At 40.4% G+C, this 144,179-nt stretch overlaps 2 protein-coding genes across 2 annotated transcripts; both read left to right on the top strand.

The window, feature by feature from the left end:
* Positions 1 to 54,966: 54,966 nt before the first annotated feature.
* On the top strand, positions 54,967 to 74,131 carry LOC139911909 (actin-associated protein FAM107A-like). Its single transcript, XM_078283389.1, has 5 exons — positions 54,967 to 55,161; positions 57,279 to 57,354; positions 66,593 to 66,797; positions 72,327 to 72,486; positions 74,015 to 74,131. Exons 1-5 carry the CDS (start codon positions 54,967 to 54,969, stop codon positions 74,129 to 74,131), a joined length of 753 nt encoding a protein of 250 aa, XP_078139515.1.
* Positions 74,132 to 91,195: 17,064 nt separating this feature from the next.
* Positions 91,196 to 139,717, top strand: pik3c2b (phosphatidylinositol-4-phosphate 3-kinase, catalytic subunit type 2 beta). Its single transcript, XM_071914814.1, has 32 exons — positions 91,196 to 92,047; positions 93,516 to 93,616; positions 95,746 to 95,906; positions 97,095 to 97,215; positions 100,925 to 101,036; positions 101,544 to 101,623; positions 102,548 to 102,611; positions 102,748 to 102,894; positions 103,483 to 103,516; positions 105,285 to 105,480; positions 108,907 to 109,029; positions 112,701 to 112,868; positions 115,349 to 115,460; positions 118,341 to 118,483; positions 123,471 to 123,659; positions 124,058 to 124,151; positions 125,153 to 125,247; positions 127,695 to 127,875; positions 128,402 to 128,509; positions 129,836 to 129,928; positions 130,560 to 130,689; positions 131,084 to 131,220; positions 131,647 to 131,816; positions 132,405 to 132,561; positions 133,256 to 133,365; positions 134,483 to 134,684; positions 135,994 to 136,118; positions 136,325 to 136,442; positions 137,437 to 137,521; positions 138,917 to 139,023; positions 139,189 to 139,317; positions 139,526 to 139,717. The coding sequence occupies exons 1-32, from the start codon at positions 91,196 to 91,198 to the stop codon at positions 139,715 to 139,717; spliced, it is 4,836 nt and encodes a 1,611-aa protein (XP_071770915.1).
* Positions 139,718 to 144,179: the final 4,462 nt, after the last annotated feature.

Here is a 144,179-nt window from a genome sequence, read left to right as displayed (position 1 = left end):
CTATTTATATACTATCTATATGTTCCTACTCCTAATTCCACAATATGTCAGTACTAAAGTATGCATACAGTGCCCTCCAGGATTATTGGCAACAAAAGGTATTTAAGAGATCAACACCAGTAATTAGCTTGGCGAATAATGTCTTCTGTGCTTTGAGAAAAGTGATATACTGTATAATAGCACTACTGGCAAACTCAACTGTTCAGTGACCACTAAGCACGCCATCAAGCTCAACTAATACTGCTGGCTCGTTAAAACCCACTCAGCAAAATTCAGAAGCCATATTGGACTCCAAATGAACAAATTAGCAGAACTAATATTGCACAATGACAACAGTAAGTTATCAGTTCAATGCAAGTTGTAAAAAAAAATAGGTTTTCAGTTGTCTGTTAACACTAGAAAGGTCAAGCCACTGTCAGTTGACTGCTGTTTTGAATTTTAGAATTGACATATCTCAGAATTCAGAATGAGTTTTCTTAGACCCAATTTCTGTACAAACCAGATGTTATTAGTATTCAAAATCATGTCAGGACTTCCCTTAGACCCCCAAAATCCACTGGCTTTTCTAGTATCGTAGTTTGCCAGTTGTATTTCCTCTACAGTTGTTCGGCTACATTTGGACACTCCTGCCTGCGGATGTATTATAATATTCATTTATTAAAATAATTGTTCTGACAAATGGTTTCCAATTTGGAATACCATTTATCCTAAAGGTAATGGTTGTTATCATTACTATGATAACCTAATTAACCTTTGTTGCCAAGGTTATAAAAGTAATCTTAGATTTTCCAAAAGGAGAAATGCCATGAATGCCCCCCCCCTCCCCAAATCACAAGGCTTGAAGTATATTCTTTTGAAACGCCATCTAAAGCCTCCACTATGTTATCTTGCATTTGAAGTGATGCAAGTTGTCTCAAGCCCTCTACTTGCAATATACTGTTTCATGTGGCGTGTGATGTTACACTGATAGTACACTATGATCACTGAAACTCTTGTGACTTCTTGAGGAGATGCCAGTCAGATTAATTTTTCATGGGTCATTGTTCCATTTTGGTGTCTTTAGACATCCAGTTTTTAAAAGAGGGATGAGCCCCCCAAATGTATTGTATTAGATTTTACACTAGTACTGTAGATTGTGCATATAGTATCGTAATGAAGAGAGATGTCAGAATCAGTTTTATTGGCCAAGTTTGCATGTACAAGGAATTTGACTTGGTGGGTTTCTCCTGTAGGTCACATTAAACAGAACACAACAGGAAGATTATAAAAAGCAGTTAATATTCTAAAAGTAGAAATTTAGGGAATAGGTCTCTTTTTGGAGTAGTACATAAGTATATTTACAGTGTAAAAAGAATAAAAAACACAAAGAAATTGTATAAAATACAAAGAAATTTGGGAAATAGAGTAAATGTACATCCCGGTTTATCTGCACATGCCCCCGCTCGTGAAAACTACTTACATTTACCGGTTTCTTTGCAGATTTGCCTCCACGCTTGTTGTTCAGCGATCTCTCACATCTTCACTGGAATGTAAACAAAACACACCTGTTTTACGTCCGTTCACGTAGCATCATCCAATTGGCTCAGCTGTCAATTCATACAGCCTAGTCTTAAAAAATCAAAGGGGCAGACAAATGTGAATTAAGTTTTTAAAATCCGATTACACGCCTAGATGCAGAATCGTTCAAGAATAAATTGTGATCCATCTAAGAATCGATTATTCCCCACCCCAAGAGATGAGCAAAGGAAATACAGTTTGATTGCACTGCTAGTTATTTAGATATATTGTATATAACTTGAATATATAATATTTACGATACACGAAGATATTTGACACCATGAGCCAGTTCAGATCTATGAAGTTTGGACTACATGGTTGGTGTTCCCAGCAAATCACACTGGATCAGACGTTCTCAACTTTTTCGCTTTGTGACACCCAAAAATAAAGCAATGCCTACCTGTGAACCAATGTTACAGGTGTAAATGCAGGGTCATCAAGTGATGATTTCTCTTCTCTTTTCAGGGGAATTTTCCCTTTTCAAGCTATTTGACTTGATAAATTATTAGAGGAAGCCTAGAGGGTAAAATATTCATTATTTCACAAGGAAGGGGGATTAATCACAAACATTTAAAACACTAATAGCCGGCCTTCAGATTGAGAACCACCACACCAGGCTACACCCCATACCATTTAAGATAGGATAAGATGAGTGGGGCAGATCTGATTCCAGCTCTGATATTCATCACACAGAAAGCTAGTGCTCAAGTGCCCATTATATATTCTCAAATATAAAATGAATATCTCAAGCACCCCATTCATACAGGCCTGTGAATACAGCTTTTGTTTGGGCAGAAAAGGCCACAAGTGACTTAGGAAAATATCTGTTGCATATGTATGGTAATTGATGATAATTTTCATCTTCTTTTTGCCCATAGAGAACAAAATAACACCATAATTGTACAATTTTACACACAGTATGCCACCAACCATTTACCATCTATTTACATAACTTGGTAGAAGGGAGGCCTAGTGCTGAGAGAGACCGACTTTCAGCTTGAGGACCATGTTGGCCAACATCCTCTCTGCCGAAGTGTCCTTGAGCAAGACACTGAATCCCTACCAGCTCCAGACCCTGACCTCTGACCTCCCTGGGAACTGCAAGCAAAAAGACTATTTCCCTATGGGAATCAATACAGCATCACACTACATTACAAATCCAGACTAAAAGCATCACTAATTGATGAATTACACTGCCAGAGTGCATGTAATCTAACCCAGGGGAACTATAGCTCCATTAATTCTCCCCTAATTCTTAAAGTGAAAAATGGATGAAATTAGAGAACTTAAATTAGGAGAAGTTTTGGTGTTGTTCTGCTCATTCTATCAATAATAGTCCACCATGTGATCAGTTGAGTACTCTAAACTTCCACACCTTTACCTTAACCTGAGTTCCTTCTCGGCAGCACAGCATCTGTTCACCTCAGGGGTTTGGGTTTTTGTTTTCTGCAGTTTGTTTGTTTGTCTGAATGTGAATGTGAATCTGAAGGCAAAATCATGAACAAGATAATTATCCTCCTTACTACTGTGTGTAGATACTATTTTAATCTGAAATACAGAGTTGATCCATCCCACTTTCAAATCTCCAATGGATCTTTATGTAGAATCTTGATGATATACAGTGAACTGACTTTTGTTGGAATTTCTGCAAATCACTTTCAGAGCAGGCTGCATGAAAAAAGTAAACATAGTTACTACTATTGCTACTGCTACTACTACTACTATTACTCCTACTGCTACTACTACTACTACTATTACTACTACTACTAGTACTACTATTACTACTACAACTACTACTACTGCTACTATTGCTACTGCTACTACTACTACTACTATTACTACTACTACTACTACTACTACAACTACTACTACTGTTACTACTACTACTACCAATACTACTACTACTACTACTACTGCTACTACAACTACTACTACTGTTACTACTACTACTACCAATACTACTACTACTACTACTACTGCTACTACAACTACTACTACTGTTACTACTACTACTACCAATACTACTACTACTACTACTACTGCTACTACTGCTGCTGCTGCTACCTCCACTACTACTACTATTGCAACTACTACTACTGCTCATAATAATAACATTGTATAATTGTGTACTCATTTTATTCACAAAGTTAAAGAAACCTGTAAAATCTAATGAAAAAAATGTCTAATCATATTAACAAATCCAACACCTATAAGGAAAGACTTGCATGCATAAAAGAGATTAACACTAATATGATACTATAATAATACTAATATGATCAGTATGACGAGTACTATGATCATCATAATACAAAAATTTCACACTACTAATAGGCTTGAGCACACAGCAGTGTCACCTGTCGCTACGCCTTGCAGTAGATGACAGCCAATGGTTTGATTGATAAAATAATGCTGACATTATTTTGGAGAGCATTAAATGGCAGCAAGCTATGTTAAACACTGTGCTGATCTTGTGTGTTTGTGTTTAAAGGGTAATGAAATGGGCATACATCCAAGTACAATTTTTGCTGAGTGTACTTTCAAGATGTGTTTGTGTCAAATGGCAAATTCCAATCAAAAGAGTTCACAAATGTGACATTCATAATTACCTGTGAAAGAATTATGTATGCCTCAATGTATTATTCTATAACAGAAATTAATACTGAATGAATATGTAGAACATGCTTGTTTTCTCCTCTATCACTCTACTACCCACCAGGATTATGTACTTGGATTAGATATATACAGTATATTGAAATACACACATAAGTCATGCTGTTTAATATCATACTTTCACTGAAGTTAAATCTATATTTTCTGAGCGATTGTTGCTCAATAGCTTCACAACTTTACAAACACAAGAGAGCTGATGTTGATGCTTTTCCTTGTCAGCATAGACAATAACCAGTGGTGCTGCAATCAAGAAATAAGTGGAAAAGACTTTAAAATCCAAGTCATGCCGTGCAAAAACTGTTGTCTTGCATAATTTTTGCTTTAAGTATAGCTGTCTCTCACCATAGATATAATTACAGTGTCTGCAAAACTGTACCTGTTCTTTTTCAGAAACAGCACCGCAGAGGTAGACGGTGGAGGACATACAGTTAGGAAGGCATAACTTTACAAATATATCTATTCAATGTCAATAGACATAACTCACAACTGACATACTGACATAACTGATAGCAGCAGGAAAGGAGACCACTAGTGCGTCCAACTGATACCGTACCATTGATCATAACACCAAGTACAGGTGAGTAGAATGATATTAGCTTGAGATATCACAGAGTACAAATACTCTTAGGTTGTAAGGTGCAGTTAAGTGTAATACAATAACATCAGTAACAATAATGTCTGTAACAGTGAACAGGGTTAGAACTGGGTGAACTTTAAATTAGTACAGTGATAAGTATGGTGATTTCTCCATCTGTCAAACTTGGACTCCCTCGGCATTTTGGGTACATTCTGATGTCAACAAATAGCATGGCAGACAGCAGTATTTACGATTACTATTACTATTGGAATCATGTTTTTTTTCCGCCTGTATTAGAAGTACCCTACAGTACTATTGCTCAGTCAAAGAGGGAGAGGGAATGTTCTGTTAACTTGGTTATTCATGGCAAAAGGGAGATCCAGTCACAGGGTATCAAAGGTTGATGTAAACAGATGAACCTGAATAAGACTTTAACCAGAGTATGGACAACAGCTGGGTTACTAGAGTTCAAACAGTCAAGGGAATGCATGTTTTGGGGGTGTTAGTATTGGTGGAGGATGGTTACAGCGATCAGAAAGAAGCTGTTGAGGTATTTATAGGCTCTGACACATTGGTACCTGAAACTTTGGTTCAGAGACCAAAGTTTTACAGCACAGTTGGGTTTTTGGGTCAGCAGGGACAGAATTAAACTTCTCTGTCTGTTTCTTCATCCATTGCCCTACCGTAACTTGACTCCTCTTTGTCCTGGCTCCCCAGTGGTAGGATAACCTCTCCCCCTCTAGTCAGGACTGCAGAGGCACTCCCTATCTGCCGGCCTGAACTGAAAATGTATCTCTTCAAGAATCATTTCACATCGCCCTCCCTCCTAGCTTCCTCTTTTACTTGTCCCTGTTCTTGTTCCTGCCTTTTCCTGCCTGGATCTTGTCTATATACCTATTACCTAAGTATTCTAGGGACACATTTATTGCACTTTTTGTCAGGTGCACTCCTTACAATTGGTTGTTTGTAAGGTTGGAGATCAGGGAATTTAAACATTTGTACTTACTGAAAGGCACTTTTTGTAAGGTATCAAGCCCAGTGATGGACTGACAACCTGTCCAGGATGTTTCCCTGCCTTTTGTCCAATGCATACTGGAATAGGCTCCAGCTCCCTCGTGACCCTGAAAAGGAAAAAGCAGGTTAAGAAAATGAATGAATGAATGTAAGGCATCAGATAAATGCTTACAATGATGGAGGCAACAGGAGTCTCAGTGGTGCAGATTTGCCATGGCACAGCATCCCAGTTGTGGACGTTGGAGATGTAGTTCCATGGATCGTGAGAGGCTTAGCCAATGATCACAGTGGCACTGTTGTTGGCCAAAGGGAGATGAGCAGGCAGGTATCTTTGGGCCTAAAATCTCATTTCCACTGTTTTGAAGGTGTTCAAGATTTCTGCTAGTGGGACTTCCTGGTTGCTCAGTTGGCGAAGGTATGTACCATACAACTGAGGTATTCTGGATTTGAATCCATGTCACATCTCTTTCAACTGTAAATTATCTAATGCCATAAAAGAAGAAATGCCATAAAAATAATCTTTATTAACAGTGACAGCACACCATGATGCCGGATGGGTCACTTCCCTGTGGAAACATCATTGTCCTGGATGAGGCCGACTTTGGTCATCAGCTAGCGAGGTGAGGGGTCGCTGGAGGTGCGTTTGTGTACTGTAGTTCAGGTACAATTTTGTATTGAATACTGAACTGAAGCCCACAACTTGGTGCAGGAACGAGGCGTATCCAGGTGTTTTTGCAGATAGCAAAGGCCTAGGTGGACCACATCATTAACTGAACTGAACTAACTCTTGGCTACCTCTGGACACTTCACCAGTCACTCACAACAGTCACTCAATTCTGGCTACTGAGCAGCATGACTGGAGCATTTCGAGGCTAAATGCCTTGCTCAAAGGCACCTTGATGGTAGCTATTGAAGGAGGGGAGTCTGTTACCCCTTCACTTCCCAGACCAGACCAGACCAGATTTTCCAGTCAGTTCGAGGATTGAAACCACATACCTTCCAGTCACAGCCCACTTCTCTTAGCTTCAGGCTACTCCAAGTGTTTTTATAATGTTCTTAGAGAGTGGATGGCATCAGCACTGATTGGAGTAGACAGTTGTCTGTTTTCTAACCTTTGAACTGGACTATAAAATAGACTATGAGCAGAAAAGGAGGGTTGAGACGTTGCAGATCAACTGGTATTCTTTCTTTCTCTCTGTTTTGTAATTTCCATTACTTCACCATCACATTCGCAGCAGTGCAATGTTGACACCACACTACAAAGCCAGTAAACATTAAATAGCACAGCAATTCCAGTCTCAAAGGGCTTACAGCCGAAGATGCCTTCATTCTCTAGTCCTTTTGAGCTTCTCCTACTGTGTGTCATGATACATGTTCAAGAGGACGCACTTTTCAATTGGGTTGTATGTAGTGTGCGTTGTCTATTACATTGTACTGTGTGGTGTTTTGATGGGAGCAAGAGCATAAAGACGAGATAGCTGATTAACGACACCTTTCCAAGTGGCTTCTTTTGAACGGTAGTTTTCATTTTTAATGTGGGATATTCTCCAGACTTGGATCACCACATTGATGTTAAGAGCCTTGTAGTCACACATCACACAGACCTATCTATCTCCACCAGGGCTTGAAATTAACTTTTTTGATCACCAGCCAATATGGCTACTAGATTTTAAAGTTACCAGCCAATCGGAATTTCCACTAGCCTTTTTCTTGAAATAAACCAGATTATGAGTGCCACTGGGTTAATTTAAGCATAAGTATTAGTAAAAATAAAAGATATAGCATAATAAATCTATAGATTACAGTATTTCACTGATATTCATAAATTGCGTTGATTTCAAATTTCATTGATACAAGGCTCTTAACGGCGACACTGTCCTCCAAAACACCTGTCTTGGCCTGCTTGATTGTCAAGCTCTGGAGGTCGCTCTTCGCAGTTTTTGTGGTCTTTGACACTCACGACCCGATCACCATTTGGCATTAAATGTCCTCATTTTCGCCTTCTCCCCTCCTTTGTTTTCATTTTTATCCTCAGTGTTGCCAACTCTTTTCCAAGGAAAGTAGCTATTGGCTGCTCAGAAAGTCACTAGAAGTCGCCAGATGATGTCATACGATAATTTGCATATCAATATATAATGCTGCACTTGTTATGCATGCCGCGGCGTAGCCCGTTTTAATATAAGTGTTGACTCCGCCCACCCGGGCCAGTTTCGGTGTACACCGGTAGAAATTACAAGTGGACCCTATCCTACAGTCCCTGCTCTCAGCAGAGGGAGGGGGCTGCCTGTTGGAAACGGTGTGATCAGAGTAGAGGTTTCTGGCACAACTTCACCTACATCCAAGGTGCATGGAGAAGGGAAAAAGGTCTAAAAAGGTCAAAACTCCAGCAACACTTGTAGTATATAGAACAACTTTATTGTTAGACCAATGCGTTTTGGCTTGTGGCCTTGTGACCCTGATGAAGGCCACAAGCGGAAATAGTGTGACCGTCAGACCTCTCTGGATTAGACAAGCAAGTAGAGAAAACCAATTTATTGCCAAATGCTTTGGGATTCAACACATTAACATTGCTTCCCATGGTCAGAAAAAGTCACCAGATTTGTCACTAGTCGCTTTTGAGAAATAAAGTCACCAGGGGGGTCTGAAAAGTCGCCAAGTTGGCAACACTGCTTTGTATACTCGCGGTCTCACGCAATCGATTCTACCACACAGCCTGCTTCAAATATTTAGAGCTTGGTTCATCACCAGCCACATTGGCTAGTAACTTTACAATGTTACCCGCCACAGTAAATTTTTACCCACATTTGGCGGGTGTTCATTTCAAGCCCTGAATTCTCCACATATAAGTAGAGATAAGTGGATGCCATGCACTTCAAGATTCACCTCCTCTGAGACTAAAATCATTTATAGGCCTTAGCAGGTTGCCTTGGGTCTTCTTGATTTTTGTCATTTGTGTGATGTTGTCATAGATGTTGGGAGTTATGGGAAATTTTGAATGTACAAGTGATATATTTGGGTTTGATAACTTCAAACTGTTCTATTGCTCACAGCTTCACAGACAAAACAGGTGCTGAGCTTGAAACTAGCACTGAGCTGGTTTTCACGGAGTTCCATAGTGAATGTCAACACTTTGAACTGTGGGATAGGTAATTGCAACAAACCAAATGGCTGCCATCTTTATGCACCTGGTCCATTTGCATGAATTAACTGTGCTTTTCAGTCATTCTGATGAGTGCCTGCCGGGTGATTAACTGATAAGTAAGCCAACCTGTCCTTCATTAAGACTCCCACCTGTTTGGAGTTTTCTGACGATTATGAGCTACAATTAGGATCATAGAGGTGACTGGGGATGTATGCCATTGCAATGTGCTGCTACAACAAAGCATGGTGATAGTTCAATGCAGTAAACACATACAAGGAAAAACTATTTAGACGCTGTATATTTGGCCTATAAGTATGCCAGCTGATGCATCATGTTGTATGATGCTGATGATATACTGCATATACTGTCTGATAAAGTGTAAATAACTTATGCCTACCTTTTGTATGAACAGGTGCATCTTCATTTGCCACAGATATTATACATACAGGAACCTGCCATGGTGTGGGTGGTGTAGGCTGTATGTGGTTGCTGGATGTACACCATTACATGTTTCACAGTACATAATGATGTCTGGGGTATACACTATAGTGCAAGAAAAGAGCCATACAGTAAGATACTGCAGGTGAGTACACATGCATTCACTATCGGTAGTCTAGTTTATGGTATTATTGTAATTGCAGGGAAGTGATTGAGGTGAGTGTCCAAGCAACACATTTGTTTACACTACTATTCCAGGGATGTCACAGAAAAGAAAAAAATCCAACTGTGGAATATCTTAATAACAGGACTGTGTAGTCTCAGTAAGGGAGATGCTTTGCAGGCTTTCAAATCTATGAATTTGATTCAATAGATTTTCCTTTTTCCTTTAATTCCTTTAATAAGAAAACCAGAAATCATATATCACCAGAGATTTCACCGAGGAGTACATGTTTTATCAAGTGCTTATTTTCAGAGTTAATATTTCTCATCACAGTTTGGTTTATATATTGATATTATCCGATAGCTTCACATTATACCCTTGGGCCCTTATATAATCCCAGTTGTGAACCTTTATAGTAGATACAGTATTTTTGGATAAAAGCGATAGAGAGAACTTGAATGTGGTTTATTTCAAGTCCATAAATCAACATTCTAATTTGTGTGTGGGGGATAGGGAAAGGATGTCCAATGTCCAAATCCACTAGTTGACCAATAGGACCACTTTGTTTCCTCAAGGTGGCGCTATGATTCCTACCTGTCTCCCCCCTCTGGTGCCTGCAGGCCTTTGATAGAGGGCAATTGATGACTACTGGGCTGGAGTAAGTAATGATGATTCATTAGCTGATGTATGTGTAGTGCTGGACCCGGGGAAGTTGTGAGAAGCTGAGCCTCTTTAGTTACTTCAGTCCAGGATAAGAGCCTGCTATGTATTCCCAGTGCTAGCTAGTAGTGCAAGCAGTGGAGAGAACAGTGTGTGCTCTTTGTGTCTGGTTATGGTTTGACAGTACAAGTCTTTGCTTTACAATAGCAGCCGCCTCTGTCTGCAGGGTGGAGAGTGTGTGGTAACAGATCTCTGCATCACCTCTGGAATTTAAATGTGCTATATACACTGCACTTCATGCCACTATACTGCATCTATTGTATACGAATGCATGCATGTACTGATAGTCTTTATGATCAAATCATTTCATAGATATTGATGCATTTACTAATGCCCGTTCTCACATACAAAAACAACAATGATATAATTTTTGGGGGACGAGGCAGTTTTATGCTTTATTGTCAGTTCAAACAGGAAAGATGAGAAAGAGGGGGGGATGACATGCAACAAAGGTCCTGGGTCGGATTGGAACCCACAACGTTGCTGGTACATAGTATGGACCTTAGCCAAATGACAGTATACTCCAATCTGAACAAAGCATTAAAAAGTAGAAATCCTTGAAAAGACCACTGAATCCAGAAAATAAGATTTTCTAATTGACAGATTAATTAGCCAGCCTGTCACAGAACCTGCTACAAAAGAAAATGACAAAATGTAAAAGAAGCAACAAAATTCTTGTGAAAATGAACCTTTGAATTTAATTGCAGAAGTATATATGGTTTTCAGTGTAGACAGTAGAGCTTTGACTGCAGCTAGATACCGAAGACAGAATGCAAGAAGAGAAAAAGACAAAAAGATCCATAGTGGTAAATCCATCCGCATTGATTTGGCCACACACAAACACCTCCCCACATGCACGCACACACACACACACACACACACACACACACACACACACACGTATATGAAAAGCATTCTGCATTCTCATTTGAAACAACCACAGCTTTCTTTGCACCGGCAGCCAAGCAAACGTCAGGGCAGCCGATGATGATAAGACAAACACAAAAAATAATAATTGTATACTTTTCTCAATATAGCAGCGCACATGAACCATATCCCACAATCATGAATCCCAAAGTATAAACAACCACAGCCCATTCCCTGCCTATTGTCTTCAATCTCAGCCTGATGAACACATTAAGTTGCTGTCCTTCACTTTGTGTCAGAGAGATGTTGGGCCTTCTGTTGCTGTCTACAGTAGCTCGCTGTGGTTGTGTAATGTGTAGCAACACTGCCACCATCAGGCCAACAGTGGTAGGTAACACTTAAAAGGTTGGTCAGAAGGCATTAGTGTATATGGCTATCATAAGAACATCATGAACACATCATAATCACATCAGAAAATGTCATAATATATCATAAAACATGAATGAATCTGATTTGACACATGTATAAGCCTGTTCTGAGTTAAATTAAGGATGTAACTATATATACTGTATATTTTGGTCATAATGTATTGGAAGCCATCATTAACACATGATAATCATATCAGAAAATGTTATAATGCATCATGAATCTGATATGACACCATTGCATGTTAAGTCATATGTATTGTTATACCGGTATACTGCTTTACTTTTGTTTATAACTGGTGAAATGTTGTTTTTAAGCCTTAACTCATTAACTAACTCACTAAAATGAACTCAAAATACTTTATTTAAAGTAATGTGACATCAACTGGTCTGTTATAGACTATGAGAGTCATGGCACCTCATAATGTGCTTCAAAATGTACTCTTCACAAGCTTGTCATATTTTTAAAGTAAAGCGACATCAAATAGTTGTTATGATATATAGTCGTTAGCTGTAAATAAATTAGGCTGAGTGATATGTGATCAGATCAGGCATTTTCCATCTGAATATGTTTTGATACCAAATGTTTGCATGACCTTTCCTAAATGTTCTGTAAGGTGTTTTGCAGGTCTCAGCTAATCCCCCACAACAATCAAATTCTAGCTTAATGAGGTGAAGAGATCACATGCTCTGCGTTGAACATAATTAACAAAACTGTGGAGAAAAAAAACAAAAACATAAGATTAGAAGATTAGACGCTTTCTCCCATAAAATGGAAAGTCATTGCTTTGTAGTGCCTCATAATTAGAAAACAAAACCTGTCAGAGGATGGTCTGATTTACATAATTGAAAATTCAGTATTGGAGTGCTAACCTAGGATCAGCATTGCCTTCCGTATGTTATCTCATATGTGATGCTAGAAGTCCTTTTCTAGAAATTCTTGACAAAACTTCACACAAAAAAAATACTTCTTTCCATCCTTTTCAACTTGATATATATTTGGGTTCTGTTTCCAAAAGAGTCATACTGTAGCTTCCTCAAGTTTTAGAAGCATGTTTTGCAGTAAGAACAAACAAATGGCACCCTTGATCTCAGAGAAGATCTCTGGTGCCACTACAGAGAGCTCTGCCAACAGTGCAGTGCATACCATGTTATTTCTGTCAACTCCCACTCTTGCTAAAGTCTTTTTCAAGGAGAGAATTTTCTAATATGTCTGGAGGGCCCTCAGGTACCTCTAGATCTGTGCTTCAGCACAGTGGAAACAATAAAGTTTGAACAGGGACAGGAGATGAGGGGGGAAATCACAGAAATTTCACAAGTTACATGGGATTTTCATTGTGTAGAGCAGTCTAAGGGCGCATTTACACCAAGCATCTTTAGAGTGGTTCAGTCACAATCGGGAGCGTTTACTCCTCGAGTTCAGTTTAGGTGAGAACGATGCCATTTGAACTGAAATAACCACACTGAGATGCCTGAAAATGCGGATCTCAGTCCTTTTTCCTAGTTTGTAAGGAGTGAGAACGCAATCTGAAATGACCCTAAAACCCTAGGTTTTATGGGTAGAAGGAGACGGATGTTGACATCTGATAGCCAGCCGTTCCTCATGCTTGGAAAGCCTAGCATAACTAAATGAAGCCTGGACTTGATGCTTCATGTGTCTTAACTGGTATGAACACCAGAGAAGGTAAATTACTGCAAAGAGCATCATCAAGTCCAACATGCTTAGCTAAAGTTACAGGTACTGGGATCGGTTTTGTTTTGACTCCCTCACTCCCTGGCTGAAAAAATCTCTAACCTGGTGGGATGACAGGTTACCAAACCTCTGTCCAATGAACTACTTGTAAGTTCATGTGACTTTTGGTTACAAACTCTGATTTGCTTGTAATTGGGCAGTGTGAACCTAAACCAACCAAATACAAACTTTCCACAATGGTTCAGACTAAAGAAAACTAAAGAAAAGTGTAGGTGTGGTCGCACCCTAAGAACTCCCTAAAACTAAAACCAGGTAGCGGCCTCCATCAAATGAGGTGCAGAATATTTACAGCATGTTAGTTTCATGATATACTGGAGCTAGATGAGGGACTATTAGTCCCAGATATGACAGCAAAGATGACTGCGACAAGAAAACTGGCAAGACAAGGTGAGTGTGGGATGGAAAAATGTGCAGCCCTCCTAACCCTAACCCTGACCGCTGACACTGAACCTACAATACATTTTAACAACCTATTTAAGCTGTATTTTGCCAGTTAGTGAGACATTTTTGATTGACTCTGAATAATCATACAAAAAGCACATTGATTATCTATGTAAAAAGATTTGCTGTTCCATTGGTGTTTTGTACAGATCAAAGAACTGTTTTACCATGAATGTAAAAAAGAAGCTGGTATCCCAGTTGTTATTGCCTGTTCTTGACTATGGAGACATTGTTTATCAAAATGCTTCAAAAACTGATTTGGCAAATTTAGAAGTCATATTTAATAGTTTATGCAGATTTATTCTCAATTGTCACTTTCAAACTCACCACTGTATAATGTACAATCAACTGCAATGGCTTTCTCTCGAAAATAGACGACAGCTGCACTGGTACCAGTTTCTTTTCAAATGTATTAATTTCAACTACCCTATCTATTTACAAGAGCTACTCATCCCACAATATTCTAATTATTCTCTTAGACATAATAATCATCTCCTTTTTCATGTCCCAAAACTTTCACTTGAATTAGGAAAAAAAGCATTTAATTATAAGGCTCCTAGAGACTGGAACAACCTACCAACTCCTCTGAAATCTCTGCAGTATTTAGGTTCATTTAAAAATGCTCTTATCACTCACCGCACAACAGACTGCTCCTGTTAACTGTCACTATTTACTGTTGTTATAATACGGGTGTGGGTATCTAGATTTCTTGGTGTGTGCATGGTGCGTGAGTGTGTGTGTTTGTTTTTGTCCTTTTATAATTAGTCTAATTGTAACTGTAACCATGTCTGTTATTTGTTGCATATTGTGTTGTATCTTATGTTGTGTATATTTTATTTTTGTCTTTTGTCAGGACCCCCTCGAAAACGAGATGGTACATCTCAAGGGGTTTTATCCTGAGAATAAAATAAATTTGAACATAAATTTGAACATTTCTTAAAGGCATACTGAGTAGGATTTTGCTGCTTGTGGCTTGTAAAGGCAACTTCCAAAGTTGACCCCTCCTCCCTGCGGTTGCCAGAACGGTAAAAAACAGTAAAAAAGTACAGTGAGGCAAAACGGCAAGCAGACAAGGCTTGTTCCAAAATGAGAGTGAATCTGTTGGCTTTCACCCGTTGGAGAGTAATGAAGGTGAGGATGGGGATGAAGAGTGACATAGAGTTTTCTGTTGGGCAGGTAGGTGCCGGTTAGCTTAGCTATCAGCTTTTCTACTACAACGAAGCTACGCTAATGGTACCTAGCTGCCAGCTCATGATACACACTAGCTCTGACCAGTTGCTCTGTTTTAGAGTTTGAGACGGCTACCGCAGCCAGCGTGGCTTTTAGATATAAAACGATTTAGCAGTGGTTTTTGTTGCAGGCGTACACATCTGCTGCCAAAAGGTTTACGCCCAGAAACGTCCCGAACATTCAGAAATTAGAAAATCCAGGGAGAAGGCAGGCTCTCTGCAGACACAGACACTGTCACAGACTACCAATGGGCCATAAGTAATGATTGAGTAGGATAATTTTTGGATGAGTTTATGGTATTTCAAGGGGGGAAATCCTGCTCAGTTTGCCTTTAACCAGATGTATCCTTAGACACCCAAAACCTACTGGTTTCCTGGTGACTGACAAAGTAAGTTGTTTTTCATTTTCCTAGTGCATTCTCTATGGAACTGTACAAGAGGTTGATCATGGTAATCCAAGGAGAGGACACTGAGAATAGCTGCGATGTGCCCTGTTTTATGCTCTATGCCGAGAGCACCCCCTAATACGATATGATATGATACGATACGATGCGATACGATGCGATACGATACGATGCGATACGATGCGATGCGATACGATGCGATACGCTACGAGTCACTGTGATTTAATACGATACGATACAATATGATATAATGCGATACGATACGATACGATACGATGCGATGCGATGCGATACAATACAACTTTATTGTCAGATTTCTCTCAAATTTCTTATGCATCATAGCAGCTTCATTTTTAAAAAGACACAGATCATACACAGGGTGAACACACAATCACATGGCACATAAAACACATAAGCATCAGAATAACACAATGGCATGTTAAAGGAGGGTGGTTCACTTTATTCTTTCAATCCAATATGTTCCATTAAATGCTTCGGTCAAAAAAACATGCAGATGTGTTTATTGACAGTGAAGTGATAATACACAGGGAAGTGAGGAGGGAGGTAATCCAAGTGGTTGATTCAAACAAGATTGCACACATTCCTCAGTGTAAACCTGCTTTATCGAGACTGTCTGGTTCTGTCTCATTTGATTTGCAACTTGTTCTTGTAATTGGGATTCTGACCAACATGTTATGCAAAACCCCGGCTGTTGGCAAATCCTATGGGCTCTGGCACTCTCATAAATTCTTGGAAAGATATGATCACTTTCATAAGCTAGGAATATTGACAACATGGTTTCAATATACTAATATGCTACTCTACAAGTAGCACAAATTTAGCATCACTTTCAGAATTATTGGGCAATTATGACTCTTAGGCGCTACATAAGAAATACCTCAGCAGTAGGCTACAATTTGTGATTTAATGATACCCAGTGTAAATGAATTTATTGCCTGCAAAATAGGTGGCAATTATTTGATCACAAAGCCACTAGGCCCACTCACTGTAACTTCTTGTGCTCATGGGCTACTGAGTACATAAATTATTAACCAAGTAAATTTGCTATTTACGAGAACAGAAGAGTAGAAACACCATTCCATTTCTGTTCAAAATGATTAGCCTGGAGAATTCTTTCATTTTCAAGCCCTGAACTAAACAGAATATAGAAGATAGTTTACTTAAAATGACTTGAATAAAACATGATTTTTACAAAAACTAAAATCACAAAATTAATGCTGATCTGCTGATCTTGACAATAGAGCACTTGATAGCTCGCTTGAAAAATCCAAAGTATCCATCAACAAAGTCGACAGCCACAAGGTGCGCTGCCCTATTACTGTGAATCAATCAGCGTCTAATGACCTCCAGTATTTGTCAGCACAGCGGTGTGTGAACGATACTGGCGAAGGTGGAAGAAGAAATGGAAGACATCAGCTGCGACAGCATGTTCAAAACAGAATTACTGAAAAACAACTGAGAGAAATCCTGAATAAAGATGAAATATACAACATGGCATTAAAACATGAGCTGTGTTTACTTTTCAAAAGCTGTGATGGATACACTCGGTCAGCCTCAGATGAGCCTGGCCTTACATTAGCCTGTGAGCACAGCAGTCGCTACAGCCTGTCCATAGACCTACAGTATATTGGGTAACATGTAGCATGTTGCTGTCTGCAATAGCATTGAGGAGAATAAAATGGAAATGTAGGCTACGAAGTGAAAGCAGCAGCTGGCACTGCAACACAGCGTTCATGCCATGGGGAGGGAAGGGCATTATGTTGTCTTTTGGTGGCTGAGTTCAAAGCTCGCTGAGAAACACTGGACTTCGACACAAGTGTTTATTTAAATATAAAATTCACATATACATATAATTAAATGTAACAAGGATTCAATTTCCATATGAATTCACCATATTATTGATTGCAGTAACTTGTATACTTTGGAAGAATTCAGATTTTACAATGTTTACAGTGTCACTGTAGCATCATCAAGCCACTTGTCATGTATGGCTCCATTCGCTTTGTAAAAGAGCTTTGTGCCCACTGCCATATGTGTTCTTACCCCTGTATAGAGGCTTTGAAGTAGCATCACAAATCCATGGTGGAGGTCAGGTGGAGAATTGGCTTTGTACAAATAATGTATAAATATATAACTGCAAAAAGAGAGATACCTGAAAAAGACAGTTGTGGTGTGGGTGTAGGGCCATTCAGTAATGTTAAAAGTAAAAGTGAATCGTCCTTAACTAGCCAGCAAGCTAATGTAGCAACCGGTGTTGCTAATTTAGCAAAGCAACCAATGTCACTGTTAATATGCAACTACTAGCCAATACTAACACTAGCTTCTACTAGATATGTTAGCTAGTGTGTAACTCAGATGTGTTAACAACAGGACAGTGATAGCTGAAAAGATACTATGATTCACTGGCTAACTAGCAAGACAACATTATCTAAACACACAATTCATGAAATGAAGCGATGAAATGATCAGTTCCCAGTGAAAAACAAGGCAGAAATGAGCCATGTCTGTTCAGTTCTGTTGAGACAGACAAGTTGTTATATAAAGTCATTTTATGACAGCTCCCTTATGTACTTATATAACACAGTCAGGTGGAAGTCAATATAATTTACAATGCCAAGATTCCATCCTTAAACCTTGGACAGAAATGGTGGTTGGTTTCCTCAAAAAGACTCAAAACTTGTTCCTCTCACTGAGTCCAAAGCCTCAATTTGAACAAAAAAGATGAATCCATTGACAGTTGTTGCTTTGAATTTGATTTTTTAAATTTGTTGTCTGGCTTTCAGACTGTGTCACTGCGCTGCTCGTTCTCACAGGCTCTCTCCTCAGCTTTTTATAGGCATTTGAGAGTGTTACTGTTCCATAATATTGTTTGTTGGTCTGAAACTTTACAGTGCTGCTGTCTTTCTATAAAGGCTTTCTGCCAACTTCCTCACAACAGATCTAACTAGGTAAAAGAAATGAAAGCCTGTTTTGCTACTCTGTATTGCTAATCAATATAACACAATATTCAACCTATAGCCAGTTCATGAAAGCTTTTACATTTGCTGTTCTAAACACCCGGTGTCTGGTAGCTCTTTCCTGGGAAAAATCCTCTGGCGCATAGGAAGTGATGCGTTTTACGTTTACAGTTTGTTTGGAATAAACAGAAGAAGAACTGGGTAGTTAGCATGAGCAGTGATAGCCACCATGGCTGAATAGACAAAGAAAAGAGCGCCACCTACAGACACTCAAACTGCATCAACAGAAAATCCAAGCTCCGCCCACATGGTTTGATTGACAGGTGATCTCTGTTCTCCACTTAGCACCAAAGATTGAGACAAAGATGTCAACAAAATGAAAAAAAAACAACGAATTGCTTTTCTCTAAAAGCATCAGGCCGTGATTGTTGCATTTTGGTCCAATGATGCACTGAAATGGAAGCAGCGCTGCCTCCACCCACCCACCCACCCATAGAAGATTAGGGTTGGTCAGAGAGAAATAATTACAACTATTGATGGTGTGTACATTGAGAGAAGGAAGCCATCTCAGTCTGGCAGGGAGAGAACCCTTCCAGCTTCAAATTGGTTTCTGGAGGTTGTGGCACAGTGAATTACAGTGTTGGACTGTACCTAATGCTACGGCAGAGCAGGACCCGGCTGTATGCACTGAGAGAGACGGAGCTTGTTGTGTTATGACCGCACCTATGAATTGAAGGATATCTTTTAAGTTGATGTGTGTGTCTTCATATGTGTGTATATTAGGTCATACTGTAAACTCAGGATGAGAGAGGCAGTTTGACAGGTTGATTCAATCTGCAGGGTTGGGAGCCAAGGAACGGAAACGGAAAGGAGAGTTTTATAGTGTTGAATATGCCTGATTATGTTAATACAGATATAAATAAAGAAATAAAGCTTTTGGTCAAAAGGTATAAGGTCATGTGAACAACCAATGATAATTATAGTTCTAGCACTTTAAGGAGATGCGTAATAAGAGGTGACCACCTTCTTCTAGAACAGTGAGAATAATGAGAATAATGAGAGAGTGAGAATATTTTTTTTGTTAGATATGATTTTGTCCAGGACTATCTGTATTGTAGGTAGACAGATAGTCATTCTTCTACATTCTCTAATTGTGTTAACTTCTTGTAAATTAAATAATGGTGAATTTTAACAATTTGCTGGGGACCCCCTGGAACCCCCTCAAGGACCCCTGGTGGTCCCCGGACCCCACATTGAGAACCACTGTTCTAGAAGACAACAAGTTATTATTTTGTCAAGGCCACTCATATCATGGTGAAGCAGATTCAGTATTCCTGAGTTTTAGGCACTTAAGGTGTAAATATGGGTCAAAGGTTACATATTAAGTGAGCATATAGGAATGTCTATTTGTCTATTTCTTCCTCAACACTGCATATGAGTGCCAGAGATCATCGAAGTGTTTAATGTATTTCGCATGGAAGGCTCTTTCCTCTTATATGCATACCTGCTCCTACACTGGCAAGAAATGTTGGGTACCTGTGAATTAGCCAATACAGTGTTACAGTGTTTCCTTTCTAAAGATAGGCCTATAGTCTACATTTGCATAGAAGGTTGGAGGGGTGATGTAGCCCGATCGTAAGCATTTTGAACTGATGTTTTTAAAGTGTGAGGTACTTCCCCAGAGGGTGGGTGACAGTGAGTCAAGGGAGGAGCAGAGATGTGTGGGAGTAACGGTAAAGCTGCTCTAGACGCGTTCACTACTTATGTGAACTAACATCTATGTCACCGTTCATATTAAAGCCCTACCTTTATCAAAAATCAGAGACTCCGCAGATGCTTTTAAGCACAATTCCAGGAGAACTTTCCACAGACACTTTCAAAAATAATCACAGGAAAATTTCAGGTTGCAGCCAACAGCGATGTCATGATCATACAGTGCAAAATGCAATAAAGTACAAAAACTCAACTTTCCCTATGGTGACTAAGCTCTAGCCTAAAAAAACAGAAAACCAAGCGAAAGATTTGAGCTATGTGTGATGATAACACCTTCAGTCGAAACATGATTTTACAGTCTACTCTGCACCGCATTTATGTTATACATAGTGAATTTTCTCAATTACCAACGGACCTCGCTGAAACTCAAACTCTTGCTGAATCCAGTAGGAAGAGTGAAAACATCTCCTCCGACAGTGTAGTTATTTGTTCTTTTAATACATTTACCCTCAAATTCTGAAATAACTGAAGATATAGCCTCATCGACACACCCCACGCTGTCATACTCCATCGCTGCCACTGTTGTTTGCTACTCTGCCTCTGATGTTGCATCTCACATCACTTCACCTCGCGAGACTCAAAAACAGTTATTAGTGATGAATCTTGCATTTCCGCTTCCATTTTGTTGTTTGGTGTATTTTTCTTATTCCTGTGGATAACTGCGGATAATTGGTCATTTCTGGTCAAGCGTAGACGACGTGATGACATGTCGAGATATGTCCAGCAGCTACAATGGAGTTTGATAGCAGATAGCTATAGCTAGAACTTTTTTCAGTGATCTAAAACATCAATGGTAAATGTCAGGTTTTGGTGTCAGTCCCTCACAATCAAAGAGCAAGGGCTTCTTTCTAGACTCACCCATTTTCCACTGACGTTCAACAATCATACAAGGAGAAATCCATCATAGAAGAGGCAGAGAGACCAATTTCTCCACTGACAGTAGTCTCAATAGACCAGAATGCGATGCAGCCACATTGTTGCATTTTGAGCAAGGGGAGTGGCCGTGATCACCATCACCATCATAGCATGCCACCTTTCCAACAAGTCAGTTTGTCAAATTTCTGCCCTGCTAGAGCTGTCCTGATCAACTGTAAGTACTGTTATTGTGAAGTGGAAGCATCTAGGAGCAACCGTGGTCGGCCACACTAGCTCACAGAACGAGAGCGGCGAGAGCGGCGAGAGCGGCGAGAGCGGCGAGAGCGGCGAGAGCGGCGAGAGCGGCGAGAGCGGCGAGAGCGGCGAGAGCGGCGAGTGCTGAAGTGCGTAGCATGTACAAAACTTCTGTCCTTGGTGGGAACACTCACTACGGAGTTCCAAACCGCCTCTGGAAGCAACGTCCCCAACTGTTCGTCGTGGTTCATGAAAAGGGTTTCCATGGCCGAGCAGCAGTACACAAGCCTAAGCAATGTCAAGTTGGCTGGAGTGGTGTATAGCTCGCCGCCACTGGACTCTGGAGCAGTGAAAATTACAATAATTCCTCACAAAATAACTCCTGGAATGCAGTGAACATCACAGATTGCTGATATCTAACAGTGTAAGCATATCTGAGGGTGGATTTTTCCTTAAAATTGTGATGTGTAATAGGTGCATTTCTGCAGTTTACTATAGCCTATTTTGTGTGTAGCAGAAGTAAGCCGAGGCACCTGGGAACTACACTACACAATTGCTTTATAACAAACATCAGATTCTTTTTTCTGGCTTGTGTCAAACACTCAAACACACACGCACACACACACACACACAAACAGTACATGTGCACGCACAAACATACAAATGCCTGCACACACACAAATCAAAGGACATCCTCTGAGATACAGATACATCTTGCATGGGCTTTACCTTATTCACAAAAGTGCCTTTGAGGTTGAAAGTAGCATCACTTGAGGTGAAGCACTTTTCATTACATAAGGACACTTAGAAAAAAAGACACTCGTGTCTTTCTCTGTTTGTCTCTCTGGGTACTGTATGTCTCTATACTTAGCTGTCTCTAGACCTAGAATATATGTAGCTGAGATTGAAATCCAATGGCACAACTTAAGCAAAACAATGTCAGCAGTGAAAGTGGTACTCTACAGTACCACCAAACAATGTTGCATATAACAATGTTGCTGATGTATTTTTAAACCAGCCTGGCTGAGGCACCTGTATTCTTGATACTAGAATATAGGATAAACAATATAATAAAATTATCAAATGTTTAAGGTTGAATATTTCTTTACTGTGATTTCATGATACTCCATATAATGTCCCATATTATAAATGATCAATTAATCACATCAAATCACATCAAATTGATGCACAGCACATCACACATTATATAGGCTACATCACATGTCTAACAATAGCCTCATGAGCGAAAATGTCCCTTCTTGACTGAATTCATTCTGAATTTATAATTTGTTGTCGCTATCCTCGTTAGGGAGTCCAGATGTGCATTAGTGTGTTTCTTTGTCTTTGTTTCACAATGTTTATCGTGGAAAATGTTTCTTCACGTGAATAAGTACTGAGAAAAAAGGCTGTCACCTTTTGCACACACTGCTTCAGAAGTGGGTACTCTGACACCTGGATCCAGAAATGGGCAAAACACCTGATCTTAGTTCACCTTGCAATGTGTCATTTGCCTGCATCTCCACTATGTCACTCTCTACTCCAGCACAGTCAGGACAGAGGGCTGTGATGACTGGGGTCAGAGATGACACTGGCACATGAAAGGGGTTTTCAATGAAGTTGAGAACCTCCTTGCACTCCATTATATCCTTCAATCTTGACTCTGGATGGATGGATCATAGCTAAAATGTTGCAGTAGGTCTGGATGGGCTGTGGTGACTTCTCTGAGTTTCAGGAAACTCAGTCCATTTCTCTTGGAATTTTCCGTGTTCATATAAACAATAAACATTACAGACATCCATAAATAGGGCTGGGTATCGCCACTGATTTCCTGAATCGATTCGATTCCGATTCACAAGGTCCCAATTCGATTCGATTTCCGATTCGATTCGATTCGATTCGATTCAATATCGATTCGGTTAGGGATATTTCAGTTACAATATCAATTTTGCTTGGATATGAAAGAGATTCTCAGAGAACTAATGCTGTAAATTGTACAAGGAACCCTCTAACCTGGTGCATTATTAAAAATATTAATGTTTACATTAAGAATTGACCCCAAAACAGTTACATTAATGTACTTTTTATTTAACATGACCAACACACTACAGCAGTCAACACAATATAGTGCAAGCAGGGGGTTCCCCAAATTTTTGAGTAGCCAGCCAGATGGGAAAAGTAGCCGGCTAAGGGATGTTTGCGATGGCAAGATACATTTTTCCGGTGATGCATTTTTACCGAATTAATAAACAAACCTTAAATATGTTTATGAAAGCATGACTTAAAATAACATAAACATTTTTATTACAGGATCAATGCTCAATTGAAAAATAAACTGATTATGTTTTTTAATTGTGAATGTTTAATGTACTTTCTTCAGTCAGTGCAGAAGAAATAAGTAGTCTAAAACAAAAATATTATTACAAATAGTAATAAATATAATACCAAAGTGCATATTATAGTCTTCTCAGAGCAAGACTGGATCTCTCTCCTGAGTACTACTGCACTCACAGAACCGAGATCCAATAATGATGGAAACATAAATCAGTTTAAATAATGATTTTACATGGTCATGGTAATGAAGCCCCTACAATGATCTCCTCAGCTAAGGCCTTGTATTTAGCGTTATACAGTAGTTTCAGCTGTAACACTTCAGTTGAGTCCGTCGTTACCGTGGCAACCGTTCGCTGCGCGTTGCGCAGAAGCTCGGCAGAGATCGCTATTATTTTGAAACATCTAAAAAAACGCACAACTCCCCTTGCAATTTCACGCACAGTTCAGTTATTAAGGAGAGTGACAACCGCATTCTATAACCAAACTCACTACCTGAAAAATTCAGGTACTGATACTGAATTTGAGAGCGGATTCGGTTAGTCTGAGTAGTGTGAACCAGGACGGGACTGGACAGCTGGTTGTTACGTGACGTTAAGGCTCAACACTCGTTATGTTACGTAACATTATCATCCTTAATTTGAAAGAGACGGAGGTAAGTGTTGTGAGATATTCTCAATTTTTCGATCCAGTCTTTTTTCCTCAACATTGCGGTTGTTCCAGTTCTGCGGCCTTCAGCCCAAATGTTGCTGTTAAAAGTATGAAGTTCCTGCGATGGAAAAAGAGAATATGACGCCGCTGTCAATGGCGGTTTATTAAGATCTTATGGATAAACTGACGCCTCTGGTTACTGGTGTTACTGGTGTCAAATAAACTGAAAATACAGGCGATGGTAGCCGCCATATTGGTCTGAAGTAAACGTTACAATGGTTACAGACATTATTTCCAGCCATCGTGAGATCGGAGGAGTGGAGTGACTCCTGTTACCCGTACAGACAGTCTGAGTCTAGTTATTTTACTTCAGTCTGCTCCAGTATGTAGGCTACCAGACATGCGCAGTCACTCTCATTCAAAAATTCTGTTGTCCCCACCAAATTCTGGTAGTGTGAACATTTAGTGACATTCAGTTATAAAAGCAGCCGGCCAGACAGATGTGAGTAGATGGCTAAATAGCCGGCAGCCGGCGCTAGCAAGTTGTGCAACTCTACAGACTCTACAGGCATATATTGGGCATATATTAAAAGATCGATCTCGGGATTTTATGAATCGATATCGGATCATTCAAATGAAGATCGATTTGAATCGGAAAATCGATTTTTTTAAACCCAGCCCAATCCATAAACGCTGTCAGCAGAGACTCTCTTCATCAGAAAACTCTCAGTCCTCTTTTCTCAGTCTGACCACGTCTGTTGCTACTCCTATACCGTAGCATCATCAAGTCACTTGTCATGTATGGCTCCATTCGCTTTGTAAAAGAGCTTTGTGCCCACTGCCATATGTGTTCTTACCCCCCACCCCCCAGCCACTCTCTGCTGTTTTTTTTCTGTTGCACACCTTAAATATTCATCTTACAGTCTTATACAAAATGAAAAAGCAGATTCTAAGCTCTCTGGAGATGGTATGACAATGTGTACGATGTGGAAAGAAGTTTATCCCAGTGCAACTTGCAAAGTACAAAACGAAGTACAGTATAATCTATACATGATATGAAAATATGGTAGGTCTATGGGTAATTGTTTTGCATATTTTATGTTTATTTATGGAATGTGAGACTGTACGGGTGGAGGCCCAGCTGGTAAGCTTCTCAATGAGGTGACTGAGGTTTTTGCAGAGTATACTGCCAATACTTCCATCCACAGGCTGGAAAAACACAAGTCCCTGTACTCCTCAAAGTCACTGAGCTGCAACACAGGTTTAATGGAATAGCCTAATCAAGATTACAGGTATATTTTCCTGCAAGTGAACACTTCAATAGCTTCCTTTGTATTCAACCCATCTGAACAAATTCAGCCATTGAGACCACTGATTTAATGCCAAATTATAGATATTGAGGGGGGGGGGGGATCAAACAAACGAAACATTCTTTCTTTTCAAGGAGAATAGATGATCAGCCTGCCATCCCTCACCCTGCCTGATCCCTGTTTTCTGCCTCAGTCTTGCTCAGAGGCCGGCGTTTGGTTCCAATATCACTGTCCCAGATGCTGAGGCCACAGCTCTACAGTGGAGAAAGAATAAACAGCAGACTAAAGTTCTGGAGCTAAGAACTCAAACTAAAAAAAGAAAAAGAAAAGAAAGCTCAACCCATCAGATGGATACGTTGGCGTCGGCATATCATCAGCAGCATCTTCATTATCACCATGATCCTGAGTAGGTGGGAGGTTGTGTGTCTTACAGATACTGTGCTGAGTGGCACAGGTTGTAATGATACAGCTGGCTTTCTCTGCGCTGTGTTTTATTTCTCCAGGCAAGATGTGAAAACCTCCACTACCCAAGGCTTTTCTCTATTACATTTCTTGTGACTTTGTGTGCTTTTATATTAGATAATTAGTTCAACGTAATAAATTGATAGAAATTAATTAGGCTAGAATCTCAATTTGTACAGGCACTCACTATAGTTCTCCTGTAACAAGGTATAATTCATTTAGGGCTACAGGTCTAAAACCTACAATAGTATTAGGTAAGCAGTTAGGGCCAATTTATTTTGTCAATATCAGTTAGCCCCGCAGGCCAGACATTGGACAGGCAAGGTCAAAAGAGCAGCCTACCTAATTATTACGACATATTTACACTGATGTAATTGAGCTGTTCACCACACTGTAGTCTTGGAAAAGATCACTTTCCTAGTTCTGCACGAATGCTGCGTTCCATTCAAAGTCGGAGGTCGGAACAACCTGATCTCACACGAATACGTGAAATGAGCACGACTTGTTGACACCAAATTGCGTGTTGGTGACACGTAAAGTGTTAAAATTCTGTAAAATTCTAACCTTAACCAAAGCTATTTTACTTGCCAAAATGTAACCGATAGCCTATTTAGCTGAAAGTGCATGTCCTCCAATTCGAGCTTGTCACAGAATCCAAACTGTGTTGTCACAGAATCCAATTCATGATGGAGGAACGTAATTCTCACATAATTTGTGTCTATGTGTTTCAGAGTTTGTGCGAGCTCATTTCACAACATTTTATGAGATCACGTTGGATTTTCAAGTTTCCAGTTAAATTTTCCGATCTCCGACCTCTGTGCGTTCCAATGGTCCAGTTCTGAAAAACTAGGGAAGACTGGCTGAACCTGTGTGGAAATTCGACTTCCCATTGATGTCAATTGAAAACCATATGAAGTACGAATAAAAACAATCGCTTCCGGTTGCGAATCGATTTCACACTTCGCCTTCGCACAGAGTTAAAATTTGATGAACTTTGACCTATAAAATGGCTCCATGCAGCTCGTCCAGCATAATGCACCATTTAGCTGAAATCGCAACTCTAGCTGTTGAAAAGCTCACGTTTGCGCGCACCCGAGATACAAGAACGAGGAGAACTACATGTGTAACTCTTCCTGTTTCTTCTTGTATTTAATCATCAAATGCAATAAGTGAGCACCCATATTAATGTTTGATGTCATAATAATAATGAAAAATGCCATAAAATGTGCCATTTTCAACTATAAACGCTGCATGTATTACACTGTGCAGAATACATACAGACATCAAACATTAATATGTGTGCTGATTTATTGAATTTGACGATTAAACACAAAGTAATTGGTTTAAAACAGTATTTCTACCTATTTTTAAATCTCACGCTTTATTTTGAAGGCTAAACGGCCAAACCGGAAGTCTTGTTTCTGCTAATTCGAGCTAGTCTTACCTATCGAGGCCGGGATGTGCGCAAACGTGACGTATTTTGAAATAACAGCCGGAGTGCCAATTTCACCTAAATAATGGTTTAAATGTTGGATGCAGTTCCTGGAGGAATTGACATCTGATGACACACTCAGTGGTGCAGACTACATGCCGGAGCTTGTCACTGGATCAGGAGGAGGCGGAGCTATACCAGACTACAACAACAATGTGAGAGGTTGTGAGACCTTGAGCTCCCTCAGTCACTGCTGGAAGAACATCCTCTGTTACGTCTTCTCCATTAGGCAGAAGATTTTCCCATCCCATTTGAGGGTGCCGATGATGATAATCCCCTGGAATTTGCATGATGATGATTCAGCTGTGTTCACAATTAAGCCGTTGATCTCCAGGGGTGGATGAACAGGCGGCTTCCTTTGAAAGTCAATCCTCATCTCCACACGTTTTGAGAGTGTTCAAATCCAGGTTGGAGGCAGCACACCGTGATGCGAGGTGGGCCACCGCTCTCCTTTCGCCTACGGGGACTTATTACTGTTGGTGATGAGGCCCACCAGGGTAATCTAGTCCGCAAATTTGAATTGGACGAGTAGCCTGAAGCAGAATCACTGGGGAGTAGAGAAGGAAGAGAGAATACTCTCTTTGTTGCATCTGTGATTTGAAGAGAAGGATCCCAGCCATACAAACAGCCATCTATCTGTCAGGAAGTCCAAGATCCACCAACAGATTGAGGGATGAAACATACATACAGTATATGACAGTTCTGGAAGATGATGATCAATGGTGATTGTGGCAGAAGTCAACAAACAGGATCTGTCCACTGACTGAGGCAAATTGCAGGGGGTCTAGGACAGATCTGTGACATTTTTAAAGTTGGCCAGCACCATTATTTCTCAATGAGTAACTTAGATGATGATGATTTTATGGACAAACTGAGTTATTTCACACCTAATATTTAGTGTATTTGTAATAGATGACAATCATTATCATGATCATTAATGAAAATGAAGTAATTCATATATGTTTTTACACACACACACGCACACACACACACACACACACATTGTTTTTGGACAAATGAAAAGGTTGCAGTTGACAGTCAGACAGCTGAAAAACAAAACATCACTGAGGCCAACACAGCTCATAAAATTTTGTGACATAAGCACAAACTCTGAAATGCAGATTGTGTGTTGTGGGCATGGATTTGGTGAACATTACCCCACCATTAAAGTATTATATGACAATACCAATTAATTGCACCTGTTTGTTCAAGGTTAGGTAACAGTACAGTTTAGGCAACTAAAAACAACATAGCTTGAGAAGAGTCAAGTCAGTTAACTATGAACAAACTGTTAGCTAGCCAGCAGGCTAACTTGGCAAAGCAACAACGTGATCTCATAAAATTTTGTGAAATGAGCACAAAGTCTGACATGCAGACTACGTGTTGTGGACATTATGTGAACTTTACGTTCCTCCGCCACAAATTGGACATGCCATTTTCACCTATTTGTCATGTGAAAAAGTTAGCTAGGTTAAGTTTAGGCAAGTAAAACAACTTTGGTTAATGTCTGGGTTAAGGTTAGGCAACTAAAACAACTTTGGTTAAGGTTTGGGTTAAGGTTATGGTTAAGGTTACGCAACTAAAACAAATTTAAGGTCAGGCTTAAGGTTACGGTTAGGATTAGACAACTAACACTTTGGTTAAGGTTTTGGTCATGGTTAAATAAATTTGGGGGGGAAAAAAGAGTTGGGAATCTAACCCAAACTGCTTCTTTCTTGTCATGTCTCCTCCATATAATCCTTTTGTGGTGGGGAAATGTATATCTCTCACTTTTTGTGCACAGAGCACATTATTTGCATTTTAAAACTTTGTGCTAATTTCGCGAAATTTCAGGAGATCAGGCTCCTGAGGCAGGCAAGCTTATCCTTCTTGGGAACAGGTCCGATAACACCGTAGATAAACCGAAGCAGGTGGGGACACTGATTATTAACAGAGAGTGATTCATTATCCTGGATATCTAATTCCTCTAAAGTGACATTTAAATGTTTGATATATTATTATATATATTATTATCCCATTGGAACACACCAGTATCTTGGTGTTGGATTTATTCACATCAGAATATCATTTATTTCACACTGATTGCAGATATAACAGTATTGATGATAGTTCGCATTACAAGTAAAGCCCTGGCAGATCTTATTGAATTTTGTTGTTTTATTTATGGTAGTTGTGTACTTTCTGTACACTACATATTTCACTACACACACAGTACAAACTGCTCCATCTTTTTATTTGACATTACACATACCAATTGCTGTTTGATAGCGATGTTTCTATGGTTGGCTACCTTGCACAATATCCCACTTACCTCAGCTTATTCTCTTTGATGTTACAGCCCATATTTTCGCCTTTATTTCATCCCCTGGGGAATAAAAATCACTGTTGCACAAACCTGCTGTATGTCTTCTACGCAGTAGAGCAATAAATAAATCAGTAGGATTCAATAAAAAACAGAGGAAACAAAAGAAATGTAAACACAATATATGAAAAATGGCTACAACCCAATCTTGATACAGAAAGTTTTTCTTTCATTTTCTAATGACAGCTGTTCAAAAATGGCCTGCCAAGTTTGTAATTTTTTCATCTTTTCCCTTAAGTATCCTAATTTTCTCTGTGTCTGGTTATATGGGAAATATAGAAATCTTCTAAATTATGTGCAGCAAATGGGATTTCTATGTTTTGTACTTAATTAGAGAAGAGCAAAAAATGACTGCTATTTCTCCTAACTGACAATAGCGGCATAGTCTGTGCTCTCTGGCTCACCATGTTTTCGTATAGTGCCTTATCTCAGTGGCCAGACTGTGGTTACGGAGCCTGTGTTTTGATAAATTTGCACTAGCATGGAAAGACTCAAGAGAAATTATGCACACTAAAACTACTTTTCTCGGCTGAAGATCAAAGTATCTGGCCATGCTGTAATGAAAGCTATCAAGCTCATTCATTCTCCTGACATACTGCTGTACATACAGTATGTGACTAATTGTGTAATTTCATCGTAAATCTTAGTTTTGCTCCCTCGTGTTGTTCAAATCTATGTTGCTTGTGTGATGGAAGTGTATACCTTCTGTTCAGTGTGATGTCAGAGATCCCCACCCTCCACCCACACACACACACACACACGCACGCACACACACACACACACACACACGCGGCCAAACTACACTGCTTCATCATTCAAATGCCAAAGAGGACAGCTGAGATCGTATCCAATGGGGTATTGGTGGCAGGCGTGGGTATATTGTGGGATGCTCCATCTCCAACAAACACACCACCAAACACACACACACACACACACACACACACAAAATAACCTTGAATTTTAGCCTGATGTTTCAACACCTTACCCTAATAATGATCACTGCTTGAAACAGGGATGGGGATTGACAGTGGAGGGAAAAAAAATAAATTTAGTGGGAGTTGGATAGTTGGATATAGTTGAAAAGTTTAAAAAGTTACCAAACTCCATACCAAATAGCAAGGAAAAAAGGCCTTTAAAAACAGAAAACCAGATTGTCCGAAAACAAAAATAGTTTTTATCAACCCCTCTCTCACCTCAGATTGTGCTGGCAACTCACATGTTCTACCAAGATGACTTTTTTCGACGGTAAATGAGTAAAGTAAATGTGTAACAGCGTTATGCAAAAGAGGAAAATCTATAGAATCAGTAATTGATTGCAATTTATAGAATTATAAATTAGATTTGATAATATTGGGTAAAAGTTGGTTAATGTCGATTTTCATCTGTGGTGTCTTTTTATAGCTTGGCCTGGTCATGCTGTACACTGTCTGAGTATGCTTCAATGCTGGTAACAGTACTAATAATAGCACTGAGTGTGCAAACGAATGGCCCAGCCACCACTAGACACACAGTACCTCGTCTTGTTTTCAGCATAACTTGCTCACTAACAGGCTTCGCTGCTCGTGGCTGCCAGTTATTCGAGTGACCAAAGGTTATCCACAGCACGTTAGAGGGGCTGAGTTCCATCCTCCAAAAGCTGACAATCAGAGTAGCATGCTTTTATCACAGCTGATGATACGGCCACAGCTGACAGACGCTTTTCTGAGACGCTCATTTTGTGCCCTGCTTCGTCCGTAGCGAATGTGTGAGATGTCACATACTGACTTTGAAGTAGACAGCGCCTGCCTTAAAATTAGCAAAAATGTGACAGGAGAGGAGGGGGAAAGATATCATGCTCCAGTACTCTGCTGGCTGCTATGCTTTGATCAGAAATCTCAGCAAAGTTTTACACTGTTGCTTCATATCGCTGGTCATTTTTAAGTGGGTAAATGCAAAAACCCCATAGCCAGATTGGTATATAAGCCCTATCATTACAAATCTCCTAGCAACCACAACTGGCTCCATCATGGAGGTCCAGTGGATGTGCCAAAATGATAACTAAATACATAGCAACCAGGCTTGAAAAAAGAGATAGATAGTAACATCATTAAGTAACATTATAATTAAAAGTTAATTTAGGTTACTGTGACACAGTAAACCGTCTTGTCTTTAAACCTCCCTTCTGAAAAAAATAGCCTGGACCAACCAAGCTGGTTATGCTGATGGCCAACTTATTATATATTTTGGGCACTTTTATGCTGGTTGTAGCTGGTCTACTAGCATCAGTGTTCTCATTAACCACCTTCACCACCATCAGGCCATGTGCCCAACTAAGACCAGTAAAAGACCAGCAGTGCCCATAAAAGCAGCTCGGACCATCAACATCATTTTTTTTCACGGCACAGCCGAGGGCATCACGATGCATATTCAGGTCAGGCAGTCAGTCAGTCAGTCAGTCAGTCATCAACGCTTCATGAGATGGCCTCTAGAGGGTGTCTTTGGCTGCGAGATGCAATGTTTCCCATACATAACCCATTGTGAAAACAAAAATGAAACTTCAAATTGCACAATTTCCACAACCGAACTCGCATGTATTAGTAACAGGATGTAAACAGTAATGTGATACCTCGTCTTCTGTTGCCCCACAAACTTTAACAGTAGGTAACATTATTACGTTGTGGCATTTAAGTAACGTTAGTGGAATTAGGTAATTTAACCGATAACCGTGTCGCAATGCTTCAATTAATTGAATTGAATTGAATTGAATTACGCGCCATGGATACAGGATCTGTGCTTGTTTTTTCAACAGGGCCTCGTCTGTACTCCAAAACACGCTTGTCAAGAATTCCCTCAACTTCCCACCATTCCCAGATCTTCCACTCCTAGCAATTACGCTCCGCCTTTAAAAGTAGTACAAACACGCCTCACACACGCTCTAGGCAACTGGGAAACCCGATAGGAGACCACAGCCAGCGCATGCCAATTCCTGGCTGCACACCTCTCCTTTCCCAGTCTTTTGTATGCGTCTTTGACTGAAGTGAGTGCTGGGAATCATTCTGTACTCTGTTGATAAGAGGCTAAACTCCGTTACCAGTTTTCTATGTTGAAGAAATAGGATTTAAGTTGTTTATTTTTCATTTTTAATGCTGCGCTAATTGTTTCCTCCTATCCGCACTCCGCGCGCAGCTAGACTCATTGTAAAATAATGCATCTGTTGAAACCTGTTGAAAGTATATTACATAATTATTTTATGTTCATGTAAATCGTGGCTATTGAATAATCGTTATGTTTGATTGGCCTACCGATGCCTATTCATGTTAATGTTCCCCTCTTTTGCCACTGGAAATGCATATGCAAACAGACCTGCTTAGCCTCTAATCATTCTGATCTCATGCATCCAGATTTACTCTACTGCTGTTTCATTACTAAGGCTCATTTATTCTAATATGCCACCTCTGATATATCATTGGCAGTGCTTATTACCCATTACATATCATATCTGAATGCTTGATAATATTAGTGATTATTGTGACCAGCCCATGTGTAATTGCCTGTCTAATCTCACTGCCACTAACATCTCCTCTCTTGTTGTCCAATAGGACCATTCACATTCTGCTAAGTGACTACCACTGCTACTTCTACTGTTGCCTGTGTCTGTCCAAACCAATCAACATCCATCTCATGTGACTGTAACTCTGCCAAAGAAATACTAAACATTCACCTTGATCATAACTTGATCATAACACGTCACATTGCGATGTGATTACCTGCCAGTCAGCCTCAGCGTATTTTTAATTCTGTTTGTAGTTGTAGCTTGAGTCAACAAACTGTTAGCTAGCTAATTTAGCAAAGGCTAATTAAGCAGGCTAATTTAGCAAAGCTGTTAATGTGAAGGTTAACATGCAACTACTAGCATTACTAATGCTAGTTTATTAGATAGGTTGGGTAGTGTGCAAATCAGATATATTAACGACAAGACAGTGATGGTTAGCTGACAAGATACTATGGTTAGCTAGCAAGCTGACACTAACAACAAAATGGATCAGTGATGAAATGGTTCCCAGTCGAAAACAGCACAGAAATGGAACAAGTCTATTCTATTGTTTTCAGCCAAATTGTAAGTTTAGAAACACGGTTCTCAACCACTGTTGCCCAACAGCTGAGGACCTCCAATATGGCTGCCAGAGGGGGTGTTACATCACCTGAAAGCAATGACAATCTTCATATGTGTTGTTTCTCAAACTGGAGGGAGAGGGACAGGGAAAGCTGGAGAGAGTATCTTCAAGTCCAGTAACCACACAACATTAATCGAGTGAAACATTCAGACTGATACAAAGCAAACACGCACACACTCTCCCAAACACACACACACACATAATGACAGGTCTTGACAGATTCCTTTTCCCATATCAGCGCTCACTATCTTAATAACCTAACGCTTCCTATTTTCCCAATGACACTGGCGGCCGTTATTCTTCAGTAAGTGTGTTCGCAGGGGAGGGCTTAGGGATGAAAGCTATCTGATGAAACCAATCTCCAGCTATCTCTTTCTGTTGTTGCTATCAGCATCAAATAATATGAAGCTATTAATAATGGAACCGGGTGTCGGGATGAGGATGTTTCTGTTCGTTTAGTCGGTCTCTTCCTCACTCTTGGCTTTATAGGAGCTCAGCCGCTGTGACGCGTCAGTAGGGTCGAGTCTGACACCTAGAAAAACCATTAGCCAGGGATTAGTTCTGAGGTCATTTCCACACCTCTAATCTCTATTTTGCCTTATACCCAAAACGTAATTGTAATTGCTTTTGCAGTTCCATTACTCCGCCGGTGTATTTGCTCACTGCATCACCACTGCCGGGGAAACAGATCATATATTAAACTGTCTCTTTGCGGCTAATGCATAGAGTTTAAACCTGCTCCGGCCCCCAATCCAGAGAAAATTGATATAATTTGTCCACAGCACAATGGGTAGCTGTTCACTGAGCACCGGCATAATAATGGGAGACAATAGTGCTGTAATGGACAGATAATGCACTAGTAGGGTATGGTCCAGGGAGGAAACACCCCACAGACAGCAAGTCCAAAGCAAGGGCCAATGTACAAAGCAACAGCGTACTCTAGTGGCAAATTATGGCATTGTGGAGATCATTCTTATCTATCATTCTTCAACCATTTTGTCTAGCACCCACCCACCCCACACCCCACCGGCCCCCCTTCACGGTCTAGTGGCATATTAGAAGCCATTTTTTAAAAGTGAGGTTTTATTATTGCTACACTCCTTTTTCGTTTCTTTCTTTCGGATGAGTCACGACCCCGCCTCCAGACCGTGTACAAAATGGACGAGTGTTCTTTAACTATTTATTGAAGAATATTAAAGATATTTTTTTGCTTTATTTGATAGGGGAGAGTGATGGAAAAGATAAGAGAGAGCGAGGAGGGTGACATGCAACAAAGGTCCTGGGTTTAAGATTATGAATTTGGGGTTAGGGTTAAGATTAGAATTAGAGTAAGGGCATAGAAAATTAATGTAGTCAATGGAAGGTCCTCAGAAGGATAGAAGTAGAAGTCTGTGTGTGTGTGTATGAGAGAGAGAGAGAGAGAGTTTCGAGTGTGTGAACGCTTGTGACAGTGTCTATCTTGTCCTCATTCAATCAAGTGTGCCGCCAAACAAATCCACCTCTAATATCATCCAAGACTATCTCATAATATCTCCAGTTGTCTCATTAATTCCATTTAATTCATCAGTTTTTCATTTCACTGCCCATTAGGATTCAACATCTGCCGCCTTTGTAGATTATGACAGTTTCAGAGGCGCGCACCGTATCAGAATTCATTCCAGTCATTTACCTATTCAGACTTGGTTGTATATTCCGTGACCTTCTGCTCTCTGCTCTGTTGATGTGTTGTTTTAGACTGGGAAGTCCTTGTTGTGGTAAACCGGCAGGCAGGTCAGAGGTTGCTGTGCGCTGCATCTTAATCTCCTGGTTTTGGATATAGCAGTCACAACGGACATAATTAATAATAGGATTCAGATCATGCACCAGGATTGAACAAAACACTGTCTAGACATGTCTGACTAGTGGTAAGAAGGAAGGAAATAAGCTAGAAAGTAACTAAGAAAGTACAAGTGTGTATGTATTTTTTAGAGATAAAGCAGAGAATGTTACACTTTACTTTACAATGGCCTTATTCCAGTGTATTAACCTGTGTATTAACCTATGGAAAAGTATTGCAAGTACTCAATATTAAGTACTTCAAAGGGAACAAACATAATGTACTAAGTACTTACAAAAGTATTCCAGCACCAGACATAAGCAGTGCCTTGCAATTCGTTATCCCTCCAATGGCCCGCGTGCAGTCGAGTGTTTGTAGCGCTGTCTAATGGGCAGAGAGACCCGCATTTGAATGGACGTCAATGAGGCTAAACAGCTAATATGGTCTATTGTATCATTACAGAGTTGTTAGCCTGGAAATCGTGACATCATTTCAGTGTCAATGTATATAGAAATATAAATGGCGAGATGTTTTTTTCCCTCAGAATCCATTCTTTTACATGTCCATGCTAGCATTGTGGCTAATCAGCGCTCATTGGCTGAAAGTGTTTATGAATAATAAGTAGCTAGCTCCCTTGTCTGCACAACTGATTAACTACACTTGCTGCCAGCCGCCTTGTCAACTGCTACTTCGCCCACTATGAACCAGGATTAAATAAAATCAAGGATCCCAGAGTCCTCAATACTTCCACACTCAGCAAAACGCCACTGCGTTGATATTGTCCTTTGATTAAAAACCAGATGTGGTCCAGTCAGTGTGGTCCACCTCTGACATGATGGGTATGATGCAGTCTGAGTGATTACATTTTTATTGTAGAATTGATCAATAGTCTACTACACTTGTTGGGAAACACCTGAATTTATTCTAATGAAACATTTTGATCAGATTCAATCAATATGTTATTATTAGTATTATCCTCAGTGGAGAGTTTTAGTGTCCCATCATGGTCTAAATGCTGTTTCAGATGCTTTTCCACCCTGACAAGAATACAATTCTGGAGGAAACACTGAATGCTTGGAATTTTGGGACATTTTCTGGCATGGAAATGGTTAAAATTAAATGGTCAATTAAAAAAAGACGCTACAACATTCCTAGTAAGAGGTGTAATACTAATGGATTCATACAGCTGATTTATAGCTGGTGATTACTATTGATGGTGATTACTACTATTAATACTGACTTTTTGGGGGGGGAAAAGAAAAAGTGCTCTTATTGTCCACCCTGGTCCACCCGTATCTTTCTGTGAACTCTAAAGCTTTTAAAACTGTATTTTATGTTGCAGTGGAAGTATATAAAAGTGTACATCCAGATGATGGAAAAAATGGAAAAATGTCAAGTTTTAAAATTGACTGGCACCGCTCACTATGACCCTCCTTGGGGTATTTTGGTGGAAGGATATTTTAGGAATAACGGCTATTTAGTTGAGTTATTAAACTGATATTTTATTGAAAGAAATGCTGCTTGGTGGATAAAAGTAGATCACATGAAACTTTAATGATCCCTGTGAAATTAGTGTCAAGAACCAGTTTAATCGCAAACGTATGAATGAAAGGTATAAATAGCAAAATAATAGCAGTAGAACATACTTGGCCAAAGACTAAATTAATGAAAATATGTATACCAAATATGTCTATATACCATATATTCAAATATATAATTTGAAAAGGGCAATATGTCATTATTTCAGCACAGTCTTTACACAGTGAATTTCACATCCACTTACAACAAGTGGATGTTTTCTTGTGATCACAAAATTTTTTTCATGTTGCAAAAGCTCATACTACGAGGACTGATTCGGTATTCAAGCCTTGAATCCAGTTGTGATGCAGGGTGAAATGAAAGGCTCAACTGTAAGTGCTATTATTGTGGACAATAGGCTGAATTGGAGGGAGAATCCAATACATATTTAGAAGAACGCACCTGGTTTATTATAGTTTGGGATTTTTCATTAGTTTTTATTTTTATATAATTAAAAAAAATTTATTTCAATTTTGTTTTAGTTAGTTTTCAGTGTGGGTTTGGTAGTTTTAGTTACAGTTACAAATGTTCAGTTTTAGTTAAGTTTTAATTTAGGTTCAGTTCTAATGGTAGTATTTTTAGTATGGGTGGTAATTTTTAAAGGTATAATGATAGAAGTTCAGAACAGGTATTAATGTATATGGTACAGGTATTGTGTAATACAAACAATAAATCAGATGATTTTTCAATCACATTTTTCATTTAGCATTCTATAAAACTTGACAAAAAAACTATTCTACAATTTCACCTATATTTTTACTTGTTTATTTTTACAAGTAGACAAGATAGTACCTTCAACTCCAGCGACCCGGGTTCAGTTCTCAACTCATGAAGAATTTTCCTACTGTGAGTGCCTTAATTTTTAGCTTAAGTGTTTCTAATTTAAAGCTGTAATAAGAAACATTTTCTGACCACTAGAGGGTGTCAGAAACCGCAACACATTTGTAAATAAAGCACAGCAAAACTACTGCGCTACAGAGGCCTACTAAGCACAAACCTAGCAATGCATGTGCATAAAGGCTAATAGCTAAGTTAAACAGACCTATGGAGAAGTGTCTCACTTTGCCAGATCTTTCTCTCGCTGAAGGTTACATGTCCCACAATGACAAGTGAAGAGGCAGGTAGCAAGTTTACTAGTTGAACAAATGTATTCACTCTCTTCATCTTCCACCATTACCAGAATTTTGTTCAGGAATGTGAGGGAGGAGACAAGCTAGTTTTAAAAAAATGAAAATCTACCGAATGGAGCGGGAGGAGCTTCGTTTCGGAGCGGAATTTGACAACAAGCTTTAGAAAAGACGTGAAAACAGCAACACAGCTGGCCTGCACGGATGTTGGTTTATATCATGTCTCAATGAAATCTCCACATTGCGTACATTCGTTTCAGGATTGGTGATAAGGTCTGATATCACTTATTGCAGGTTTAACCATGACCAATACCTTAACCATACCCAAATTGTTTTAGTTATTTAGTCTTATCTAACCTTTTCACATGACATGAGAAAATGTTGTGTCTATTGTGACATAATTCAATTTGTGGTGGAGGAATGTAATGTTCACAGAATTCCTGTCCACAACACATAATTTGTGTTTCAGAGTTTGTTAGAGCCTCATTTCACAACATTTTATAACACTGGGTTGCAAATTAAATGCAGGCATATCATTGTTGCACCATTACATTAAACGTAATTTTCCTTCATTTAAGCAACATTGTCATCTTGACAACAATAATCAACATAGAAATTATTTACCATAAATTATTTTCAGAACTCTGCAATCCAAATACCAATTCATACCTTACAATCCAAATACCAATTCATACCTTACATTATTCTCCCTGCTACCTGGTATGAAAATGGTAAAATGTAAAGGTATTGTAAAGTTAGTGATTTTCTTCGAGTTTAAATAAAGGTAATATATTGAATATCAGCTATCGGTGGCTTCAAGCCAAAAATATCAGTATCGGCCTTCGAAACCCCATATCGGTTGAACCCTACTATAGAGGTTTTTTAATGTACAGTGCAGTGCAGAGCTTGTCCAGAACAATTAGGATCCATACACTGACAGTAGGATTCCCAAGAGGGGGAAAAAAAACAGCGAACAGACCCCTCCTCACCCTCGCACACCATAATCCCATGGATGACGAGGGACTAACAATGGCAGAGTCAGCTGCAGCCACTGCTGCTCCCTCTCTCCCTTTAGTCTTCTTGCCTTGTCACTACCAATTAGCATAATCCACCCATACCACCTTAACTCCTCACGGCTAAAAGCAGGGAGTCAGGCAGTAACAGGTGGCCGGGAAGGGTCTGCCCTTCTAGCTCTCTTCAGATAGGCCGGTTTGCCTCTTACACACACATACACACACACACACACACACACACAGTCCTCACCAGCACTCTCCCTTTCCATGCACCATTAGGCTGACTGAAGCATGGCCTTCTCCTAGTAAAGCTACCTCACGGTTATGTTTTGGTGATGTGGCAAGGCATGAGGCAAGCCAGACTGGCTCTGTGTTTGGTGGGCTAGCTGACCCCAAGCGGCTGTCAGGGTGCCAGGCGGGGGGTGTCGACGGGGGGGGGGGGGGAGGAGGCTCCGGACCGACCATAACCCCGGAGCAGGCTGCTGGGGAAAAAAGAAGATTGCTAGAAATTAAGCTGGGCAGAAAGAAGGGAAGAAAAGGAAAATCGTGCAGTTTTGGACTCTGTACTGTACCTGCTGTAACAGGCGAACACAAAAGGCACCGCCAGAGAACTTGGAAGAATGGGAGCATCTTATGGAAAGAAGGTAAACCCACCAATCTTTTATGGGGCAGTGTGTTTTTTACATGTGTTGTTATGAATTATTCTGAGGTTTCGCATAGCCAGTGATGTAGAGGTAAATAAAAAGGTGGGTGAACTATGACCCCCGTTCTGTGATCATCAAAAGACATCACAACCACCAAAAGAAACCAAAAAAATACATACAGTACTGTGCAAAAGTCTTAGGCGGATTTAGATTTTTTTAATATAAGTTTTTTGATATTTAGAGACTTTTCATTTTATTATTTTTGAAAGCATCTGCCCCTTACAGAATTTTTTTTTTACATGTGTCTAAGACTTTTGCACAGTACTGTATATTTTCAGAGAGACATTAATCTTAAACTAATTTACATCATAAATATTTATTTCAGCCTAAAAAGGTAGTAAACTCTATTCTGCAAATTAAAAAGTGGGTAAACTGAGTTTAGCAGGTTTATCCTCTGCTGCATAACCACTGAAATGACAGATATGCATCATAAGCCTATATTTTACTGTAGTATTAAAGCTTTGCCTACTTGTCTAGGTTTTCAAACACTGCAATTGGTTTCAATTTCCAGTATTTCCAGTACAGTATTTACAGCATACTCATATTAAACACATATGGCACTTTATGAATCAGTTTAATATCCTCATCACAGTACAAGTATACTGTACAGTAGCTGTGCAAAGTGACTGTCCATCTTTAGGTGCTTAAGGTGCTGTGTTGGGTATTTCTATGTTGCATCACTTTGCTTTGTTTTGCATTGAATTTGCTTCTGTCAGATGATGATAAGAACATTGCTATAAGCGAGATATAAACATGAGCAAGTGTAGTGTGTGAGTTGCCAGGAGTTGTTTCCACTGAACCATTTCAGCCTTTATATTTTGTCACGATAAAGATAGCATTATGTTTTTTTTTTTTTCCTTTTATCAAACAGTCCTGTCTCAGTGTAAAATTCCATAGTTATAGAAACAAAGACATGCAAATTCCTCAAATACCGAGGGAGTTTCTGGTTAACTAGAGAAACCCTGTGTTGGTCACTCAGCGGTTGCGCCATATCCAATAAATACTCACAAATATTTGAGCTATGGGGCGCGACACACCTGTTCTATGGGTGTGTATTGGCGTGTTGCCATGGTGAATAACAGCTGACATCGAGGTTACGGGGTGTACGACAGAGGTATTATGGGGTGCGTGCTGTACATGGTTGGCCTTGTCACCTGCTAAGACTGGGTCGTAGCTAACTGTAATGCACAACTCAGATTGTCTCATTATTCTATTTTTAGTCAAGTTTACCAGTCGACAGCAGCAGTTGGAAAAAACAGAGGAGAAGAAATGGCAGGGCTTTGGCCTGGTGCAACCTCTGAACAACAGAGCTGGTTTCACAACTGAATAAATGCTTGCTATTCACTTGAGGGTGATGGATTAGAACAGCGGTGTTTGCCGTGTCTTTGTCACAGAGAAGTGGGTGCATGCTCAAAATCTGCAAGCAAACAGCTTTCCCCTGAAGCCCTTGCATCAGTGCTTTATACATTATTCTCAACGCTCTGGATTTACTGTGCAGGTCATATAAATTAAAGGTCCGGCGTGATGAGAGTCACATTTCCCAATCTCAACGTAAAGTTACCCAAAAATGTCATAACTGTCAGTGTTGTGGACATTTGACGCCCTTTGAGAAACTCTCCATCTGGTCGTCAACAGAATCAAACCCTTTTAGAAATCAAGTCTATTTCCTGGTGTAAATGACATCACACATACCCAGATTTTAATGAATGCTCTGATTGGTCAAAGGTACGCATAGTTAATGAGATGGACAGAGGTTGTATGGAAGAGAGAGGAGAAAGATTGCTTGGGGGCCAGTGAAAGCAATGCAGGCGGGTATAAAATCGCAATAATGCCATTTAGGGTTATCTCCTCATCTTGAACAGGCATATTCTTTTTCTGTGAACAAGGGACTTGGTCTGTGTGTGCGGGTGTGCAAGTAAGGCAGAGATTGAAGCAGAGTGAGAGAGAGAGAGACAGAGAGTGAGAGTGAGAGAGAGAGAGAGAGAGAGAGAGATCTCTGTAGATAACCCTTGTACCTTCTATTTGGCACGGAATCCGATGCCTTCGGACATGATGGTCGACGAGCAATGAGCGAGAAGCATGCTGACAGTCCCACACCCCCTCAATCTACTGAGAACAGGCTGAAGACAGAGACAAAGCCACTAAAGCAGTTATAATTAGATGAACCATCAAAAACTAGAAAAATGTAATTCATCGTGTAAGAAACCCATATCGAGCTTTCCCTGACTGAATTAAAATCACTGACCTGGATCTTTAACGCTGTCCGATGGCCAAATTATTTTCTACTCTTTACTCTGTCCGCTCAAACCGGTCGCGGCCAGCTTGTCTGCCAATTTGGCCCCGATCACCGCAATCAGCGCTACATTAGAAACAGCTTCGGAACGCTCGGTTAACCATCAACATTTTTTCAGCTCGGTACTTCGGCCCAGCTATTTGGCCAGGTACTTAGCGAGAGAACTGCGACTGATAATCTATTAACGGCGCGGCGGAACGTTTGAATGGGTAGTTTTGACTTTGAAAGAAAGTCAAAACCCCCTCTCTCTCTGTCCCTCAAAAAGATGAGGGACAGAGAGAGAGAGAGAGAGAGAGAGAGAGAGAGAGAAAGGGAGAAAAAAGCAGCTCTCGGGCTTTCAGCGGAATCGTTGGAAATGTCACTGCGGTTTCAATTCCCTCTGCCAGTTTCCGGGCCGCACTTGGCATCATCCGAATGGCCGGTCCAGGCCTCACAGTGCCGGTACCAAACCCAGCAGCAACACAACGCTGCCTTTCAGTCGCAGAGAGATGCTGGAGGAGCTGCGGAAAAGGAAACCGTTTGGCCGGCGGCTTCCCCCTTCCTCTTTTATTGTTATGACGAGCGTAGGTGCAGATTCGGGGGGGATACAGAGGGGGACACATACCCTTTAATATTAAGAGAAGGACGAATCACCCCCCTTCCCCCTTGCCTCCCACAATTATTTGTGCCTCAGACACATACTGTATTTTTACTTGCTCCAGTTCAGCTTTACTGAAGTGCATTTTGTGATTGGCTGTGATTCGCGTCCCACCCACTCTTCAGATTTTGTCGAGCAATTCAAAGAGTCTGGTGTTGCTCTAGTCAACGGCGTGTTCTGGCTCGGAGAAACAATCGAGCCAATCAGCACCTTTGTGGGTGGGACTAAAGTTTGAACCATCCCTGCAAAGGTTTTTCATTGCCGTTTTGGCAGAATAATATTTGTTGAAATCACCTCCTTAACCAACATATTGTCTTTGTAAAGACAATCGACATTCTTGGTGAACTTAATAAATACGCCCAGCATCAGTGTAACTGAAAATAACGTCAGAGCGTCCGGATATGTCAGTCACTAGTAATTGGTTTGGGGAAAATCAACCCCCCACACACAGAAAACGGCGAACATGGAGGCAATCTCAGGCTGAATAGTGGAGTGGTAACAGTGGGTCAGTTACTGTATTTCACATTGACCAACAATTCTCCTCGCTCTCTGCCATGCCTGCAAACTGTTCTCATGTACATTTGTATCATTTGTTTCAATCTTGCTGATGAAGTGAGGGAAAATGGCGTTGTGTTTAGGCTTCTACTATGCTTGTAGTTTGTCAGTGTTATTTGCTGCCGAGAGTTTGATCCAGATTTTTTCTCCCCCCCGCCCCTCAAGTTGAAATGAAACCTACACCCTTGATGACAGGTGGTGGGCTCCAAAAGCAGCGATGGGCTTCAATCTTCATCTTGAAAATTGGCAAGTTCTGGACTCATCAAGCCACTCTGACTAGGACTACTGATCTTGCACCAAAGCCCGGGTTTCCTTGACCAATTAATTCATGTAACAAGTAACTTGATCGCTTGTCAGTCTCTGAGAGTCTGGATAAATGGCAGCCAGTTTATTTTTAGAACGATTTCTGCGGTTATGTAACGGCATTCATTAGACAAGAAGGCAGAGCATGTGACTATTTCCTAACCTTTGTTTTGAAGGCCTTGTCTATTCTCTCTCTGCTGGATATGTCTGGTCTGATTTGTGAAATTTTCACTTGGCTGTATCTGACTGCCTTCATCAGAGTGGAAAATACAGTATAAAGTCAGAGTTAAACAATACCAATAGAGATACATGCAAGAATACTGGAAATGTTATTTTTACATGTACAAAAACAGCATTTAAAACCATGTAGTTCTACCTCTAAATCCCTAGTTAGTCAGTGTTTGCTAGTGTGATTACTCCAGCAGTATCTGGGACATCACAGTGTGCTAAAACCATCTTGTGCCAAAGACCCATGAGGCAGATTAAGGCAATCAGAGAAAATCCCCTGTCTAAATTACCCAACGGACTGGCTAAAAATACTCCAAGAAACAAGTGTTAACTCTGAGGTGAATGGTTTTATAAGGAGGTGTGTTTGTGTGAGTGCGTGTGTGTGTGTGTGTGCATACTCTTTATGCTTGTGTGGTTTTATAGTTTTTGAAAAAGAAGCCTTTGGGATTAAATATTTTAAAAGATAGAAAGTACATAGCAGTTTTGCCAGCTGGGATGTCAAATTAATGCTTAATATCTCAGAACTGCACTCCACCTAGATAGAACCGTAGAATTCCAAGCTCACGATATGGACATAGTTGGTAAGTCAACACACTGGAGTCTCTGAAATCATTAAAACTACTAGACAACTATTAGCTATTAGAGAACTTTGTGCGTTGGTGGCTCCAAATGGCAGGGAGAGGTAACTGTTTGAAAAATGTCAGTGCCCAGAAATCCTGTAAGGTGACATCCAGCTTTCTCTGGACTCACCAACTCTTGCCTAGAGCAGCTTTTAAGTGCAATACATGTACAGGAATTGTCTTGACGCTGAGACATAATGACAATTTTGGAATATCACGTGGTTGCAGCTGTAGAGTGCAGTGAATGTCCAGTATAGTGCATTGGTCCACTGTACAAAGGGGCAGTTATATTGACTATACTAGCAACAGATTTAATCCATGAAACGCATGAAAAAAATTCTGAGCATTTCAGAACACACATTCCTGTCACAGTGTACAAGAACTGTGCAGGTATTGTAATTATCTCTACTGTGCATATACATGTAAATCTGATCAGTGCTGGTGTTAAAGGTTAAGCTTGATTTGATTTACATCCTGTATTTGCATTTATGAATCCCTTGATTTTGCACATACAGTACATGTTAGTGTTGAGATGTAGAGCTGAACCTCAGTTTCATTTGATTGAAATCCTTGTGCTGCCATTGTAACAGATCCTTGTATTGTTGTTGTATTGTTGTCCTTGTACCTTGTATGCTTGACTTCTGCTTTTTACATCCAGCCCTGTCCAGCAGCAAATGTATTGTAGAATATTGTTAGATTTCATAGCCTTGTAGTTTTAATGTGAATTGTGACATGAATGAACAAATATGATTACAATTCATATTTGTAATTATATTACAATTATTTAATCTGACAAATTAATTAATTAATTTGTGTGACAAATTAATTAATTAATTTGTGATATTTCACGCTTCAGGGTGTCCATGGCTATTAAAATTTATTTGTAAAACCTATGTGAATGTGATTGTCATACACAGATCTGAACTAACACACTCTGACAGCAGAATTCTATTTGTAGCTGTTGTCACTCAGTTCAGGGTGATTATCTACATGGATCATGTATTGTGTAATGGTATTGGAGTTCTGTGTAAATGTCTAAACAGAATAATAACTTTTGGTAAAGGCTGAACCGTTACCTCATTGGTAGATTGTTTTATTTATACAAACATTTCTTGCAGGTAGAGCCTCTGTGGTGGCAGAAATAACCTCATTGGTTGAGTTAAACCTCAATGGGTGGAGCCAAAGAACCGTGTTAGACTGAATCCCAGTAAAAAGGAAAGGGGTAGGAGAGGAGGCATGAAGCCTAGCACTCTGCTACTAACTAGGTACATAGGTAGGCTACATGTATAGTATATGTATTGCAGATTTTGTGCAAATTCAAATAGAACGTGGCTGTTAGCCAATCAGATAATTACTCTGTGATGTCACAGGTCAGAGGTTAACTAGCACTCGGTAATACATTGGGTGTTTGGGGCATAGGATTGTAACCACCTTGACAAAGGCAATATGGCCAAAACATTAGTATGAGCATGAAATCTACATACGACCCCGCTCGCTCCCCAAGTTTAGTCGCTTTTATTACCATTACCATGACCAGCACGCCACTAGGACACCAGTGTGTGTTTATCTATCTTTCTGAAGCTAAATATGATACATCAAAGAGTGTTTGTGTGTCCACATGTAGCCAAAGGTGTCTGGATTTGGTCTGTTATGTTGGTTTTGTTAGTCGAATGACCACATGAACACATTTTTACTTTCGTCAAAGAGAACTATGATTGGGGTTTTCTCATTTTTACACCTACCACAGTCTGTGATAAACATAAATAAGTAAACACATTTTTTCTATTAGAATATTTTGATCAGCTCATGCTGTCTTATAACTCAGGAATCCCCAGCGGAAATTAATAAAAAAAAATTAGCCTGTCCGGACTGTTATGCTTTCCAGTGACTGGAACAGTTACTCGTAAAGAAGTTAAAGAATAAATTACAAGCCCAATGTGTGTGTGTGTGTGTGTGTGTGTGTGTGTGTGTGTGTGTGTGTGTGTGTGTGTGTGTGTGTGTGTGTGTGTGTGTGTGTATGATGTGACTGCTGATGGGTTTTCAGACAGGGCTCAGTGGGTTCTGGCTGTGGTTGTGCTGGGGAAGGAAAGGGTTGAAACCACCTTAGACACATCTTACCCTCCTCCTGTCCGCAATACTCCATCAAACATGAGGAATTCAGAGGCCGTTCATGGAGTTAGAAAGAAATGTCTGTAGATAGTCCTGCAAAATTTAATCCTTAAAGTCAGATTTTTACTGCCCCACAGCAAAAACTGACCACAAAATACATGTAGGGGTTCATAGAGTTAATGATCAATACTAATGACTCAACGATTACTTGGTCAGCTGCTGAGATTTCTGCCTTTCAAAAGTCTCAAGACAATCCCCCTGTAGTATTATTCCATGGTGATATACTAGCTCTTTGGAAACATAAAACGCATCACTTCCCTGTGTGTCAAACATTTCCCCTGCACATAGGTGTTTAGAACAGCAAGTGTAAAAGCTTTCAGAAACTAGCTATATGGTGAATCACTTTTTTATGGTATCAACCGATGATAGAGAGCAGCAAAACAGACATTTATTCATATGAAAAAGTTGCAGATTATTACTTTAATGCCCCTTTAAGTTGACTAAACAGTCTAACACTTTTGTATTCCTTCAGTATATGGCATTAATTAGAATTAATTAATTAATTTGAATTGTTAGCACCGACATGACCTTTCAAATCAGTCAAACCATCTGGAATGGAGGAACAATACAAAACAGCAGCCAACCATTCAGTTACTTGGACAAACTACTCCAAAGATGCCGTTTCCACTGTGGAAATGGGAAGTAATTCATAAACCTCAGTGTCAAATCTGTGGCTGTGCTGAGGTCACTAACTGTTGAGGGACTGAACTCCAACTTCAGGAGCTAAATGTCACACAAAAGTCCAAACATTGCTCAATAGTTATAGAGTAACCATACTGAAATAAAGACAGCCGCAGCAATTATTTACATTGCAAAAGTTGGCAAATCTAAGCCCAAGCAACAATTAAATAGTTCTGCAAGTCCCTAGATAGATATAAAGCAGAGTTATGACACAAAGTTAGAACTGCACTCACAGTTAAATATTAAATATGCATTTCTCCACAAACAGTAACATCGTTTTTTAACTGAAAACTATTTTGCTAGTCACAGCAATCTACTCATGTACAGTACAATGTCTGTTAGCTTGTGCCAGTCAGAAAATGAAATTGAATGGAAACATAACAATATATTTGATTTTTTACACCAGGAAGATTGATTCAAGTTTTTCAAAGGGTGTTTCCACAGTGACAGTTATAATAATTTGGGTTACTTTACATTAACAGATGCTTTGTTAAATTATACCATGAAATTGAGAGATGCAATTCTCATTGCACTGGACCATTAACAATACTGAACTGGACTAGATGTCATTACGTTTCTAGGCATCTACATTCAGGCCAATTTACAGTGGTCTGAGCAGGTGGAGAATATCTGTAAAAGGGACAGTCAATCCCTTTTCCTCCTCCTCCGATGACTGAAGCACTCCTTCATCCCACCTGATGACTTGGTCACAATCTCTGTCACATACATCAGACTTTACCCTGGAATATGCTGCTCCCTTGTGGCGTTCAGGCCTCACTATCGCCGTCTGCTGCTATTGAAAAGGTCCAGAGAAGAGCTTGTCGGATCATAATGGGTTCTGACTATAGCTCCTACGGTGAGGCGTTTAAACACCTTGGCATCTCATTCCTCCGCGCCGTGAAGCTGTCCCTTCTCAAGAACGTATACCGACACCGGCCCCTTAAAATGCAAATACGTGCTCTGAGAAATATATTTTCCCACCACAGGATTAGGTGAAAGAGGCACGACTAAAAATCGGTAGTAGTCTGACATTAAAGTAGCATGGTGGAAAGTGAGAGTGTGGATGTCAAGGTGGTAGATGGGCGTAAACATTTGCCTTCAACTCTGACAACCCGGGTTTGAATCCAAACTCATAAGAAGGTTTCTACTGTGAGTGAACTTTTCATTTTTAGCTAAAGTTTTCCTTATTTGCCCATGACCAAAGCCATTACCTAACCATAACCAAATAGTTTTAGTTGCCTAAACCTAATCTTAACCCTAACCTAACGGGTCCACAACATGTAGTCTGTGTTTCAGACTTAATTTCATTAAATTTTAGGAGTAGCTATAAGCTGCCGTCAAACTCAGTCGTCGACAAAACTAGACCTCGTCCATTGTAGAACTGAACACTACTGCAGCAGCACTGTTCCCTATATGATCAGGCTCCTGAACTGAACACTTGTCCCATGCTTATGCTCTTGCTTTTTAACCTTGATCCTTGTTTTTGCTCTATTTTATCTAAATTTGTAGGTTATTGTATATTTGTACTCACAATTCAGCATTTTGCTGCTATTTATCCAATGTGAGCTGACCTTTATTTACCTTCGTAATTACAATAAGCCATTACGACAACAACAATTCCCTTTAGAAACATATAAAGCCTATTTGCTGTTTGAATGTCATTTACATAGCAATGGTGGTGCCAGGACGTGTTCTTCAGGAGCACTTTGGCAGCGACTGTGTTTGTGCCAGGGATCAAAGGGAACTGTCTTTATCCTCCTCAGACAAGTAAGAGACATCAGTATCATCACTACCTCTAGAGGCGGAACCAGAATTCTTTTGACTGGGACGAATAACACTGATTTTATTCCAACATAAAAAGAAACAACACAGAAGTTTGACATGACAAGGTTTGACATGAAATGACAAACTGCAACAACTAAGCAGCTTTTAATGTCTTAACTCACCTCCTCCAGAGCTCAGTGAGGAGTGACATGTTGGATGTTGGATGTGATTTCATTGATGTCCACTAGATGTCAGACTCTCCTCAATTCACCTCTCAACCCTCAAGTTTTGCCATGCACAAACTGGACAAATGGCTGGTGAAACGACTGTGGTTGCACTGGTCAGCTCCCATTATGAATATGTAGAACTGTATGAATGTGAAGCAAGGCCGGAAAAGAGCACGCATGTGACTTTCCCTAGATAAATAAAGGTTAAAATGTCACATGTCACTCAAATTCCACAATCATACAGTCACTGAAATCTTAAGACTTGTAGGCCTATCTTTGCACTAAGGAGTTATCTATGTTAAGTCTTGTCTGGCAATATAATAAGCAGCATATAGTAACTTCACACTTTTTGCACCACCAAAGAATAAAAATGAACAAAAAACAGCAAATGCAATGTGCGGGTAAACAGCATGGGATTAGATAAATGTGAGCATGCATGTTGTGCATACAGACTCTCTCTCAGTCTTTGTGAAGCCATGTGTCCTACTGTAGATATAGGGGTTTGTTTGTAGGGTCTCCCAGGTGTATGCAACATTGCAATGTGTGATTTGAAGTTACGTACTTTCCTTCCCCCAGAAGTGCGGCTAGAGTTGGCAGTGGATCAGGGCTCGTGTTTAGCTGTGAGGGCCTGTCAACTAGATATCAAAGGCCAGTGTAAGGCTGGAGGATTCTGTGCAGGCCCAAGGGTGGATGTTACCCTGAGGACTAAGGCTACGTTCAGACTGCAGGCAGAAGTGGCCCAAATCCGATTTTTTTGCTGATATGTGACTCAGATCTGTTTTTTTTATAACAGTGTGAACAGCACAAATCACATGGAATCTGATCTTTTCAATTCTGATTTGGGCCACTTTCATATGTGGTCCTAAATCAGATACAGGTCTGATTTTTTGCAATGTGACCTCAGTCTGAACAGTCATATCGGAATTCATGCGACTTTTACGTCACTCTAGATCGACATTCGTCACAAGACAGCTGCGATGGAGGTTGTCAACATTCGAATGCTGCGCAGCTTTTTTTTTTTTTGCACGTCTATTCATTCTGTTTAAACCAATGATGTATACCGTATTTCTGCACAGTTGCAGATAAAGATTAGGCTACACTAATATTATAGTATTATACTATTATAGTAAATTACTTAAGTCGTTACAAAAAAAAAAAAGATCATATGTATCTGCATTCGCTTGGCGCTCGGCGCTCCTACCAGACCATGTCAACAAGCTGATATTCCTGACCCACAACCTGAAAAGAGTTAGCAAGTCCTAGACCACTGGGAACAGTAGCCTCTCTTTTGGTAAGCTAAGCTATGGTAAGCTAGGCTACAGTAGTTTTGTTTGTGACATTGTTTACTGTTACCTAGGTTACAGCCCCCGTCCTGTGCACAACAAGTAAGGTGTCGGTCACACCGAACTTCTAGTCACCGGACTGTTAAGACTTTAATTTGAAATGTTCTGATTTTGTGTCAAAGTCAAGGATCTTTGGCTATTCCTATATATTAATATCTTCTGGCTGAAATTCCACTTTTCCTGATGTTTCCACATATTCTCTTTGTTTTGTTGGGTGCGTATGTCGTAAATCTATATATGGGTACCTGACTATTAAGACAGACTTGAAAAATTGTGAATATATCTTTTGTTTTAACATATTTTGTTTAAGTCAGCTTGCAAAAGTCATTTTCATTGTTTATTGCCATTTCTGTCGTAGCATAATGTTGCTATAAGCCTAAAGGCGCGATTATTATTTCATCATTATTTTATGCCCTTATTGGATTAGCCTACATGTATTTATGTTGACTAAACTGACGAGTTATATTCATTAAAGAAAGTTGATTTAATAAAAAAAAAGACTAACTCATATTTAATCCGATGAATCACTTTATTCAAATTGAGGATTTTGTTCGAGGATTTAAAAAAATTTTTTTTTTATGATGACGTCATAAAATATGACGGCAGACATTCGAAGCTTCATTCGGAAACCTCAATAGAAGCTTCGAATGTAAAAAAATGACATTCGGTACAGCCCTACAGTGAAGCCCTTCACGTCACGATCCTACCACTCCTGGCTCCGACTCCGCATCCACACACACCTCCGTACAGAAGTAGCAGCCATTGCTCCACAAAAAGCCATAATGAAAAATTTGGCTCTCTTTCTCCTCATCCTCGTCCTCGTTATCATCTGCTCACGAATTTGCTGGCTTCTACTGCACATCAACTTATAAATGAAACCGTAAACGCTGACTTCAGTGGCCTCCATGTTTACTTCCGTACGACAGCGTGCTGCGTGTCACGTCTTTGTTATTGTTCTTTTGCGCATGCGGGTCAGTTCAGGACCGTGACCAGTTCACACTGGAATCTGATATTGGCCACATTTAAAAAATAATGTGAACAGCCAAACAAAAAAATCGGATCTGAGCAATAAATCCGAATTGAGCACTAAGGCTTGCAGTGTGAACGTAGCCTAACGTACCCTGCTATGGGCCACCAGGGCTGAATGATAAATTAGAGAATTCAGAGAAACACACTGAGAATGAGAATCAAGTTGAGTGCTGGCCACTTACAAGCAAACTAATATTTGATTCAAATGTCCTATATAGCCTACTAACATATAGGGAGTTTAACATAAAGAATAACATGAATGAAATAATGAATAACATGACAAATCAATGGTACATTGTAGTTAACTGATAGACAACATGCTTTACAGGCTTAAAGACTCCATGAAACAGCATCTTTACTTCCTTGATTTGATGCATTTCCTGTTGAAAAAGGATGTTGGGGCGGGACATAATGCAGTGAGGGATCATTCAAAAGTCTAAACCAATGGAGTCAGGGAGAGAAAGACAGTTTTATTTGATGGGAGGGGTGCAGAGTGGCGGGATTGTTCAAAAATCTGATGGTTTTATTGGTTCGAAATGTATATTTACGCCTATTGGTGCAGCATGAGGTCACCATGAAAGATACTCTGTTTGCCAGGAAGTAAAATTAATGGGAGTTAATTTCATGGGGACTTTAAACACGACACCTCAGTGTGTGTCTGGCATTTCATCAAGCAAAATGAAAGTATCTTGAGGTCCCATAACTCATGAACTTTTCAAGACATGCCAGTCCCAGTGATGTGATATTTGTACCCCTCTGCCGTATTATGTTACAGTTCCTCATGTTACTGTTGTGTACGTCATGTGTTATGCCTGTCATGTCTGTATTGGCAGTGGAAAAGATTTTCCTCCAAATAGGACAATAAACTAAACTAACTACTCATGGGCCTGTAGAGATAGTTCTCGAACCTATTTGCTCCCATCAGACACCAGGATCCTTTCCTTTGATGCAAGTACATCAGTCCTTCTAGCAAAGCCCAACAGCCTGTTGCACCAGCTGAACGTGTGTTGGATCCTGAGTTAGGGTGTAAAGTCTCCACTATGTCTTTGTTTTGTTGCACCATGGAGACTTAAGCTACGCATAAAGGGCCCACTAACCGAAACACTGTCAGACAGTGACAGCTGAGATTTGTGTAGGAGGAGATAAGTTCTGTCAATGTTGTTCCAATTCCTACTGGTTGACCAGAGGTTAGTGTTTTGTCTTTATGTCATTGTGCCCAGCTGAGTGTTTTCATATCAATGCTGCATTACGTTACACTCTGCCTCCTGTCAATCACCTGACACCCACAAAAAATGGAAGTCTCCACCAGGAAAAATATCTATAGTTTTGTACATGGTCCTGTATAGGGCAGAAGCACTTTCACAGTGTTTTTAATAAAACATCAAGGAACTCACTGATTCAGAACGGTCACATGACCAGCACAGTGGTAATGGTACACTGATCAGTTCAGCTCGATAACCCTCTTAACCCGCCATCGTTAAATCCTTGCAGGTCATGGCTTAGGTCATGGTTCCTCTCAGGCTGTTGCGTTAATATGCATGTATGTTACGTATATACTGTATGTATACACATGACACATATGCAGGTGGGAAAATAGTGCATGGTACTAACTAGATGGTACTCAGTGGAGCTCATACCTCCACCAACGCTATGCAATTGTCAAGATATGCCAGCTCCAAAAGTTAATAATTTCTTCCATGCCCTATTACCAACTTGTTACACATTAGGAGATGCACACATTTTGACTGTACCAGATATGCCTGTTCAAATTCTAGCCACTTTAAAGCATTTTACCTTTGGCCAATTGGTATGAAAAGTTAATCGGTTCTTCCTTGCCCCATGACCAACCCTTCCACAAAGTTTTGTGCAAATCCATTCATAACTTTTTGAGATATTCATGAGATTCATGCCAATGAAGAGTAATTGAAATTGTGAACCACAGAGGCCCTTTTATCTTTAATCAGTGCACTCACTGGCAAATCATCAATAAAAATGCGGGCTTATATTGTTTAGATATAAATATGGACTTTTATTCCAGCTAAGCTCGTTTGTCATTAGTTTGTTGTTAAACTCCACTGTTATTAGTGCAGGCTTTGCTTCTTACACCCTCCTGCTGAGCTGCTGCTAATACTGCTTAGAAAGGCTTGACTGTATTTCAAAGCAAGACAAGGAAGAGTATGGCTCATACAATGCAGGGTGCCATGAAGGAAAAAAAACAAACTTGGCCAGTGCAAAAGGGGGGAAAAGATGCATTGTAGTACATTACATGGTTTTCCAATGAGAGTTTATTGCATTTTCCCGCCTGTGATTCTTACACTGAAGGCCCAAACTATAGTCCTGGAATTGGACATTTAGATTCAAAAACTGATTGTTTAAGCTTGTAAGATGTGTGCACTGTGTGAGTAATGTATGTGGGAGTGTGACAGCATACTTCAGAATATTAAAATAGGCCAGTATTTTGGGTTAAAATGAGCTAAGAATCTTGCAAAAAATTTGTTTTCCCTCTGTACTTGTCTTCAAGAATTAACACACACATATCTCCATAATTAATATACTCAAGGGTGAAGAGGATGTAAGGAAGAGAGGAGTAGGACTCCTTGTTCCAACACAGGGACAACAGATCATTCATTAAAGCTACGCCCTTCCAAATCCAGCACTCTGCAATGTGTGCATGTTCACACACAGCCACACACACACGCACACACACGCACACACCATTGCCATGCAGTAAACAGCATTCATGTCACACCTCAAAATCCCTTCAGTGGGGCGGGGGGGGGGTCACTAAGACAGTAAGGGCCTTGTCACCATGTTCAAGCCTAATGCAGCCTCTCCTAGCAACCATAGACAATCAACACAATGTCTATTCAGTCAGGAGAGACGGCTGTCCAAGTGGCCTTGTCTCTGAAAGGAGCTCAGCCACTGGGAAACGCCTGGAGCCGCAAGGGTCCGGTCTGGAAGAACTGGAAACGGCCAGATAGACAAGGAGGGAATGGGAGAGAGGAGTGGAAGGACGGAGATGGGAAAACAGGGCTGAAGGAGGAGTGGTGTAGAGTAGAACTGGAGAAGAGTAAAAATAGGGGACAGTTTCCCACAAACGGTGCACCAAGGACGAGGGGTCTTACGGTTGGCAGGAGAAGGATAGTTTTGATTAGATGAGATTACATGAAACTTCACAAAGAAATGAAGTCACAGTTTTTTACCTTGTGAACAAATTTTCCATGTCATGCTATTTAACAATACGTGCCAGAAAATTTCCAAAATTATTTTCTCGTATTTTTATAAAACCCTGTTACTTTTACCCGCCCCAACATCCTGCTTGAATCACAAATATGTCAAATTATGGAAGCAAGAGCCTTTCAAAATGCCACTTCATTGTGACTTTAATGATCCCGAAGGAAATTGTAGTAATAGGATACATTCGTTAGATGTTAGTTGTTAGCATGTTAGTTTTGGATTCAATCACAGAGCAGGGAGAAATCGAATGCAACCCCCCATGAGGAACCATAAAGAAACATGAAATGCACAGCAGCAGCAGCAGCAGCAGCAGCAGCAGCAGAGAGTGAGCAAGTGAGTTGACAGCTTAAATAGACCGCCCAACTGGTGAGGGCAATACACAAGCTCCATACTGATACCATACAACAGTGATTCAACCTATAGCCAGTTCATGAAAGAAACAGTATGGGCCAGTGAATACACTGAGTGCAAAACACCAAAGCAGTGACCGGATTATCACTGTAAAGTCAGACTTAAATTTCAAATACTATATCACTGTTAGGGTTTGTACTTGGAAGCATTATGAAATTGTTTTTGAATGGTTATACAATGTTTTTTTCTTTAGAAATGTATGAACCATAACACTTTCAGACATAAAAATGTTATCACAGTAGAGGGATCGTGTGGGTGTGGGCAACTGTGCATTGTTTGCTGCTCTTGCAACCCTACTCAAACCCACAAGTTAGGTAACGCACTGTACGGCATCTACAAATAATAATAGGATCGGGGCTATGAACCACAACAAGCCACAGGAGCAGACATAGCAGAGTGCAAAACAATTGTATATCATAACGTTCTGTACACATTTGATGTAAATTACCTGGTTTTCTAACCTGGCAAATGAAAAAAACGAACCCACATAGTCAAAACAAGTTCAAACTAGCTTAGTGCTAGTTAGATGCTTGCCAACTGCGGACTTATAGGCAGCGTCATGGTTTGTAAATTGACACGTCACATAGCTGATGATGAAATGTGCAATGTGAGCATTACAGTGTGCAAACTATTTCATTGACTTAATTTGTAGACATGAAATGATTAGACAGTTGATAACATTTAAGTGTCATGTGTGACAGGAGATTCAAGTGTATTTTGTGACAGTATCCCAGCGCTGCTAGACAGCAGAATCTGACTGTGAGGAATAACTCCTGATAACAGATCTACAACAGCACTACCGATTGACCTCATCAAATAACATGCTGGGAGCCTGCTAATCCATGCATATGGCTGTGACAGTGAATGCCGGAGTTTCGCGGATCTTTGCGCTGTTGGGGATAAATTAAGTATTTATCGCAATATTATTATGTATTTTCAGTGACCGCAGCATAGTAAGTGGTTAAGTGTGGCGGTTAAAGGACAATACGTTTTTTGCTCAATTTTACATTTTCTATCCCAGTGAAGATATTTTTAAATCAGTTTTGCCATACCTCTCGGACTCATTCACTCACTCACTTTTAATAGCAAACATCATAGAATACAACTCCAAAGACTTCAGTGAACAGCCAATGTAGCGATTCTGTCTCTTTGCATCCTGGACACTGCAATAACACTGGCACAGCACCATGTCTGCCACAGCAGAGTGACATCAGTCAAAGTTTTTCAGTGACATGTCACTGTAAAACTGTGCTGCAATAGGCTGTATGCAAATGAGCCTACTCCTTACATAGAGGAGCAGCTTTTCCAAAAGTTGTTACAACAAAGTAGTCTAGGTGGCGCACTTTAAAAAAAAATTATGACAGAAGTGCCCATTCCAAACATAAAATAAATTGCACATAGTTGACAATACAGTTGATAGTGTCTATTTTGATAAAAAAGGTATATAAACATTGCAATTTCAGCCTGACTTTAAATGTCTGCACTGTTTTTTTTCTTTCTTTCTTTCTTTCTTCTCCATACAGAAGGCCTACAGCATTGACCACGAGCCTCCACCAAAGCAGCAGTGTGTGAAAAATGGAAAGCACCCAAACGGTAGAGGTAAGTCTATCAGGTTACCATCCGACTCGGAGAACAATGTGGCTCCCTGGGAAGCAAGAGCCAAGCCTGACCCATAAATGATTATCCCACCTTATCATTCCTCTCTCAGTGTATATCAGGGCGTAATGGGCCTGTTGTCTAAGCCAGTGAACCATGAGCCGCCATGACGGAGCTGCTTCCGGACTACTTGATAAGCTTGACTGCTGTCTGGTCGGGTTACACAGTTTCTGTTGTGGCAAACAAATTTTAAAGCAATATTCCACATAGTTTTAACATGGGGGTTATTCAGCACTTGACTGCCATGAAAACCAGAATATAAACTAATCACCAAGATTGGATGCAGCTGGACGAGTTTGTAGCGTTCGGATTACTTCCCATTCATTTGAATGAGGCCACGAAAATAGCCTGAAAACTGACATTTAACACGTTGGTGAACAGATTCAACAACAGATCCTGCTTTAAGACAATAAAGCAGTCCTGGGTCCTTCGTCATTTTGAATTTCTATTCTTGCTTTACACTAAAATTTGTATTTAAAAATAAAAGTAGATCCAGTCTCCCAAACAGGAACTATCTCTCTATCTCTCTATCTATCTCTCCTAAATGGTATCCCTCTGCTATGTTCTCTTCTATCAATAAAAATGCTATTTGGCAAAATTATGTTCTAAAACAGTGGTTATTAACGTGGGGCCCGGGGACCACCAGGGGTCCTTGAGGGGCTTCCAGGGGGTCTCCAGCAAATTGATGAATTGTTAAACTTCAGCATTATTTAATTTGCAAGAAGTTAACACAATTAGAGAATGTAGAAGAATGACTGTTTTGATTTCATTGTTATCTCTCTATAGTCATGGAATTCTGGACAAAATCATATCTGACATTAACAATATTTGCAGATTTGGGTTTGAGAGACAAAATCTCATCAAATGGGGGTCTGTGGCCTTAATGTGGACTAAAGTAGGGGTCCTTGATATGAAAAAGGTTGAAAATCACAGTAATGGGATCTGTTGTTGAATCTGTCCACCAACATGTTAAATGTCAGTTTTCAGGCTATTTTCAAGGCCTCATTCAAATGAATGGGAAGTAAAAATTTGTACGCTACAAACTCGTCCATCTGCATCTGTGACACTATTCCGTTATTTTTTCAAACTGCTAGCTAGTACAGCTTTTTTACATTAAAGCGGCACTAGGCCAGATTTGTACGTATAAATACACCTGTCTTAGCCTATATCGGGAAGTGGGACTGCAACAGAGAAGAGCGTTCCATCCCTACTAATTGAGATGCTGTGGATTCACCTTATTTGCCCAAATTAAATTCTGGTGTCAGTTTGCTCACTGGTGGGAAATCTTCTCCACACAGGAAGTAACAAATCCAAACTTAAGAGTGAAATCAAAAAGTGTCTCCTAAACAGCAGTGAGCTATCCTACTTAATCATTACTTATGGCCCATTGGTAGTGTGTGACAGTGTGTGTGTCTGCAGAGAGCCTGCCTTCTGCATGGATTTTCTAATTTCTGAATGTTCGGGACGTTTCTGGGTGTCGACCTTTTGGCAGCAGGTGTGTCCGGCTGCAACCAAAACCACTGCTGAATCGTTCTATATCTAAAAGCCTTGCTGGCTACGGTAGCGGTCCTGAACTCTAATACAGAGTAACTGGTCAGAGTGAGTGAAGTATTGTGAGCTGGCAGCTAGCTACCTTTAGCGTAGCTTCGTTGTAGTAGAAAAGCTGATAGCTAAGCTACATCGCTCTTCATCCCCATCCTCTCCTTCATTACTCTCCAACGGGTGAAAGCCAACAGATTCACTCTCGTTTTGGAACGAGCCTTGTCTGCTTGGCGGTTTGCCTCTCCGTACTTTTTTGCTGGTTTTTACCGATCTGGCAACCACAGGGAGGAGGGGTCAAAGTTGTGTTTACAAGCCACAAGCAGCAAAATCCTACTCAGTATGCCTTTAACAAGTCATTTAGTCTCATATCCAGCCTTTAAATTGTACTTCTTCCATAAAGCAAATGAAAACTTCTACCAATATGTCTGAAATAATTGCACTTGTTTTCAGGAATTTTCTAGAAACAAGCATCAGTATCTTGACGTAAGGAAGATCATTCCACTAGTATCAAGAAAATTATGCTTGAGAAGTTGATTTACATTAGAAAAACTAAGTTGAAAACCTTTCCCCCAGTGTAAAGCAACAATATCGTATTGTAAAAACAAAGAGAGTGCCACATTTGTAGCAAAAAGTGTATTAACTAGTCACAGTTTCCAACAGGAGAGACTGTTTGCCCTTCAATAAATTTGTCCACTCATTAACTGATTGATTGATTTTATAGTATTGAACCATTTGCTATTGTCAATGTCACATTTCCATGGCTGCTAAGTGAATACATGGCCATATTTGCTGATTTTGCTTTGGCAGTAAGTCCTTTTGTATTTCATGCCTCAACTGAATTGAAACTGACAGCGTGGGAGGGTGAGAACAGGTTAGATAGAAAGATAGAGCTCAGCCAAAGCAGCAACATTGTATTATGAAGAGAGAGGAGGAGGAGGAGGAGTAGGAGGAGAGTCTGAAGGGAGGAGGGAGGTAGGGAGCCGCTCAGGAGGAGGAGGGATCATGTGACCACTTGCACTCCTCTGTGCGGGGAAGGCATGACTAGAGGAGAGAACTGTGCTCACATCTGACCGGCCTCTCCACACAAGAGACATGTAGGCTCCCGTAGGCTAACCAGGACACACAGACAAAGGCACATGTGAAGATCTGGAGATGGCCCAGAGAATGAGCAGCAGCCTCTACTGCCCCGAGCAGCCGGCCAGGTCCAGGGAAGGGATAGTCAAGTCCGGTAAGAGAGCCAGAGTTTATCAGCTTCAGCTGCAGCCAGAGACACAGTGGACTATCACTGATTCTGTAAGTCAAGCTGTACCTGCCATGTTGTTGGCTAAATATGGCTATCTGCCACCAAAACAGAAGAAGAACCAGCAGAATAGTTCGATTTTGCAAGGAATTATATCCTATTATAATTTAGATTAGATACACAGCTACATCCTCAATCTGCTACTTATCCTTTCAAGTGTACCCAGGTGATAATGTCAGCAAAGTGTTAATAAAATAGCACAACATGCACAAGGTGAGTGCAGGATGACAAAGAACAAACTTTCAGAGAAGACAAAGTCACAGACAGCAATGAGACCTGATTTGTGTAGGAGTTTAGCAGGAGGATAAACTCACATTGCAGTGAGTCAAAAATTGAAAGCGTTCCTGCTGTTTTCTCAAGAAAGGCTTATTTCTGTAGTCATGCAAACTTCAAACTGAACTGTTATAAGTGACTCCAGTCTTAAACTAGTCTGCCTTTTGCAACAAATAACTTTCTTTACTGTATTGACTGCAGACAGAGACTTTGGCAGTGAGTTTGGCAGTGACTTATATTTTATTCTGTTATATGTTAACTCTATTGTAATTTAGATTGCATGCAGAGTTATATGCTCAAACATCCATTCAAGTGTACCAGGGCGCTACTGTCAACAAAGGGTTAATAAAATATGACATTATTGCCATGCACAAGGTGAGTGCAGGATGAGAACTGACAAAGAACAAGCTTTCAGAAGAAGACACAGTCACCACAGTTGGAAATGAGAATTGATTTGATATGGAGTTGAAAGCCTTTCAGTTGTTTTCTCAAAAAAAAAAAATGCTTATGCTTGCAGACTTTAAACGGATCGATCGGTGCTCTGTTGTCATAAGTGGCTCAAGTCTTCAACTAGTTTGTCTTTTGCAACATCCCTCTAGTTAGTTTTAAGCAGCGGTATCTCGACTCAGTGTTTGTCTAAGCAGAGAAAACACAAGTAGACTTCAACCTCTCAGCCAGAATGGCTTGGTCGTGATCCTGTCAAATAAACTGCACTTGCTGGCCATGTTTGAACAATTATCAGAAGGGGTGTGTGTGTGTGTGTGAGAGAGAGTGTGTGTAAACTGATATATTCAGTGGTTGTGGCAGTAGTCCATGAGAGGCTGAGCAGCAAGTGTACAGTCTGCTGCAGTGTATTCTGTCAACATACTCCACTTATTTGAATTGTGTGACAGCCTTTAGCATTGTCTGGCCTTAGTGCTTGTCTTTTGGCTGCTGTGAAAAAGCTTGTGGACTCCTTTTGGGCCCTTTTTTAATGATAATGACTTGGTGGAGAATCAGGGGTGATTTCATGGTACGGCATCTCTCTGTATTCACAGGGAAAACCCTCACCCCAGCCCCAGCCCCACAGAGAGAGTGAGAAAGATGCATAACAAGAATTAAATCCCAAATCCCAACCCCAATGGAATGACCATCTTAAGCCCTATTCGCACAGGGCTAGTATTATATGAGGACATCAAGTAATTAATGAATTACCCACCAACCTCTGCATTTCGTGAAACGCATTCACATTGGATAATGACATTTTCTGAGATCACGATAGCCTGGATAGAATTGATTTTACGATTCATCGCTTCCTCGATTTAGCAAAGCAAAACTTGAAGTTTGCGCCAAAAGAAACCTTCCTCCATGGATTCCACTACTGCCTTCCATTTTCGTGAGGAAGACATTGTGCGTCGAAAAGAAGAAGAAAAAGAAATTACACACCAAAGGCAAATTACAGCTGAAGTTATCGAGAGTTTGATTCACACAGGATTAGTATTATCAGGGGTCCAAAGTACGGCAGGTAATTTGTGCCGAAAATTTTTACTTTACAAATTACAGACATGACAGATTCACATGGAATAAAATCACAGATGATCTTCGCAATTATTACAAATCACTGGATGTCCCCAGGTAATAATAGCCCCATGCAAATAGGGCTTTGGCCTCAAACTCAAGAAGAAACTCTTGCTTTTGGATGCTTTTACCCTTTGATGATTCAATAGGCTCTTTCACTGCAGACATGTCAATATGCAGCTCCTGCTCTTCTGATTTGGTAACATCAGTAAATGTACTGCACCCTGTATTTCTTCCTCAGAATGGACCGATTAACTGAGAGAGAAGACATTAGCTTTGACATTACTTTGTAACATGATTACTCTTCAGAGTCAGAGAGTCTTCCTTGGGCCAAATACACCGCAGCAGCCGAAATGTGATTGCAGCTTCCGAGTTATCAGAGAACACTTATCAATGCAGCCTCTACTTGTAACTAGATGATATGCACTGGAGACATCAATAACCTACAGTGGGCGCGCTGAGCCATTAGCTTGCATATCCTGTCTCAAATCAATACAAAACCACAGGATATCTAGATGTCCAGTGTGGCCATGCTTTCCCAATCAGCGCTGACTTTAGAAGCTTTTTCTGAAACTGGGTAGTAAGAACAGGGTTCTGGACCTGTTTTTGGTAACGAACAATGCATCTGGTCAATTTTTTGTCTTTGTTATTGACTTGTATACAGTATACTGCAGTACAACCAAGAAACAAACACAAAAACCAAGGGTAGAAGCAACAAATGATGTTTAATGTTACTGTTACTGTTACTGTAATCGAGTACTTTGTTGTATTTGTACTTTTTTGAGCATTTTTTGAAACCGGTAATTTTACTTTAACTCAAGTATGTTTTGACTGAAGTATAACACATTGCTATATTTTAAAATGCAACCGTGTGCAAATTTTGTAGGCTCTCCATAAGAAATTGCATCAAAAACTGGCCAATGGTAAATCTGCAGTTCGTGAAGCTGTTAGCAGTGAGTCAGCAGAGAAGAGTAATCTAGCCTTACTTTGTTTATGCACTGTAGTTTCTAAAGTTTTTCACTACTAAAGGAAGCTAGTTGAAATTCTGTGTCTTCTTCTGTTGATCATATGTCATGGTCTCTTCTGTAGAGAAGTAACTCACTAACTTCCACTTTGAGTATATTTTAAATGAGCTAGAAAGACAGAGAGAAGAGAGGTGGAGGTACAGGTTCAGGTTGTTAACAATAACACAGCTATAACCTGTTAGAATAGCTTGATTCGTGATGATGTTTTGTACAGACATTAATGATGTAGCATACCGTTATGGTAGTTGTGCTGCTGCCGCGGTTGCTACATTGTTTGAAGTAGCTTTTGTAGCTAGCTGGCTACAACATTAATATTGAATATATAATATTAACCTCACTGTAAATCCTATGTATAATGATCTGGTTTTGTAACTTTACCTGTGACAAAGTGAGTGCTGTAAATGCAAGGCTTTCTAATCTGCCATCCCTCTTTCTTCAGTGCATTGATACATGTGCGATGCCTTTCCTCGTCCTTAGGGAACATGAACATTCTTATTTTTGAAAAAGGGGTTTCCAAGAGGTTTCCCTCAAAATCGTTCAGAAGAAACTGTCTATACTAAATCAACCAATACATAAATTAAAGCATTCACATCCATACTAAATTAAGTTTTAGGCTCACGTGCTGCCGACAACACACAGTTAGCTTCTTCCTTTTTTCACACAAGTAGCTTCAGTCTGCAGCAGTACTGCCTATTTACGCAACTTCCTGTTTTTCCAATCAGTCCAATCATATGATCACAAGTATTAGGCTGAATAGACAAAGAAAAGAGCGCCACCTGCAGAAACTCAAACTTCATCAACAAAAAATCCCAAATAAAAGAGGTCACAGTACCGCCCACACTGTTTGATTGACAGGTGATTTCTGGGAAGTGCAGTGCAAAAACATCATGAACGCTTAGCACCAAAAAAAAAAAAATCTCACAGTGTTGGGGAAAGTTACTTTTAAAAGTAATTAGTTACCCTACTTTGTTACGTACCTTAAAACTAACTAGTTAAGTTACAAAGTTATGAGATGTTGCGGGATATAAAAAAAGTAACCGTAAGTAATAATGGATTACATTATTGAAAAATGAATGCGTTAAGTTACTAGTTACCATGCCATATTGCCTCAGTCTTTTTGCATTTTGCTCTATATACGGTATATGCTCATAACTCTATATACAGGTCTATTTTACCTTTCTTTTTCACAAACAATAAAAGCAAACCAACCTCTCACATATTCATAATATGTTCAATACAAATTTTAGCTTTAATCCCCTTGCATTACTAGCTTTGCCAATCATTGAGATTGAAAACATTTCCCTAATTCAGTTCTTTAACTTTCTGTGGTGAGATTTACATATATATTAAGGATTTGACTTGAATTCAAATTTGCCCTCAAATAAGACCTATGAATTAGAGAAATACAGCATTTGGTTACTAGATAGAAATTCTGGATTAGATCTTCAATCTACCGTTGCAATAACTGGCCACTCATGCCTCCAAGAACATCCCCATTCCTCCCTTAAGCCTGTCCAAAACACCCCGCCCTGTTAGTGTCCCTGACTGTGAAGCACTGATGACAAAACGGCCAGAGCTCATTTCATTTTTCTGAAATATTAAGCAGCAGTGGATATGGTCTCTGGTTGCACTTGAGAAAGGGGTCATTGTGTCTGGACTGGCCTGCCTGCGTATGACACCGGATCTCTTTCTCCCCAGAATAACTGAGGCCTCGGATCAGATGCCTCTTAATCTGGCCTTTCTAAGACAAACAAGGAAGACACAGTAAGGGAGAAAGACAGGGAGGCTGCTGGTCACAAACTATCTGGTCCAAATATCATTTTAGGCTTTTAAAAACTAGATTTCTACCTATTCTAAGATTAATACCACAAAGGCATGCAGTCCACATGCAGTTTTGACATATCACATGACCATATAAAGGTCATGATAGAACATAGCTAAAACTGATCCGAGATCACCACTGATCTGAGATCACCACTCCTATTCTAACACACTTTGTGTATAACATGTGACTGTCAATGTGACTAAATCAGTGTTGACCAACCATGTGCCATTGAAAGCCGTGTGTATGCAGGTTGTCATTTACAGTTTACATTCCAACCAAACACTTCAGCAGCTGATTTGACTAAGTTCCTTGTCTCTGGTTGAAGGTATGCAAGTCTGTAAAGCTGCTGTAGTGTTGAATTGAAAACCCACAGACTCTTGGCCCTCCATGGACCATGGTTGCCCACCCCTGGTTCAGATTAAAGACATTCTAAAAGCCTTTTACCAGTGTATTTTCTCCATCTTTTGCTGTTTTATTAATTCAGTGGTTCTAAAGCATGTGCCATCTAGGTCGAAGAGTCTTCAGGTTTTCATTACAACTGAACACTACAGCATATTTCAATTCATTTTCGTATCTGGTTGAAGGTATTCTAATCAGTGAAATCAGCTGCTGTAATGTTTGGTTGGAATGAAAACCTGCATACTCTTGGGCTTCAGTGGACCATGATTGAGAACCACTGTATTACTTCATATTAAAGGATAAGTTTGGTTATTTTGGACCTATATATAATTTGTCTTTTACATACCTGTAGTACTTGGACCCACAGACAATATTGGCTTCCAAGACAGCTGTCAGCTGAAACAGCGAGCTCTGTTGCTAGGCCTCTTGCTGCTAATGAGTCCAAATGGGATTTGTCAAAATATCTAAAAAAAAAAATGCCGTTCGTAGGCGCCACAGGGGAGTTGAGTAAACACAACACAATTCCACCATTATGCGCACTGTCACTAATCAGGAAATCACAGAACTATTTTTCTCTGCCGCAGCACAGACTGCTGTGGGGTGAAAGTGTGTTACTGGCAGCATGATCTAGTTTTGCGGACTGTCAGGTCAGATTGTAGTAGAGTTTGGTAGAAGACGATCCACTGAATGGTGAGGCGCTGTTGCTTTCCGGGCCGTGGACAGAAATACGTCTGTTGGTCTCCATATCGTTTTCATAGACTACCTTCTTTGGAGATATTTTGACAAACCTCACTCATTGTTAGCAGGAGCTGGACTCATTGTTAGCAGCAAGAGGCTAGTAACAGGAGCTCGCCATTTCAAAGTTCTAGGTCTAAAATAGCCAAACATATACTTTAAAGCTGCACTTGACAACTTTGCACGTGATGGCTCCAAATAGCAGTGAGAGATAACTATTTGAAAAATTTGAACTTCAGTACTCAAAATCCTGTAAGATGACGTGAGTAAACGGCACACAGTACACTCATGTTCACCAACCCGGCAAGAAAACCAAAGGAACGAGAGAAGCAAAAGATCTAACATTGGTGAGTCCAGCTTTCTCTGGACGGAGCGCTCACTCACTGATGTTTTGGAGACTGTTTGGATTTCACTATTACTATTACTTTGTGATTTAGGCTAATAACATGGCTGGATTTCTACATAAAAGTCTTGCCAAGAGCAGCTTTAATTCATCCCCCTCTTTCTCTTGCCTTGCTTCTCCAGCATCTGCGTATGCAGACCTACAGCAGCACAGGCTAGAGGGGGGACACAGGAACCCGGCTCCCGTATCCAGCTATGTCCCCCAGCCGGATTACATGGAGGGAGATGATGATGATGATCTCATCAAACCCAAAAAACTGGTTAATCCAGTCAAAGCCTCCAAAAGCCACCAGGACCTCCATCGAGAACTGCTCATGAGCTACAAACGGTACCAAAATGCATGTGTGTGTGTATATGTTTCAATGTGATTTTGTTTGTCATATGATGTGATTTTTTTTTCATACATATATTGTGGGTGTTGGAGTGTCTCTATGCATGTGTGTACTCTACAACTACAAAAAGGAGTTCTATGCAGTATGGTGCTATAAAGAACCCTTTTACAAAAGCTCTCAATGGCACCATGCTCAAATGGTTCTACATGGAACATTCACAGTCTTGAAAAGAACCTTTTACAAAGGATCAAATGCTCCAAACCAGCAGAATTAAAAGAACATTTTAAAAACCAGTACTGTGAATTAAAAGCCGGTACCAAAGTGGTACTTTTTACGACACTTGAATGAAAACGTATTATGTAATGCAACAGCCAATTTTTTTTAGGACTATCATTAGTTTTGCTGTTAGTTTCCCAACTAAAAGAAATAACATTTGAACTCTGAAGTGTGGAATGTGTATGTATTTATCAAGCCCTTATGAGTAGAGACAAATAGGTCCAAAATCAATGAACTTGTCCTTTAAGCGGGAAAAGGCATGTAGTGAAGGGTAAAGTCCTCACTTTATACCCACCTTTCTACTTACAGAGTGGAGTTTATCATCTGTTTAGGCTGACATAAGCCATTCCATCCATTGATTTCAATTGATTTCTGTTGTCTATAATAAAGTTCAAGAGCCACTGATGCGCCAGTCAAGCAGGTGATAACTCAGGCAAGAAAAAGAGATCCACTGTCCAGTCAAAGGCTTACATATGTAATTTGATGTTTATTTTCAGATAGCAAGAGCAATCAAACAAATTCTGCTGTCTCTCTCTCACTCTGGTAAAAAAACATATGCCCTTTCTGGCTGCATGCCCGCAGCACACACACACCTGTCCTACTAAATACCTATAGTGATAGATTTAAATAAATCAAATATTCAAAATAAACCAAAACACCTACAGTATGTCTTGTGGAAATGTGTTCATTGTGTCTGCTTGTTTATGTGTGTGTGTGTGTGTGTATGTGTGTGTGTGTGTGTGTGTGTGTGTTTGTTTCAAGGACTAGCAGCAATCAATTATATCTCTCCTTTTAAACAACCAGGCCTCACAATTCACTTCACTTCAATTCAAAGGTACTTTATCGGCATTTCAATCAATTAGTCCATGTCTCAGTTGGCTAATGTGACTAGATGGGTTTAAATTTTGGCTAGCACTGCCTGTCAAACGTTTGGACACACCTGATTGAATGTACTATGTTTTTCATTCTCTTAAAGCCATTTGATCTAAAGGCTTATGCTTAAATGCTTGAAATTAGTTTCTTAGACAAATATAAATAGTGAAGTTGATCCTATGAATTTCTTTCCAAAGCCTTTGCCTTTCCATCAAGGCAAAGGGTGGCTTCTTTAAAGAATCTAAAATATAAGATAGTTTGGATTTTTTTTTAACACTTTTTTGGTTTCTGCATAATTCCGTTTGTGTTATTTCATAGTTTTGATGTCTTTACTATTATTATAAAATGTGGAAAATAGTAAAAATAAAGAAAACTGTGGTGTATACAAACTTTTGACGGGTAGTGTATATGCACATACTGGTACATATAATTATATAATTTTACCTAATTTTACCTAAAAGCAGCAAATAAACAAAATAGCCTTTATCCCCCCCCCCCCCCCATTGAAGTCTGTTCTTTCTCTCTATAAATTTAAATTATCTGGCTTCTTACAAGAAAGACCAGATGCTGCTAGGCAACAGCCTCCCACCACACTGGCCTGAATTACTAAGTTGTTGGGAATTTGTCAAATCACCTCAACTGAAGCACTCAGGCTGTAGAGTAAGCAATGCAAGGTCTTTCATTTCTCTTCAGTTCTACTGATTCATTGCTAGAGACGAGGAAACCCACAGAAAAACATCCCTTAATTCTAATCTTAATCTTAAAAGAAAATTGTTAGGGTTGTGATTGAACTTTAAGTCTACACAGCTTTATATGAAGAGGCCAGTTAGTGGTAGTGTCCAGGCACATGTAAACTGAGGCGTGAGGAATGCAAGATTCATTATCGACACTAAAGACAGGATCAGATATCCTATAAATAGTCTACTACAATAAGCAAACAGCTGTCAACCATTCAACCGTGGCTGCACTGGCTTTATTTATAGGACAATGGCTGTTGGGCTGCGGTCACAAGGCCAACTAATTGCAAAGCATTATCACGAGCATTCAATTTTTTTTCTCCAATTTATATATTATAGACACAGGTACGCTACTTTAAACAAGCATACGCAGCTTTATTCAGTCTCAGATGTTTTTATAAATCAGGTAACTCTTAGAATCATGTGAAAGGTTAAATACAACTACATTTTTAGAGACTGTTCTTCATGTTGTAAATCGTGAGGTGGAAAAATAGAGCTAAAGAGTTAGAGAGCTAAAGCGTATTGCTAAGGAGTAGTGCTAGAGCATACAACAGTGATGTGGGAGTGCAAGAATCAACAACTTTCCAATTTAGTAGCCTCTTCTCTGGCCAGTCGCTAACTCTCTTTTCATTAAAGGTTTTTCAGTGTCAGAGAATGGCACTGATGTCCAAGAAAGCCAAGAAGGGCAAAGGAAATATTCAAGGTGAAGGCCATATCTATGGGAACAACACTTCAAGAGAAAGGGAAAACAAGACTAGACAAGACTAGGCAAACTAATGTGTGCTATGTGGAGATTTCACTGAGACTTAATAATATAAACCAATAGCAGCAGCTGTGTGGATTTTGTAATTTGTTGTCAAATTCCACTCCGGAACGAAGCTCCTCCTGGTCCATTCAGTAGCTTTTCATTTTTTTAAGCTAGCTTGTCTCCTCCCTCGCTGTTTAAAAGCGGCGCTCTCCCCCTCACATTGCTGAAAATGTTCTTATAATGTCAGAATCGATGAAGCGAGCGAGTAAACTTGTTAAACTAGTAAACTTGTTAAACTAGTAAACTTGTTAAACTAGTAAACTTGTTAATCTAGTAAACTTGGTCAACTAGTGAACTTGCTACCTACTTCTTCACTTGTCATTGTGGGACATGTAACCTTCAGCGGGAGAAAAATCTGTCAGAGTGAGACTGGTAACTGGAGACTTCTCCGTAGGTACGTTTAGCTTAGCTATTAGCATTTATGCACGGTGCTTGGCAATGTTTGTCCTTAATAAGTTTCTGTAGTGCAGTGGTTTTGCTGTGCTTTATTTACAAATGTGTTGCGGTTTCTGTCACCCTCTAGTGGTCGGAAAATGTGACTTATTGCAGCTGTAATAGGGAGGTCAAACCCATTTTCAAGATTTTTGAAAAAACATTTAAACATTTTAACAACTTGTGTTGCGTTTATCTCGTCATATGTACTAGTATATGATCAACTCAAACGTTTTCTTGCCTAGAAAGTGCAATAACAATAATTGATAGTATGTGGTATTCATTAAGATCCTTAATGTCAACCATACCTTACAGTAATACATCCATATATCCGTACATACAAGCAAGGACACACCAAACGGTAAACTAAATGAAATAACATGTTTCAACCATGGGAGTCAGTCAGTTAGGGACATAGAGTATTCTTGGCAAAAACTGAGTTCAGATGTCAGTCAAGCTCACTAAGCTCTGCGGTTTGAGAAGAGTTAAAGCAAAGCAAGAGAAGTCCAGTATCAAAAAAAATACTCCCAAAAATACCCTGCCCTCTGCCATGGGGAGAGATTTTTCTCTCATGAACTTCAAGCTTACTAATTATTAAATATTGGCAGTGTATTAATGTGTTTGTTGAATTCACAAACATAATTAATTCATAAGCTGTGTCTGAATAATTAGCGTTTTGTCTTCCAACTTGTGCGTGTGCGTGTGTGTGTGTGTGTGTGCGTGCATCTGGCGGCAGTCAGAAGTATTTGTATGGAAGTTTTGTGTGCACAGTTGCGGCGAGGCTGATAGGGACAGAATCACTAATTACCATGTTGTTTTTTTCTCTGTCCTCCCTCCCCATAGGCTTATTGAACAGACAGAGACTAAATGAACCAAAACTCTAATGGTGTCTCCCTCAGTCATCCCTCTCCATTCCAGCTCATTAAAAGCTGTTACTGTACCTCCCCAGACTACACATTAAATCAATTAACAGCCATGCTCAGAGGAGAGAAGCCAGCGACTAAGTGATGTGGAGAGACGTTTTATAAATATATATACACAGTATATATATGTATATATATACACTGCCCGTCAAAAGTTATTTTTTACTATTTTCCACATTTTAGAATAATAGTAAAGACATCAAAACTATGAATTAACACAAATGGAATTATGCAGTGACCAAAAAAGTGTTAAACAAATCCAAACTATCTTATATTTTAGATTCTTTAAAGTAGCCGCCCTTTGCCTTGATGGAAAGGCAAAGGCTATGGAAAGAAATTCATACATAGGATCAATTTCACTATTTATATTTGTCTAAGAAACAAATTTCAAGCATTTAAGCATAAGCCTTTAGATCAAAATGGCTTTCAGATAATGGAAAACATAGAACATTCACTCAGGTGTGTCTAAACTTTTGAGGGGCAGTGTATCTCTACACAGCAACAAACAGTCAGGGACACTGTTAATAGTATATTCATATTTATATGTTCATATTTATACATTAATATATCTGTCCATGTACCTGATGTGGTCATTCACTTCTATGTTGGTGCATTACCACAGTTGAGAGCAATGTTGTTTGTTCCAAGCTCTTGAATTTAAAATTATGGCAAGAGTGCCCTCTTCTGGAGAGGGGGAAACACTGAGCTCCATGCTCTTTTCCAGCATTGCCCTGCTTCACATTCATACAGTTCCACATATTCACACTGGGAGCTGCCCAGTACAACCACAGTCTTCTACTGGTGGAGACTGAGCAGCTCCACTGGGTCAGTTGGGGGTTCAGTGCCTTACTCAAGGGCACCTCAATAGTAGTTGTTGAGGGAGGGGAGAGTGTTACTCATTCATTTTCCACACCCACATTTTCCCAGATGGACTGGGGATTCAAACCAGCGACCCTCTGGATACAAGACCATTTTTCTAGCTTAATGTTTATTGCATTTGTTAGTGTTGCTAGGAGACTCTGTTTTGTCTTCGTTTTGTCTTTATTTTGTCTTGGTTTAGTCTTGGTTTAGTCTTTGTTTAGTCTTTGTTTTCTCTGTGTTTGGTCTTTTTCTTGTCTTTGTTTTGTTTTTGTTTAGTCTTTTTTTAGTCTGGGTTTAGTCTTTGTTTTTGTTTTCTCTGTGTTTGGTATTTTTCTTGTCTGTGTTTAGTCTTTGTTTAGTATTTGTTTTCTCTGTATTTGGTCTTTTTCTTGTCTGTGTTTAGTCTTTGTTTTGTTTTTGTTTAGTCCGGGTTCAGTCTTTGTTTATGTTTCGTCTGTGTTTGGTCTTTTTCTTGTCTGTGTTTAGTCTTTGTTTTGTTTTTGTTTAGTCTGGGTTTAGTTTTTCTCTGTATTTGGTCTTTTTTTGTCTGTATTTGTTGCTGTAGTTGTTTTTTTAAAGTCTACTGCTGTGTGACTGGTGGCTGTTGTGGTGCAGGGGTGGTGTTGGTGTAGAGACGAAGCCGGAGCTGCAGAGAGTGCTGGAGGCCAGGAAGAGAGAACAGATGATCAAACAGAGGAAGCAGGAGGACGAGGCCAGGAAAAAGATCTCTCCTCTAGAGCAGGAGCTCCTCAAGAGGCACAAGAAACTGGAGGAGGTATGGGACACCCTTGGAGATACTAGGGTTCAATTTTATGATTTATTTATTTAATAGGGACAGTGTGTGTTAATGAACATTTAAAACCAAATGTAAATATGCCAGATTTAGCCACCATTTCCATCTGTTGTCCCTTGGCAGGTTGATACAGTTGAAGTACATGTCACAGCTTAATGAATCTACATAAAATAATTATAGTATAACCTATTAAAAAGATAAGAAGAGGGAAAAAATAGGGAGAGAAAAACAAAATCAACGCCCATCATAACCACTCAAATTAGTTGCCAGTGCCCACTCAGCCTGTTATACAGTATGTCATATGTGGGATAATCTTTGCGTTAAAATATAATATGTTTATTTCTGGTATATCTAAAATTAGACAAATTCAATTTTATTCGGTTTACGGTTCCTTTCACTTGTTGTAAAGCAGAGCTGTGAATCAATGATTCCTAGTATTTGAACTCATGTCCTGCTCCCAGCTTTGTTCCTATTACAAACGCATCTGGGTCTCTATCTGTACTTGCCTTTTTTAGAAAAAAAACACATTACACATACAGTTTTTGACACATTAAGATGTAAATGTGAACCTTCCAGCCAGTTAGAAAAATTAACCATAGCAGCCGATATTTTTTGTGCAGCTTGATGTTTGTTTTTAGTATGCACATACACAACAGTATCATCTGCATACATCTGGCAAGTCACATTAGATGGACAATTACTAGGCAGATCATTTATATAAAGACTAAACAACAAAGGCCCCAGAACCGAACCTTGAGGTACACCAAGGGCATTGTCAGTAGTTGGATGTGGTGTTGATATATTTGCCAATACATTGTGCCAATATTGGCCTTTTATTAAAAATTGGATTTTTAATAAGTACCTTTTTATGGTGGAGTTGTTGCTATTTCATTCAGCCAAAACTGACATTTTTTCCAGTGATGTTTTTTTGTGTGTGTTTCCTCAGTTGAAGTAATGATTACAATTACACTGAACATGCTCAATACTGTTATATATATTTTTTGGTTGTTTGAGTTAGAAGAAATATGTAATTGATGTTTATTCAACGGTGTGTATGATGTGTAGAGCATTCCATAGATGTAATATTCATTATATTGCAGATGTTTATGTATAGCTTTAATACAAAATGAACAGGCTGGTGACACATAAAGAAGTCATGACATGCTTTGGAGGGCAAATGGTGTGGGTTTTTAGATTAAATGTCTGCTTAGCACTACTGACTTCAAACAAGGGGCATATGAATAGCAGGGCACTATTGGCATTACCTCAAATATATTTTCCAATCATATTCAGCTGTCTGACGGGGTTGAACTTAAATAGGTTCTTTGTCAGAAAATAAAGTCTGATAATGATTGGGGTTTTTGGGGAAAATATGTGTCCTTGAAAGTTAAACAAGTCAAGTGAAGTGATGAGAATTGAAAATGACACCAACGTCTTGTACTATATTCTAAGTCGCACTTCAGCGCTCCACTTTTCTTAACCCAACATTTTCCCCTGTTCCCTGATGCAGCTGGAGAAGAAGGAGGAGCAAGACCAAGAGGATACTCTGAAAGCTCCGGAGTTTGTCAAAGTCAAGGAGAAGCTAAGACGGACGTCTTTTCACAACAAAGAGGAGAAAGAGGTGTAAAGACGAGCCGCCCGTACGAGGAAGTGACGGCTTGAAACTGTCCGGAGGTTACAGGCATGCGTATGAATGGGCACGGCACTGCTGACATGGTATAGACGTCCCGTTGAGATGCACAGCTTGACACAACGGCAAGGACTGTTAGCATGGACCGCCCTCCCCAGCGGGCCAAGACACAACGGCTTCACCGCGACACTCACAAGAATGGGCGAAAAAACACAGTGTGTGTTCTCTGAGTTAGGAGCGAGCAGCCCGATCTCCCAGACTGCAATGCCGGGATTGCAATTTTGCAAAATTGCATCACACAAATGCCATCACTGTTTAAGCTGCTGATATAATAAGTGAGATGAGCAACAAGGAGCAGCTACTCATTAATTCTCAGAGATTAAGGACACTTGCAGCAGTGAAACATTGTTTTTCAGCATTTGTCTCCCTAAATGATCTCTTCTGGGCGAAGACTGGGTGGAGAGATCGTCGTCTTCATTGTGCTCTATGAGGAGCGTACGAGTGCCTACATCTCTGTGTGTCTGTGGGATAAAGACTTCATAGCATTAGCAGGGAGATTCTTCAGTATCTCAGGCCTACATGGCAGAAGGCGCAGGGCGGAATCATTAGCTGGTAGTGGCAGTTGCTAAAGATGTGTGAAAAGGATACTTCGGCTTCACATTACTTGTCTCTGTTTGACATTGGAAATGTTCTAATCAAGCTTCATCTGAATGACATGTTACATTTATTTGCCTCATGTTACTTGCGTATTAGAGGGCCAAAACAAAGGGCCTATTGACAATAGTGAAAAAATGTGGTTTTCCACATCTGGCTTAAAAGAAAGCTCTAGCCTGTTCTCTCACACTGGTTTATGTAGAAAATTCATATTGCTTTAATAACACATTTTAAAATGTAGGTTTGCAGATGTTGGAAAGTTACACAGAAAAACACAAAAACAATACAGATGCTTTTTCAGCCCCCATGGCATCTGTGATGGTGGTCGTGTTGCATGAAAAGTGTTAGCGGTTAGTAGCAACTGCAGTCCAGAAGAGTGATTTAACTGAAAGCTGGAATCAGCAACAGTCTTAGTAAGGTCAACTGTTTAGGACCACACTGTAGTAATCCCAGGCTAGGTGGAATTATGGTCCATCTTTTGCATTGAGATCCTACTCTTACCGGTGCCTTTCCTGATAAAGGGCATCAATGTGTTGTTGGATCTGTTCTGTCAGATAAAGGGAATTTGTCAGGCTCCAGTTAAATGTAATTGTCAATTAGACAATCTAGTCACACAGAGCGAAATCATCTGTGTTAATTTAAGTGTGATAAAAAATAAACACTATGCCACCATCAGAGTCCGGACCATCAGAGTTCATTTAACACTTTAGTTTTGAACAGAGCTGTATCAGCTCTGAGTGTGCAAACAACTCTCCAATCAACACTTGTCAACTCAGAATATATTTCAGAAAAACACAGACTTTTGCTTTTTTCCTTTCCTCATAAACATCATTTTGATACTAATTGCTATGATGTATACTATGAATTTCTAGCAGGAAGATTTATATTAGGCTATAAAGGTGGTAAACTCTATTTTGTTCTGGTGGATTTACCTCTGTACTATTCCCAGAAAAGTATCACACTCACAATTGCAGAGCTGTATATCTGTATGACATTACATATTTAGATAAAAGTTCTCTGTTTTATTTCTCTCAATGACATTACTGATGGAAACTGATCCATCTTTGAACAGACATAATATAATAATCTGGAATTCAGTGGCACTCCAGGTTAAGTGGCATTCCTAGATGCACAAAATTTTCAGTCATATGATATATATATATATATATATGTATATATATATATATATATACACACACATATATATATATATATATATCAGATCATCACACTCACATGGAAATTGCAAATGTACATTCTTTTCACACTATCCATCAGAAATTTATGGCCTCATAAGGAAAATCACATTGAAATGATAAGTGTAATTGAAGCCTTAGGTAATAGACTAAATGTGGTTGTGTGTCAAAATGGAGTTATATTGTTATATTAAATTGCAATCTTTTTTGTTTTTTTTCAAATGGCACTTTAGAATGAAATGGTGTAAATTAAATGTACAATCTAAAGCAGACATACATTGTTATTAGACAGGTTTTTCAATTGTGTCATGTTTGTAACTTGATTACAAAGCATAATTACCTGAATATTTTCCACCTGATATTAATTTGCCTTTATTGATTCCTGAAGCCACTTAAATGTTTATATACATTTTAGATACATTATTTATCTCTTCAGGCATTTAAAAAACAAAATCAACCCAAAATCTACATAAGACAGTATACTAATGTTGAATTAATACAGCATTACACAAGCATATTGGCAACTAGATCAATGTTCCCAGCGTTGTTAGATGTATTCTATTTTATTTATTTTTGTCATTTAATTTATAAATCTTTTAAAACCTGTTTACATTTTGGGTTGATTGTCCCTCTAACAGTGTTGGCATTGCACAAATTTGACAATGCAACAATTTGATTTTTTTTCCCTTTTGTAACTTTTATAGCGACAATCAGATTGTATTCATTAACATACTGGTTTGTTTCAGATTACGGCACAACTGAATAAAATTATGAACTAAGGAAAAATATATTTCTTGTTATGAAAACAAATAAAGGACTAATCACACTATGTTTTTTCTGTTTTTAAAGTAAGTATTTGTGCAATAGTGATTCAAGCTATAGCCAGTTTGTGAAAGCATTAACATTTGCTGTTCTAAACACCTGGTGTCTGGTAGGTCTTTCCTGGAAAAAAATGATCTGGCGCAAATGAAGTGATTTATTTTCTGTTTCAACAAAGACAAGTTTGGTACCTACAGAAACCCAAACCTCATCAACAGAAAATCCAAGGAAAAAGACGTCACAGCAGTCAGGTGTGGTGATAAGTAGGTAAACCTCCACTAGAGACGTCATATGTTAATATTTTCTCAGTTTGAGATTCATACCTAAAAATTTCCTTCAACTGTAGATGAAAAATGTATTGTTTTTGCTATACTATACAGTATCCAAAGGTAAAATTGACTTCAGTTCATCTTTAATCATTGATTTACTCTGGGACTATTGACAGAGGCGATTCCCAGGCAGAAAGTCCCATGGGGCCCTTCTGACTGACTTTTGTTGCCATTATGTTCCCCAGAACATCTATTAAATAATCAGTTATCAATCAAATAATTTCTTTCTAGCTAGCTGTCTAGCAAACTCAATTGTGTTAGCTTGCTAGATAGCATTAGTCAAGAGCCTAAAACAAAAGTTAGCTATAGGCTAACGTTACATGACATCATGTATCTTTGCTAACTAACTTTTTGGCTTACTATTTACTATCATCATTCATCATTATCTGTTCCACTTACCACTGTCCTGCTTTCGTTTCTCTTCCTCCTCTTAACTCCTGGACCTCATTTTGCATGGTAAAATCAATCAATCAGGAATCAAAACAAACTTGTCACTGGTCACAGAGACTCGAATGAGATGGGGCCCCTTTAGGGAGGTTTCCTACTGATTGTCGCTGCAAGGGTACCGTAGTTTAGGGGGTTCCCACAATTTGAGACATTGCTGTGGACTGAAGTGAGTCAGCCCTTGGGGGGCCCCCTCATGTTGGGGGCCCCAAGCAGTTGCCTGCCTTGCCTGTCCATAAAATTCGCCTCTGCCTATTGAACACATATGCTGAAGTGGAATTACTTTCCCATTCGCACTTTTCATCAATCAACCAAGCACCTATGTAGTGGTTTTGACAAGGGAAAGTAAGCTATCTATGCAAATCGCATATTTTTACAACCCCAGTATGGTAGGAGAATAGAGGGTGGGCCTCCACCTCCTTCCTTTGGACTGGTCATCAAACCTGGAACCTAGGAGAACAAGTAAAGGAGACAGAGAGAGAGAGAGAGAGAGAGAGAGAGAGAGAGAGAGAGAGAGAGAGAGAGAGAGAGAGAGAAGATAAACCTCCCTCAGAACGCAAAGAAAATACAGGGGAACGTAACGCGTTATGCTGCTTTGGCGTTGCCTTTCATAACATGACATCATTTTGATGGTACTGTAGCTAGCAAGCACTGATTAGGTAGTATTGATCTAAAATGAAAAAATAAATAAATAAAATGATCAAGAACCCCAACGATGGATGCAACTGTACTCCAAGCATATAATCAATGAGATGTTTATTTCTGTAGTCTTTCAAGGAGGAAACAGTCCTAGGTGAGGAGAAGGAAGAAACGCTCTTCCTCCCAGCTCTCAGGTAAGCGATGGGAGAAGCGAACAGGCAGGGGGCATCTGTCGTTTCTCCAGTATCGATGATGTCTCGGACTAGAGATTTCGCTGTGAATGTGTTTGCTCCAAGCAGCCAAAACCACAGGTGAATTTTGAAGCCAAGGCAAGCTGCAATTCCTCTAACTTTCGCTACAGGCCGGCTCCAAACCTGGTCCAACTCCATGCAAGTCAATGGGACCACAACCCAACTGCTCACTCAAAATATAAAGTCAATACATTTTTTCGACAAGAGGTTATGGTCTCAGTAGCTAATTTAACTTCTTCTAATGTGTCCTTATGGCGATTTTCTAAATTGCATCATTAACGCGATATAACAATATAAAACGGGGTTGTTTACCTAGTGATTGACAGGTCGCCTGTCCAGTGATCGACAGGTCGCCGATTACAGTGGCTGAAGAAATTCATGGTAATCAAACGCCAATATGTCCAATCAACACTACTGGTCAGGTTCCAATAGAGAGAGAGAAGCAAATAGAGGATGTACAAGCACAAATGAAAGGTATGTTATTGCGCCAAGGAGGAATAAATGTACGTAACATGTTACATAATGCTAGTTTTCTTATATCATGACTGTCAACAACAAAAGGTCAATATTGCTTTGTTGCCACTACCTCCAAAAACCACAGACAGCTCTGTCTGTCAGTTATATAAAGACAATATTGGCCTTTGTCTATTTGCATCAGTCTTCTGTAGGCTTGTAAGTATGTAATCTTTCTCTGATGTAATCTTTCTCTGATATTATTACAGCACTAACCCAGCACATTTTTCTGTGTTGATTTTTTTTTAAATGGCAAGGTAGGTTAGGACTAGTTGTTTTGCAGCTAAACTGACTGCAGTCTTGTTTCATTTTCAGTTGGGTTTATTGTAGCATATATGCAATATTATATTTGTATGTAATGAAATGCATACAAAAATACATTTGAAGTGGGATATATTACCAAGATATGCGTATAAATATAAATATGTCCAAGACACATGCGATGCTCATGTCATGCAACTGCTGAATTAGGGTACTGGCACCTTTTTTGGTCCAATTCAGGCACTGATTTGCTATCATTAATATCACTCATCTAGCATACTAGGCTTACCTTGGGCTACAAGCACAGGGGAATACAGCATAAGAGCACAACCACAAACCAGCTTGCTCCACACTGATCTCAAGCCTTATACACTCCCTATGATGAGGAGGAAATGAAACTCAGGTGTGTCTGATGCTACCCATTGGCTGATATTAGCCCATTGACGTCCCTGATTACTCTTTATGTACAGGGGCGTGTCACACAAACAGACAGGGATCTACCTGTGCTCTCTACCTGTCACACTGTGCTATTCGAACACTTGCTTAGTTGTATGTGCACACGATACATTTCATTCCCTCCATTTGGTTAATATGGCTTAATTTGTGAGCACATGTGCACATGTTTTACATGTCGAGCGCACATCAAGAGCACAAATCGAGGAAACGAATTGTATCTCGTGTGCACAAATAAACCAGAAAGAGGGCTCATGTTCACCAAATCGAGGCAATGAAATGTATCCCGTGCCCATGAATGAAAAAAAAGAGGACAGCTGAGCGAGCCAGTGTGCACACATGTATGTGACCATCATGCTTGTAGTTTAAGTTAAAAAACAAATGTGTTGCTTACATATGGAAGAGGATTAGGGCCACATGTGAAACATTTATTTTAGTTCTGAGAATAAAGTCAGAATTCTGACTTCTGACTTTAATCTCAGAATTCTGACTTTAAACTCAGAATTCAAATAAATGTTTCACATGTGGCCCTAATCCTCTTCCATATGTAGTACAGTATGAAATAGTGGAACCATTATGCAAATACCATTAAAATATGCAGATTATAACAATGCGGGAGAGATGTGGAAAGTGAAGAAGCAGATATGTGAATTTACAACAATATACATGGTGTGCAAATGTGCATCATATAAATATGAACAAGTCTACAGAAGCCTATAGTGGCCTATAGCCTATGTGTGGCCTATAGCCTATATGTTCTGGTGAGTGAATTCAAACTAATCCTAATATTAATGGAGACCCCCTGGAACCCCTTCAAGGACCTGTGGATGTCCCTGGACCCCAGTTTGGGCTCCACTCGCATGTTAAAATACGTTGTGTTACAAGTTGTATCCGATAGATGCCGCTGTCTTTCTTCTCTGGGCTCAGTCTGTGTCAAGTTAGACAGAGTTAATCGGCATAGGACCGGAAATATGGTGAGTTTGAGTTGTAAATAAATGCGTAAATTTTATCACGTTTGGGAAAAAAGAATGATTAAGTACTGGAGTGTACAGAACAACAAAAACCGATTCCACCTTAAATATAGTTGTTATTTTTAGTTTGGTGCGTTGTATTACTCAAACATTGCAACAAATAATCGCCGATAGGGGTTTTATTTTGAAAATTCTGATAGGAAGTTATATGATTTTGTATTGTGTGGAATTGACACTGGTCCCCAGCAGCTGCCGAGGAGAGGCCGACCCAAAGCCGAAAACCTCAGCAGCAAGTCGGCTACAAAACAGCCGGGGACACCGTGGAGAGAGAGGACATATTCAACAAATGAATACAGCTTGACGCAGGAAAGCCGGGGATCTGTTCCGACTTTCTAAATGTGTGGAATACTGTCTGTACCAGTGGCTGGAAACTATTAATTTACTGGGAAATCTAGATAGGAATCGACAATTCAAGGGAATCGATATAATTTTTTGGCAGGAAAGTAAACCGCTTTAAAATGGCAACCGCCGCCCGCTCCGGGCGCCCATAAGACCGAGAAGCAGGTAAGGTTTTTCTACCTGAAAACGATGCACCAGACTATAACACTGCTTTGATAATAACGATGGACACAATTGTTTGACATCATGGTGCGTTTCATTGGTCGGTGAAGTTGCTGTCTGGTAGCGTCCACTTGCCATAGCCTACACTATGGACTGCGCTATTCCATGGTCGCCTGTAGCCCCGATATGTGCTGTTGGAGTGAGGGTCAGTTCAAACTCCATTCACAAATCTGAAAGTTAATTGTTGCCTTGCTTTTTGGCAACCGACATCCCTGGTAGAACATGACTTAACACATGTTACGAATCATTAAGATCCACTGGTATATTCGGCACAATATAAACAACCAAGCAGCACTTTATTTCAATGAAATTTAAACTTTTAGATTAGGTTCACGTTGCTCGCCACCGCCCTCCACGGTGTATTTCGGTGAAAGACGATTGTTGGAATAATAGGCTAACCGATTGTAAAAGTTGATTTTTTTACAAAAAATAATTGCTAATTGGTGTAGTCGATATAGCCCGAAATTAAAAGAAAGTAGTAGCGATTCATAAAAGGTATTCAGCTATGTTATTCGCGGTGTGTACGTTTATCGATAAACAAGGCAACATTAAATTGCCACATTTTTGAATGGAGTTCGGTGTGACTTTTTCTCCATGGGAACGGGTTATATATTTGCTAAAAGATTGCACCAAACAGCCGGTCAGGAGGCTACTGAGGGCTGCAGCAGTAGAAGCAGCTGTTAAGAAGATGTTTGAAACATTCCCCCATCGTCTAAAAATACTCTCACAGTTTTGGCATGATGTAAAAACATCCTTTGGAATGTTTTAGCATGTTTGTTGTCACCCATTACACTGCTTTGTGGATAAATTATTCTAATAATAGTGCGTGCCTGTGTGTTTGGGTCTCTGCACAAGATATCTTCAGTTTTTATAAATTGGTTTGCCTTTCAAAGAAAAAAAATCTTACCTCTTGATTATTAATATCAGATCAACATAACATATTGTGACCACAGTGACCTACAGGCCTATTTCACAACTGTCCTCAACAACAGACAGCGTTGATAGTATTAGTATTGCCTTTTAGATGGTTGATCTGTCAAGTCTGGAAGCTTTTGTTATATTTGAACAAAAAACATGCTCTGTCATAAGCAGTTTATAACCCAGAATGCAAATATGGAATTATCTAGAAGGTATTTTCTGTGTGGTTACCAGCCCTGATCTAAAGTACCTACACACTGCATGTATCAGGTATAAGCTGTACAATGTTAGGGTTAGAGTATGGAGGGGGTATTGTCTTTTTTATCAAAAATGGGATCTGGCCAGTGTGGTCCACTTCTGATGTGATGGATATGATGCAGTTTGATTACGTTTATTGTAGAATTGATAAATACTACACTGGTTGTCTATGGGAAGCCCTTATTCAGCTGATTCTACTGTGACATTTTGATCAAATTCCAGACAACTAGCATGAATGTTTTAGTATTACTGTCATGCTGGGTTTCAGTGGAGAGTTTTAGTGTCCTATAGTCTAAAAGCTTTTCCACCCTGACAAGATCACAATTCTGGGAGAAACCCTTTTATACTGGCACTATTAGCAGCTTCATTGCATAAATATTGGTATTGGTATCAGTATACCAACTTCTCCTCAGCAGCATTCTCAAAACCTCATTACCGCTACATTACCGGTCCGATCACTGCTGGTGTGCACTGATGTGGCAGCAGTCCCTCCTACACAAAGTTTAGAGATCTAGCTGCTGAGCCTCCATGCACAATCATTAAGACCCACATCCCACCCACCCGCCCCCCAAAAAAACTCTAAACAAAACCCAGTAGGCATAAACTTTCCTGAGCTGCAAGTAACACACGGTAGAAATGAGAAAACTGTTGATAAAACATAAAACGGCAATGATTCACAGTGAGTAAGCTTTAGTGTCGGATATGTCAGATATACACTGACAGATTGATATTACTGGGCTTTGCTCCTTTTTCAGTCATGGATATTAGTATCATGGTGTTGATGTTGGCTGCTCAACTCATTTGAATAATAATCATCCATTCCACTTTCTCTTTGAGGCCAATATCAGTGGTCAAAGTACAGTAGGTGCACGTGCGTGCGTGCATGTGTGTGAATGGGGGGGGGGGGCGGGGGGGGCAGTCAGACGGGTTAGACTGCTGATTGCTTTGCCCCCATTTCTGTTTGTTGTTGGAGCAGGTTTCAGCAGCAGTTGAGTAATATTGAGCAATCACTGTTAGACAGCGATTTAGTTCATTTTGCCCCACTAATGCTACAGATACACTTGTCATTTCAATGCGACTTAAATCATCCTGTCGTACTAAGGGTATTAAGGGTATTAAGGGACAGGTTTGGATGCTCAAAAATCATATTTTTCCCACATCACTATTGGATTTTCAAACCAGGATATGGAAGTGGTCGTATTGAAGATCTGATCACTCAAACCAGTTCTGGAGGCATTCTGCTACAATAAAGTAAACCTCTGTTATTCTCAGTTTATAACTCAGTTATTTTCTGACGAAGTAATGTAATTAACTTTTCTGGTGAACCCACTTTCTCTCAACCTGCCTTGTCTACTTCTACTGCAGTTAGTGATTTCCCTAATTTCCCAGAATGCCTTTCGACAACCCTTCAGAGAAGGAGCGTGAACTTGTGGCATTCAGCTGTGGGTTGTACTTGTAGGTGGAGAGAGCGATAGTGAGAGTTTTTCCAGTCGGGGAAAAAGCGATAGCCCCTTATTCAAAATGCAATGTCTTGTGGTTGTGTTGCATTCTGGTCTATTGAGGCTCCTGTGGGTGGAGAAATTGGTCTCTCTCCTCTTCTACGATGGATTTCTCCCTGTATGATTGTTGAACGGTGCAAAATGGCGGCTCTAGAAAGACGCCCTCGCTCTTTCGGGAGGTTTTCCTGGCTCAGAAAAAGGCTTTGGTGGTACTTGTGCGGGCCAGCAAATGCAATAAATCGACCCTCTATACCATTAACCTGGGCCCTTGTTATTTGGGGCCACCAACTGGCACAGATGTTGTTGATTAACTGTATGATTATGCTAGCAAGTGAATTTGAAGTGGTTTAATGGGCTTTTCCTCTGTGTGGATTGTTTTATAATAATTGACCAATATGACATTTGGACAGTGAAGCAGAATTGAATCAGCCAGGAACCGAAACATACTTCTAACAGATATATCCATTCGATTTGTATCTATTGTAGTATGTAACCCATATCCCATACCAATATGAAGTCGAAAAGACATAGCCTTGTTTCATGGTATGTGATCAAGATTTCCTCATGCTTGGACTCTTAAGTGCAAGTAAATGTAAATGAGTTACAGTGAAATTTCCAGGCTGTTCAGGTTGGGTCCAATAGTGCATATTCCCATAGAGTGATGTTTAAACATATGTATACAGCTGTACGCACATACATGAGCGTGCATGCATGTGCAAACACACACACACAACTGCACATATCTGCAGATATGCCCATTCTATTCACATGTATGTATGTCACCTGGTTTCAATGTTCAGTTTGCTAAGTAGGCTTCAGCGCACTCTCTCTCTCTCTCTCTCTCTCTCTCTCCCTCTCCCTCTCCCTCTCTCTCCCTCTCCCTCTCTCCTCTCCCCACACAAACACTGATACATGCAAACAAAGGCCTATAGTCCAGAAACAGCCTCGCACTGCTACAGGATTGTCCTGGTTTCAATTAATTCTGATTTTGGCTTCAGCGTCTGATATCCAGGTTAAAGAGCCATGCCTATTTTTCCATTGTGACAATAGAAAGCAGTGGAGGAGATAGCCTAACTAGTTTAATACATTTTGAATTCATGAAACATTACATTATCTTGCAGGAAAACTTTCGAGGCCATGTGTGATACAGATAAGGATGTGAGTAACCGGGATTCAGGGATGGGGGAGATGTGGTGGCGATGATTGACAGATCAGTTCATCTTCAGGTCAACCAATCCTGGCATCAGCTGGCATCAGCTGGCACCAGCAGGGCACTGTTACTGTGGTATTAGTGTGTGTGTGTGTGTGTGTGTGTGTGTGTGGCCAGCTGTAAGTGTGCTGTGTGTGTGTGCATGTTTCACAGCATGTCAGGGTGGGTATGTCTTGTCAGCATTTCTCTCTTCTCTTTCTCTCCCTCTCTCTCTCTCGGTCTGTGTGTGTGTTTGGGTGTCAGTGGAGAGTGTGTGTGTTTGGGGGTCAGTGGAGTGTGTGTGTGTGTGTGTGTGTGTGTGCGTTGTTGGTGGGTGGGGCATGGGTGACAGCGGCCCCCTTTGTGTTTCTCGGGTGCCCGAGCTGTGTGAATGTGTCTGAGTCTGACCTCGCTCACGTGACACACACACACACACTAGCACCAGCTCTTTGTTCTTTTGATTTCAGACCCCACCACCCCCCACCCCCCTCCCAGCCCTAATTGAAAGGGCTTATTTCTCTGCGAGGGATACATTGCAGAGGTCTGGATATCTGGCAACCCCTCCCTCCCTCCCTCTCTCCCTCCCAGCAGCCCTTGCTCCATCCTTCCCCCACCCCCATCCCCATCAACTCGTCCTCCGTCTCCACCCCTCACCCAGCCCCCATGGGTGTCATCACCTCCTCAGTCTGAGCCCTCTGGTGACTGGCCTGGCTGAATATCAGATCACCAAGCCAAGGGATGGGGAAACATGAGATCTATGATAAATATGCTTAGATGGATATTATTGTCCTGTTATTTTATTATTACAGTATTACATTTTATGAGGCATATTACATGCATAATACATTTTGATTGGATTCCACAGAAGTATGCATGTTTTGGCATGAAAATGGTCAAATATAAAGATAATGAATATCGGCACTAAATATCGGTTCTCTCTCGATCCAAAAAATACCTCCATCAGAAGCAGCCTCATAAACCCATGTTGGTCGTATCCTAGTAGTAAACTCTTTTTTGAATAGTTCACCAAAAAATGTGGTCATTATCTTCTCACCCTCATGTCAGTGGAAACACAAGTGAAGTTTGTATGTCCACATAACACAGTGAGTCTGCTAGTGCTGCTCCGTATCAGCCTGAATGAGAACGAGCTGCATTACGACTGTCAAACTTGGAAGTACGATCTGATGTGAAGTACGACATGAAGGCAACAAGACTCTTCCACCAGATTGCTGTAGGGCGACCAGAGCTCCACGAGTCGGGAAAATCTAGGAGATTATGAGGAAAATATTGTACTTTTGGACCTGTGGTGCAATCGTTTGGCTACAGAACACTTGGATTATTGTTCACGAGCTGTTTGGAGTAATTTCATGGGCATTTTTTGCCCTTTTTTGGAACTCTAAAGAGCATGTTCCTGGCGACATTAGTTCTTTTGGAGAAGGCTGATACGGAGTTGCTGTAGCAAACTTGCTGTGTGTTATGTGGATATAAACTTTTGTTTCGACTGACATGAATGTGAGTAGATGATGAGTGAATTTTCATTTTGGGCTGAACTATTGCTTTAAGCTCAAGGTCAAAAATGTGAAATGCCACTACTACTAACCCTAAATAAGAGAAGACAAGGTACTTAAGTTGATTGTTTTTTTGTTCAGTGTTGGATTCATCAAGCAGTTGAATCTAACCTATTTTGTCAAGCACAGATCCTGTACAGGCCCATTGCAAGTGTGTTCAGTTCAATTCAATGTGCTGAAGCATTGCGACATGGTTATCGGTTAAATTACCTGATTCCACTAACATTACTTAAAGGATAACGCTGGTGTTTTTTAATGCATTGCTTACCGTCAACAAATCCTATGAAAATAACAAAATCAACAATGTGTTTGCTCTCCTCCTGTTACTTTCTGACTTCCCACGTACCGTTTTTAGCCGTCAACCCGGAAGTCATTGGCTCCAATTGTAAGCTAAAAACCTTGAAATACAGCTCACAAAGACATAGTTTCAATTTTAAAAATCGCTAACTGTTACCATGAAAAGTCAGGCGGTTGTAGTTATTACCAAATCAAATTCAAATGGGAACAAATTCTTCATTACGCCGGGGACTATTTTCGGTGCTACGGAACTACTTTCCTGAGATCACAAAGTGTTTACAGCCAGCTTATTAAGTTGCTTGAGGAAAAAGTCGGCTGGCCCGGTGCATCGTGATGATGAAATATGTTGCCCAGAGCAACGGCATGGCTCTTTGATGTGTTTATAATCCTTTTTTTAATACAATGGAGTTCTATGGCTGCTGGGACATGGCTTCATTGGGCACCGGCTACATGGACGAGACTTGTTGGCAAAACAAATTCATTGCTGATTTTGTTATTTTCATAGGATTTGTTGACGGTAAGCAATGCATTAAAAAACACCAGCCTTATCCTTTAAATACCACAATGTAATAACGTTACCTACCGTTAAAGTTTGTAGGGCAGCAGAAGACGAGTTATCAAGTTACTGTTTACACATCCTGTTACTAAACAGGGGAGTTTGGAGCAAAATGTGGAATGTTAAGTTTCAGTTTCGTTTTCATAATGGGAGACTGTCAGATTGAGTACAATGCTGCTGGTCTGTGCATCTCCACATGACAGACATTTAGATCAATTTTTATACATTGACCAACTTCTTATTTTGTGTCAATGCACAACAGATGAGCCTATGTATGGGAAACGCTGCATCTCGCAGCTAAAGATGCCCTCTAGAGGCCATGTCACGAAGTGTTGATGACTGACTGACTTGAATATGCCACTTGATGCCCTCTGCTGCACTGTGGGAAAAACAGTGTTCCCTTTCTGTTGTGCAAAGTTGATGTGAAAGTCCCATATCAGTCAATATCATATTTTTTGTTGTGTTCCTGTCTGTGTCAGGCAAGAGTGCAATAAAAAAATCTATAAAAAATTGTTTTCCCTAAGAATTGTGAGAGAGAATCGTGATCGCACACACACACACACGCACACACCTCTTCTTTGACCAATCCTTTAAGTTCTTTTACTTGTGCTAAATGTCTTGAAGAGCCTTAGTATAAAACTTACTGGGAAGAAAGTTAAAGCAATTCTGAGAAATAAGAATTAAGAATAACCTAAAGATGAATGTAGTGAAGTGAGTAAAGGGAGTGAATTCTTTCACACAAGTTTCTTGTATTTCCAAGAGTAGTATTTGTGGATTTTAGACCAAAATTCTAGTTATGTGTTTCTTGAACTAATGTTGTAACATAAGAAAAAGTGGTGAATACTTTTTATAATCGCTGTATCCTCATTGATCTATTGTTTTTTTTTGAGTTGCTAAAGATAGTAGCTCTCCTTGTTAGTTTCATTCCTTCCTTCTTTATTGTTTTTCCCTTGCTTTTCTTCCTTTAAATACCTGCAGCAGGCGGGACAGAGGCACATTTGGCTGTCAAATCATCAGCTTGCCTCCTGGTTATACTGAGTTGGTGTATTTCCCCCATGGCTTTGCTTTGGAGTCTGGGAAAGGCTTTTTGTGTAACCTCCCACCAGCTCTCTGCTTAACAAAGACGCCATAGTCAAATGAAGACACTTGCTCATGTCAGTTTAGCAATGGATGAAGGGAGGTTAGTTTGGGGAACCTCCAGGGCCTTCCCATTGGACGTCTGACATGAAGCAGCCTCTCTCCTCTTTCACACAACTCTTCATCTTTATTTCTGCCTTTTTGACTTTCCTGTGTTCAGTTTTAGGTTGTCACCTTGTGCTCTAGTTTTTTCATGCAAATGATGACATATCAAATTAAAAATACTGAAGGGAAATGTCAAAATTCCACAACGATTCTTCAATATTGCAAAAACAAAAACGTGGTTGTATGACCATTAAATACTTACTAGAGGCAGAATAGATAAAGAAATTTGATAAATGGGAATGCTAGTTTTCCCTAGGAAATGTTTGTACTTTAGAATATCATTGTGTTGTTTCTGACATGTATGGTCTCCATGGTGTTTTTGTGACCATCAGTTGGTACATTAGAATATCATACGTGTTGTTTCTAACATGTAAAAGTCTCCATTGTGGTTGCATGGCTATTAGTTGGTACATTAGAATATCATACGTGTTGTCTTCAGATGAAAGCATGAAATATGGCCAGCATTATCTGATACTAAAGAACAATAAAGCTTGTCCAATGCTAATGAATTCCTACGGTAATTACAGTAATTATACTAATGTCGCAAATCGTTGCTATTAAAATAATACACGTAGCACCTTTTCAAATTGGCTTGGCAGTTGAATGGAAACATAGCTAATGTCTCCTCTCTCTTTCTCTCCTTGTATAAGTTACTTTCCAAACACACACACACACACACGCACAGCTGTATGAGAACTTCCTAAAGCGGTGTGGTGTGGCTGGGAGTGGCCGGCCACATCATGATCATCATCAACTGAGGTCGCTGCAGGTCTCCAACATCAGTGGTGGGGCTGTAAGCAGTAGGAGGAAATTTCAAATTGAAGGTTTTGCTTTCACCCATTCATCATGCCGCACATGCTGTAAGATTATCTTCATGGCATTTATTGGACAGAATGGTAGAAAGAGGATGATATGCAACGCAGGTTATTAGAATGAAGCTCACATCATTGCCGTAGTTTGCTGCACCGTGGAAAAACATGATGCGATATGTAACTTTTAATGCTTGCATATTATCCATGCAACCAATGAATATTTCTGGCTGTAGCTAAATTGGTGTATCAAAAGTTAACAGTGATCATATTTTACTGTTGAAATGTGTGAGAGGAAAAGAGAATGCTGACCTTCTCTCAGATACCACCCACTTTCACCACTCTGTGTGTGTGTGCGTGTGTGAGAGAGAGAGTGTGTGAGTTTAAACATGCCCATGGGGGATCAGGAATCTGTGCTACAGCTACAGTTAGTTTAACAGTTTCTTGTTGAAGCACACATACTGCACACACACACACATACATGTTGGAGAAGCAGGATGTAAAATCCTATTCAACCAACATTACACAGAGAATGCTAAGCACTTTTCTAAAAGCATTTGTCCTACATGAATGTCTTCTCCCTCTTTTTTTCTGTGCAAATCGCAGCACAAGCCACAATTGCTGCAAGCCATATGGGCTGCATGTTTGTTTTGGTATCAAAATATTGTATATAGCCTATTACTGTGAGTGCAGGTGTACCACGAAAAATCACATTCTCTTCTCAGTCTTTTTTATACCGTCTACGGTCTTTAAATTTGTGTTCCTCAAAGATTTGCAGATTTTCAGTCTTTTGTGATGCACACACACGACGGCTACGTCGTGTGTGTGCATCACAAAAGACTGAAAATCTGCAAATTTCAGTTATTAAATGTGCACTGCTCAATCTTTTCATTGTCACTTATGATTATTTTGATATGTGCCTGCTTTGTGCTTGCTACACTAAATGCGGCAAGCATTTAGTGTGAACTGCTCTAGTTGGGCAAGACTCAGGCTGTAGATGCAGTCTGTTTTGTGCTTTTCAGCCAATTTGCACTTTAACAAACTGTGACTTTGACTTTTTTCTTAGTAAGCAAACTAGTGTAAAGAGATATTTCATTGAACTTGTAAAATGGTTTCACATATTGTCTCTAGGGCTGGGTAGGACCGCTCAATCCAATTTGATTTTGATACTTTGTGTTCATGCAAATTGCTGGCATTGGCTTAATGGCGCCCACTAAGATGTTTGTTCCAGTGGGGCCTCTGTATCTCTCAAAGCTGCAATGAAATTATCTGATTGACACCTATAGCTGTGGTTCTCAACCTTTTTCCAGTCATTTTCGCCTTCACACTTTTTGAGACATAGAGAATTGAAAAAAATAAAATTGCGATGTATTGGTGTATCAATGTTAAATGTTCAATCAATGTTAGCCCTTATTGTCTTTCACTTCTGTCTCTCCCTTCCTCCCTTCCTTTCTCTCTCTCCACAGCTGATATTCCGCGGCCCCATGTGTCTACAGTGGTTCTCCTAGCAGTACTCCTCCTCCTCCCCATTCTCTTCCCTCCTCCCTCCTCCTCTCCTGTCCTGTGGAGGCGTCATGTCGGCAGCCCAGACCCAGAAGGAGAGCAGCGAGGCGGGCTGGGGTTGTTTGGAAGCCCTGGGCCTCAGTCAGAAGGAGCTGGTCCTGGCTGAGGCCCTGCAGATGGAGTACGACGCTCTTTCCCGACTCAAACAGGACAAGGGGGGCACCGGCAGCACCCAGACCAGCCCTCGAATCGCCACCCAAAGTGGCTCCAAGACTTCCCCCAAGCCCTCCATCCCATCTATAGAGCGCCCTCGACCCACTCCTAGCCGGCCCATTCCCAGCCCCCCTGGAGGAAGTCTCCTGAGGGGGCTTTCTGGATCCGACTCGTCCCTGAACCAGCCGGGAGGGTCCCAGTCATCACGGTCCATTCCAGCCAGGGCAACCCCTCCTCGGGGAGGCTACATCAAAGAGTCCTTGTACATCCTGGAGAGTCCAGAGGTTTGCAAGGGTGGGGACTATTCAGGCTCCAGTTATGGGGACTCGGTTCTCCCCAAAGGCTTCCCCCCTCTTCCAGATGACCTTCCTCCTGCCATCCCACCGAGGAATCCCATTCCCCCTTTGTCCGGGTCAGAAAACCCCTTCCTCCCGCCTCGTGGTTCGACCATGCCCAGGGATGTCAATCTGTTCACCCCAGAGGTGGATCAGCCCAAAGTGACTTCAGGGGAGTTAAATTATGACAACCTCAATGACTCATTGTCCAGGCTCAATGGGGATCGGCAGGTTCCTCGGGGTCGGAGGGCCAATGGGGACCAATCGGGGAAGCCCGTGGCTCGGAGTAAGACCCTTCCTCCGCAGGTACCGCCCAGGACTTACGTACCTGTTCCCAAGAGCAACAAGAACCAACGGCGAGTGTCTGCAGACCCGGTAAGAACTTATGTCTGCCAAGACCAAATGGCAAAATTCGCCTTCAAGACCAATTGGGGTTCATCGCCCATTCAATACACCAGCCATTATAATGATTTTATATCACGAGGTCATATACCTTTCAGACTTAAATCACAGAATAAGGTGGACATCAAAGAATTTGCATTGCACCCACTGAAGTGTAGCTTGTCTAGTAGAAATGTCAGACACCTATGTTTTATAGCACAATAAAGTTTCAGACAGTTGTTTCATTTCTTCAATTGTAACAGAATTAAATTCTGTCACCACTGGGTCAGTTTGCTCTGACTCAGCTGAAACCCACATTTTCTACCCAGTTTTGTTGACACACAGCTAGAGCAGATTTTAATTATTGTTCAGATATTAAATCACATTTCAGATATATGACATTTTCTTTGGCCTCTATGCTACTTCTTTTTGACCCAGTTGCAGTAGAATGTATTAGCTGTCAAACTGGTTGGACCACTTGTAATCTAAAGCCATGGCATGGTTAGATGATAGTGGCTGAATATAGTGGTCAACAACTGTGCTAGTCAACCTCACTGTGCAATTTTCTACAACTTGATTGATTTGAGAAATAGATAGCTGTTTGCAAATGTTCTCGTCAAAAGCCACACTTTATAAACTTAGTCCAGTCTATTCTAGGTAGGTTACGTGTGGTTCTCTGACTCCTTACTACTAGTAGTTCTTGTCTGTTAGGGATGCACACATCTCCTGTAGTCCTATAGTTGCCACTAATTAATCAATTATTCATTGCCACCTGATTTTAATCAGTGGTTATGTTACATGCACAGAGGATACCCTTCTTAACTGGGTTACTCAAGTAAACTGGTTTCGGGTCAATGCATGTAAATGTCATAACTGGGTTAGAATAACCTGAGTAAGCTTTAAACATTTTACTGTGGCAAGGAAACATCTTTCTCCTTTCAAATTTGGTTTTCACCATCTGTCAAACGCAGACTTGCAGAGTATTGTGGGTACATTTTGACATCAACAGAAAACATGGCAGCAATCATCATTCCTTTTCCCTAAGGAAGTAAGCTACTATTGCTCAGTCAAAGAGGAAGGGGAATTCAATGTCCGGGTATCAAAGGTTCATGTAAACAGATTAACCTTAATAAGACCTTAACCGGAGTGTGACCAGTAGCCAGTTCACTCTGGCATGGAAACGTAGCCAATGTCTTATATGTTGTAGACAGGAAGAATGGGCACACTTTTCTTAATCACTACTTTATGTATATAAAAATTTGACAAAGACAAAAAAAGACAAAAGTATGAGAGACAGTCAAGCCAGTTTTCAAAGTTGGATATGAAACTCTCCATCGAATGAAAAATTGAATAATTGGGACATTGGGACACATCCTTATAGTCCAGTTGTTCAGTTCAGTCAAGTCGGGTTATACTGAGTGCCGTGATTGACGGTTTCCTATTGTCTGTGTGTGATTGGAAGGTATCCCTCGGGTCCAGAATGAATGGATTTGGCTATGAGCTCTTCCAAGTGTCTGAAGAAAGAGACGAAGAGGTGGCCGCCTTCTGTCACATGCTGGACGTGTGAGTAACACACACACACACATACTTTTATTATAATGACCTTTAGCCTGACACTGTCCTTGCCAAGACACATTAAAATGGAGTACAGTATTTCCCATTTATTTTATATATATTGATTTATTACATGAAGCATGAATTGTCACTGTGTCGTGGTGTTTTCACAGTGAGAGGATCTCCGCTCAGCTTTGTTCATCTGATTGTTTCTTAATCCGTTAATATCAGCCTTAGTGCAATCAGATGATTAAGTGACTGTTAAAAGCTGTTAGCGTCTAATTACTCTGCTGTTCATTAAAGCTGAGATTTAATGAGACTGTAAGCTTTTAGACAGTTGGATGAATGCACACACACACACACACACTCACACACAATTAATTAAGGAAGGAAGTGGCACTGCTACTATAACACTTGTGCACACTGTATATGCACCAATACTGATGCAGGTATAGGATATCAGGTTATAATAGGGTTTCCGCATCAGAGAATGTCCCCAACACGAAAATCCAATTTCAAGATCCACATGTAACATATCGGAAATCAAAGTGACTTGATTTTCTACCTTTTCCTACAGAGAGAAGGATGTTAGATCTCTAAAATGATGTATTTCAATTTGTATTCCTATCATAATTTGTGGTCCTATTATAAATGCGCTACTTGGCACTGACTTATGTTGTCAGTGTTGAAGCTAGACTGTTAAAGCTGAAGAATGAGAGATGAAGTTCAACATGCCCGAAATGGAAAAACAGTTGAACACGTCACCACATTCAAATGTGTGTACTCGACTGCGACTTCATATTATTCCTTCATTCACATTCCACAACAATGGGGGCGCAAGAGTTCAGTTCATTTGGGCGGGCATGAATAATGCCATTCTCTGGTGACGACAAATAACCGAGATGTCTGAAAATGTGAGTCTCAGTCCCCTTCCGTGAGAACTGTGGTGTGGTTTGTTAGGAGTGAGAATGTAATCCAACCTACTACAGGAAACCACCCTAAAACTCCAGGGTTTATGGGTAGAAGGAGACGGATGTTGACATCTGATAGCCAGCAGTTCCTCATGCTTGGAAAGCCTACCATAACAAAATGAAGTCTGGACTGATGCTCATATTCAGCTATTTCTTCATGTGTTCTTAACTGGTATGAACACCAGAGATGGTAAATTAAAGCAAAGAGTGCAAACAACTCCATCATGCTCAGCTAATGTTACAGGGACTGGAGTCACTTTTGTTTAAAATCTCTAACCTGGCAGGATGACAGGTTACCAAAACTCTGTCCAATAAGCAAGCTTCTTGTGAGTAGGGCTGAACAATTAATCGAAATTTTATCGAAATCGCAATATGGCCTACTGCAATTTTCAAATCGCAGGAGGCGCAATATTTGTTAAAGGCGAAATGTGTGTCAAAATACCATTTTAAATTAAATATTGTCGTGCTGCAGAGATGTCCTGGCCGACACATCATATGCTACAGACTTAAGAAAACATCTCTGTTTGGTACAGATCCCCGCAAAAATCACACCGTAATCGTTTTAATACGTTTTTCAATGAAAATGAGAATAATGATGTAAAAATTATCATTCCCTCTAATATCGCAAATCATATCGCAATTGCAATATCAGTCAAAATAATTGCAATTAGATATTTTTTCAAAATCGTTCAGCCCTACTTGTGAGTCATGTGACTTTTGTTTCCAAGCCCTGTTTCACTTGTAATTGGGCAGTGTGAACCTAAATGAACCAAATACAAAAATGCAGTGAAGTGAACTTTTCTGAAGCCAAAGCCCATGCTTCGTTTTCTCCACAAACATGCCCATTTGTTTTACGAACCTGCCGAAATTCATTTCCGTAGCGGGAATACCGTGGTTTACAATCCGTCCCATAACCTTATGGTCCCAGGTTCAATCCCCACAAACAGGCATGTGTCCTTGAGCAAGACCCTGAACCCCTACCTGCTCACTTATTGTATGTTGTTCAGGATAATAATAATAAACTTAATAAACTTTATTTATATAGCACTTATCTAAAAGCAAGTGAATAGAAGAATAAAAAGTGCATACGAAGAAGTGATTTAAAAGACACTAACTAGCCTAAGCTCTTCAAGTGGCAGTTTTGTGACTGTAAGTGTGTGTGTGCAGCTTGCGGTCGGCCTACCCGTGCAGCGAGAGCTCGAAGAACACCGGCTTCGTCTGGTCGCCGTCGGTCGGCCACGAGGAGCTGCAGCAGGGCCTGGGGGTCAGCGTGAAAGTCACCGTCATCAGCGACCACTTCAGAGAACCCCTCACGTTCACCTGCGATGGTAAGACGGTCTGTGTGTGTGTGTGTGTGTGTGTGTGTGTGTGTGTGTGTGTGTGTGTGTGTGTGTGTGTGTGTGTATCCTGACATACATGGCCAATATTGTCCTTTTATTAAATACGGGATCTGGCCCAGTCAGTGTGGTCCACCTCTGATATGATGAATATGATGCAGCTTGATTGATTACATTTTTGGGGAAACACTGAATAGTTGCATAGTATAAGCGGTACTATATATAATATACACTCACCGGCCACTTTATTAGGTATACCTAGCTACCTGAACACAACACCAGGGAGGGGGACAAGTAGCAGCATCCTGTTCGTGACAGGAAGCAACAGGCTTATCGGAAATGTGGTCTTTATTTTGATATACGCAAAATGCTACACGTAGCATCTTTAAAATTCATGTCACTTTTTGTAAAAAATTTAAAAAATGAAATTGCCCATCTCTATTATGTAAGGGATAAAGTACAGTGAGATGGTCATTATTGCAAAATAAGCCTCAACAAGGTGATTCAAGACCCAAAATGATGGGCTGTACCACAGAACTTGAATGGCTAGAACTTGAACGGTCTTTCACTGTTTGTCATGGTAATTTGGCTAGTAGAGCATAAAGTGCCGACTATGGAATTTTAAGGGTTAGTTGCTATGGTGACAACGCAAGTCTGTGCATTAAGGCCGTAAAATGTGTCACACTTGCATGAGAACTGTGCAGATGTGTCTGTTAGCAAACTGTCAAAAGTCAACTGAAAGCTAACGTTAGCGTCGAGGCTAACGTAGCTTTATCACAGACTGTACTTCTCTCTCTAGCTCTTCTAGTCAACATTAGCATGTTAGCAATCCATGGCAGCAGGGAGACAGAGAAGCTCCTTTGGTATTTGCTGTAAAACCTCTTGCCTTAACGACTTCCTGTAAGTCGGTTTATACGGAAGCTAGCCCAACGGTTCTCATAAAAATGACTGCCGCTCCGACCGTCCAGGAATGTTGATTTGAATGGGAATGACTGTTCTATCCATTCAAGTTCTGTTCTGCGGAGTGATTTTATTAGATGTGAAACAGCGGTCTTTTATTCAGAAATAACAGACCTCAGAACGTCTTCATTGGCCAATCAGAATTGAGTATTCAACCAAGCTGTGTAATAACTCATTATCACACACACTCACAGTCTGACTTGTGTCCGCCTCCTTCAGGTTCCTCTACTGTTGACCTGCTGATCTACCAGACGCTGTGTTACGCCCAGGACGACCTGGACCACATCGACGTGGACGACTACCTGCTGAAGGTCTGCGGCCAGACTGAGTTCCTCAACAAGTAAGGACTTCACTCCCCAACTTTCCTTCCGTCTCTGGTTCTGCTAATTTGCTCTTTTTCTCATCTCCTCCTTTACTTCTTATTGTGCTCCTTCTGTCATTCTTTGTCGTTCTTCCGATGGTAGAATGGTACATGTCAGCAAAGAACATGACCCGTTTGTTCTTAGGTTATTACTATAGTTTTAGATATTTGTATCGCATCCTTCCAAAATCTGTTACAGGATTACTATAGTTCTTTTTGGTAATGTTTTTCCCAAATTGGTGGGATTTTGGAATTGTGGTTGAGTTGTGAAATTGAGTTTTAACAGAGATGTAGGTCATTAGGTGCTTCTCAAGTGATGTGATCTAGACACTAGATTAGCTGCCAAGCACACACACACACATAGACACACTCCAAGCTCTTTTCGCTTGGCAACGCTTCACCAAAGTTCCTCTCTCCATTCTCTCTGCTTCTCCACACACACACACACACACACACACACACAATCCCCCCCACCCACCCACCCACCCTCCAGTGGCTCCAGGCCAAGGGGGGGCAGTGCGGCTTCTCCCTGCCCAGTACAGCTCACCCCTTCTGGGCTAGAGCTGAGACAGAGGCCCCCTGTCTCCTCATCTAGCCTCCAGGGACCAGTGCCAGCACCGAGGACGTCACCCATCATGCCACAACACACTGACCACACACACACACACACACACACACACATCAAGGCCTTTCCCCATGCAAAGTTCCCCGTGGAGTGTGAGAATGGAGCACATGAAGTGTGTTAATATTGTGTGATATTCTATGACTATTTGCAAAACAGCAAACATGCTTTAAATTTCATGTCTCATTTGTCTTTTAAGATGGACCATAAATCATAAACTATACATTTTGCAACATAAAACACTAGTTGGAACATTCGTAGTTACATTTTTGATACTTCATAATAATTTCCAAATGTCACCCACTGCTCAAAGGCATCCTGGGTAAAAGTGTGATTTAGTTTATTTCACATCATTTAAATGTGAAGGACTTTTCTGCAGCCTGAGTCCCACCATTAAACCTCAGTCAGCTGAACCCACTCAGCCAGACATATACTGAGGGAGTTGGGGGGGGGGGGGGGGGTATGGGGGTTTGTGTGTGTGTGTGTGTGTGTGTGTGTGTGTGTGTGAATGGTTTGGAAAAGGCTGGTGTGGTTTGCGGTGCGGCCTCACATTCTCTCACACACCCATAATAACAGTGTAGAGCTCAGTTGTGGCCGTTGCTAAACCAACACTACTCATGTAAGTGGACCAGACAAGCCACAAAGCCCCCCCCCCTCCTCCACCCCCATCCACCCAAAAAAATTAAAAAGTAACGCACCTTAGAGCTGGCCTCACTCTCTAGCTGTGTGGGTTCATACACAACACACACACAAACAAACGCACATACACATTCTCTCTCTGTCTCCCTCTCTGTCTCTGTCCAATTTGTTGCTGCTTAATGTGTGTTTCATTTTGGTTTGTGAGTATTATGGCGGTTGTGTGTTTATGCCACTGTATGTTTTTATTTCTGGAGCAGCTGCAGATGTGTGTGCGTGTGTGTGTGTGACCTGTGGCTGTCAGAGGAAGTGTGTTTCAGCCTGATAACCTGTAGCTGTGAAAAGAGGACTGGACTTCCTGCAGTGCGTTCGCTCTCTCTCTCTCTCTCTCTCTCTCTCTCTCTCTCTCTCGCTCTCTCTCTCTCTCTCTCTCTCTCGCTCCCGCTCTCTCTCTCTCTCTCTGTCTCGCTCTCATAAACAATGACCTCACAGTAACCTCCCATGTGTATTACTAAGGCCAGCTGTGCTCCACTGTACTGTATAATGGGGCCTGTGGCTCTATGGCTTTGTCTGATTACTGCAGCAAACACCACTATTGTATGTATATAGTGAATAGTAGGGTTTGACTGATATGGTATTTGAAGGTCAACGCTGATATGTTTGGTTTGAAGCTGGCAATAGCTGATTCAGTATCTTTAAATTTGACCATTTTCATGAAAGATTTTTTTTTTTTTAATATGACAAGTATTCTGTGTTTCCCTCAGAATTGTATTCTTGTCAGGCTGAAACAGCATCATGCTTGAAGTTCATTAAAATCTGGTGTATTACTAAGATTTGGGGAAAAAATCCTTTCTTAAATGTTCATATTTTTTATAGAATATGAGGAAGTGTTCTTCACTTTCAATGTCTTTTGAATGACAGTTTGAGCAGATTCTTGTTTCTCTGTTTTCTTTGTTTGGGGTCTTTAATTACAGTAAGGTACTTTGCATATTTGTAGTCTCTATTTAATGCTTGATAGCACTCAAGCTTGTTTATTTGTTTAATTTCATTTCTCCAATAGTGAATGTATGTTTGTTGATGTCTGAATTTTGCTGGTGTGATTTTTGCGGTTAGGTGTAGATGATGTTTTTGGGCTGACTGTTCCAGGGGGTCACTCTCTGGGTGCTGATGGTTGTATGTGAAAGCTCTGTGATGGTAGCAGTCAGGATCACTTAGCATTAAGTGGGACCAACATTTAGGATACTAGCTCTTTTTTCAACAGTAAGAAGAAGAGGATATCAACCTACTTCTGCTCTACAGGCTAGGTTAGGGGTATTTCTGTGGATCTTAAGAACATTTTTACAGAATTCTAAGTGTGCCATCTCAGTGGGTGTTTTGTCCCATGAATTATAATTTACTGTACAATGTTAATTTGTAATGTAATGTAATGTTAATAGCAGTGTCAAACTGGCCAGATGAGCTGATGGTAAGGCCTGGGTAGTTGTATCTGGTGGTGCGGTCGAGAGTTTTTTACCCCAAGAGAGAAGTTTATTAATTAATTTTTCTGCGATCTGCTGTTCTTTTGGAAAATGACTGCTTTTGTTTTTTCCATGTTAAGTGATAGGGCCCAATTTTTGCAGTCATTTTCAAGAATGGACAAACTTTCTCTTAAGCCTTCCTCTGTGGGGGAGAGGAGAAGTAACTCATCAGCATAAAATATACATTTAATTTCTTTCCCTTCCAGGCTGAGTCCTTGGCAGGTGGAATTCTCTAACAGTGTTGCCAGTTCATTTATACACATGTTGAAAAGTGTTGGGCTCAAGTTACATCCTTGACGGATCCCTCTGTCCTTTTGTTGTCAATTTTTACATTGCATTTATTTCCCTCATACATGTTTTTGATTATTTTGTAAACTCGACCTCCGATGCCACTTTCAACCATTTTCAGGAAAAAAGACCTTTGAGCCAGATTGAGTCAAAGGCTTTCTTAATGTCTACAAAACAGCCAAAGATTTTCCCTTAATTGGTTTGGTGAACATGCTTTCTGTGCTTTCTCAGTGTATGAAGAGTGTAAATGTGGAGGTTCAATGTTTGGGGAGCAATCCACTTTGGCTGTTTGGAAGTTTACTATTCTTGTATTGATAATGCTGCAGAACAATCTTCCAAGGTTGCTGGTTATAGTGATACTTCGCTAATTGTCGGGATTTAATTTATCACAATTTTTAAATATAGATGCAATCACACCTTCGTTCCATATCTCTGGGATGAACCCTATTTTGAAGACTATGTTAAACAGTCTCTCTCTCTCTCTCTCTGTCTCTCTCGCTCTCTCTCTCTCTCTCTCTCTCTCTCTCTCTCTCTCTCTCTCTCTCTCTCTCTCTCTCTCTCTCTCTCTCTCTCTCTCTCTCTCTCTCTCTCTCTCTCTCTCTCTCTCTCTCTCTCTCTCTCTCAGCTCTCAGACATTAGCAGGCCTGGAGTACATCCAGCAGTGTCTCAAGTTTGACTGGGACATCCGTCTCTTCCTCACCAAGAGGTCGTCCGTCAACACAGAGCTGGCTCGCACGGTGCGAACACACACACACTCACACTCACACACACACACACACACACACACACACACACACAACTCATTCTTACTGCCTCACAAACAGGAAGCGGGAATAAACATACACAATGTGTCTGATGTTTGGTCATTTGTCTGAGAAGGCTTGTTCAATAAGTAAGTAAATGGGGATATTAAACATAACAGAACCTACAATTACAACACTAGGATATGAAATGTGGAAATGCATGAATGAGAAAAATAACAGCAGTAGAACATCCTGAGGCAAAGAATGACATGAATGAGAAATATGTACAATATGTAAGGTCAAGTGGGCATCCCATGGGGTCTCTCTCTCTTTTTCTCTGTCTCACTCACACACATACATACGCACACACTCATACTGGGTCATAACCGTTAAGCATAAAACAATCCCTCACTTTGATATCCGTTGATGGGGAAAAGACAGGATGGATGCCAAGATGTTTCCTTTTGATTGATTGATTTTCAATTTCCCTCTGATTGACAGGAGGAAGACGATGAGACTGCCTCCACTATGAACCACAGCATCCTGCTGCAGGAGCGCCCAATCAAACAGACCGTCACCAGGTGAAAGAGGGGCAGAGCCAGTGCCTCATTTGAGATGTGACTTTCAAAGGAAACCCTCATCAAGTCTCTCATTGACTACGTTTACATGGACAGCAATAATCTGACTATTGGCCTTATTCTAAATAAGACAATACTCCGATTAAGCTGTTTATATGGGTTGCTTATAGAACTATTACATTCCTATTCCCGTTTACATGCTGCGGAGCAAAGTCCGATTAACAGGACAAAGGAGAAGGACAGTTTCAGCCTTTATTGAAAACTTCATGATATCCATTTCCTTCAAAGTCCTGAGCATGGTGACAGTTTCAGCCTCACCCCAAAAATGTTGGGACTTCTTTTTTCTGCTGTCACTCAGTCATCTTTTCCCTCAGGAAGCAAGTTTACGACCGCTGGAAGGCAGTGTGGCAAAAAGCCATAAATCCTCCGATAGAGAGTCATGGTTGTATTAATATACAACTAATACTAATACTAATAATATTAGTATACATGTCTAAAATGCCCTTCAATAATGTGACTAAAATCAGAATACTCCACATGTCTTAATGTGATTCTGCTTACTTGGACTATGACCTTATTCAGGTTAAGGTAACTGGAAAATGTTGTTTACATGGCAATTTCTTATTCAGACTATTGTCTTAATTGGGTTCATATTGGATTATTGCTGTCCATGTAAACGTAGTCAGTGTTTTTACAGAAACTGATTATGACCAAAGCTTGATTGCATGTCCTTCATTCTCACTACACTGAATAGACTCATGCTTTCCTCTTTCTGTTTTGGTTGAGGGTGACAAAATGTTGGTCAAAAAGTCATGAGTCACATTTCTGATTTTTATTATCGTTTGTGTTATCTACAGCCCACCTTCTTTTTGAACTTTTATTTTTGTTCTTTAACCTTTTCATCATTCTGAATGTGTGTTTGAACAGGGAAGCACTGACACTACTCCTAGACACCTTTCACAATGAAGCTGAGTCCTTCCTGCTGTCAGAGGTAACACACACACACACACACACAAACGCACATTTAATTTTATATTCCATTCAACATACATTTTCAGGAGATCCACATTGCGGCTCTAAATGAAGCCATTTTCCACCTTCTGCTTCTCTCATGCTCCTCTCAAAAGGCGGAAATGCCGTTGCATGTGGAACGCCTCGTGCAATCGGTGAAGGCGCTGTGCAGCTCGTTAGCGGCCGTGGAGACACCTGACGTGACCGCTGCCCTCAACCAGCTCCCAGCATGCCCCTGCCGCCTACAGCCCAAGGTCCAAAAGGTGAAGAAGCCATCAATGTCCTGAAAATACCAGAAACGTTTCTTAATTTTCCCAAGGACAGCTATGCATTTTTGACATTTGGTGTTTTGACATGTTTTTGTCAATCCTAAAGTCTTTCTTTGCTCTGTGGGTGAGGATCAGTTGACTGTTGTGTAGGAATGGGACGAAATGCTTATCTCACGATAAGATTCAATATGCGATATGGGGTTCATGATTCAATACAACACGATACAATGTAATAAATAAAAGTTTGACAGCAAAGTCTGACTGTGCAGAATTATGTTTATTTCTGAGATACAAATCTTTTTAGCAATGGTATTGGCTTGCTAGAATGTAAACAACAATTTAAAAATGTCATTACAAAGTGCAAATAATCTAATGTGAATGGCAAGCTTGTGAAATTGTGATGATCAAGCGCCTCATTTGTGATTACTACAGCAGAATAACATGGAGCTAATATCGCAATTCATTTTTCTGCCCCACGATTCGTGTTGTCACATTTTGTACTACGATATATTGAATTTCGATATATCCTCCCATCCCTACCTTTACCTTCTTTCATGGTTACTTCTCTGTTTTTCCTCCCAGGATGCATCAGTACTTGCTGTCAGAGAAAACAGAGGTATGTACTGACTCCACACAACTCAAATTTTATAAAAGGTAGAACCGCACTACAAGATTTCTTCAGCTTGTTGCTATCCCGGCCAAATGTTCAACTCTAATTCACCGCTCCAATTGAGCCTTAGAGACAAAGCCTCATTGGGCTTTTTTTCCCAGCTTTTCATTAGTATAAGAATGGATACAGGAGAGAAAAGTAGAGGAGTAGAGATAGAGATCAAAAAGAAAAATCAAAAAGATCAGAAATATTTAGAGGTATGTCAATACTAGTGCAAAAGGTCAAGGTCGACTAGTCCGAACGATTAGTCAAGTAGTCGGTCTGAAGAAAGGCCTATATTTAAATTAAGCTACAGCTTATTCAGAATAGGTTAACAGAAAAAAACATCTTATTCAGATTAGGTTAACAGATCAAAACAGCTTATTCAGAACAACAGCTTGTTTAATATTCATGGTTGACTTGTGTTATTTTTCCCTTTACAAGCAACAGCATACAAACTAGATACTCTGTACACACACTTTATGCATGTTAAATCAAAGTCAAGTTGACAAGTGCCTTTCAGCAGTGTATCTCTCTCACACACAGCAGTCAAGTCATAAACACACAAGTCTAAACATGAGGAAGTGTGTCGAGGGTGTGTATTAACTGAGTCAGCTGTAGTGTGTAGGGTGGACTGTTAGGTTTACATTCCGCTGGCTGAGGCAGGACTGGTCATGGGGTCAATGTGTGAACAAGTAGCTGATGCTGGCGTCAGTAACATGAACTATTCATAGTGTTTGGTTCATCACAAAATGTAACAGAAGCATTCAGATGAAGAACCCAGAGGTGGGGACTCGAGTCACATGACTTGGACTTGAGTCACAATTTGAATGCATGAAGAGAAGACTTGAGACTTGACTTGACTTGGGTTCTGGTGACTTGGGACTCGACCTTGACTTGTACTTTGATGACTTGAAAAGGTTTCTAAAGTCTTGACTTTAGATCTTGACTGATGAATTTAAATTCTGTTTTCTGAATTTGTATGGAATGATTTAATTTATTGAAGTTGAAACTGGTTATAGAAATCAAACTTATGATGCTCTTACCAAGTTTTTATCCTATTAAAACCATATTGCATTGAAAAGTCCTAGATATTTAGTTTTCTTTAAGATATTAAATTGATACTGGACTCTTGATTTGTTCTGACTTGACTTGCTGTTCTACATTTAGACCTGAGACTTGACATTAATGACATGGACTTGACTTGCTAATCTACATTTAGACTTGGGACTTGACTTGAGAGTTGTGCCTCAAGACTTGAGACTTGAGAAAAAGTTTAGGAGCAAAGCGCGTGGTTCCCTCCTAAACTTCTTATCTCATGTAAAATAAAGGAACTTTTTCTAGAGACTTGGTGTGCGGCAAGAGTCAATACTTGCAACAGTGGTTTTTCCTGCATGTATTTTGAAGAGTGGCAATTGTAAGGTGCAAAAATGGAGGAGGAGATTATTGAAATGGATCTCTCCAATCGATTTGCTAAACCAAAACACATCAATGTCACCTCTAATTGCGCACGGTTCGCCCAGAGCAAGGTTATTGATTCAATGGCACAACAGGCAGAGAAAGAAAATAAGAAAGAGAATAATTAGAAATAAGAGTGTCAGAGGATGAGATTCCTCACTGTCTGTGTGGAGAAGATTTCCCACCAGCGACCATACACCAGAATTGGGGTAAAAACCTGATGAATGCATCCACAAAGTTGACTAAAACAGTCAATGTGATCTAACGTATTTTACAGAGAAAGTGGTGGAGAAGTTGACGGCGGCCATCTTGGATCTGGTGGAGCTGTACTGTAGCACGTTCAACGCCAACTTCCACACCACGCCGCAGAACCACCGCTGCACGGCGCCCATTCAGGAGGCCGGCCTCGTCACCAACGTGCTGTCGTTCAGCGTGTACGCCGCGCACCGCATCCCCATCACCTGGGCTGCCAGGTACCACGAAACAAACGCACACATACACACTAGGGTTGGATCGATATATCTGGTAAATGCTGCCCTTTTATTAAGAATGGGATCGGGTCCAGTCACTGTGGTCCTCCCATATGATGGATATGATGCAGTGTGATTGATTGCATATTTATTGTATAATTGATCAATACTACACTGGTTGTCTATGGGAAGCCCTTAAAGCTGCTGCCGGCAGAAATGAACAAGAAAACGTCCGCCATCCACAGTCACATCCACAGCTTCACACACATGACTGCAGGCTGTATGCACACACACACACACACACACACACACACACACACACACACACACACACACATTCGCACATATTTTAAACGTACACTGCAAAAAATGGCCCTCTTAACAAGTCATTCAGTCTCATATTCATCCTTAAAATCTGAATTTTTTTTTTTTTGTTTTGTTTTTTTTAGTAAATCAAGTGAGAAACTCCAGGGTGGGGTGAGATTATTCCACTTGTTTCCAATGCAGTTTCACATGTTTCCGGAATTTTCTAGAGTCAGTATCTTGGAATGAGATGGATCTTTCCAGTAGGATGGCGGAAGAAAATTACACTTGATTCAAGAAATAGATAGATAGATAAATAGAGAAACAAGTTGATGTACATTAGAAACAAGAGAAATGATCTCAAGTAAACATCAATAATAGATTAAATGACTTCTTGAGATTCAAGATTTTTTGCAGTGTATGGAGTCAAGACATGCATACACTATTTTACACACTTACACACATATATACAGTATGGCTCAATATGTACTTAATCTTTATCTATGCCAACGTTCCCAAATATGTCCTGAATATTTTTGAGGTCTCACACACACACACACACACACACACACACACACACACACACACACTGGGGCAGGTCCAGTGCCAGCTGTTGCGGCTGGAAATCCTGGCTCTAATCCCCGAGGATTACATCTGCGGGTGGAGAACCCTGAGAACCGGCTACACCTCCCCTTCTCCTTCCCATCATCCCCTTCTCCTCCCATCATCCCCATTTCCTCCTCCTCGATCTCCCTATTTTTCTCGTCCTGCTTCCTGTTTCCGCTGCTCTTTTTTTATCCCCCTATCCATTTATAGCCATTTTCCTTGCCTCCTTATGCAATATATATTTCTCTCCTTCCTCCCCTCCTCTTCTTCCTCTCCATGTTCTCTTCTTCCTCTTCCTCCTCTCACCTTTCTCGCCTTTCTTTCTGTTACACCTGCTTGATCCCATGTTGGCCAAAGTTGACTTCACATGCAGTATTGTTTAGAGATGTTACAGACGTTTGTGACAAGAAATATCGCAATGTTAAAATCAGAGGTTAACAAGCTAATTTAACGATTTTCACTGAAACAAATGTTAGTTATGATAGTTAGTCTGGCTATATACAAATGTGTAATAAAGGTGCATGTGTATACAAGTGTTTTCTCACTGTTGACTGACGCAAAACTGCATTGTTCCGCTATATTGGGAAAGTTGGAGGTTATTATTGTGCCCTAACTCAGAAACTCAGGTGGCAAAATTTTCTCAGACTTTCTGACTTCATCGTCCGACTTTGCATGGCATTCATGTGCAATTTAGAAATGTCCAAGTAGGAAATTAAATTTTTCAGAAATATCAGATAATAAGATTAGCAGATTAAAACATTTTAGTAAGAATAGGTTAACAGAAAAACAACAGTGCAGTAGGTTAGGCCTAATAAACCAGAATGCATTTAGCACTCCACCTCTAAACAATAGCTGCTGTGCCTATGAAGTTGACAAATAGCAGCATATCATTATGTCATTCATGTATGGATATCAATACGGCCTAATTTGCCGATCTGGCTACAAGTACTTGGGAGCTGGATGGATATAACAGATACTATCAGTGCACCATAAATGTTGATCTTAAAACAAATGGAGTTCAATGAAGCCTGTGTCTGAATGGAAGACACAGGACCCCCCCCCCCCCCCCCCAACTGCAGCATGAATGCTTCCACCCCTCACACACGCACATACACACACACTCCTCGATCAACCCCCTCCACCCCCCCTCTGCCAGAACGTGATTGGCTTCTGACAAAAGGCTCCCTGCCTGGGAACTGGGCTTGACCTTTGACCTCCCGGAGGAGGCGGGACCCGGGGCTGGCTGCTCGCTAGGCACCTGGCTACCAGTGTGGCACGCCATCTGTGTGTGTGTCTGTGTGTGTGTGTGTGTGAGAGAGAGAGATGATTTCCCAAAGCTAATATGTCCTGCGATGTGTCTGTAACATTGGTTTCAAACACTCATTCTCAGTAGCTGTAAACACTGATTCAACTAATGGATGTGATGTTTTATTCAGCGCTTGGCCGGCCACAGTCACAAATTGCTAGTAGCCTGAACACTTTGCTGAAAGGGCCCCGGAAGCGCTATAAAACAAAACGCGCCCAGTTTGTGAATACTTTTCCTTCGACTCGACCCTTTTTCCCCCAGAGGGAATCCAACTCTGCGAGCTGTCACTAGCTGCCTCTAGACCCTGTCTGCTCCGTTCCTTTCAGAAGACTTTTTTTCATTCCATCCCTTTTTTTAATACCTTCTCTCCTGGGAAAAGGGGACTTTTCGTTCCCTCCCTGCTCCCGCTCTCGCTTTAATAACGCAGGGAGGATAAAAAATGGGCCAGGAGGTTGAGACGTAGAGAGACTGGAAGATCGGAGGAGGGAGATGAAAAAAGTGCTTTGAGAGAAGGGCAGGGAGTGAAGGAGAGGGGGAAATGAGAGGGATTGAATGTGGCTTAGAAAGAAGGGAAAAGGTGGATGGGAGGGAGAGCTAGCAGATGAGGAGAAACTGCTGACCCACATACCATCACGTTTTTTTTTTTATCCATATCAAACACATACACTCTGATATGCAAGCACAACAGCATGCCATGCTAACTGAACACACACATGCACGGTTGTATGTGCTTTTTCTTATTCAGTGGATTTCTAAAAATACCACACTATTGCAAATGCATGCAATGTATCATAGGTGAATAGGGAGGAAAAAATTCTTTCATCCTGTCGGTATGAAATTTTATATGCTCAATATGGGCGCAAATAGAAACACTTTTTGTATTATGACTTTTATTTATTTTGTTATTAACATAGTAAAATTAGCTCATATTTCAGAAAAATAAGCGAATTTGTATGTTAAAACACTTTTTCCCAGTGGATTAAGTCAAAGTGCATTTACCGGTTTCATTCTGATGAATAACTAAATAGTTGGGATGTGTGTGGGGAAAAAAAAAAAAAAAATGTATGAATTATTTACAAAATAGATCTTACCTCAATCAAAGCTGCTGTGATGAAATATTCAGCATCATTTGACGTAACTTTGATTTCTCGGACATTTTTAACATTTTGCTCCAAGAATGCGACTGATGGATCTGTGCTTCCTCTTACCGGCAGCTACGAGGGCTTCTTCCTGTCCTGCTCTCTGACTCACGGAGGGGCAGAGCTCTGCGCCCCCCAGCACACCAGCAAGCAGTCGGTCAGCAAATACCTCTTCCACCTGGTCGTCTGGGATCAAAGGTACGCACCCCGACTGCTCTTACTGGGCTGAACTGATCTTACTGGGATGACATCAGAGCATGATCGGTGGTCAGTGTGTTTTATTAGACACCAATGTTGCGTTCCCCGGTGATTCCCTTTCTTTGGAAATATAATAATAATGAGATGAAACTCAGGTCGTTGCTGTAGCAAATAGTAATAGGACACAGCAAAGAAAAATAGAATATACACTGCCCGTCAAAAGTTTGTACACACCATATTTTTCTTTATTTTTACTATTTTCCACATAGTAGAATAATAGTAAAGACATCAAAACTATGAATTAACACAAATGGAATTATGCAGTGACCAAAAAAAAGTGTTAAACAAATCAAAACTATCTTATATTTTAGATTATTTAAAGTAGCCGCCCTTTGCCTTGATGGAAAGACAAAGGCTTTGGAAAGAAATTCATACATAGGATCAACTTCACTATTTATATTTGTCTAAGAAACAAATTTCAAGCATTTAAGAAGCCTTTAGATCAAAATGGCTTTAAGAGAATGAAAAACATAGAACATTCAGTCATGTCTGTCCAAACTTTTGACTGGCAGTGTAAAAAACATGAAAGAGTTTATGTAAATGTATTATTATTTAACATTAGTTAATTGTTTTTTTGTTAACTATCAAATTAACACATATTTCTTTCAACAGTCTTTTAAAAGTTTAATTGGGATTAGTAAATGCTATAAATAATGTTAAGTGAACATTTGTAATGAAAACACTTTATCATTTATATATTGTATCATACCTGATAAGAGATAACAATGGCGTTTTGATAATGTTAGCTATTGAGATGAACAACGATTAACAACATGACGGTGTTTGTCTGTTCCCCAAGCCTATTTTTCTTGCGGGATTGGCTGTTTTTTGTTATTGCAAGTTTCTGTATAGATTGAGAAAAACAGAGACTTTGCACAAGTACATTGCGATAGAAAGGGCCACATTATCTATTCATCATTGTCTATACAATATCTTGCAATGACTAATCTCTGTTGTAATGGTGTGGTAGTACGTTGTGCATAACCACTCATACCCAGAGCCTAACCAGTGTGTGTGTGTGTGTGTGTGTGTGCATGTGCACAAAACCTTGTGCATGTAAGCTATTTGTCATGTTGCCGCTGACAATTTCCTCCCGCCCCCAATGTCCTGTACTTGACGCTTTGTCCCAGGGGTTATATTTGGTCAGCTATTGTTGTAATATTCTTTTCTAATATTTTTAGTCGGTGATCCTTGACATTTGAGCAGATAGCTGAATTAATTGTTTCTGTTGATGTAAATGAATTACACTCATTGGTCGGGGTCGAGGGGGAAAACAGAAAAGCCTTGACCCGTGCTCGACCATCGCATGTTTACAGCCGGGAGCGTTTTTCACCTAAAATTGATGATCCCACGCACACAGAGCGATCATCCATCCTCTTTCCTTATTCTTTCTTTCTTCTTTCCACCTGTGCACAGTGCTGCTCTCAGCTGTTAGCATTGCATCCATGTCCTCAAAGTAACTGTCATATGAATTGAATATCATCTCTCTATCACTGCTTAGGCCACGCACAGTTTTTACTCCTGGCTTCATTCGCAGGAGATAGTGACAGTAAAACCAAAGTGTTGGACATATTAGTCAGTGTCAGTGAGCAGGATAATAAGACCACAGACCATCAACAATTATGTTTGCTTAGAGGCTATATTTAGTTAGCCTGATGCCACTGTCTCATTGCATGCTCTGAAGTGCTAGGAAGGAAGAGATGTTTTGTTGTGGTCTCTCCCTCATCTGGTGATGCTGTTGAAAACAAATAGCCCATAGGTCCTATGTGTGGGACAGTCTATCTTCAGTTTAATATGTATATGGAAGAGTTATTTGACTTTGTTCATCAGGCTACATACACCATTTTTGTTTTTCAGAATCAGCATGTTGACAGCGATTCTGTTGGTAATCTGTGATCAAATAAGCTTAACAGGAGGGGCAAGCTTCCTTTTGAAATGCAAATGCTCTGGACAAATAACCACAGAGCAGACACTTTTAACTAGGGGGGAGTTCAACAGAAACTTTTACTCGTTGCTAGCATGTAGCGGTAGCAGAAAGGATTTAAAATTTTATTTCCAATCTTGATTTTCCTTAGTGATATTGTTCATCCATAAAAGCAGGACGTGCAGCATTGAGTTTTGGGATAGTAGTGAGCAGTAAGATAGATCAGTAAGATACAGTAAGATACATTCTCTGTGTTGTGAGAGGACTGAGAGTGAGACTAACTTCTACTTCTCCTAACCATTGCTCTCAAACCTCTCCCTCCTTATACCTTGCTGTCTCTAACCTGCTTTCCTTCTGTCCATCCTCCCTTTCTTCCCTCTGTCCATCTTCCACTAGAGATGTAGCGATTCAATGATGTCACTATTAACCATGCTTTAAAATGGCGTAAGCATTTTAGAGGCTATGGTGTCTCCGTCTGCGACTCTCTGCTCTTGAAACAGTGATTCCACAAGAGTGAATCACTGTTTACATGTTTGTGTGGACGCTACATCAGCTAACAGGGAGGAGACAACATCCCAGCTTTTCATCCACCAAAAAGTGTCTTAAATCAGTAGTGCGGGAGTATTTTGGATTCCTCAAAAATGGCCAGGGGTTGTTGAAGACAGATATTCAATTCAATGGGTCAAACACATCTAACACATTTTTGGCAAATGAAAATATAAGGATGAAAAAAAGAATAATAGCTCATAATAACTAACATTACTGCCAAGATACACTTAGCAAAGCCTGCTCTGCTAACATTACATCCTCAACAAATGATTAAGTCCACTTACAGCACAGAAGTCCAACAAACAATATGCAAAACCTAAATCAAACAATCTGATGTTGTAAAGTGACATGACTTACCTTATGTGGAAACCAGGGAAGTTGAAATGAATCTTCTACCAGCTAGCCAAACACTTCTACAAGGAATTTGACTTGTAGAGAAATGTGAAATATAGCATCAGCAGGAGCATCAGCTGCTCTATAAAGGTTTCTACCACAGCCATTTCAGACATGGCAGTTCAACAAGGACCTAATAAAAATCCAACAGTCTCTTAGCAATAATAGGTGTCTGCACTTACTTAGCCACATCAGCACATGGAGATGCCGGCCCTTCTGGCAAGAATAACAGAAGGTTCTTGGCTGTTCCAAGGTCTAGATTAAAAACAGAAGTTTCTTATTGGCTGTTCCAAAGTCTGAATTAAATCAAGAAGAGATCAGTTCTTTGCCATCAGGGCTGCTAGACTTTGGAACAACCTGCCTGAAGAGTTCCTTCTGCTATATCTTCATCTTTTAAATAATTTCTTAAAACTCACTTTTATAGGCTTAGGTGATGATTTTTATTTTGGATTTATAGTTTTATAAATTTACTCTTAGATGTTCTTGTCTTGCTTTTCTATTTCTTACCTTTATTTCATTGCGTTTGCTGTCAATTCTGTCTGTTTTGCTTTTTTCTTTTACTCCTTTGTAAAGCATGTTGTAAAAGTATTTTGAAAAGTGTTGTAGCAGTAAAGACTATTGTTACAATATTACCTCTCTTCTTTCATTCTACCCGTCTGCCTTCCCGTGCTCCATCCCTATCCAACTCCTCCTCACCTGTCCATTTTCTCTATCCGTCCCCCCTCCTCTCTCTCTCTCTCTCCAGGATTTGTTTTCCAGTCCAGATCAACCAGTTGCCCCGGGAGTCCCAGTTGACGGTGACGCTGTATGCCAGCGCTCTGCCGCCCCCAGGGGGAGCGGAGGAGAAGGGGAAGCAGCGGCGCAGCATTGAGGCGCTGGGCTGGGTGACCATGCCTCTCTTCAACTTCAGACAGTGAGTCAAACAGTGGCGTGGAGGCCGGGTGCAGTCGCAGAAAATCAAAATGACATGTCAAGGCCGCGATTTACCACATCGAGGACACAAAACAGACCTCGTTCCCTCATTTTGATTGGCTTTAGTCCACAAAGATACGTACTGTTCCCTCATTTTGACTAATTTGTATCTCTGTTTTTGTCGTTTGATTTAATTTATTGAATTTAATTAGCCTGATATTTTGTTCAGTAAAGATTTATTTGTTTGATAAGGTATAATGGATGGAGATTTTTTTAATGAAGTTTTACTTAAGGTAAAAAACTTCAAGTTCATGCAAAACACTATTGACCCTCCAGATTTGCCGTTTTGACCTTCAGACAGTGAGCCACTGGTTGTTAACAGAAGAGCAAAAGGCTAATGCTAATTTGGAGTTGTTGAGTGCAATCTTTTCTCATTGTAACTTCAAGTGACACTAGAGGCTTTTCAAACAGTAGCATAATGTTAAAACTGTCCTCAGCTTGAGCCTGTGAGTCATCAGACGAGTTTGGAAAGCTCCCAGTGCAAAGCTAACACTGTACACATTCAGTGGTGAATCAACATTGTCTACGATATTGCCAAATCTACCATGTGTTTCTCCTACCTTTTATATAATGAGTCACACACCAGAGCTATGGTAAAAATCCTGTTAAGCCTACGCTTTGACTCTTGTTAAACTGACAACACTGTTCATGCTGTTGAGTTCCGAAGAACTCTCTGGAAGCAAACTTGCTTGCGAAGCAACTTTTGACAGATAACACTGCTGACTAGCCTGAAATATTTATGATGGCACCATCTTTTTCCATATTTTTTCCACCCAAAAAAATGGATGCTGCCAGACATTGCATTAATAGAATAGGTAGGTAGGGCTATTCAGGCGGAGGGGAGAGAGGGTCCATGGCGAGAGGGTACATGATGAAGCAAATGTCACAAGGTCCATTATCGGACACAACTTTGCTAGCTCTGACCAAATTTCAAGCTTTACAATAATTCCAGCAATTTTCTAAGCGCAACCCTAAACTAACCCCTGATTAACAATGTCAAAGTACTTCTAAGTACTTCTGTCTGTTTTTTGTGTGGCGGATGATTTTCCGATCTAGTGCATAGACCCTCCGAGTCGAAGCCCTAGGTCCATTAGTGGAAACTGTTTCGCTAGTTCGGGCAAGATTTCAACCTTTCCATTTAGTCCATAATTATTCTCAGTATAACCACAAACAAACTAATGCATCCACTGCATAATGTTATGATTTTGCCCTTTTCCAAGCATCACCTTCCCTTTCTAACACAATAATTTCTTGACAGGAGGGAGATCTGGGCAAGAACCTTGACAATGATACAAGGCTTAGCAGCCTAGAAAATATGTAACATAATAAGTAACCATCGCAAGTTTCTTGTTAGATGTGCCTTTCCAATTTTGGCAAACACAGATCAAATTTGTATTGTTACAAAAATTGGCATGGTTAAAATTAGGGGTCGTCGCTCAAATTTCGTGGAAAAAGGAAAGACAGCAACATTTCTGATAATGGATGTCTAGCTGCTAGCTGTCCAATAATAAACATATTTATGTTAAAGAGTAATTAAACCCCAAACCCAAATCTGTGGTGAAGCCTGACACCTAATGGTGAAAAGTAGGGTACTGAACTGGCCTTCTCCTATTGGCTGGTCTTTGTGCCAGGTGATGTCACCACCTGTTGTACTCTATAGAAGGTGACATCACAGGGCACAGAGACCAGCCAATAGCAGATGACTAGTTCAGTACCCTACTTTTCACCATTAGGTGTCAGGCTTCACCACAGATTTAGGTGGGGTTTAGTTACTTTTTAAATGAATGCGAAACCAAGCAGTAGCTAGCTGGCTAACCATTCCATTTAAAGTGAATGCATTGTACCGACATTTTGCTTACCAAATCTGCCAAGCATATCTGTTGACAAACACTAATTTGAGTTGTTTTCCCTAAGTCTGCTAGCTAGCTTTGTTTAGCTTTTTCTGCAATGGAAATGCATACAGTATCGCTCCTGGCTGATTGATAATAGATAATGTATTTTAGTTAGATAAGAACAGATAAAGTCAGATGTGCCCAATGATGATGCTGTCTTGGCCAAGTAAAGGATATTAAATGTCCACTTCATAGAGATTTAATTATTAAATCGACTACTAAACCTGCCTGCCAACTTCTTACAGAGCAACAAAATGCTATCTTGCCAACACAGACATATACAACAATGTACAAAAATGCAATAAAATGTTTGTATTGTATATTGAATATCAGTTTCTTTGTGTTTTGCGGTTCTTGCTCTCCCCGCCATTATTCAGACGAGTTGACAGCCAAGCATTTATGAGCTTATTTCCTACACAGTAGCTCACATCCTTTGGAAGACATCAGCAGGATGCGTGTGTTGACTGTGCGTAAGAGTGTGCGCGTGTGTGTGTATTTGTTTATGAAGCGCCATCCTGTGTTTCGGCAGTGTCCTGACGTGTGGCAGGAAGCTGCTGGGCCTGTGGCCTTCGACCCCGGGAAGTGGAAACGCCCGGTCCAGCTCGCCCAACTTCAGCCAGCCTGACAGCGTCATCCTGCAGGTGAGAGACACACACCCACACACACACACACAAACCCCACCAACTTACACTTACTGTCGCTTAGTGTTAGAGCGGCCTAGAGTTTAGAGAAGCAGATTTGTGACTGGAGGGTCGTCGGTTCGAATCCCTGGACCGGCTGGGGAAATGTGAACGACTAACACTCTCCCCTCCCTCAATAACTGCTGCTGAGGTGGCCTTGAGCAAGGCACTGAACCCCCAACTGCTCCAGTGCAGCTGCTCAGTCTCCACCAGTAGAAGACTGTATCGCAATATTCACGAAATATCGCAATATACGATATTATCAATTATCAGCCCATCGCGATATATGATATTATCGAGTATCGGCCCATCGCGATATATGATATTATCGAGTATCAGCCCATCGCGATATATGATATTATCGCGTATCGGCCCATCGCGATATACATGATATTATCGAGTATCGGCCCATCGCGATATATGATATTATCAATTATCAGCCCATCGCGATATACATGATATTATCGAGTATTGGCCCATCGCGATATATGATATTATCGAGTATCGGCCCATCACGATATATGATATTATCGCATATCGGCCCATCGCGATATATGATATTATCGAGTATCGTGACTCGTAACATGTGGAACTGTATGAATGAGAGGCAGGGCAACTGAAATGTGTGGAGGGCAATGCTGGAAAAGAGCACGGAGCTCAGTCTACTAACATGAAATAGTCACTTCTAGGGATGCCACGATCGGCCAGCAATCGGAATCGGCCGATATTCAGTATAAATATGAGATCAGAGAATTCCGATAATGCTTTATAGTCGCCGATTGCAAAAACCGATCGATGACGCAAAACACGTGAGCCATTTCTCTTCTTGAACTTCTTAAATTCATATTTCTTTAGGCTACATGTTAATTAAAAACACAAATCTTCATGGACAACCAGTAACGTCACAGTCCGTCACGCCCGCTACTTCCCCTCATTTAATTCTCTGCTTATTTAATGCATCAATTCATCGCATGCCATGTGCGTTTGTTTACATAATGGTCTGCACTCTGCACCGCTGTCCGCGTCGAACTGGATGACGGTCGAGACCCTAACAGCGGAGAGGCAACTGAAAAGTCTCATTTCTCTCTCTCTTAAGAACATAGAAAACAAAAACAAAGACTGAAACGGATATATATCTTCGGAGGGTGTCTCCATTTATTTAACTCGACTCAACAACACAGGCAAGTGGCAACAGTCTGAGCCTTGTGCTTCATTATCTCACTAAATCATGTTGCGCTACCTAGAACGCACATGGTTTTGTTTACATAATGAGCAAGTAAATAATGAGGTAGAAAAAAAGAAAATGTGGATACTTTTTAACCAGGACTCAATTTGATGGATGAAATGTATGTAAAATGGAAACTGACCTATAATACTGCTATACCAGCTGCTATAACAAAACAAAAAAACTATCTATGGCCGATCGGTATCGGCAGATATGGCTCATAGATGATTGGCGATCGGCGATCGGCATCAAAGAACGTTATCGGGGCATCCCTAGTCACTTCCTCTTTCTTTATCCTCCCTTCCATTTGCCTTTTCTTTTTTCCAACGTTCCTTCCTCTCCTTTGACTGGACTAGGGAAGACTCAGTGATATTTCAACAGTCAGGCTTGGAGTAACAGATCGAGTTTTGTACGTCTGGTTTATCTGCAGGCAATAGTCATAACTCTGCAAAAAGTTCCGAGCTGGATATTTTGTGTTATGCATAAGGAAAGGGCGTTCATGCTGTAGGAAACCTGTCATGCAAACAGAGACGGAGGCACAAATACACGCACACACACACACACGCGCGCTGCAGAGGGAACTTGTAAGTAGGTCAGATGGATCTCGCCAGAACTTACCCTCCATATTCCACACACACACACACACACACTCTCTTCTAGCTCTCTGGTATTGTACTGTATTGTAGTGAGGGCTGTAGTGCCAGTCTAGTGTGCCACTGCCAACTGCCACTGGGTCTTTGTCTTAGTGCACTGGCCTGAGTCTGATTTGTGTGTGTGTATGTGTGTGTGTGTGTCTGTTTGCCTCATTACCAACAGAATTTCAAGCTCTGCTTTGCACTGAGGGAAAGGAAACACACACACACACACACACACCTAGGATGGGATACATCTGGGAAGCTGTCCTTCACATCTGTCCCTCATTAACCCATATATAACCTCTTACACACACACACACACTCATACACACACACACGCTTTCCCCGCTGTCTGCTATCTGGCTGCTCTGCATTTATTCTTCCCATTCCCCTCTCTTCTCAGCAGTTTGCCATGAAATGTTATTTCTCCTCCTGCTCTGCATCTGGATTTTCATTCCCTGTCTCTTCTGCATGGAAGCATGATATACATCTCAATACACCATATGAACATCGTGTGTGTGATCTATAACACTGTTGCCGTTTTTGAATGTGTTTTGCATTTGTGACTCATTCTAGAGGGATGTTTTGGCACATTTTGAACACATTATCTGGTAGTTACTACTAGGGTTAAACCGATAAATTGTTGAGTTTTATTGTCCCATGATGCTCTAAATGCAGTTTCAGAAGCTTCTCCACCATGACAAGAATAAAAATTCTGGGGGAAACCCACGAATACTTGTAATTGTTTGGCAAAAAAATTAGAGATATTGAATATCAGCACAAAATGCAGCTTCAGTCCAACAACAGACCCATATGGGGCGAACCCTAGTTATTACATCATCAATCTCTACAATCTGACTCTGTCCAGTCTTGCTTACTATGTATCTCGTTGTGTTTACTGCCCCCCCTCCCCCCCAACCCTTTCCTCTCCCCCCCAACCCTTTCCTCTCCCCCCAACCCTTTCCTCCCCAATACTGTCAGGTGGATTTCCCCACCTCGTCGTTCGAGGTGCGTTTCAGCACCCCGGCCCCGGCCGAATTCTGCCCCCAGTACGACTTCTCCAGACTGGACACCATCAGCCAGATCCAGCTCCAGGACGTCCTGCACAAGAAGTCCCTCTTCTGGTCAGAAACCAACACACACTCACAGCACAATACATGGATAGTCACACAAACATGCTGTCGCTGTCAGGTGACTCCAAGATGTCACCTTGATGTTGGCTCAAAATAATTCTAATTTGGACGAGACAGGACGGAGGGTCTTACTTTCGTTTTCTGCTTCTCTGATTTCCACGTTTTCCTCTCCAAAATAAAAGTCTCAAAAAATACATTACAACTTTAAATTGCTGCCCTCTTCTTTGCCTTGTAATATTTAGTCATTTCAAAGTTTACTTTTAAAAACAGCGAAGACAAGGGAAAAATAACAAATAGCAAAACTCCAATCCTGCTGGAACTTTCCTTAAAGAGTTAAGTGTTTGATGACCGATAAAACTTGAAAATCACCAACGCTGGAGTTACAAGGTTTTCACCTGACCGTGACATGACCACACATATACGCACACATATGGGAACATACACACAGGCACATGCGCGCACATACACACACACACACACACACTGCACTGTATGGTTTGACCTTCCTCTGCTCCATCCTGTTTTTGTCTTCAGTCTCCACAACTCACTCTCTCTCTCTCTCTCTCTCTCTCTCTCTGTCTCTCTCTCTCTCTGTAGAGGGAATACTTCCATCCAGAGAGAGTCAAATTTTCGACCATTTCTCCTTAAAACTGATTAATTAGAAGGGTGTGTGTGTGCGTGTGTGTGTGTGTGTGTGTGTGTGTGTATCCATTGCAGTTGGGTCAGGCTTTAGTCTGCATAGCGGTGTTATTTAGGAGAATGGATGTTTTCTAAGGCCCTCGACTCACAACATTAGTTTTTGTTAGTGTGGTACTAACGGAGCACATAAGCCCTGTCTTATTTTACATATTTTACAATCTATGTAACAGACACACACACACACACACACACACTCACACACACCAGTCATATGGTTGCACTGCCAAATACTTGACATTAATAGGTCAAGGCAGGTCTTTTCCTAGGAGCAGGAGTAACATTTTCAATATTGGGTAAGGGATATCAGGAATAACACTTAAAGGGATAGCCAACTAAAATATGCAATTGCTCATCAAAACATGTTTTCTTTTTTAGTCATTTTTGGGTGTAAAAAACAACATGAAATTGCGAGAATCAGAAGCCATTTCTACACTGAGAAAAACAGTTGATTTCTCTGTTTTGCTGGGGCGGGATTAAAAACGACTTTAAAGACCTTGAATATCGATACAAAATATTGACTAGCTAGCTTCAGTCCAAAACTTGAAATCTGGCCTTTGAAATCCCATATCAGCTGAAGCCTAGTGTCTACTATAGGTGAGAGTGAGTGCCAATAGAAAGATGAGAGTCTGTTAGACAGGTGGGGGGTTGCCGGTCAGGCTGGCAGCTGCTGGCCAAACCCTACTCCATCCCCCTCCACTCCTCTTTTGTTCTCCGCTGGTGTGTGTGTGTGTGTGTGTGCGTGTGCGTGTGTGTTTGTGTTACTGTCTTTTTGGTAGATGAGAAGGCCATTTGATAAGGTCACTGAATGAGTGGCTGATTTCCTAAAGGGTGTTTCCTGGACTGTAGCTGGGTTTCCATACAAATGTGTAAATTATGATTGGAAAGGTTGAATGGCAATGGTAAAAATTCAATAAAAATCCCTCAATATCGCAATAACGTTTTGACACTTAGAGGTAACAGAGGTAGAACGATTGATTGCGATATTTGATAAAGAAATTGTGATAAACAGCGATGGAAACACATTGGTGGAACAAATAAAGATGTAGATGTGGTTTAAACTCATTACGCAATAGTTTCATATTAGCTTTGAACTTTCTTTTCTTTTTTTTGAGCTTTGTTAATGTTCGTCTTTTAAAATATAAATCTCCGTCCACCACCTCCAGAAATGTCATACGTGTTGTTTCTGTGTAAGTGTCCATCATGGTTGTATGACCATTATAGTTGGTACATTAGAATATGGCCAAGTGCATTTCTTTGTTTTGGTCTTCAGATGAAAGCATGAAATATGACCATTAGCCCATCCAATAGTAATTATAATTCAATAATAATTCAATTCTTGATATTTTTTTTTCCATTTTTCTTGCAGATATAGTTTTTTGAAATTCCAAAGTTCCTTTTAAAGTGTGTTTGACAGTTGGAAGGAAACAGCTGGCTGAAAGAGTCGGAGCTCCATCACTCTCTGGCCTTGTCACGTCACTCTGCAGTGTGTTTTCACCAGAGATAAACACACGCAGTGTTTATCTTGGAGCGGAGTGTGTGTTTGTGTGTTAATACCCAAACAGGATTCTGTCTATCAGTCTTCACAGTGTATAGCTTTGAAAGAGGGAAGGAAGGCCGGCGTGTGTGTGTGTGTGTGTGTGTGTGTGTGTGTGTGTGTGTTTGCTTGCTTGTGTTTGGGTGTTTATGTTGATTCAGCATTTGCCTTTTCAGATAAGACTGCACATCAGAGCTGAATCTGTGTGTGTGTGTGTGTGTGTGTGTGTGTGTCTTAGACTTTAGATCTCTCTGTTTCCTTGGGAAGAGGCTTTAGAGTTTCCTTTGCAGACCGACATGTTTGACAGTTTGACAGTATTGAACTAGATTAGGGTTTTTCTCAGATAGAAGCCTGTCATCACTGCCACACAAAGACTATAAATTAGCTTTTTTTGTTAAATTTAAGCTGTGTGGTCACATGTTTCCCAGTTTGAACCTAAGGCTTTTGCTCTCTCGTCTCTTTGGTTTCCTTTGGTATAAAGCAACACAGACCAGCCTGCTTGGTAAACATGAGCGTGCTGTGTGCAGTTTATTGACATCACCATACAGGATTTCTGGGTATTGAAGTCCTCAAAATTCAAAGTGAACCTCTCATTGCAATTTGGGGCCGTCAACATGCAGAATTACCTAGTGTAGCTTTAATTCCTCACAATAATAATACTATGCTCCTCTGTTGCTCCCAGTAGGAAAATTATCTAAATTGAAGGCCATAAAAGTATTAAAAAGTCTTGATTACTTAATGAGAGGATTTATTTTCCATTAAGGCTGATTTTGCTGCAGCTATAAAATTAGATAGTGGTATTGATTTGTTATATTCAGTGATATTGAGTTGAGGCAGAGTTGGGATGTAAGACAAATGTGATGTGAATGGGACCGGCAGCAGTGTTGGTTTTATTTCCTAATGCTGTATTACATTACTGGACTTCCAGTTGGTGAAAGGAAGTTTGACCCAGATGCTTGTCCACTCCATTAATACAGGACAGGGTTAATACAATATGACAAACATGTTGGACATTATGTCCCTTAACCTTACATTTCCTGGTGTCATTTTTCTTATACTGCTCATCTATAGTTTCAGAACTTGCATTAGCTTTGACCAATCAGAAGTAGTTTGATTTTACCAGCTGTTTCATTTTGGTTAAATTGGTCTTAAATCCAATTCCAGGTTGCATTAAAAAGATCTTAAAAGTCTTAAATTTGGCTTTGTGAAACCTGCAGAAGAACACAAAAAATCTTGAATAATAACTCATCAACCTGAGAAGTTGCTTGACACATTACCTAGGAGAGTGTGTGTGTGTGTGTGTGTGTGTGGGGGTTGCTCTTGGCTTGACTGATAGGTAGCTCCCATCCATGTGGTTTCTCCATGTTGTTTGCGCTGTGATTTAATGGGACTTGAGCTAAACGGGCTTCTCTTCAATCTGTTTTCAAGGCCGCTAAATATTTTGGTGTCATTGCTCAGGAAGGAAGTTAGGCCGGGGATTTCATCCAATGGCAACAACCGCGTCCAACTGTGTCAGCCAATCACAACAGTCGCTCAGTAGCTGCCAATCTTAACAGAGACGATTTGCCCTGTAGTGTATCTGCTGCAGTAGTTGGAGATACAGGTGTGTGTGTGTGTGTTGTGTTAGTTATATTTTTGTGAAAACTGCAAATACCATATTATTCATAAGGCTTGACCTCACTGTTCCTTTCCTGCGTTAACTGTAGTTTTTCAACCTCGCTGTTATTATTTTTCGTCTCCCCTCCACCCCACCTCTTCAGCTTTTATCTAGCTTTTTATTGGCCTGGTTTTATTAGATAGAGGCTGGCCAAGGAACTCGACTGTTGAAGTTGAAAACAAAGTAAGTGTTGACATGATTTTGGCCGGGGTTTATCTACAGCCAGACATGGAAGAGGGTGTGTTTATACTACAACCTTAATACAGTGTAGTTAATTTTCTCTCTCTCTCGGTCTCTCCGTCTTCTTTCTTATAACAGAAATTCAGGTTTTCAGGTTGAGACTTCTCTTTCTTACTTATTTGTTTGCACATTTTTTTCCATAGTTTATGATGCATTGACTGTACCCAGCAAACATTTTGACGTTGAATAGGTGTTGACACGACATCCTTCACCAATGTTGAAAACCCGTGTAAATATAGCACCAAAATGAAAATTGAGATGACGTCCGTAGTCGTCCATAGCTGCCACCTGCATTGTTTTGTGAAATCGGGACAATCAATATCTTTCTGATATTTCATCTAAGCATTTTCCAAAGCTTTCAAAGCTCACAAGTTTTTACTATGCCATAATATCATGCAGTAAAAATCGCCATCCCTCAAATGCTTGCTGGGTAATGTTATCTGCTATCCAGAAATATAATGTAATGGCATATACAGAGTCAAACAGAGTGTGAATATGAAAATACAGACCACACAGCACTATCCCCATAAAATGAGTTAAGGGAGTGATTAATGGAGGAGACCCCATCGAAACAACCCCTTCAAGCACCCCCTTAATTTTGGACTGCTTAATATAAAATTCAGGGAGACAAGAACTTTCCATTAATAACTCATTAATAACCCTGTAAATCATGCACAACAGGTATAAAACAAATCCCTTAATTACTAGTGTCTCATGAATCAAATCCATGACACTAACCCTTACTTTTTTTAAAGCCATGTTATTTTTAATGGATAATGAATGTTTATGTAATGGAGAAGTTAAGGACATTTCAGGGGTTTGGTGATATCTCCCGTGTCTCTCCTCAGGCTGACGATGGAGGATAAGCGCCTGCTGTGGGAGAAGAGGGCTTTCTGCCAGGCGGAGAGCGGCGCGCTGCCCTTGGTGCTCGCCAGCGCCCCCCGCTGGGAGTGGGCCTGCCTGCCCGACGTCTACGCCCTGCTGCGCCAGTGGGCCTGCCTGGGCCACCTGGACGCCCTGGGACTCCTCCACGCCTCGTACGTTAGTGGTGGATAGAGTACTAGAACGTCCCACTCAAGCAGAAGTACTGTTACTTCGCTGATAATACTGAAGTAGAAGTACTGGTGTAAAAGTCTACTTCAGTAAAAGTAAAAAGTGTCTGATTTAAAATGTTCCTTTTTTTAGAAAAGGACAGAGTCAGTTTACGTTGATCCAGTTTCTGTTGCTGATGGAGAGACACAAAATCTTTGTAATGTCCTCTGTAATGGATGGGATTTAAATATACATATATATTTAAATACTTCAATAAAAACATACTTAAGTAAAAGAAGAAAAAAAACATATAACATACTTAAAAAGCTACTCGGTTATGTTAATGATGATTGGGGATAGTCTTTTGAAGTGTTTTGTGTGTGTGTGTGTGTGTGTTTTCCAGGTTCCCAGACCAGGAGTTGAGGAGGACTGCAGTTCAGTGGATGGACTCCATCTCAGACCCAGAACTGCTGGACTTCCTGCCGCAGCTGGTCCAGGTAACAGCAAATACCAAGCCAACTTCGCTCGAGTCCCAAGTCAGTCTCAAGTCTTGAGGCGCAAGTCTCAAGTCAAGTCCCAAGTCTAAATGTAGATTACCAAATCAAGTCCAAGTCAAGTTATTAATGTCAAGTCTCAAGTCTAAATGTAGAACAGCAAGTTAAGTCAGAACAAATCAAGAGTCCAGTATCAATTTAATACCTTAAAGAAAACTAAATATCTAGGACTTTTCAATGCAATATGGTTTTAATAGGATAAAAACTTGGTAAGAGCATCATGAGTTTGATTTCTATAATCAGTTTCAACTTCAGTAAATTCAATCATTCCATACAAATTCAGAAAACAGAATTTAAATTCAGTCGTCTGCTGGAACAAATCTCATCACTTTCAATCTGAGTCATTTACACAAACACAAGATCTCAAGTCAAGACTTTAGAAACATAAAAGTACAAGTCAAGTCAAGTCTCAAGTCTTCTCTTCATGCATCAAGTCAAGTCTCAAACAATTAAAATTGTGACTCAAGTCGGACTCAAGTCCAAGTCATGTGATTCAAGTCCCCACCTCTGACTATAACACGCCATCTAGTTTCAGTGGCACGTCTGTATCTACTGTGCTTTATTGGCATGAGTGATCAAAGTATTTCAAATAACCAACATGTCTGACAGCAATCCCTATGAGAAAAGATAAGATGAGACTAAGATATTAGTAACACTTTACTTGAATGGATGCTCATAAGGCATTATAAGCACATTGAGTGTTATGAAATGATATGTAATTGAATACGATTTTCTGTTTGTCTCATGATTACATTGTAAAAAAAAAAGAAAAAGTTGATCTCTGCTTCTAATGGTCCTCTAATCTGCTTGTAATGCAACACAATGCATCTCATGTTAAGAGTTGCCAGAATATCTTAGATCTTGGGTGGAGTTGAGTGCAAAGTGTTCGGTTGCCAGTTTTGTTTGACCTTTTTGCTCTCTCTCTCTTTCTCTCTCTCTCTCAGGCTCTGAAGTATGAGTGCTACCTTGACAGCTCATTGGTTCGCTTCCTGCTACGGAGAGCCATAGGGGACATTCGCATCGCACACTACCTCTTCTGGTGAGACACACTCTACTTTCCTCCTGTCAAATACATAACGCTACGCGGAAACAAGAGCAGCAAATAAGTTAGATGAAATAGAAGGCCGGGTCATTCAGTGTTCTCTGCAAAATTCTGTATTCTTACAATGTGAAAATGGTACTTAAAAAGTTCAAAAGTCTGAAAATGTAAATTTCAAATATAAATTTAAGCCCTTAAAAGCATTACAATGTCTTCAATACAGTAAATAGGGGTCCTTTTTTCCCATTTTCATTTTGATTCAAATAAAACATTAGATGGTAGTATTGACAGGTTCTTTACATTCAGTCATATTTAGTCAAGCAGAGTTGGAAAGTAAGACAAATGAAATAAGACAAATGCCATGAATTGTGTCGTTTTCATCAAAAGATGTGAATGGAATTAGCAGTAGTGGTGGTTGAAATTGGTCTTAATTCACTCAATTCATTCAAGTACCATTTAAAAAGTGTTAAAAAGTCTTAAATTTGGCATTGTGAAACCTGCAGATATGCTGGCTGATCAGTATGCATAATGACAGTGAAATATTGGATACCAGTCAGTCGTCCTCTGTGCGTTTCTAACTGCTGCTGTGAGGCTTTTTCTCTTCGCCACCTGCTGATGGGATTTGGAACTGCGCCATTTTACCCATTTTCAGCTACACTTCAAATAACAGTGTGTAACCTAGCGTTGAGCTCGTTACTCAATAAAACAATATATGACCTGTTACTTATTTCAAAACGAATAATATTACAAGTAATATTACTAATATTACTCCCTGGGAGCAGTGATTCATTACACTATTCATTACTTTTTCACTACATTGCCACAATTGGTTGCATCCTATTCTTCTATTTCTATTTCTATTCTGCTCTGTTATATTATATTCCAATTCTGTTCTATCCTATCTTTGTCTTTTCTATTGTGTTATTCTGTTATGTTCTATTCTATTCTCTTCTGTTCTACTCTGTTCTGTTCTAGTCTATTCTGTTGTACTATTTTCTATTCTATTCTATCGATAGCACTCCATTACATCCCATCATAGGCATGTTGGTCAGTAAACAGCAGGTGTTGCTGTAAAACAACAGCAGATGGTATTTAAAAGACAGACAGACGATGATAACAGTTTACAGCATGATGGGCCACCATGCTATGACATCACTAGCCTCACTTTGGTCCGTTCATGCCGGCTAGCCGTGACTCTGTACGTTTGGTTAAACTCTTTCCTTTGGTCTCCATTGGTGAAGTCTAAAGGTAAACAGCATCCACATTTCAAAAATATGAATGTTATGTTTACTGAACACCAGCGGTTTGTTTGGAATAAATATAAGACAGTAGAAGAAATATGAGAAGCCACAGTCTACATTGAGTGTCTTTATTATTACAGTATGTTGGGCCACTTTAAAACACCAAAGCAATGACCGCTTATCAAAATGTCGCCAAAATCAATAAAAACGACAATCTCGCAGGTTTTCACTTTAATATCTCAGAACGACTTATTTTATGAAAGACGCATTCATTTTAATACCGTTAATTATTAAACATGTGTACAGCAACCTTTATTTTGGCCCGGTCTGGCTCAGTCTGGCCTGGTTGTGGAGGGAGGCTGGCACAGCTGTAGTCCAGATGGCTTGGTCTGGTTCTAAAGACGGAGGAGATGCTGGCTGTGAACCAGACTAGCTGCAGCATGGCTAGACCCCAGTCACAACTACAGTAACCGTATATTAACTTAAATATGACAGCAAAAACTAGCTATAATGTTCTATGGGAGTATTATAGTGATGTCATAGGAGATAAAAAAGAATTCCATAAAGTACAATATAATATGACACACAATCACTGATACATGTAATTGATTTAGTGTTTAGATAATTTCAGCTTGTTAGCTAGCTAACCATAGTATCTGGTCAGCTAACCATCACTGTCATGTTGTAAAAACATCTGATCAGCACACTAGCTAACGTATCTAGTAGAAGCCAGCAGTAGTAGGGGCTAGTGGTGCATGTTAACAACATTGCATTGCTGAATTAGCTTGCTGGCTAGTTAGCTAGCTAACAGTTTGTTCAGGTTAACTGAGCTGACTCTTCTCAAGCTACAACTCAGAGTGTTTTGGAGTAGAGACTAGAGCTAAAGACAAGACAGTTTACTGTGTCACAGTAACCTACATTTGGAAACAAATCCACCTTATCACACTATTCACTTTTACTGAGACCGTTACTGAATGGATCTACAGCCACACCACAACAAGCTTCAACAGTCTTCAGGTATCTCTGTCTTTGAAGCCTGGTTGTTATATATTTAGACATTATTTGTGCACAGCCAATTTTCCAGTGGACCTCCATGATGGAGCCAGATGTGTTTGACAGGAGATTTGTGATGCAAAACGTCTGTAGGAATATTGTAGTGATGTTTGAGTTGGGACGTCATATGAAGTGAGCGTCCTCCTCCCCCAGGCTGCTGAAGGACGCCCTGCAGGACAGCCAGTTCAGCGGGAGGTATCAGCACCTCCTGGCTGCCTTGCTCTGCTGCATGGGCAGAGGCCTCAGGGAGGAGTTTGACCGACAGTGCTGGCTGGTCTCCATCCTGGCCAAGGTGGCTCAGAAAGTACGAGATGCAACGCCGTCCAGCAGACAGGTAGGGTGTGTGTGTGTGTGTGTGTTTGTGTGTGTGTGAGATGTGTATTTACATATACAGGGTGTCTGAATAACCTGTAATCACAGCCAAATCACTCAGTCCTTCACAGAATATACTCAACGTGACCAGCATATACTACAGTACTACCACAGTACACTACAGTACTACTACACTACTACTACTACTACTAAACATGTTTCTTTGTATCTCAGAAAGCATATCGATCAGCTTTACTAATTCTGTGCTGGTTTTGGATTTTCACACAAATTATGTCCTTCAGGAAGCCCTAGAAAGCAAAATTGGTGTGTTAATGAAAAATCTAGTGTTACTTCTGGTGTATCATGATTTCAGACATTGCACACACCCAGTGTTCTAGAGACTGTACAGTAGCAAGTAGGTGAAGGTGTTATTTGCATGTTGACGTCATAGTTTGATTTTGCTGTGAGTGTGACCTTCCCAATGGGATTTTGTAATTCAGCTAACCACTAAGCTTGTTGTCTGTGTGTGTGTTTGTATGTGTACGCAGGCCATCCTGAGGGAGGGTCTAGAGGAGGTGAAGCAGTTTTTCTCAGTCAGCAGTAACTGTCGACTGCCCCTCAACCCCGCCATGCTGGTCAAAGCCATCAACATCCAGGTACTGTCAGAGAGAACAGATGATGTTTATGCAACACCACATCTACTTTCAAGTCAGGTTTCTCTTTCAAGCCAGCAGGGTCAGCCATCCCATTCGCCCTGGTACATGCCATCCTCTTTTGTCAGAGAGGCAGCATCATGCCAAACTCCATTCAAACATCTGGTCATTTAATGCGGTCTTGTTTATTGGTAATCACACACACCTGGTAGAACATGACTTCAGACTTCTGGTAAATTCAGCATTTATGTCATGCACAAAGCAGTACTTTTTCCAGTAAAATCTTTTAGAATTGGCTCAGTCTGCTTGCTACAACCACCCTGGTGTGTTTTGATGGAAGAGTAAGAGGTGAAGCAATTGTAAAAGTTCAAATTTTGATTGAAGTACATGCTGCTTGGTGTTTTGGATGCTCCTAATGATTCAGGAAGTCTGAAGTCTTGTTCTACAAGATACAGTATGCACCTTTGCCAGGAAAGCAAAGCAGCATTAAATTGACAGATTTTTGAATGGAGTTTGGTACGACGTTCTCCCTATATGAGAGAATGCAACGTATCAGAGTTGATTGAACCTAGTTCTGCTTGTGACCTACGTGTAAGTGTTTAATATACATTGTATGTATACAGCCATACATGCCATGTATGTGTCTGCACATATGTACACAAAACATGTATGATCTGGTATTGTTGAGAGCACATCCTGTATATATGCTGTAAAATTATTAACATATTTGTTTCAGATTCTCATATTGTCTCATTGTAGTATATTCATATATGTATTTTTTTCCATTTATTTCATACTGCATATATTCAGATATTTTTTATATTTTTTTATACTGTATTCCAGTTTATATTTAATATTTTAAGTATGTTTAATGCTTAATAATTTTATATTTTTTGTATTTTAAGTATTAGTGGTGTCAGTTTGCACACTCTGCAGATATGTTGTAAATTCATAGATTTTTCATTTATTTTTTATTATATATATTTTTACTTAATGTATTCTGGTGTTGTAATTGTTGGTGGTGGTGTTATTTTTAATACCCCATTTGCTCTATTCTTATTTATATTCTGTATTTCTTTATAATTAATCATTTTCATTATAATTTATTGCTGCAAAGACACAATTTCCCTACACTGATAATTAGAGTTTCATCTTTTTCTGAGTCTGAAAATGTAAATGTCCATTTAAGTGCATGTGAAGTGTCTGATCTGATCTGTATGTACTGTGCATGTTTATCTGTGAGCCACTGTTTGCAGTATGTGGATAGGTGTTTATATCATTTGGAGATCTAATGAGGTGTTTGTCTCTCCTCTCCTCTGTATTTTGTAGTCGTGTTCCTTCTTCAACTCCAACGCTGTGCCTCTCAAGCTCTCCTTCCAAAACCTAGACCCACATGGAGACAACATCAACGTCATCTTTAAGGTACCGTCGCATACACACACTCACACACACACACACGCTTGTGGAATATCAACTTCAAATCAGAGACACTCATCACTGTTTGGCGTAGGACCTCGCCACGTCAGCGACTTTGTAACCATCAGTTGCAGATAAATGTTTTAGATTTCTGTTCTATTTGTTGCATCCAAAATTAGGAACTGACTATTACTTCTGTCTTGCATAAACAAGGAAGTCTGTTTATCAAGTGATAGTGTTAGATTTCTATTTGTGGCATATACTTGATAAACTATCAACTTTGGGGAGAGGAAATCAGAGGCTGTGGAGAAAAGGATTTAACTGATATTTTGTGTATATTTTGATATCTTTAAATGTGACTATTTTCAGTGTTTCCTCCAGAATTGTATTTTTGTCAGTGTGGAAAATTCTTTATTTTGGCTTTACGTCAGGATAAATTCTCTATGTAAACAGTTCCAAAAAGGCAAAAAATCAAGAGTAAAAAAGTACTCCAAACAGCTCGTACAGCATAATCCAAGTGTTCTGAAGCCAAACAATTGAACTGTGGGTCCAATATTGACCTCATTGTTTTATTACCTCAAGAGATCTTGTAATATTTGACTGACCCTTGACCTCTGACCTTGCTGTCATTGTCCAGTCGGGGGACGATCTGAGGCAGGACATGCTGACTCTGCAGATCATCCGCATCATGAACAAGATCTGGATCCAGGAGGGGCTGGACATGAGGATGGTCATCTTCAAATGCTTCTCCACCGGCCGGGGAAGAGGTGAGGAGGGACGGAGGGAGGGATAGGAAGAGTGGGCATGGAGGATGGTCATATTTCAATATTTGGAAGGAGAGGGGAAATGTGAATTGGAATTAGCTCTGCAGAGTTGACATGAGGACGATGCATAATGGGAGGGGTGAGATTTGAACAGAATAGATTGGGAATATCTCAGGTGAAAAGAGGCTGGTATACATAAGTAAAAGGCTTTCAGGTGATGCTATTAGTGATGTAGTGGTGAATAAAAAGCCTGGGTAAATTATGACCTCCAGTCTGATCATCATAAGGCATCACAATCACCATTTTAAACAAAAATCTATTTTCTCCTCAGAAAAGCTAAATTTATGTTTTTGACTGAGAACTGATAATTTCCCCTCTGTTCTCCCTCCCTGCCCAGGCATGGTGGAGATGATTCCCCACGCCGAGACACTGAGGAAGATCCAGGTGGAACACGGAGTCACTGGCTCCTTCAAAGACCGACCGCTGGCCGACTGGCTGCAGAAACACAACCCCACCGACGACCAGTATGAGAAGGTGCACACACACACGCACACACACACACACACTGTCACGTTCTACGTCTCTGTGTAATTACACCGTATTTCCAGAAATGAGCAAGCTGTAATTTATGGGCTGCTCATATAATTAGTCTGAGTTCAGGCTCCTACTTAGAGACTTTTTACTGGCAATGGTAACAGCAAAGTAGTACTGACTAGCCATGTTTACATGTGCACACACACACACACTCACACACACACACACACACACACACACACAGGTGAGATGCCTCATTCCCACACGTTTCATCAAAATCTGATCACTTTAGATTTTGCGTATGATGAACAAATGATTGACGAATGAATAGACGATTCTAACACTATAATAACCCTGTTTGTGTGTGTGTGTGTGTGTGTGTGTGTGTGTGTGTGTTTGTCTGTGTGTGTATCTTCCTAAACCCAGGCGGTGGAGAACTTCATCTACTCGTGCGCCGGCTGCTGTGTGGCGACATACATCCTGGGAATCTGCGACCGCCATAACGACAACATCATGCTAAAGGCCAGCGGGCACATGTTCCACATCGACTTTGGCAAGTTCCTGGGACACGCGCAGATGTTCGGCAACATCAAACGGTGAGCGCAGAGGATGCTGGGAAATGTAGGCCAGGGACTTCAAGTCATCAGGAACACTGGGAGATGTAGGCCAGGAGTTTTGTTTTTTCATTTTCACATTTCACATTTCTAAAGTGACTTTTTTACAAAGTCTTGGATTGAACTTTATAAATCTTGACACCTTATGGATCTGGAAGCCAGAGATGAAAGTCTTGGACCCTCACACATGATCATCTGTATGACCGACCCAAACTAGCGCCAACTCACTCCGATCTTGAAAGTCAGTTGTGATGCCATATTGTGGCTATAATCTGCCTTAAAGTTGTGTAGTGTATTCCCAGCCTAAGATATGAAGATTAACATGAGAAAGAAACATGAGAAAAAATTACTCGTTGGTATTTTCTGGACAATGTAACATAATGATAAATATTCCTTTCAATAGAGACTCAATTTTAGAAATGCATTGTGAAGGACTGGCTGATTTTCTGTGCATCAAGGTGAGGTTTTTAAATTGGTAAACATTTGCAGAAATGTCCCTAAAATGGAACTGGTCTATTCAGATATTCCTGCGTTGCGATTGATGTATTATCTGTGTCATGTGACCGGCAGGGACCGCGCCCCGTTCGTCTTCACCTCTGACATGGCCTACGTCATCAACGGCGGCGACAAGCCCTCGAGTCGCTTCCACGACTTTGTGGATCTCTGCTGCGAGGCCTACAACCTGATCCGCAAACACACACACCTCTTCCTCAACCTGCTGGGCCTGGTGGGTATCCAACACACACACACACACACACATATACACACTCTCTGCTGTGCAAACATACGCATATCTTCTTAGCATTTATTAATATTTACTCATGGTTTCCAGTCCACCCATGCCTCCTGAATTCATGCAATGTTTACGCATCACGGTTGATTCAGTTCATTCACAGCTACTCCACACAGAAGAAAATTAGACATGCATTATGCTGCCTTCCTCATGCAAATAACTGCAATGCACAGTTTCCCACAGGGAATACACTCCATTCTTTTTTTTATTTCATTTTTTTATTCTTTTTATTGGCAAAATAGCAAATATATGCATATATATATATATAAATAAAATATTGGGATAGTGTAAGAATATCTTCAAATACTCCAAAATATATAAATAAATACATAAATCATAAAAAATAAAATACAAAACAAAACAAACAAACATGGATTTCCATTCATCGGTTTAGCACATACAAGGCCAATTCTAAGGTCACTTCAGTACAGTATTATTAAAATAGTGAATACTATGTCCACTGTTCGGCAATCAGGACAGAATCCACATTGTTCCTCTTGAATCCAACAACAATCAACAATCAGCCGAGTCACATAAGTTTTCTCTGAGCAGTGTGATCACACACATCCTGATATGTGTCCACCTGGTGTGTGTGTGTGTGTGTGTGTGTGTGTGTGTGTGTGTGTAGATGCTGTCCTGTGGTATCCCAGAGCTGTCCGACTTGGAGGACCTTAAGTACGTCTACGACGCCTTGAGACCCCATGAGTCTGAGGCCGACGCCACCATGTACTTCACCAGGTAACAAAACACACACAGACACACACACACACACACACAGACCTTCTCTATCTCATTCAGCCATAGTCATTCTCTGTTATGGCACTCATCGCTCTGGACAGTTTTAGCCAACAGCAAATTACAGACAGGTGTCATTTGGTCAGACATCACTGCAAAACCTACTATTTGCTTCCCATACAAACAACACTCACAAGTTCAACATGGCAACCAAAAAGGGCTGCAAAACTACGGTTCCACAAATTCAGTCCTGGTTAGCCCACGGATATATTTACTGTATTACAATGGCCCATCATAGCAGCTTCTAGCTCTCCTGATGGACTTTAACTCCTGCCTTCGCCTTATTGATTCCTAGCAAAGAGTGTATGGTCTAGGGCGGGTTCCTACCCGTTAAATGAGCGAAAGCCTCCTCAAACGCTTCCATGTTGGCCTGTCTTCACTTTCACAGACAAAAATGAAATTGTACGCTCATTGGAAATAAGCACGAGCACCTCAAATTATCTGCAAATGAGTTGAAACCCAGAGGAACTACAGTTATCACACCTGAGTGTCGCTTAAAAACAGTAGAGGGGTCGAGGGGGGAAATCACTGATATGGTCACTCCAGATGAGATTAAAGGAATAGTTCACCCAAAAATGAAAAGTCTGGCTTCTCAGCATGACTCCGTAGCAGCCTTCTCCAAAACAAATGAAGTCGTGGAGGACCGTTCTTTATAGTTCCAAAAATAACAAACCATACAATCGCTCTGTGAGTGGAAAACAACTTAATTTTATCCATTATTTAATGCGAATAGAGTCTTCCTCCATTGTTTTTAGCTTCCGCATTACCAAACCTGACTGAATTTTCATTTTTGGGTGAACTATTCCTTTAAATTTAACAAATAGCTCAAGTAATGATTACAATTACCTTAATTACATACCTAGGAGAAACGAATCCCATCTTTGTTTCTTTAGTTTATTCATTTATTTATTTGTTTATTTTTGTATATTTTTGGTCTGGTCTTCAGCATATGTAATCGAAAGGAAACTCGCCATGACTGGTCCATTCCTTTATTTGGTCAGTAAATGGATGTTCAGCTCAAACCCCTGAAATCTTTCCCCTTTTTTAACCCTCTAACCAGGCTGATAGAGTCCAGTCTGGGCAGCGTGGCCACCAAGCTCAACTTCTTCATCCACAACCTGGCCCAGATGAAGTTCGCCTCGTCCGAGGAGCGTCCGGTGCTTTCCTTCGCGCCGAGAGTTCACACGGCGAAGAGCGACGGCCTTATCCGCAACCTCTACGTCTGCCGCCACGTCCGCACGTACAACCCCAGCAAAGGCTACGTGAGTTCATCCCGTCACCCTGTCAAGATCATTCTTACACTGCCAAATCATTGTGCCAAAACGGGTTCAACTGATATGGGTTTTTGAAGGCCGATATTGAATCTGTCCATATTTTGTGACAGTATTCAATATCAAACAAATATACAACAAACATATGTGTACCAGTGTGTCTGCAGGTCCAGTCTTAAAATGTCTTACATTTTATCATCTAAGACTTGACAAAAGATCTTGTGTTTGTGTAAATGACTTTGAGATTGAAAGTGATGAGATTTGTTCCACCAGACGACTGAATTGAAATTCTGTTTTTATCCTATTAAAACCATATTGCATTGAAAAGTCCTAGATAGTTTTCTTTAAGATATTAAATTGATACTGGACTCTTGATTTGTTCTGACTTGACTTGCTGTTCTACATTTAGACTTTAGACTTGAGACTTGACACTAATGACATGGACTTGACTTGGACTTGACTTGGTAATCTACATTTAGACTTGTGCCTCAAGATGTGAGACTGACTTCGGACTAGAGCAAAGTTGACTTGGTCACATCTCTGCTAACTGGCATTTAAAAGGTCTTAAAAAGTAATTTATTTTATTTTATAAAAACCTGCAGACACCCTGATGTAGAGTGCAGATGGGACGATAATAATCTGTTCTCCTTGTTAATCTGTTAATAACCCTGTCAGTGACTTGTTTCAACTCTGGGAGCTGACCCTCCTAATATTTTTTTCATTATTAAGACAGGAGGAAGAATGCAATGAACTCACTCACATTTTTTGAATTGCAAGCAAAATTGAAAAACGGAGTCCTGATCTGTGTCCTACAATGTCAAAGGCTCATCTGAGCAACAGGGTAAAACTTAGGCTGGTACTTGAAGGATTTTCAGACCTAATGACCAGCTTTCCATTGGAAACAGTTACATTTTCCTCTCTTCTGCTTTAGAAACTGGACCCATCAGTCCATCTTGAAATAATGATGTGATTTGGTGGAAAATCAATTCACAATCTCCTAAATTGCCATAAAAGAACACATGAAAGCAGCTCACCATGCATATTGTCTGTAGTAGCATAACATTGTGTTTTAATGTAATTTCCTGCTTTTGATGTACTCTAACTTAATTTCAGAGGGACAGTGAAGCCTAGGATCCAGTTATCCTTATGCATTCTGTCATTGTGCCCACGTCTAGTGAATGAAATAACTGTGAACTTTGAATCCCTTGAAGGACCCTTGGGTGTTCCCGGACCCCAGTTTGGGAACCCTTGGACTATAGCTGAAGCTAATGTTAGGTGTGTTTTGTTGTTTCCTATACAGGCCTTTGTGGTGAAGGTGGAGAGGGAGGGCCAGCAGGGGGCGGCGTTGGTCCAGAGGAGCTTTGAAGAGTTTCATGAACTACACAGCAAACTACGGCTCATCTTCCCTTCCTCCAAGCTACCTAGGTACACACACACACACACACACACACACACACATACAATCAAGATTTTACTTCTCTCCAATCACACAGTGTTAAATACACCTACAAAATACAGTGAAAGGCGAGATGTACAGTATTTTCAAATGAGAAGTTGGTATCTCTCGTCTTTCCTATATAACATGAACCCGGCGGCGTCTCACCTTCCTCTCCCTTTATCCCGCCCCCCAGTTTCCCTAGCCGCTTTGTGATTGGCCGCTCGCGGGGTGAGGCAACGGCCGATAGGAGAAAAGACGAGCTGAACGGTTATGTCTGGCATCTGGTGCACGCCGCCCCTGAGGTCGCCCAGGTCAGTCATCTCTCAAATCTCACCATTTAATACCGGTGACTTGGGCTGCATGTCATTGTATAATACTCACTTGCTGAAAGGTAATTGTTATGGTCTGAGAGATCATAATAAACACACACACACCTCACAGAGACTCCCCTTTTCCCTCCTTTTGTCCCATAAGGCTTTTTATTCTGTTTTTCACTTCCTAAGACATTACATAGATCAGCGATTCTCAACCTTTTTCATATCACAGACCCTTAATTTAGTCCACATTAGGGCCATGGACCCCCATTTGATGAGATTTTGTCTCTCTGAGAATATTTTTGTTGTTAGATATGATTTTGTCCAGAATTCCATGACTCTCTGTATTGTAGGTAGAGCGATAACAGTGAAACTATGATCAAAATAGTCATTCTTCTACATTCTCTAATTGTGTTAACTTCTTGTAAATTAAATAATGGTTCAACAATTTATCAATTTGCTGGGGACCCCCTTGAGCCCCCTCAAGGACCCCTGGTGGTCCCCGGACCCCACGTTGAGAACCACTGACATAGATGACTATACCTTGTACACTGCAAAGTTAAACTGTGATGTCAGTAACAGTGTATATCTGTTATCTCCATAAGGTCTATTAATATTTAAGCTTGTGCAATAGTCTACAGTACTGTGCACTGTATGTGTGCTTTCATTTTTACCCACTGGTTTCTTAGAAATCAGCCCCTCCCTAAGGAAGAAGGCCCATATCAGTGTACAAAACACACACGCACACACACACACAGGGCGGGGAATGTAACCAGCTGTATCAGGCCTATCCAGTTTCAGAAAGTTGGCAGGACCAATGAAGTTAATGGCTCTTCTATATACTGTAAATGTGTTTGCATACAGAGTTACAACTCTAATTTATGGACATGTTGAAATCAGCCTTATTATTAGCATGTATGAATTTATACACTGCTTCTAAATGTATGCATACCCTTATTACATAGGACTAAAAACCTCTATCTCTCTTCAGTGTGACCTCATCTACACTTTCTTCCACCCTCTGCCGAGAGACGAGAGACCGGGGACAGTGGTCAACACTCTGCAGAAACCAGCTGGTACACACACACACACACACAGACACAGTCTACAGTACAGTTGGGTGACACTCAGTGATTCATTTAAACGATCAATTGTTAAGAATTACACGTGAAATGACATTTACAGCACAGCACATGGTCAAAGTGCACCACAAATAGACATACACACACACACGCACGCACACAGTAAAGGGGTTCAAAGTCCACCGTGTTTCCGCCAGCATCAGCCAAAGCCCGGCGGCCTTGCTGACCGGAACTCAGCCCAATCAGGGTTTAGCGTTTTATCAAGCTGCGTCTGGACGACACTTTCCATACTCAAACACACACACATAACCTTAAAAGCCCTGTGCGGACATGTGGGAACATTCAGTCTATTTGTTGCGTGGTGATTGAAGTGGTGATTACAAGTGCAGTGCAGGCAGCAACTAGATGAACAAAGTGGATATGTAACTTCCCTCTAACATTAGGATTGCAACTATCCCTTGTGTTAAATTGGAAAATACAATGCAAGCTAACTAAAACTGTCCAGCCATCGCCATCCACCGTTTTGCTTAACACAACAATTTCAACATCACAGTAGAGCATTTTCGGCATTGCATTTTAACGATGTTGTGTTCTGCTTTGAACTTTATTTATAGAGTACATAGTGTACAAACACAGATCAATCATTCACCATCAGGAGCATCTGTTGGGCTTCCTGTTTGTGCTGAATGGAGGCAAAATTGTTTTTCTTGTAATGCAGGCAGCGCTTTCAGGGAAGATAGTCAAATTGAACGGGTTTCTTTAACCGCTATTTACTAAGTTGGCGTAATGCTTGCTTACGATATTTTTGTACGGAAGCTGCCGATAGCGTTGTTTTGTGCCAATATTAAATGTCTTCACTCAATTTGTTCATTTTTATGCTCAAAAAAATCCCCAAACATTTTAAGGATTCAGTGTTTCCCCCATGATTTTATTCTTGGCAAGGTGTCAGTATTTATCTTGATCCTGCACTTCTTTAACAGTCACATTGTTTATGTTAGCCGCTAGGTTAAAACTGCCACTGTTAAAGCTAGTTATCAGCTGTACAACTTCCACAGTTAGACCTGGTTAGTCTGGAAGTAAATTACCAACATTAACAACATGAAGTATCTGACTGCTAACATTAGCTAATTTTGTGGAATGTTATTAACCTGTCATTTTTTTACAATTTGCCCAAAATTTCAACTGACTGTAAAGTCATGACAAAGTAATCAATCAGGAACATAATTTCAAAGAGATCCACCAAGCCACATGTTGATATGTTGAGATGTGAAGAAAATACAGGCATTTGAACTTGTGTTGTCATAATAACAAAGACTCTAATACCCACAATGCTTTGCAGGGCAGTCAGGGGAACTCAGTGCATTTTTTTGTCTCTTGTCTCTTCAGCAGAGATTTCCTGGTCTCCGGTTTCAGGGAAGGAACTTGGCGAGGTCAAACTCTCCATTTCCTACAAGAGCGACAAACTCTTCATCATGGTCATGCACATTCGAGGCCTGGTCAGTGTGTGTGTGTGTGTGTGTGTGTGTGTGTGTGTGTGTGATATGTGTGTTTGTGTTTATTCTGACTCATTAGGCAATGGTAATTAATTCTATGATGTATTATATGAGGACATATGAACAAACGTACGTGTGTGTGTGTGTGTGTGTGTGTGTCCTCTCCAGCAACCCCTGCAGGACGGGACGGACCCGGACCCCTACGTCAAGCTCTACCTCCTACCAGACCCCCAGAAGACCAGCAAGAGGAAGACCAAGGCGGCGCGACGGACCTGCAATCCCACCTACAACGAGATGGTAAACTACAGTTCCCGTCTGATAAAACAGTAGAGAACAGAAGAAATACAATGGTGTTTGGACTGGGATTCGACACATATGGGTTTTTGAAGGCAAACGCTGTTACTGATACTTGATACTTTTCTCCTTCCCATCCCATCCCTTCCATTCCTACATCCCTTTTTCCGTTCCCATCTTCCTACCACTCCCCCCTCCCCTCCCCACCCAGTTGGTGTACGAGCGTATCCCGCGGGGCGACCTGGATCAGAGGGTGATCCACCTTCGGGTGCTGGGCGACGGGGCCTTCTGGGAGAACACCTTGCTGGGAGAGACCTTCATCCCCCTCAAGAAGCTGGTGCCCGGCCAGCACTGGGTGGACTGGCACCAGCTGGGCACGACGGGCGCCGAGTCCACCCGCTGATGGAGACAAGACGGCTGCAAGGAAATATAGTGGAAGAGTGTGTGTGTGTGTGTGTGTGGAGGATAGAAAGATGAGGGAAATCCTCCAAAGTGGGAACACTTTGGCCGATCCTCACTAGCACAAGGGACTAGTTTAGGTCGGGGCTTGGGTTTAGGGTTAAAGGTGCTACGTGTAGCATTTTGACATCAATAAATCATTACCACATTAATTTTGAGACGTTAGTATAATTACAGTAAACACAAAAGACCATCGCTGAGAAGATTGGCAGGCTCTACTGGCCTTTACACTACATTTATACATTGTGAGCCACCAGGTTGGATTTGGTGGGAAATTTGCTTGATTGCTTTACGGCACAAAATGGGGGTCCTTTTACTTTGCCAGTAATACACAACTTTATTCCAGTTCCACCTCTTCCACAGAACTGTATTTTAAAATCTAGTCAAGATCCCAAGGTTTCCAAAGACACCAAACATGTCATGCTGAATTACAGGGAAATGATGCACAAGACATCTAGAATTTTTCCATTTAATGTAATGGCATAGCCATAAAAAATGGCATCTCAGGTGTGTATGCTATAGCTTCAATGAAGCGCTGGAACAAGCAGATACAGAATATGTGACATTGTCGTACAGTATGGAAACTTTGAAGCTACTTGCGTGGAAATTTTAGGAGAAAATCGGGGTGCGAGTTTGACGTTAGCTTACCTGGAATGTAGATTAGGATGTGATTGGCTCTTTTCCTTCTTATTCTTCAAACAAAAACCGGGGTGTGAGACTAGAGGCAACATCCTTTTTACAGTAGGAAGCAACAGGGTTTACGGGAAATGTGGTCTTAATTTTGAGAAATGCAAAATGCTACACGTCGCATCTTTAAAAGTGCGCCAGGCATGATGTTAATGTAAAAATACACCTTTCTCATCGGCCTGAATCAGCGGAGCGCCAACAGAGAAGAGGTTAAGGTTTAAGGTTAGAATTAGTATTACTGTAGGCTTAGGTTAGGGTAAGGGTTAAGGTCTAGGGTCATGGGTTAGAAAATGAATGTAAGTCAATTGGAGGTTAGTACAAACGTGTGCGTGTGTATGTGGACTCCATTTTCTATTGAGTTTTACTTTAGATGGCTCGACCGCCCGCTCTTAATCCGATAAAAAGAAGAACGACCCCGCATTCTGGATCAGAGGAAAAGGCAGGAAGGAAAGAAATGCTGTATTTCTCCGCAGCACTTTCTCAAAGCGTTACTGCACTCGGACCTGTTCCCGTCCTCCGGCGTGGGTTCCCTCCCAGCATCAGAAGAGCCGTCGAGTCCGTCCACAAAACCCAGCGCAAAGCGAAAGGACCTTAAAATAACTGGCCACCAAGTTATTTTCTTTTAAGTTATTTCTTTTTCAAATGTGATTCCTTACTCGGATGATAATGCGGCTCGATTTAGAGCTCGATTTGGTGTGTGACTATGTTTTTTTTTTCTCCTCTTTTTACTTCTGTGCATATCGCCCGAATGTGTTGATGTAGTCGTGATATGTGGATGTTGTCCGCTTCAGTCTTTCAGAGTTGAGAGCGAAGGTATGACTGTTTTTGTACCGTTGTATAACCTGCCTATGGTATGGGACGACTCCGCTACCGAACCACAGAAAAGCATAGACTCTGCCGTGACGTTCTATGACTTACGTTGCTTTTGTCGTCTTTGCCGGTGGTCGTAGCCGATGTATAGCTTAGCGCGTTGCAAATGTCTAACAAACACACATCTTGGCCTTGTTTTTGTGTTTCCAACACAAGAAAGCTGGTATGAGGAGGAAGAGACGTTCCACTTTTGAGATGCGGACCTTTTTTCTGTACATAGGAGAGCTTTCGCCTGTGCATATTCGTTGCTATTACCGAGTAGCTGTCGTGCTAAAGTCGTGTACAGTGTTAGCTTCTTTAGCAGCCGATGTCGACGGTCGAAGTCAAGCACACGGACCGCGTCGTTCCTCTACTTTAGCATTTCAAATGTAGCGCTGTACATTGAAATTAACCGAGATGTCGAATATTTTTCTTATAGGGCGAATGTTAAAGAGCCGAGGCGCTTATTTGCGGATTCGGTTTCATATCGACGCTTTGATCCCTTTTGCATGAGCGCTTCTAAAAGTCTGTGTGAGCGTCTGCGAGAGACAGAGAGAGAGAATAGATGAAGGATTCTCCAAACCCCGCGATTGCATGCCGTGCCCTTTTGATATCAGTTAACACACCTTTTGTTCCCTTCTTATTCTACATTTTCAACTTATAATTAACTGTAGTATCTGTAGAATCATAACAAAAGGATGATGCTTTTTTTATTTTTATTTTTTTTAATGAAATCAGAATAAGTGCTGGGGGGCAGCACATTTTTCATGATTGCTCTTGTTCATACCTGGAAGAAAACAAGTCTGGTAACAAGTTCCTGCAAGATCACTGTTGCAACTTGGTTCAGTCTCACGGTATGTCATGTTTTTGATGTGCCGAGGTTTTGGTTTCTGGCAGTTTATGTAACACTAGAACATAATGTACTGTCCCCATTTAAGACTGACTGGCTTGTCCTCTCATAATACAAACAATCCAGCTTCCAGATCAGAAACTCTGCTCGAGTTCACAGGAAAATCGCCGAATTTGGTCCAGAGAGTTTGTCAAAATTCAAATTCTACAAACTGTTGAGTAATGTTGTTCATATCACACTGGTGTCCTTGACAAAGAAAAGTTGTCTTGTAGTAACCAGCATGTGCAGAGGAATCATTTTATTCCTTTTTTGACTCATTGGAGCATTGACTACCCTTTCAAGGTATTTGTTTGTACACTTTATTCCCGTTTTAAATCATACTTGCCTGTTATTTTCACAGAATTTTTATTATTTTCATGAATGCTTTCTTGCGATTTCACCACCTTTCTGGGTTTATCATTAAGCCAAGTAGCATTTAAAAAGTCACGGGGAACTTAATGATTTTCTCCACGTGGGAAAGGATTGCATTTGTTGCGTGCTGAAGTGAAAACCGCTCTCGTCGGTATTCTGCACAGTGTGTTGGTGCGCTTCTGCAGGAGAGCAAGTCGGGTTTTCTCCAAAACAAGCTCCAAGTATTTTTCTGTTTATGCCTCCTTTCCTTTTAGAAACACGTGTGTTTTGACCTTGTGTAGATATCTGTAAGCTATAGTTTAATACCTAAAGTAGTTTAAGGATCAAATTGTCTGCATAGTACACTTATTGTCTATCTACAGAAGAGGATTAGGGCCACGTGAAAAATGTATTTGAGTTCTAAGATTAAAGTCAGAATTCTGATTTTAAAGTCAGAATAATGAGAATAAAGTCAGAATTCTGAATTTAAAGTCAGAATTCTGACTTTAATCTCAGAACTCAAATACATTTTTCACATGTGGCCCTAATCCTCTTCTGTATATATGTGCACAGATCAGTAGCATGGCTTTTTGAAATACACATGATGGAAAGGAGTCAAGGGCAGGAAACTATTTGGAAGAGTGGAGAGCCGACCAGTGTGGTCAGAGAGACTTTGGAGGAGCAAAACTAAGGGATTTGAACCTTGACCCCCTGCAAGACACTGAGAAAAGGGGACAGAATGTAAGTTCAAAATGAACTGAATGATCTTATGTACTGTAAATATGACCGAGAAATAAAAATGTGATTTGATTTCTCCAATTCAGCATAGTTTTACCCCAGTTTTTATTTAGATGAGAAAGAAAGGCTGTATTGTGTAACTTTAATTTTTGAACATGTTTTGTAATATTATTTGCACTACAAAATAAACTTGAATTGAAACGGTTGGTGTGAAAAGCGCTGTCTCCTGATGAAAGCACTGCGTCTTCTGTGAAACATTCACCAGCAAATCCTGAGTCACCAAATGACTTGCTGTTGCACCATCTTGTTTTCCAGTCAGTTTTATCATCATTGAAGCTATAACATTTTTACATATCTTGTACCCAGAGCATGTGTCCCAAATTTCATTAGTAAATGACTAAGAAAGTCCATATGCTGGGTAAGGAAAAGGACATAAAATAAGGCTTCTCTGGTGCGTTGATTTCACAAACCAAAAAAGGGAAATCCGCACTCTCAAAAATATATCTTGATTTAATTTATTTTACATATTTCAAATAAAAAAACATCTCGACTGTAGGCTTTCATTGACTACATATTGCTGATCCGATTTTGCTGGAAAATGGGTACAAACCAAATAAAACTGTTTTTCAAATTATGCAAATTAGCAAAAAATCCATCAAGGCAGACTTTGGGGCTTGAACCCTTAAACCAGCACAAAAACAATATGGTTTCAGCCCTATGAACCCCTAAAAAAAACATACAGATACAGATTTAGATCTAATCCCTACAACAGACACAACAAAATACTTGGTTACCATGAGAAGAATATGAGAATATCATACCTCCCATGGAAAAAAAAAAAATCCTTGAACTTTAAAAATGTCATTTCAACTCCGTTTTAAAGCTGCTATCA

The sequence above is a fragment of the Centroberyx gerrardi genome, chromosome 5 (assembly GCF_048128805.1).
Source record: "Centroberyx gerrardi isolate f3 chromosome 5, fCenGer3.hap1.cur.20231027, whole genome shotgun sequence".
NCBI classification, from domain to species: Eukaryota; Metazoa; Chordata; class Actinopteri; order Beryciformes; family Berycidae; genus Centroberyx; species Centroberyx gerrardi.
This window is presented reverse-complemented; position numbering and strand designations above follow the sequence as displayed.

Bases quoted from the DNA above. Each gene is read 5' to 3' on its own strand.
- pik3c2b (XM_071914814.1), top strand. From the start codon at position 91,196: ATGTCGGCAGCCCAGACCCAGAAGGAGAGCAGCGAGGCGGGCTGGGGT. The intron at 101,624-102,547 runs GTGAAAGAGGGG...GTGTTTGAACAG, and splicing joins ATCAAACAGACCGTCACCAG to GGAAGCACTGACACTACTCC. The intron at 136,443-137,436 runs GTCAGTCATCTC...ATCTCTCTTCAG, and splicing joins CCGCCCCTGAGGTCGCCCAG to TGTGACCTCATCTACACTTT.
- LOC139911909 (XM_078283389.1), top strand. From the start codon at position 54,967: ATGTCTATTCAGTCAGGAGAGACGGCTGTCCAAGTGGCCTTGTCTCTG. The intron at 55,162-57,278 runs GTAGAACTGGAG...TTCTCCATACAG, and splicing joins TGAAGGAGGAGTGGTGTAGA to AAGGCCTACAGCATTGACCA. The intron at 66,798-72,326 runs GTACCAAAATGC...GTTGTGGTGCAG, and splicing joins CTGCTCATGAGCTACAAACG to GGGTGGTGTTGGTGTAGAGA.